Here is a 144,179-nt window from a genome sequence, read left to right on the forward strand (position 1 = left end):
CCACACTCATATCCACTACTGCAAACACTAACATCGTTCAAGTTGATTCACAAAAATGCCTAATCGATGACTTGGCTATGTACAGACGGCGTCCAAATCGTGTCGTTGAGTCAACGTTACAGTGTCTACTCATCCTTAACAATAATTGTAATACACGCGGCATGCTAAATCTACACGTTGAGCCAACATTATGGTATCTACACATCACTCATACTGCCAGGCGAAGTCGTGACTTTAACACACTGTCCGGATATGTAAATCTGATCCTCGATGAAACTCTAACACATGAAGTGAAATTCGCAACAGAAATGAATTTGAGTCTGGAAATATTACTGTGTCTATTCCCTACGATAAAGCGTGAAATTGAAATTAAACAACAAGTTAGAATAGCTTAATCTGATACCCATTACTTTTCAAAGCATGCGTTGAAGTTCGCTAAATAAAAATAAACTCAAATCTCTTTGATGTTACGTAATATCACTGAAAACAATAATCACAAGCACCACGATATTCATGACATTACTCGAGTGCGAGACTCCAACTGACCTGGAATGTCAACACTCCAAACATGTATCATCGCGAACTGACCAGTGAAGTAAATACTCATCAACATGCGCAGGCTAAACTCTCACTCTAATAAAATTCATTCTCTTACCCACAACGTTTCCAGTCCGCGATGTTTTCTTCTCGTAAAGATACAGAATAGAATTCAATTTACAATAATTGTCATCTTGACCTGGTGTCAATATGTATTTTGTTCGTGAGGACGGCTATCACAAAATGCACTTCGCTGGTATAATATGGAATCGTCACCTACAGTTAACTGCCGTTACCTACGGTCTTACATAAAATAATAATTATGGGAGAACATCAGCTTGTACTTAAAATAGGCATTACAACACACTCGCTTGGATTTGACAAGCCTTACATTCTTCAATCGTTCTCGATCGCTATAGGACATCGCTCCTCTTATTCAGGCTGTCTCAGAAATATTGCACAACTTATACACCATGTCACAAAAAATCCTCTCCGTCGAACTACAGGGCCTCTTATCATCGGCCTCATGCTCATTCTACATCACTCATAAAATACAGGCTTACTCTGCCTTTAACTTCTTCCTAATTATTCTCATTTTTCATTTCTATTACAATCCATTTTCTTCTTGCTTGAAACTTTTAAATTCAAGTGATCCCATAACCAAACAACTTTATAATGATCTCAAAATTAACATCTCGAAATTTTTCCGGACCTCAGGAGCAAAACAACTTGCCGTAATTCTCTTTATCACAAATACACGGTGTCACAAAATTCAAATTTCTCGAAATGCCAAATTTTATCATGCTTCACTGGATATCAATATAAACTGCAAATCTCACTTACCTAACTGCTGAACGTATTATTATCATCATCTCGATTTAATCCTGACGTGAATATCATTATTATCAATATTATTATTATTATTATTATTATTATTATTATTATTATTATTATTATTATTGTACCGGGCGGTACACCTCCACGCCGCTAATTTAAAATGTGCGCCAATTGAAACTCCTCTGCTGGAGGAAGTCTGAACTTTATTGATGGTATTAATTTTCAAGTTTCTCAGAAGATGTCACTACGTGGAAAATTTGGAGTTTTTGAACTATGTCATTTTCGACGTATTTTTGTTTTGCTTGTAGTAAGAAGTGTGAACTTTCTCTTCTAGAGGACACTACTGAAGATCAACAATAGTGCACCCTAGTGCGGAGTGAAAGAACTGTTTTTTTTTTGGAGAAATTTTTATTTCAAAAGTTTGTTTCTTGTTAAATTTCTTTCTGTTATTGCTTAAGTTGGCTGTATACCCCTCTCTTTCCCCTTGTTTTGTATTTAGCCTATCCCGAATTTCTTTAATTTATTTCTGACCAATTGAATGTAGCTTCCCCCAACTGGAATATGTTGCGGTATCCTACCCAATAAAAGTTTTTGTGGGAGGGTGTTCTCATTCCCCTAACGCCTCGAACCTTCCGCGAGAGGATATAAACTGCTGATTTTTGGGTCTCCGGGCCACTTCTGTTCCATCTTTCAGTGTGTAAAGTACATAGCAGGGGGCGGGAAGCGCCTCTTTCTTCGGCGACAGTCAACAACCAGGTAATGGGCGACTAATTATTTCTTTTCTTGCTTGCTCAGCAGTTTAACTCTCGGGGCGGGTCCGAAGTTTTTCCATTATGTAACCTTCCTTAAAATGTAAAGAAACTTCTATCTATTCTATCTTTTAAACTACATATTGGGATAGAGAGTGCTTAACCCTCTCGAGCTCCCACTCATATTTTTGAGGTGAACTTATATTTTTCTCAACCTATTCTTCTTCGACTTAATGTAAATTATTTCCTTATTAAGTCACCTCTTTAGTATGGGATTAGCCCTTGTATTAACGGCCTAGTGCCAAGTAGGTTTTAAACAAAGCGTATTAGGAGCGCAAGATCGCCTTCTCTCAAATTGTTATTTTAGAGGTCATGTAATTACCCTTTTTCACTTAATAGACCTCAGTAGGTTGGGTATTTTACCCCTGTGTCTATGTCCCGAGAGGACAACTTGAAGGTGGAGTTTGGTGTGGCCTTTGAGAGGCTTAAAGTTGAGAGCGAGTGGCTCTTTTCGAGAATTGAGTGTTGTATGCCTCGAGGAGGCTTTTCTGTGTAATTTGGAGCAAGTGCTCTGGGACATGAATGGGGTTTTCGGCCCCTCTGGTAAAACTTATTTTGGAGTAAGGTTGGGCTAATTGCCCTAGAAATGTGAATTCGGGGCTCGAAGCCCAAATCCTGTAAATATTGTAACTACCTTTTGACTTGCTACTCTGTACCTGCCATGCTTGTTATTTCTTTATTTTGAAAGAAAAATATAACCTTGTTAAATTTTAAATTAATTTTACTTTCGTAGCTTGAGACCTATTCACCACCCCGCACCTTCTTTCACGCATAACTACCGCAAGAACACGGTAACAAGTGGTAGCAGAGCGTGGTTGAATGGGTCTCATTTTAGCCCCTTTTGACGGCTAAACATTGTTTTGATCCGAACTCTAACCATTTTCTCAGTTGCTGGAATTTTTTGAGTTTTTCAAAATTGTTCTGTCATCATGCCCGGCCCTCGCGATGTTCTCCATCTTAACTACTTGCGCAAGGAGGAGTTTGTTGTAACCAAGGTTGAGATTTACAAAACACAACTTTATTATTCGCTTCAAATGCAAAATACACTATTTACACAAATAAAATGAAATTTAACTTGAAGCAAATGAATTAGGAATCTTGAGAAAGGGTCTATCTTTTGTACACTATATACAAGTTTACAGTATTTACATCCACTTCTATCTAGAAAAGATAGTCCTTGTGATAAGAAAAGTCGATAGTCGAAAACTATCCGAAGTACTGACATAAATGTTTTGGAAAGTCCTTCCTTATTGAGTTCATAAAGGCAAGTTCAATGTTGGAAGAATTCTTACTTGGCGAAACCAAGGGAGCTTGCATTAATTAGGGAAATATAACGGTATGTAATAGTATGACTGGATATGGGCAGCGGAAGAGGAGCGGTGACCAGAGGTGAGACCTCGTACTGCCAGAAATTCAGTCCACCTGGTCGAAGCACATTTTCAAGAGGAGTAGCCTCCGTGCTCGACGTAGGGTGTATTCTGGAGCTGGACACCGGGGCAAGTGGGCATCTGGACAGGCTGGGAGTTCCTCTTTATAGTACACACACGACTGTTCAGGCACGCGCACTGAGGGCTGCGCGTCGAGGCTAGGAGAATGATACTTGGCGCGCGTGTAGCTGGCTGGCGGAGCGAGAAGGGAGCGCCGGACATACAACACCCTCCCCTCCTAAATACGCCGGTACGGCGTGAAACGGCGGCGGCGCTGGCGGCGGCTGCGATGCTGGGCCGGAGCTGCTGATGTCTCTGTTGGATTGTCCGGAGCTGGGACCGGGCGGAGTGGCGCTGTCTCGTCCTGAAAGGAACCCATTGTTATTAAATGGTCTAAAGCTCGTTCAGCAATAGATTTATCTGGCTGAGCAATAGAATCAATAGCTGGACATGGGCGGTAGCGCAGACGTATCTGGTCTTGATGGCGGCAGATACGTTTCTCCGTAGTCTGTATTTCGTAGAGACGATGACCCAAAGATCTGCAGATGATTCCAGGTATCCAGAGTGGGTTTGACCTGAATGTCCGGGTGTAGACCTTGTCGTTGACTGAGAACTTCGTTGGTGAGGTCGTAGACTGGGCCGGAAGAGGCTGCAACAGAGAAAGCAAAGTTCTGTGAGGTCGTCCATGGAGCTTCTGTGCAATAGTGATATTATCAGCGCCGGGCAGAGTTCTGTAGTTGCTTAAGAGTTGGAGCAATGCTTGGTCTTTAGTTAAGCCTGAAGAGACAGCTTTTTTCATACTTCTCTTAAATGTTTGTACAAAGCGTTCAGCTTCACCATTAGATTGAGGGTGAAAAGGCGGTGCTAGGATATGACGAATGCCATTATATGTACAAAATTTCTTAAAAGCAGTAGCTGTAAATTGAGGTCCGTTGTCCGAAATGAGGACTTGAGGTAAGCCTTCTGTAGTAAATATCTTCTGTAGAGCACGAATGGTAGCTTCGGTCGTAGTAGTCGAATGCATATCCACTACATATGGAAAGTGCGATAGTGAGTCGATGACTATTAACCACATGGAATTGAGGAAAGGACCTGCGAAATCGATGTGAACTCGTTCCCATGGAGTAGTAGCAGGAGGCCATGAAGCTAGATCAGAAGACGGGGCGTTCTGATTCAGTTGACATTGTTCACAATGACGGATGAGCTTTTGGATGGCGGCATCAATACCGGGCCAGTAGCAGTGTTGACGTGCTAGTTGCTTCGTTCGGGATATACCCCAATGGCTTTGGTGTAATAATTCGAGGACTTGTTTCTGTAGGCTAAGTGGGATAACCACTCGGAAGATGGTGCCTGCTTCTAGGAGTACGACTCCAGCACGAGTCGTGAGACGATGCTGCATACGATGATAAGGTGCAAGGTGGGCGGGAAGATTGCTCTGAAGAGGCCAACCGTTGCGGATGTAAGTACGCACAGTAGCAAGTGTACTGTCCTTATCCGTAGCTTTAGCTATGCAGGTAGCATCAATAGGAAAACTGGAGACAGTATCTTCAAGTTCTATGTCCAACTGAAGACATTCAGATTCTTGAGAATCGAAGGCAGTATCAGGACCAACTGGTAAGCGTGAGAGGGCATCAGCATTAAAATGCTGGGATGTGGCTCGATAGACAATCTGATAGGAATAATCAGAAAGGAACATGGACCATCTTTGAAGCTTTCTGAGGGAATTCTCAGGGATCTTATTACCAGGATGGAATAAGTGTACGAGAGGCTTATGATCAGTAATGATCAGGAAATGGTTGCCATAGAGATATTCATTGAAACGGCGAATACCAAAGATGATGGCTAAAGCTTCTTTCTCTATCTGTGAGTATCGACGTTGATGGTCATTAAGTGTTTTCGAAGCGAAAGCGATGGGGCGTTCCCGTCCATGACGATCCTTCTGGGAGAGAACGGCACCGACACCGTAGTCTGAAGCGTCAGTAGCTAGCGTGATGAGCTTGTCGGGCTGAAAATGAGTGAGTTGTATAGCTTGAATTAAGGCGTTGTTGATGGCTTTCCATGCCTGTTGGCATTGCGGAGTCCATTGAAATTTAACACCTTTTTTACGTAGAGCGTTTAATGGAGCTGCCACTGTAGCGAAGCGGGGAATGAACTTATTATAGTAGTTCGCTTTGCCTATGAAGGACTGGAGCTGCTTGAGGTTCTGAGGTGCTTGCATGTTGACGATAGCTGAGACATTCTGTGCACTAGGGCGAATTCCAGTCTTATCAAGGATATGTCCTAGGTAGTGAACTTGAGGCTGAAAGAATGTACATTTAGCGAGATTCGCTCGTAGGCCATTGTCTTTCAATGTCTGGAGAAGGAGGCGTAGATTGTTTAGATGTTCCTGATGATCTTTTCCCGTAACAATAATATCATCCAGGTAGTTAGCACAACCGGGAATGGAGGCAGTGAGTTGAGCTAAATAGCGCTGAAAAATAGCCGCTGAGGATGAAACACCAAATGGGAGCCGCTGGAGCTGGAGCAGTCCGAGAGGAGTGTTGAGTGTTAGAAATTTCTTAGAGTCTTCGTCTAAAAGTAGCTGGAGATATGCTTCTTTAAATCAACTCGAGAGAAGAATTGTCCACCAGCGAGACGACGGAATAAGTCTTCTGGACGTGGAATAGGAAAGATATCTGTGTCGAGTTGTGCGTTGACTGTAGATCTAAAATCGCCACAAAGTCGAACATTACCATCAGGTTTCTTGATTACCACTAGTGGAGTAGCCCATTGACTAGAAGTAACTGGTACCACAATGCCAGTTTGTATCCATCTTTCTAATTCTTTCGTGACCGGGTCTTGAAGTGCTAGGGGTACTGGACGTGCTTTGAGGAACCGAGGCTTAGCTCCGGATTTCAGCTGTATGTGAGCTGTATAGTCTTTTGCTGTTCCGAGCTGAGAGTCGAAGACTTCAGGAAACTGCTTTAGGAGATCGGTAACGTCAGAAGTAGGATGCAATGTAGATACAACGTTAATGTTGTCATGTATCTGGAAACCAAATAAGTTAAATAGATCCATGCCCATAATGTTGGATGCAGTGTAGTTGTTAACTACGAGAAGAGGAATGGCCTTCTGAATTCCTTTATAACTAGCCTGAAGCTGGATTTGACCTTTAATGTCAATTTTCTTTCTGTTAAACGTCACAAGCTGGATGTCAGCTGGAGAGCATGAAGGGGAACCTAAGTCATGGTAGGTAGCCAGGTTAATAATAGAGACAGGTGATCCAGTGTCTAATTGAAAATCGACAGATCGAGTAGAGAATGAGAGAGGAACGATGATCTTGTGAGAATTCCTTGTGGGAAGAATAAGATTGATCTGGTCAACTTCCATGTCTTGGCGGGGCTGTATATGCTTCGGGCGTGCTGCAGGAGTCTTAGCAGGGCGGAGCGAACTCCGACATACAGTCTTAATGCGTCCAAGTTTATTACATCGTTCACAAGTGGCTTTGAAAAAACGACAGTCACGACGTTCATGATGCTTGAAACAGCCTCGGCAGGAAGGCAGGAGTTTCGAGGTGCTTTTAGAATTGGGCTTCCTTGTAGCATTACGAGAGGGAACCTGGCGAGAATGCTTGGTAGAGAGCGCCTTATCTGGACGGTTCACTGTAGCAGAGGACTTGCGGGCCTGAGTCGAGACTTGAGCAACTTCGTGTGGAGAAGCTATGGCTGCGGCAGTCTTGGTAATAAACTCATAAACCGTAGCAATACGCTGGACGTCTTCTAAAGAAGGGTTACTCTGCTTGACAGCGTCAAAACGTATCTTGTCCTCAGGAGTATGTAAAATTACCATGTCCCGAATGAGAGAATCAGTGTAGGGTGAACCACAACCGTCCTTGGAGCATATGAACTGGCAGGGTTTAGCTAGACCACGCAATTCAGTTATCCATTCAGTATGTGTCTGATGGGGTTGCTTTCTGCTCTGAAAAAATTTATAGCTAGCAGCCACTATGTGAGGAGCTTTGGCATAATGTTCAGTGAGACGGGCCAGGAGCTGTGCGAATGGTACCTCAGAAAGGTTTTCTTCTGGACCTAATTTACGTAGTAATTCACACGTAGCATTGCCAACTGAACTAAGAAATAGTGCTCGGCGGCGTTGATCATCTGTGACAGAATGGCAGATGAAATGCTGTTGTAAGCGTGCTAAATAAACTGACCATTCTTCCTTAGCCGGATCAAAAGCAGAGAACGGAGGAATAGCTGATGGCTGTGTAGAGACAGAAATAGCTTGAATAGCCTGAATTAATGCTGCCTGTTGTTGTTGCATAAACTGTTGTTGTTGCTGCTGTAAGGCTTGGAATACCGTAGCGAGTTGCTCAGCTGTAGCCATTGCGAGATGCGTGCAATAAAGAGCAAGGAGAGCTGTGTGTCAGAACTGGTTGTAGGCGCGACCTTGACCGATATATGCTGGGAGTGAGAGAGAGAGCAAGCAAACACGCTGGAGCGTGCCACACAGGTGGAGCGCACGTCAGAGAGCTGTGGAATGTCTGTTGAGTGGGCGACACACTGGGCACTGATTGACTTCGTCGCCAATGTCTAAGTGTATGAGGGCACTGAGTTTGCTGTACCTCGTTGTGAAGGAGTGGATGAATAGCAAGTTATTATCCTGTCGCCACAGAGTTGGTGACTGGGGCCGATGAATTGGAGTGTTTGTTGCGTTCCTTTTTTTTTTTTTACCTCGTCGCCATAGAGTTGTGTTGTAACCAAGGTTGAGATTTACAAAACAAAACTTTATTATTCGCTTCAAATGCAAAATACACTATTTACACAAATAAAATGAAATTTAACTTGAAGCAAATGAATTAGGAATCTTGAGAAAGAGTCTATCTTTTGTACACTATATACAAGTTTACAGTATTTACATCCACTTCTATCTAGAAAAGATAGTCCTTGTGATAAGAAAAGTCGATAGTCGAAAACTATCCGAAGTACTGACATAAATGTTTTGGAAAGTCCTTCCTTGTTGAGTTCATAAAGGCAAGTTCAATGTTGGAAGAATTCTTACTTGGCGAAACCAAGGGAGCTTGCATTAATTAGGGAAATATAACGGTATGTAATAGTATGACTGGATATGGGCAGCGGAAGAGGAGCGGTGACCAGAGGTGAGACCTCGTACTGCCAGAAATTCAGTCCACCTGGTCGAAGCACATTTTCAAGAGGAGTAGCCTCCGTGCTCGACGTAGGGTGTATTCTGGAGCTGGACACCGGGGCAAGTGGGCATCTGGACAGGCTGGGAGTTCCTCTTTATAGTACACACACGACTGTTCAGGCACGCGCACTGAGGGCTGCGCGTCGAGGCTAGGAGAATGATACTTGGCGCGCGTGTAGCTGGCTGGCGGAGCGAGAAGGGAGCCGGACATACAACAGAGTTGATCTATGAATTGACTATTAGAAATGTGCAATCTGGAGGCACGGTTGCGGTAGACACAAACAAGCTTAGAGAGTCCCTTGAATTACCAATTTCCATCCCCACCTTGGGAGAGAAAGAAATTGACGACTCTCTTTCCACGATCGTCGAGAATATTACTGGGCTAGCATCTGTAGTTAGTTTTTTGGATGAAAATGATCCTTCTCCTAATCAAATTAAGCGTGTGCAAGCCAGGCTGTTTCATTTTTCAAATAGAGTTAACGATCTGTTGTCTCTGAAGTTGAATGACGTTCAGAAGAAGGAAGCTAGTAGGCTACTTGAAAATATTTCTGAGTTATCTAGCAAGGTCACTCAATTGTTAACTGGGGAAATTCCTCCCAAAATTGATCAACCCACCACGATGAATGCAGGTTCCGAGGAAGAGCCTCCTAAGGGAGAAGTTAATAGGATAACCGTTGCTGCTCAAACTATCTCTGCCCCATTGGACAACGAGTCTGGACGCCGTGCATCGTTGAATAATATACGTTCGGAATTAACTTCCTTGCCATTGAAACCTTTACCTACTATGTCACCCGGGTTCAGCAGTTTGCCTCATCCATTGGCAATGTTGCTCAGAGGTATTTCTAAGTTTTCCGTTAATACCACTAGTGAAGTAATTTCCTTTTTAAGATTTTTAGTTGAATTTCAGGATCATGCCCTTGTGTTTTCTCTTTCTCCATGTCAAATTTTGCAAATTATCTATCCCTATGCAATTGGTATTCTCTCTGATAAAATAGTAAGAGCCATTGCCGAGCAATCATCTATTGAGGATTTTCACGCCCATTTGCTAGCTAACTTCATCCCGGCTAGGGCCAGGTCCTCCCTTATTCAGAAGTACTATTATCGTGTACAGCGTTTGGATGAAAACTTGGCTGACTTTATCCAAGATATTAAATTCTATACTAGGGTGTTTGCCCTTCATTTTCCTGAAGATCAAATTGTACAGGCTATTGTAGAAGGAATTTCACCTCCCTATAGGTCATATTTGTGTTTCGCGGCGTGCCCGCAAACTTTCTCCGAACTTGAAGCGTTGGCCGTCTCAGTGGAAGGAGTGAGATACGCTGATTCCTTGCGTGTCGCGAAAGAACCCCCGCCTTCTTTTAGTAACACTCGGCCTCCACCTCGCCGATCAGTCACACCTCGTAAATGTTATGCTTGCGGGTCGCCTGACCATCTTCGCAATAAGTGTCCACTGATCAAGTCTAGTAGGGCAAATAATGGAGCTGGTTCATCACAAGGCTGTTTTAAATGTGGGGCTTTCTCACATATCGTCAAGAATTGCCCAAACTCAAATAGCACCCCCTCCTGCTCAACTTCTGGTGCAAATTCCACCAATGCCAATAATAAAATGTGACTAGCGGCTTCGGCTGAGTCGACTCAATCGGCTTCTCAAGGCTCAGCCCCTGGCAAAAAGGTCGTGAATTCAGGGAACGTTCAATTTGCAAATCCATCTTTCGAATGCCCCAAAGAGTGTCTTAGGATTGCGGCGGATACCCCCGCACCTGTTCCTTTTCTTAAGATTGAGTTAAATAACGAGCCTATAACAGCTCTATTAGATTCAGGCAGTGTTTGTTCAATTATTTCGGACCAATGGTATTCAAAATTGAAGTCTGTTTGTAAATTACATGACTATGGCTCATCTACCGTTCAATATGTTTCGGCTAATTCATCTCCATTAGAAATTTTAGGTTCTGTACAGGTCAAAATTCGTATTTTTAAATTCACATGGAACACCAAACTGTTTGTGGCTAAGCACTTGTCTTGCCCCATCATACTGGGAGCGGACTTCATTTCTCGCACTGGTCTTGTGCTCGATCTTCAGAGTAAGTCGTGCACGTTCAAATTTGCGTACAATTGCAAAATTCCCTTGCTAAAGTGTAATTCTGTATCATGTTCATCTATTTCGCCTACCCAGGATGAGATGTTGTTAGACCTTAGACATCTACCTGAGGAGTAGGCTGATAGTATTCGTAAATTATGTCAGTTATTTCCAGAGGTGTTCTCTGATACTCTTGGTGTTACTGACCTTATTGAATACAAAATTGAGGTCACGGATTCGATTCCTGTCCGTTTTCCACCATATAGGCTATCTCCACCTAAAATGAAGGCATTGAAGGAAATCATTGATCAGATGTTGAAGGATGGTATTATTAGGCCCTCTAAGTCGGCGTATTCGTCACCTATTTTTCTAGTCCCGAAACCCCAAGGAGGCTTCAGGCCTGTCATTGATTATAGGGCTCTCAATCGGAAGGTGGTGTTACAATCTGTGCCCCTTCCCGACCTTCATTCTTGTTTTTCATGGTTCCGTAAGGCCAAGTTCTTTACTATCTTGGACTTGAATCAGGCCTATAATCAAATTCCCCTTGCCGAAGAGTCTAAACATCTTACAGCGTTTGCCACGGACTGGAACTTATACGAATACAACCGCGTGCCTTTCGGGCTCCCCACGGGAGCAGCTGTACTCACTAGGCTACTAGATAGGGTCTTCTCCGACATCAAATTTGAGTACTTATATCATTATTTGGATGATGTCGTCGTATTTTCAGAGACTTTTGAAGAACATCTAGATCATCTGCGAGAAGTTCTCGATCGCCTTCGTAAGGCTGGGTTAACTGTCAAGTTGTCCAAGGTTGACTTTGCTAAGCCCTCTATGTCGTTCCTAGGGCATATTGTGTCACCTGATGGTGTAGCGGCCGATCATTCTAGAACACAGGCCATCCGTGATTTTAAACCTCCCAATGACATTAAAGGTATCGCCAGGTTTATTGGTATGGTGAATTTCTTCAGGAAGTTCATTCCTAACTTCGCTAATAGAGCGGCGCCCTTGAACCTTCTTCGTAGGAAAGGCATCAAATTCGAGTGGCGACCTTCTCAACAAGCCGCTTTTGAAGATCTTAAATTAGCTCTCTGTAATGCCCCTGTACTTGCTATGCCTGATTTCTCGAAGAAATTCATCGTCCAAACCGATGCGTCTTCGTCAGCAGTAGCTGCAGTCCTTCTTCAAGAGACTGAAGTAGGGAGGCGACCCATCGCCTATGCATCTAGGACTCTATCGGCTCAAGAAGCCAAGTATTCTATCTATGAGCTCGAAGGGTTGGCAGTCTTATTTGCCTTAGAGAAGTTCCGTCTCTATCTGGAACATGTCAAATTCGACCTGGAGACAGATAATCAAGCCTTAAGCTGGGTCTTAGGTAGGCCGCGTCGTGCTGGTCGTATAGCCCGTTGGGCCATCCGTATTTCTGCCTTCCAATTCGATGTCCGGCATATCAGAGGTACCGAAAATGTTGTCGCTGATGGACTCAGCCGTATGTTTTCCAACGACGTCGAGACCCACAAACCGGCCGACAGTTCATCACCTCCCGAGTCCATACTATCTGGTGTTAATGCCATCTTAACTGATGCTCCCATGCTCTTTAGGGATATCGAGAAATACCAACGTGATGATCCGACGCTGGCTCCGATAATGGAAACCCTTTCTTCTGGGGAACATGTTGTCCCTTATGTTCTGAGGAATGGTGTTCTATGTTGCCCTTCGAGGCATGATAAGATGATGAAGGTTGTCGTTCCAGCTGTTCTTGTGCCTATGATCTTCAAATACTATCATGAGACCCCATTAGGAGGGCATCTTGGAATCTTTAAAACTCGTGAGAAGATTCGTGAAATGTTCATCTGGAAGGGTATGGACGGTGAAATCCGTGAACTAGTAAAAGCTTGTAAATCTTGTTTGCTCAGTAAACCCACCATGTCCACCAAGGTAGGCCTTTTGTCTTCGCATCAAGCGTCGCGTCCCATGGAACGCCTGTGTATCGATTATGTAGGACCCTTCCCCCAGTCAAAGGGAAATGCCAACAAGTTCATCTTTGTATGCGTGGATGGCTTTACTAGATTTTCCTGGTTATTTCCGACTAAGCTGGCTACCGCTCAGTCCACCATTACTTGCCTAAATTCTATTTTTGCTTCTTTCGGTCCGTGCCAATATATTGTATCTGATAATGCTAAGGCTTTTACATCTAATCTATTTCGTAAGTTCTGCTTTGACCTGTCTATCTCTCATGTGACAACTTCTGCTTATTACCCTCAACCATCTCTGGCTGAACGGGTTAACCGTAATCTCAGGTCCGCGCTTATTGCCTATCACCATGAAGATCATTCCAGGTGGGACACGTCCCTGCATTGGTTAGCTTTTGCTTTGAATTCGGCGGTTCATGAATCACATAAATTTACTCCAGCCTCTTTGATGTTCAAGTTTGTTCCCAACACCCCGCTCTCTAACCTCTGGTCTCTGAGTGACATTCTACCTGAGACAATAGATCCGGACAACATTAAAGATCTTTGGAAGAAGGCTAAAGCCAATCTAATAGTGTCTCATGAAAAGGTTAGGGAAAGGTATGATCGTGGACGGAGACCCACCAATTTGAAGGTAGGCGACCAAGTGATGGTCAAGAATTTTGTTCCCGCGGGCAAGCTTGCCCCCAGATTTCATGGGCCATGTGTCATTCTCGATTTCCTGACGCCGGTTACGTTATTATTAAGTAATCCAGCTACCGAGAGGATATTTAGGGTTCACCTGTCACAGGTGAAACCGGTGTAATTTCTGGGTTAACTTGCTTCCTATAATCGTGAAAGGAATATGAAGGTTATATTTTTTTGAGTTTTCACTTTTAAGGCATTCTGCCCCTTCTATAATATTTTGTTTCATATGTAAGTTTTTGTAAACCCGTCCCGCACGGTTAAACTGCCATCCTGTCCTTGCCACTGCCATTACCACGCTCCCGCCTCCTGCTCCACTCTACACAGTGGCTTAATTAAGGCCATGGATTTCTGCACGCCGCTGGCCCCTCAACCTCTCCACCAAGCCTGTGCCCTCAAAAAAAGATGATGGTCCAACAATTCTGCCGCCTAGCTTTAATGTTTCAGTGCCCCCGCAGCCGCGCGGCGCCGTGCTGCGACTGGGTCAGAGGAAGGGCCCCCTCTTCCCCAGCGAGGACCACATGGGCACGGCGAGCCGGAGCTCTCCTCCCGGCTAAGGCTGATGTGCGGCGCACGACCTGCTACTGGACCGCAGCCTGTATATGTTCACCGCGGGCGCGGCGTGCTTCAACACCACTGCTCCCCTCATAGTGCGGGCGAGCGGTATCTCAGGGTACTTGAGGGGTCCGAGCGGCCTCCTCTGGACGCAAGCTGCAACGGCCGGTCTGGCCATCCAACTTAATCAACATTAACTACATGAACTATTACTATCAGCAATTACTGCACTTGGGAATTCAACAGCAATATTTGGTGGACCTTGCAAAAATTTTCTTCACTTTCAAGTATTAAAAGTTTATCTTCTGAATTCAACTTCTACAATCATAAAAACTTTACTTCTCCTGTTACAACAAAAATTTTGAAACTGAATCAAACCACATTAAGAAAATCTTATAAATTCTTCGGCAATTAATCTCCATATCTACATCAAAACTTGGACCTTGTTTGCAAACAAATTTCATGTGTCACCCCTGGAGGAACTTTTGGGGGGGGGAGGCCTGTACCGGGCGGTACACCTCCACGCCGCTAATTTAAAATGTGCGCCAATTGAAACTCCTCTGCTGGAGGAAGTCTGAACTTTATTGATGGTATTAATTTTCAAGTTTCTCAGAAGATGTCACTACGTGGAAAATTTGGAGTTTTTGAACTATGCCATTTTCGACGTATTTTTGTTTTGCTTGTAGTAAGAAGTGTGAACTTTCTCTTCTAGAGGACACTACTGAAGATCAACAATAGTGCACCCTAGTGCGGAGTGAAAGAACTGTTTTTTTTTTTTTGGAGAAATTTTTATTTCAAAAGTTTGTTTCTTGTTAAATTTATTTCTGTTATTGCTTAAGTTGGCTGTATACCCCTCTCTTTCCCCTTGTTTTGTATTTAGCCTATCCCGAATTTCTTTAATTTATTTCTGACCAATTGAATGTAGCTTCCCCCAACTGGAATATGTTGCGGTATCCTACCCAATAAAAGTTTTTGTGGGAGGGTGTTCTCATTCCCCTAACGCCTCGAACCTTCCGCGAGAGGATATAAACTGCTGATTTTTGGGTCTCCGGGCCACTTCTGTTCCATCTTTCAGTGTGTAAAGTACATAGCAGGGGGCGGGAAGCGCCTCTTTCTTCGGCGACAGTCAACAACCAGGTAATGGCCGACTAATTACTTCTTTTCCTGCTTGCTCAGCAGTTTAACTCTCGGGGCGGGTTCGAAGTTTTTCCATTATGTAACCTTCCTTAAAATGTAAAGAAACTTCTATCTATTCTATCTTTTAAACTACATATTGGGATAGAGAGTGCTTAACCCTCTCGAGCTCCCACTCATATTTTTTGAGGTGAACTTATATTTTTCTCAACCTATTCTTCTTCGACTTAATGTAAATTATTTCCTTATTAAGTCACCTCTTTAGTATGGGATTAGCCCTTGTATTAACGGCCTAGTGCCAAGTAGGTTTTAAACAAAGCGTATTAGGAGCGCAAGATCGCCTCCTCTCAAATTGTTATTTTAGAGGTCATGTAATTACCCTTTTTCATTTAATAGACCTCAGTAGGTTGGGTATTTTACCCCTGTGTCTATGTCCCGAGAGGACAACTTGAAGGTGGAGTTTGGTGTGGCCTTTGAGAGGCTTAAAGTTGAGAGCGAGTGGCTCTTTTCGAGAATTGAGTGTTGTATGCCTCGAGGAGGCTTTTCTGTGTAATTTGGAGCAAGTGCTCTGGGACATGAATGGGGTTTTCGGCCCCTCTGGTAAAACTCATTTTGGAGTAAGGTTGGGCTAATTGCCCTAGAAATGTGAATTCGGGGCTCGAAGCCCAAATCCTGTAAATATTGTAACTACCTTTTGACTTGCTACTCTGTACCTGCCATGCTTGTTATTTCTTTATTTTGAAAGAAAAATATAACCTTGTTAAATTTTAAATTAATTTTACTTTCGTAGCTTGAGACCTATTCACCACCCCGCACCTTCTTTCACGCATAACTACCGCAAAAACACGGTAACAATTATTATTATGCTGTTATTTGACTTTATCACAATTAAAACGGTCATTTTTATCGTTATCATTATTATAACTTTTATCGGCCCCTAGCATTATTTCATGGTAATATTTAACTTCACTTTGTTTTTAAGAAATATAAATACCGTTTAACGTCTCGCGCGCTGACATAAAAAAAACAATTCGTCTGAACAATGAAATAACAACTAGACACTTCATCGTCATCGCAACATACTTAATTCTACACACCCCACATATACCGCACGGTGTTATGATTTATTAATTAATTGAAATTGACAAGCATTTACATCTCTAACTACAAAAATTTAATATTGGAATTAGACAGGCCTGTAATTAAGCCACTTGACGAAGCGATATCTTAGCTTCATCTTGCAAGCCAGCAACCTCTGAACTTAGCACTTCATAATGGTAGGAGGCATTGTTCGCTTAAATACTACCTTATCAATACACTGATTCTGCACTCGTCTGGAAGCAACACACATTAATTTTCTTGAAATAATTAAAATACATTTTATTTCGTACATATGCACAAAAATAATCTACACAGCCTCGTGTCGAGTTTTCAACTGATGCAGTTTGTAGAAAATTACCACCTCCTCATTACCAGGTGTTCCACACATTTAAATGACCGTAAGACAAAAGATGTTATCTCTGCCAGGCTCCAACAGTCCTCCCTTACACCTTATCAAAATAATCTTGTCCACAATAATTCAAAAGAGCTACCTATGACTCTGCTGCCATCCTAGTCTGAAGTTCAAGAATCCTATAAATATTAACTTATGATATTCCCACCTAACAGGATGGATGTCGTAAACACAATGTTTCAATAACTAAGTTGCCTTCACTCCCCATTACCATTTTGTAAAATTGCCATCTGTCAAGCCAACTGGCTTTTAAGATTCCCCGGTCTATGTCACGCACGTTAATTTTAGAAGTCCTCTTCCTGATATCACTCAATGACGGTTCACCCTCTCGGACAACTGAACGATGACTGACTGTCTTGCTGGTAGAGGGGGTATTTAAGCATTCTCTAGAGACGCGGTACGCTGCATTATCTACTAGTGTGCAGTCATTCCAATTGATGACCGCTGAACTGATTTCCTTGAGACTTACCCTAGAGATTCCGCCTATTTTTACAATCAGAGTGGTGTCGTTCGCTGATTTCTCCTGCTTCATTAACGAGCGTGATTAATTAATTTCCTGTACGATATTATCCGCTCATTTTGACCGTATGTCTTTGACACGTGTAAATCCACACTTGCAGGATGGATACTAACTTCTCTCCGAGCATAATGAAATACATTTCCACCCTGTGAAATAAGCTTCATCAATTGTTTCTCAAAATTCTTAATTAATAATTTATTACCTAATAACAGTGCCGAAATCACTCACAATGAGGGTTATTATCCAGAATATGATTGTTAATTACCCAAGGTCTTTCGAAATGTTCCATCCTTGTTCGATGTTTGGGGGATCGCCTTCCGCTGTGAGTTGACACGCCACGGAAGACGATGTGAGCTTGCAATAAAAATATGGATGTACGTTTCTTCTCTATCTCGCAGTTGGCATTTCAGGAATGTAGAATTATGGGCTCAATATGTGGCTGGGATGCGTAAACTTTCTTAAGGATAATAATGGTTTGAACGACCATTGTCAAATACGCAGTACTGTTCGATCAGCGATGGTATAGTGAGAGTCCGTCTCCGGAGCTCTCTACTCAGTGCCTCGACATTCAGTCCTCGGGGTCTCGGTTCCTCGATCCCCTTCGGGGCGCCGGGATTTGAATGGTAAACGGTTGATTTTCTTGAAATGAGAACTAGCTGACTGTGCTTCCCGCATTATTGTCATAACCCATACTTAGCCCACAGAACTACATTCCACCTCGTTGGCCTCAGCTTATTACATATCAAAGACATCACCCACAAAATTATTTTATTTGTATTATTATTATTATTATTATTATTATTACTGCTAGTAGTAGTAGATATATTTAGTCAGAGGTCGGAGTAAAGACACTGAGGATCGTGCCGAATGCCCAAGATTGTTTTACAATTTGCTTTACGTCACACCGACACAGGTAGGCCTTTTGGCGACGACGGGATAAGACAGGGCTAGGAGTCGTAAGGGAGCGGCCCCGGCCTTAATTAATGTACAGCCCCAGAATTTGCCTGCCTGGTGTGAAAATCGGAAACTACGGAAAACCATCTTCCATGCTGATGAAAGTGGGGTTCGAACCCACTACCTCCCGGATGCAAGCTTTCAGCTGCGCGCTCACTTTAGCACAGGAAAATGAACACAACAGATATTATTCTGATGGACTGCATATAAATGTGTGGCTGGGAGGCGTGGCCAGTCATAAGGAATATGATGAGTAGGAAGGACTCTGAGACATATGAAGTTTTAGAAGTAAGCCATCTTTATTTTTTCAGTTTGTATGTAACTTTCTCATTGTGACTTTTTCCCATTCTTTTTTACCTTTCTGCTGAGGATTACTTGTTATCGTGTTTAATTTGTTGAGCTTTGCCTTCATTCTTCCTCATATCTTATCCATATGTGTTATTTAGGTCAGTTATCCTTGACTTTATAATAGAAGGGTGCATCTCTTTTATATATTGAAACCGTATCAGTAATATATATATATATATATAATTAGTCGGCAACTTATTGAGGGATTGAGGCATTTTTCTGTCCACCTCTGTCCGTATTGAAGTTAGGTTGCAATGGATTTTGCGCAACATCTCCGTCTTGGTGGCACCGACTCAAGAATTTCATATCCTGGAAAATTTCCGGAAAGAGAACGCTAGCTAAGGAAAGAACAAGGAGGAAAGACACATTTTAATAACCCCGCCCACTAACAATGGCCGATATACGGTAATGCCACTTTGTTAACTAGGTCTTAGACTGGGTATTTAGAGATTATTGCATTACCCATTAAGTGAAACATCGTCATGTCATATGTGAGCATTTTACACCTCTGCAAAAATTATAATGGTTTATAAAATTTTAGCGTTAGTGAAATTGCGTCGCATGAGGATGATGTAATCGTTAGAAGCGTATACACACCAGCTGTAAACCCAGGCTCCGGACGGTGAATCGCCGAAGAAGCGTCTTATTTGATTGAAGATGTCTGCGAAATTACCCAAGCCAATTGCTTTCCGCATGTAATTAGACGTCATAGAATTCTGAGCTACGCGTTTTGACCGCGTCACCGACGTCGGAGGACCCGTACAACAGAAGATATGGAAATTATGGTGGGGAAAATTTGCTACCCATTCATCAGGAGCCTCTTCGAGTTTCGAGCCATGGACATCCCAACATGACGATAAGTACACTGGTTTGAAATATTATGTAGCCTTATAAATGGGGGGCTTAATTACGTAGAAGAAGGTTGTAAAAGTAAATGTGGATTTGTGAGTTTATTTAAGAGACTATCCTCTGGAGGACAGGAAGACTTGCCGTGAAATGTTGGGAGCAGACAGACTCTCCGGTCGTGTCGAGACTCAGAAAATATATTTTCTTTGTGCGGGAGTGAAAGTTTGAATTGTATCTTTACGCTGTCTTCGAGGCAGTTTCGAGTTAAATATGTAAGTAATCCGCACTTTGATTACGAACACGTATGTGAAAATCCCGGTGGAGTGGAAATAATGTGAAATTCGAGCAGGCTAAAGACGATTTTATTGCTGTAAGACCGCGGAGACTGTATAAGACATTATGATAAACAGTGTTGGTGAAGATTTAAGGAGATTCAACAATAATTTGGTTTGATAAACAGCGTCGAACCTAGACGTGATTAACTGAACATCCTTGTGCATTAGCCAGTTCCAGTGGATCCGATCTCAGGGCTATAAAAGTGCCGATGATGATCGCAAGGGGAGATTTCGAACAAGTGTTCCGTGCCAGCATCATGCAGGCGTAAACACTCACCAGTGGCCTCTTCGAGGTTCCAGCAATATGCACCCAAAATGACGATAAGTACACTGATATGAAATATTATGTAGTCTTGCAAATGTGGGGTTTAGTTACGTAGAATAAGGTTGTAGAAGTAAATATGGATTTGTATAGAAACTTGGGACAACTTCGAATCGGTCTTTGCATTTATTTAAGTAAGAAAATTTAGATGGGGAAGAACTTGGTCATGTGATATATTTTTCAAGAATATATCATTTGAATTTTAGAGTAACACATGAGCATGAATTGAAGTTTAGGTATCCAAAAGGTTTACAGTGTTGTAGACACGAAGAAGTGTAATTTTGTTTTTTGACATCGAACGATATATTTTTCTTTCTTTGTGTTGTGATATTCATTTTATATTCGTAATGTAAGAAGGTACGGTCATCTACATGCCGTTGCTTACGTGTTCATTGTTGGAATAACAATGGACTCTGTTTTTATAGTAATTTTGCATGCTCGTAATATATAGAAATGGCTGTATAATTTGTGTGATGTGTGACATGCCTGGGGCTCCACCCTATATCCTCCCAATTTGGATAGGGCTTTTTCTTTCTGTTAAGAATGTAATAATTTCCATACACTGCAAAGAATGACCACGTTCATATCTTTTTGAATGATTGTTTGAGTGTAGTTAGAAGTAAATCGTAGGTGTCTTTCTGTGCCATCGCTGAGTCGTGAACCCTGGTCATTTATGATTAAATTCTGTGGAAGTGATAGGAATAATAATGGTTTGACGTGACATAATAAAGGCAAATGTGCAGAGTACGTATAGATAAATGAGACTTTAGAATGTGAAGTAACTAAGTGTGGTTAAAATGAGATTTACCACGATATTTCCTGAGAATATGCTTCGCTGTGACAATAATTTAAAAGAGTAGGGTTACTGGCCCGACAAGAGAGACATGACCATGTGGTGAGAAATTTATGGTCGCCCTTACCGTATTTTGTTAAGGGAGAACTCTGCAAATAAATGTGTCAAGCCTACACACAGAACGGAGTAATGCTGGGGCTCACGACTATAAGTTCTCATTAGTAATTTTTTCCCCAATTGCTTTATGTTCATTTCTGTAAGTATATGAGTTACTTGAACGACAATTTGTAATGTTTGCTATTAATATTTTTATGGTTATCACTCGTAGGGATTTTCTGTGACCCAAACTCGGTGGCGTACTGGAGACCTCCTGTTCGACTCCCAAGGCAAACCCGGGATTTTTCGTCACACGGAACGCTTTTCTCATGAAATACAGCCATTCAAATTCACAGCTACATTAACATTCACATTCTTTTATTGTGTTTTCCAGTGGAGTTTTGGTATTGTGTGTAAATATTTTATTTAAGGTTGTTCTTTGATGATTATTTTTTATGTTATGTACTTCGAGTGCGGGTTCTGCCCGTGGTATTTTCTCTTTGTTCAATGCGATGTGGGTTCAATGCCATACACGACATCGGTTTATTTTTGTGTTGTTTGTTGCGTCGTGTCTACAAATATTAATTTTATTTTGGTGTCAATTAGGAATGTGTCTAGTTAATCAGGCGAGCACTCAAAGTCGTTTCCGAAATGGGGGAGTGTTGTATTTTCTTACGATAGAGAACAAATAGATTAATGAAAAACCGTTGCGTTTACAAGCAAATACATGTATTAGAGTATATTTCAAATTAGTGTTCAAAGAATCGTTGTGCTTATCGTACGGCCCAGAAATATAAAAGGAACGATCAACTCACGAATTATTTTTCTTAAATGGAACAGAGTAATATCTCCGATATTATGTGTTCCATTCATCCGACATGTATAGTTTCCTTTGTATTATGATTATTCAGGGTTCTATTTATCAAAATGTGTTTTTAACAAGAGGAGTTAAATGTCTTCAAAAAATTCTGCCGTTACCATTTGCCGTGTTCAAATGCATCCCAGCTTCCTCCGTTCTATAATGCCTATAAGTTAGCCTTAGAATTTTATTTATTTTGATATTATGCCACGAACGCACCATGGCCCTGGGAGGCTGGATGTTGTGTTATAGGAACGGAGGGATGTACTTTCTATCCTCGCACGGTCCGAAGGGTATTTGTTCACCCATCGATTTGGATTTTTGTTTTATTTTGTTTTTCCAGATGAGGTGGCATTTGACTCTTGACCATCAAGCAACTTGGAGTTTGGTTTCATATGGCTGAATCCCTATATGGGTCATTTGTTGGCGCGGTGGCACGGTTCCAATATGTATTAAATTGTAATTAACGTGGTTAAACGTAAGAGAGTGCCACGAGCCGTAACTTCGCCACTGCTAAAGACAAATCAATCAATCAATCAATCAATCAATCAATCAATCAATCAATCAATCAATCAATCAATCAATCAATCAATCAATCAATCAATCAATCAATCAATCAATCAATCAATCAATCAATCAATCAATCAATCAATCAATCAATCAATAAATAAATAAATAATAGTTTAAAATCATAAAAATATATTCATTCAGGGCTGGCTTCTATATAAGATTCCAGAATGTTTGTTAGAAGTTCTAGCACTTCCTCGTAATAAGACTAGTGCCTCATTTACCTCTCAGGCTGAAGAATTATGCATTTTAAATCCTTAGCAGTCAACAACACTGACTTTTTAACAAGGTCGGCATGGCTAGTGAACCCATAAAGATTCTGAGCCGCGCAAATAATAATGTAATCCAATAGCTGCACTGCGACTTAATGAACTACGTGGCCTAGATCGTTAACGTCGTAAGGCTCCCTCAATGCCTGACAGCCCGATAATCCTCCAAAGGAATGGGTTCTGTTCCAAATCTCTCTCCAGTCAATGACGAACAGCCAACAAACACAACGGGTTGCATTCTGAATACCCTACTGAAGGCCTGAAAAGAAAACAGGTTTCTTCATTAATCCAGCAGACTATACACGATCGGAGAGTGAACACATTGTTTTGTAACCTTGCAGAACGGTGTGATTATTTGTGGCTGTTCTTGCTTGCTTTTACATGTTTTAGAAATAAAAGTAAATCATGCAAATGTTGTGACACTATTGATATCCGGATAACAGCTACGAGATCCCTAGTTTTATGCGTAATTTGGATTATTAAAACATTTCTCGTGGTTCGAACTGTGGACATATTTATGAGAGGGCGCTGTCAATGTTACACTCCTTTCAGAGTTCATTTTTCAGTAGTTCGACACATCTCAATATTAAGATTCAAGTCCGCAGCGACTGGTATGTATGTTGAGTGCTCAGCCTGGAGGCTGACGTACTGTGTGATAATCTACGCTTTCGAGCTGTCTTCATCAATGTGACTAACTCTTATTATTCACTAGGAGGAGAAGGAAAGGGAACGCGTGATTTAGAGTAAGAAACGGAACCCAAAATTGGTTTAGTTGAGGAGAAATTGGACACAACACAACGAACACACAACAAATTTTAATCAAAAAATAATATTCAAATATGGCCTGGAGAATTCCGTGTCTTCACAGAAAATACAATATATACCCAGCGGGGTAACCACGTTTGAATACAACATCCCGTAAAATCACCGAAGTTGAGCAATATTGCGCGAGATTAGGCTACTACTTGGAAGGGTAGATCCTGCGAGCTGTTGGTTACAGGAGGAGTGGAAAGGAACTAGACTCCCTACCGCAAGTAAACTCCGGCTCATGATGACTGACCAGAGGTTTCTGGTCTAGCTGGCGACAAATGATTAGTTCCACAAAGTCCAGGTCTGGACAAAGCACTTTCTTATTACACAATACATGAACTTGCATCTCACGAATAAATTTACATCGTTGTTTATTCCAAAGGAAAGTTTTATCACATTCATTCACATAATAGATTGTTAAAGCATACGCCTCAGTGGGACTGGACAGCCGGAATTGAGTATCGAGGAATAGTGACGTACGGTGGCAGAGTATAGGCTGTGTATTCTCTAAGTTACTGTGCATTCATTCCAGGAAATCGTTAGAATGGCGTATTAACTCCGGAGAGACCAGGTGAGGTTTTTTTTCTCGTAGGCGGACTAGTAGGCGACCTGCATGTCTGTGAAGATGAGGGCCCTACCTAGAATGATTTCAAATGCTGAATACGCCAAACAAACCCAGCCCCCGAGCCATTGGAATTAACCAATTAAGGTGAAAAATCCCGACCCAGCCTGGAACCGAACACAGGACCCTCTGGACAAACGGCCAGCACGCTAACCGTTTAGCCATGGAGCCAGGCCAGGAAATCGTTGAAATAGAGTCATTAATTGAACTTGAGGGCTAACCACCCCAGTATATAGTCTTGGCAATAATTGAAACCTCTTGAAAGAAGAAAGTAAGCCTATTTCTCGGGTTTGTTTCTAATCCGTTCCCTTGATCTAAAACCGCTCATTTCTTCTTCTTTATCTGTTTACTCTCCAGGGTCGGTTTTCCCTCGGACTCAGCGAGGGATCCCACCCCTACCAACTCAAGGGCAGTGTCCTGCATCTTCAGGCTCTGAGCAATGGCCTTGCGGGGTGATGGGAAGATTGGAAGAAATAGACAAGGAAAAGGGAAGGAAGCGGTCGTGGCCTTAAGTTAGGTCTCCATCCTGGCATTTGCCTGGAGGAGAAGCGGGAAAACACGAAAAACCACTTCCAGAATGGCTGAGGTGGGAATCGAACCCACCTCTACTCAGCTGACCTCCCGAGGCTGAGTGGACCCAGTTCCAGCCGTCGTACCACTTTAAAATTTCGTGGCAGAGCCAGGAATCGAAACCGGGCCTCCAGGGGTGGCAGCTAATCACACTAACCACTACACGACAGAGGCGAACATCGCTCATTTTAGTCATAAACAAAACAAAGAATAAAATAAAACCTATAGCGCTACACCCCTGATGGGTCTTGGCTTACCAAGTGATAGATGACTACCCCAAAGGCCTGCAGATTACGAAGTGACGCGTAGTCAGCGTGATGAGTCCTCTCAGCCAAGGATGACAGCAAGCCTAAGGATTTTGAGTAGAGAGCGTTACTTTAGAGAAAATAGGCTACTCGATCGAAGTAAACTTGGATGAGAAAGGACTATTGTAGGGGAAGATAGCGACCCTGGCCAGAAATAATCAACTGCCTCGCATGCCTTCAGGGCTACCAATGTAGGAATTAAAACCCATCATATTTCATATGCTTTAAATTTATATCCCCTTTATGAAAATAATCCGGAATTGAATCCGTCCAAAATATAAAATCTTTTAAATTTCCTTCATTTTCACGAAATCCAAATTCACTGAAACTTGCAATGGATACCGTACTGAGCATTTGAATGTGTAACTCTCTGTTGAAGAAGGAAACAATGAGCTGCACATAAAGAGCTCGAAGAAGACAACAGTGAAGGGTGAATAGAGCGAACTGAGCTTTAAGTCGCGAACATTCAAGCAATGTTTGGAGATCTTTGCATAAATTTAGTGAAATTAACCTTATCGTACCATACCGTAGTGTAGGAATGTTTGTTAGCACGACATATTTATGTCCTCGTACAGTAGGCTGTATTTGAGGTTAGTAGTAGGGCAGTGGGGTTCCCACTCCGGGAAATGAGTCAGCATATTTTCTGCTGCGTCAGCACCCGAGGTCAATGACCCGAGCCAAGGTCGGGTTCGGCCGCCTCCACTTCCAAACGCTCTCGGGCGAGGCCTCCGCCGCAATGACTGCGCTGGCTAAGACTGCATCCTTAACCTCACATCCGCCATCTTGGAGGGGCTTAACCTTACTTATTACGCGTAAGAGAGCAAGCCTAACTTCATGGAGTGGTCTAACCTCAGTTTTACGGCCAGATGCCCTGCCTGACACATAAGAGAGCGAGCTTAACCTCACATCTGCCATTTTGGAGGAGCTTGCCATACTTTTTACGCGTAAAAGGGCAAGCCTAACCTCATGGAGGGGCCTAACTTCAGTTTTACGGCCAGATGCCCTTCCCGACGCCAATTGCATAAGATGGCGGCTATACATAGCTCCTTATGAGACGCCTTAAGGGCGCATGCGCAAGATGGCGGCTATCTAATTGCACAAGATGGCTGCTATACAAAGGCTCTAATGACACGCCCTTGGGACGCCTACGCAAGGTGGTGGCTATCTATTTCTACAAGATGGGGCTATACCCAGGTATTATGAGACGGCTGAAGGACGCTCGCGCAATATGGCGGCTAATTGCACAATATGGCTACTGCTCTTATGAGACTCCCTAGGGACGCTTGCGCAATACGGCGGCTATCTAATTGCACAAGATGGCTTCTATACATAGGCTCTTATGAGACTCCCTATGGACGCTTGCGCAAGATGGCGACTATACACAGGCTCTCACGAGACGGCTATGGGCGATTGCACAACATGGCGGCTATACACAGGCTTCTATGGAGAAAGCTAGCTTAGAGGCTACTATTCAAGATGGCGGCTGCTCTGATGAGACGGCTTAGGGGCGCTTGCGCAAGTGGCGGCTATACATAGGCTCTTATGAGACGGCCATGGACAATTGCACAAGATGGCGACTATACATGGGCTCTTATGGAGAAAGATAATGGCTATGGACGCTTCTGCAAGATTTGCGGCTATACACAGGCTTATATGGAGAAAGCTAGCTTAGAGCCTACTGCGCAAGATGGCACCTATACACAAGCTCTTATGGGGCTAACTGATAGAGCGTGGGTCAGAGCAAGATCACGGCTATACATAGGCTCTTATGGAGAAACCTGGCACGGGGGTGACATAGGAATTAAGGTTACGGCCTATAGCTGATCGCGCAAGATGGCGGACGGTTACAACTACCTAGTGCTAGGGACACTGAAGCAAGATCGTCGCTATATATTGGTTATATGCGAGTAACTTTCAGGAGATGGACTAGAAGCTAATGGCGATACATTATTCTTATAGGCCTAACTCTACAGAGCTGCCACGGGGGGTAACAACTTGTAAACTTATGACCTATTAGTTTGATCAGCTTAACGTTCGACAAATGAGACAAGGGCTACTATGCAAGATGACGGTTACTGAGGTTAGCTCTTTCCCTCCTCTTACAAACAGATGCCACCCTGTTCAGTAGCCCCTGGGCTGGCTTCCTTCATAAGAGCAGCCACCATCTTGCACAAGCACCCTTGGTCATCTCATAAGAGCAACCGCCATCTTCTGCAGTAGCCTCTAAGCTGGCTTTCTTCATAAGAGCCTGTGCATAGCCGCCATCTTGTGCAGTATACCCCCTCAGACAGCTTTCTCCATAAGAGCAGTCGCCATCTGATCTATACGAATAGAGTATAGCAGTTACCTTGCATAATAACCCTTGCCTCTCATTTCTCCAATTTCAGGCTGATCAAACTAATAAGTTATAAGTTACAAGTTGTGAGTCCCTGACGCGACCCTCTAGTTAAGGTCTATACGAATAGAGTATAGCAGTTATCTTGCATAGTAACCCCTACCTCAGTCCATCAAAAGTTAGGCTGGTAAAACTAATAGGTCATAAGATACAAGTTGTGTGCTTCTGAGGCAGCCCTCTTGTTAAGGCCTATAAGGATACAGTATAGCAGTTATCTTGCGTAGTAGTCCTTGTCTCATTTCTCGAATGTTACGCTGATCAAATTAATATATCATAAGTTAAAATTTGTGTGTCCCTGAGGAAGCTCTGTAGAGTTAGGCCTATAAGAACAATGTATCGCCATTAGCTCCTAGTCCATCTCCTTAAAGTTAGTCTGATATAACCAATGTATAGCGACGATCATGCTTCGGGGTCCCTAGCACTAGGAAGTTGTACGCGCCCGCCATATTGCGCAATCAGCCTTAGGCCGTCACCTTAATTCCCATGTCACCCCTGTGCCAGGTTTCTCCATAAGAGCCTATGTATAGCTGCGATCTTGCTCTGACCCACGTTCTAGGAGTTAGCCTCATAAGAGCCTGTGGATAGCAGCCATCTTACGCAAGCGTCCCTAGGGAGTCTCATAAGAGATTATGTACAGCTGCCATCTTGCGCAAGCGCCCCTAGGCCGTGTCATAAGAAGCTATGTATAGCCGCCAACTTGCGCAAGCGTCCCTAGGGAGTCTCAAAAGAGCCTTTGTATAGCAGCCATCTTGTGCAATCAGATAGCCGCCATCTTGCGCAAGCGCCCTTAAGGTGTCTCTTAAGGAGCTGTGTATAGCCGACATCTTATGCAATTGGCGTCGGAGAGGGCATCCGGCGGTAAAACTGAGGGTAGGCTCCTCTATGTGGTTAGGTGTGCTCTCTTATGCTAGTCTCCATTGCCCTACTACTCAAAATAACGTCTCTAGAATACCCATTGCCCTACTAATCAACATAGCGTCGGGAAGGGCATCCGGCCGTAAAACTGAGGTTATGTCCCTGCAAGATAGTGGCTCTGAGGTTAGGATTGCTCTCTTACGCGTAAAAAGTAAGGTTAAGCCTCACCAAGATGACGGATGTGAGGTTAAGCTCGCTCTCTTAGGCATTAGGAAGGGCATCTGGCCGTAAATCTCAGTTTAGGCCCCTCCTTGATGTTAGGCTTGCTCTCCTACGCCTAAAAAGTAAGGTTAAGTCCCTCCAACATGGCGGATGTGAGGTTAAGGATGCTGTCATAGCCAGCGCAGTCAATGCAGCGGAGGCCTCTCCCTAGAGCGTGTGGAGGTGAAGGCGGCCGAACTTACCTTGGCCGGGGTCAATGACCTCAGGTGCTGACGCAGCAGAAAAAATGCTGACTCATTTCCTGGAGTGGGAACCGCACTGCCCTACTACTGAGGTTCATTTCCCTGTACAGATCTGCGTGGGGAAAATGAACACAACGAAAATATTTCTGCAGGGTTGCATATCCATATGCGAGTGAGAGGTGTGACCAGTCTTAAGGAAAATAATGGATAGGAAGGTATTGTTAGATACGCGGTATTGCTTCCTCAGTGACGATATAGCTTTACATGTGTCATTATTGACAAGGGTATTGAAAAGTAATGCGCATGAACCAAAAGCATCTTCTACTTCTGGATTACCCTGTTGAAAATAACCAAAGCACCTTGGTCTGGCTTCTTTGTTTTCCAAAGTTTCGTTAGAATACACACCCACGCAATGATCAGAGGGAAGTTTGTATTAACACTAAACACACATGGTGAGAGGAAATAATATAAGAATACATTATTGTAAGTAAGTATGGTAAGGTTCATTTTCCTTTACAAACATCCTTTGAAAAATGAACAAAACAAAAATTGTTCTGATGGATTGCATATATATGGCTGGGAGGCGTGCCCAGTGTGAAGGGAAATATTGGATGCGAAGATCGTTGTCCGCATTTGTGGTGTAGTGGTTAGTGTGATTATCTGCCACCCCCGCAGGCCCGGGTTCGATTCCCGGTTTTGCCACGAAATTTGAAACGTGGTACGAGGGCTGGAACGGAGTCCACTCAGTTTGGGAGGTCAACTGAGTTGAAGTGTGTTTGATTCCCACCTCAGCCAACCTGGAAGTGGTTTTCCGTGGTTTCCCACTTCTCCTCCAGTCTAATGCCGGGATGGCCACGACAGCTTCCTTCCCTCTTCCTTGTCTATCCCTTCCAATTCACCCTCCCCCCTCAAGGCTCCTGTTCAGCATAGCAGGTGAGGCCGCCTGGGCGAGGTACTGGTCATCTGCCCTAGTTGTATCCCCCAGACCCAGAGTCTGAAGCTCCAGGACACTGCCCTTGATGTGGTAGGATCCCTAGCTGAGTAGATGAAACAATGAGGGCTTATTAAAGAATTAGGAATTATGGTCGTACTTAGACATTTTTAAGGAATGTATAACTTGTTGCTTTCAACGTACGTTGGTGAGCAATCCTCGAGAACATTGGTGGCTCAACCGCAAAGATGCTGAATGTTTCGTGAGGCTGAGTGGTAAGTTTTATTTCGTTTTTCTTTTATTATTTATTGTATGGGGGGACCGTCCTTATACTACACCCCTCTGGAGGAATTGAATCGCCATCCTACCTCAACCACATCTAGTAAATGAAGTATACACATTCTAAAGTGACCGACATAGTATTATAGTGTTAGTGGCTTTACGTCCCACAAGCTACTTTTATTTCTTTCGGAGGACATAGTAAATATAAAGAACGAACCTGTTAATTAATCTTGATTCGCGTATAAAACCTGTAAAATTCATTCACTCCCTCTATCGTAGAGAAATTTGTTCCAAAGAGTTCATTTGTAAATTCAACGTCTTTCAAATTTATATTCGTGCTAAATATATCGTCGCTCCTATGCCAAAACCACGAATGTGACAATGCCCGTACTATGCATTATTTCCTTAAGACTGGTCACTCCTCCTAGCCACATATTGATATGCAGTCCATCAGAACAAGTTTCTTTGAGTTCACTTTCCGACGCTGATCTGTAAAGGAAAATGAACCTTACCGTTCCGTATTGTAGGAATGTATGTTTGAATGACATATCTACCCACTCCTAGAGTGTGATGTATTTAAGGTTAATTTTCCTTTACACGCTCGCATAGGAAAATTAACTCATTGTTCTGATGGACTGTATATCAATATATGACTGGGAGGCGTGACCAGTCTTAAGAGAACTAATGGATAGGAAGAGCATTATCACATTCGTGGTATTGGCGTAGGAGCGACGATATGTAGTTTAAAGTCAAAGTTACAATTAATTTTTTATTCCTTTGCTACAGAATACTCAGCAGTACTCATAATGGTTGTTAGGAAACACCGCTTCTAGCTATTCTCTTCCAACGCAAGTAGCATTTCAATATTCATGGACACAGACATGTTCAACGGTCGTAAACACATTAAAATTTAACAATAGAACTTAATTCGTATCTGTCGTAATCAGACGACACATCTGTAATGCTGATGCTCGCAAATTACGCACATTTACAATTGCTCACCCCCTCACTCGTTTCCTTCCCACCCACTAACCCCTTCTATTTCACTCTCTCTCTCTCTCTCTCATTTCTCTCGCTTCTCTATCTATCCGTGTCATCCCCGCTGATGGGAGCTCCAGCTATGGCTGATTGCTACAATTATCCCAGGCTCCTCAGACGATGACGGGAGACGGAGCAAAACACATTTAAGAACGTGATATATTACTGCCAACACATCGGAAAAGAGAAGTACTACTCAAACAATTACCCTCCAGACACACTCATACCTTTCTCTCTCTCTCTCTCTCTCTCTCTATATATATATATATATATATATATATATATACCGGGTGGTAAAGCTACCCCTATTTTCACCAAATATATTCAAACAGCTAGGAAATAAATGTCTCTTAGTCCTATCTTGCGCAACATCTTACAGAAATTTTATATACGCATTTAGTCCGATATAGACTTCCCCGCACACTACACAAACGGTACGAGAGGCAGTAAATGAGGCCCATCTCAAAAATACTGTACTGTTTAATGTAGAGTGGAGTTCAATACACTAGTCACTTTAACGACATGTTACTGTACTGTACAAACCATAGGCACTCCTTTAGCTGCAGGTAGAGAATTGCGCACCTGATTGGTATCATAGAAAACGTGATAGGTTAGGACCAATTACAGACATGCCAATTCACCGCCATTTTGTATAGTCTCATGGCATCGAAATTGATAGAAACGCGTATTTTCACAGTTAATCAAAGGCAGACAAATGATGTACAGCAAATGCGATAGTTTCATCATCATCATCATCGTCTGTTTACCCTCCATTTTCGGTTTTTCCCTCGGACTTAGTGAGGGATCCCACCTCTACCGCCTCAAGGGCAGTGTTCTGGAGCTGCAGACTCTTCGTCGGGGGATACAACTGGGGAGTATGACCAGTACCTCGCCCAGGCGGCCTCACCTGCTATGCTGAACAGGGGCTTTGTGGAGGGATGGTAAGATTGGAAGGGATAGGCAAGGAAGAGGGAAGGAAGCGGCCGTGGCCTTAAGTTAGGTACCATCCCGGCATTCGCCTGGAGGAGAAGTGGGAAACCACGGAAAACCACTTCCAGGATGGCACAGGTGGGAATCGAACCCACCTATACTCAGTTGACCTCCCGAGGCTGAGTGGACCCCGTTCCAGCTCTCGTACCACTTTTCAAATTTCGTGGCAGAGCCGGGAATCGAACCCTGGCCTCCGGGGGTGGCAGCTAATCACGCTAACCACTACACCATAGAGGCGGACTAAAAACGCGATAGTTTACGCCATGTAATTACTACCGTTACAGCGTTCAATAAAGTCATACGACTGGACCATAAGGCTGTAACACACCAGCAACGTTACGAAGCGAGAACTTTCACTCTCCTCGTGATTACAGAGTTGTAAGAGCTGGACGTTGAAGCACGAATTGGCTGCGCGGAATTAGGCATGTTAGATATAACTGGATAAACTACATACAGCAGTGAGGGTTAAAAACCTATTTTAGTAATGCCCTTCTTAATTCTTATTTTGTACACTGCTAGGTATCCTTTACGAAGACTTAACTTTTCTGAAGTCTGAAATATCCTTCTAAGGAAGTTATAATAAACAGACCTAATACTTATCGCCGCGTAATCACCGACTACGGAAAAATTCATTGTGAATACCCTCTAAAACACAACGCTGGACTCACTTAAACAAGCAATAGGTACATACTCTACTCGTCGGGAATCCGGGTTTAAGAGAGACATGATTGTTTAGATCAATGTGGTGTTTGCAGCAAAGTAAACCTGTCTGCACATTCCAGCTCAGAACTTGTAACATACAAGATCAGTTTCGAAGCGATAGCGTAGATTATTCCATTAGTGCAGAGATGCGAGACTTACTCTTCGTTGCAATAGAGTAGCTACATGGTACTAATCGCAGCCAATTTCCGATTTCTCCGACGGATTCTGAGTTCGAATCTAGGTACGTGTTGTTCATTCTTTTATACTCTTAAGGCATCCGTAATTAATTTTTAACTTATTAAAGTTTAACTTCCTTAAGTCTCAAAAATAACTTTTCGCCTTTGGAAAGAAAACAATAAGAAAGCAATAAATACATATGATTTTTATATGACAAACGGCTATAACGAATGAAATGCACTGCACTTATTGTCAGCACCATGGCAAACCCAGTCAACCAAACAACTGCGCACGTTCGACTACAAGAACGACTGTAGTTCATACGTAGGGCACATGAAACAGCACATAGTAATCTTTACAGCAAAGTACAGGCAGGTTCCACCAGATAAGCCCATTGCACCTTTGTCAGTAATAGCTTACTTTACTGGAAATAGCTCTTTTAAGAGCTACTTAGAGTGGTTAGCGTGATTAGCTGCCACCCCCGGAGGCCCGGGTTCGATTCCCGGCTCTGCCACGAAATTTGAAAAGTGGTATGAGGGCTGGAACGGGGTCCACTCAGCCTCGGGAAGTCAACTGAATAGAGGTGGGTTCGATTCCCACCTCAGCCATCCTGGAAGTGGTTTTCCGTGGTTTCCCACTTCTCCTCCAGGCGAATGCCGGGATGGTACCTAACACAAGGCCACGGCCGCTTCCTTCCCTCTTCCTTGCCTATCCCTTCCAATCTTCCCATCCCCCACAAGGCCCCTGTTCAGCATAGCAGGTGAGGCCGCCTGGGCGAGGTACTGGTCATTCTCCCCAGTTGTATCCCCGACCAAGAGTCTGAAGATCCGGGACACTGCCCTTGAGGCGGTAGAGGTGGGATCCCTCGCTGTGTCCGAGGGAAAAGCCGACCCTGGAGGGTAAACAGATGATGATGATGATGATGAAGAGCTGCTTAGAAATGAACGTAACAGAGCACCTGCTACATGAGAACTGATCGTGATTTAGATTTGTTTTCAACAACGTGATTCAGACGAACAACGATATAAAATTATTGTCTTGTACCGGACGCGAACTTCCGAATAACGACCACCGCTTTCCTTCTAACTTCGAGCACGCTCGGCCATTACGAGCTGTCGTTTGTCAGCGTTGTATCAACACTACCACTAGTCACTCAGCCATCATATTCTCTGTATATGAACTTCTTGTGATACAGAAATTTTACGATTCATTACAATCATTCGGTATTTTATCGTTAATGATGATTTCGTGTACACGAATAAACGAATTATGGAAAGCGTAGTAAGACCAGACATCGCTGTGAGTAGCCATGGTCAATGTTTTTAGGTTAGGCTATAATCTGTTTTCTGTCTAAATCTGCTTACCCTCCAGGGTTGGTTTTTCCCTCAGACTCAGCAAGGGATCCCACCTCTAACGCCTCAAGGGCAGTGTCCTGGAGCTGTGAGACATGGTGTTGGGGGATACTACTGGGGAGGATGACCAGTGCCTCGCCCAGGCGGCCTCACCTGCTATGCTGAACAGGGGCCTTGCGGGGGATGAGAAGATTGGAACGGATAGACAAGGAAGAGGGAAGGAAGCGGCCGTGGCCTTAAGTTAGGTACAATCCCGGGATTTGCCTAGAGGAGAAGTGGGAAACCACGAAAAACCACTTTCAGGATGGCTAAGGTGGGAATTGAAACCCCCTCTATTCAGTTGAACTCCCGAGGCTGAGTGGACCCCGTCCCAGCCCTCGTACCACTTTTCATATTTCGTGGTAGAGCCAGGAAACGAACCCGGTCCTCCGGGGATGGCAGCTAATCACACTAACCACTACACCACAGAGGCGCTTAGGCTATAATCTGCGGGTTGCATTAAACTGAGTGGATAGGGGCAGCTGTACCACTCGGTATTGCACCCATAAGCGAATTTACGTAATTAATTTACAAATTAAAAGTTGAATATTTCGCATATGGGATACTACAGTAGGCTGGCAAACTAGCAATCACAAAGGAACTTTCTGGCGCCAGTCAGGCGGCGGGTAGAATCCACAAAACTCTCCTTAGAGCACGTCCAACTTGTAAACCACCCTGAGTTCTCCTTCCAATAAATTTTATGACACCGCCTAGGAGTGGCGACTTTCTTCTGGTTCTCACGAGAAAATCACGCGTTGAGGCCTGACCTACTTAGGTAGGACAAAAGGGACAACGACAAGACCCGCCAATCCTTGGGAGGAAATGGAAGTATCCACTTTACGAAGAGCGCGAAAGTCTCAGCCAATCACAAAATTCTAAATTTGAATGAACTGTCATAAGCGGGAATCTACAATCAGTATTTCGCGATCTGAAGCCCGGTGTGGTGGTGAAAAACAGTGTCCTGACGTCTTTATAATATTTGGAAAATTATCAGTGCGAATCTGTGGTTAATTAGTGCCTAATTAATAAAATTTAACTTCACACGGAGGAGTAAGAGGACCCAGAAGAACGAACTGTCATGGCGGGATGGAGCCATTCACCGGAAGAAAATAACACCAGTGACGCGCGCCGTCGTGTGGATTATCCTGTGATCATTTTCCCACGGCGCAATATTACATGTAAGTCAGACTGAAATTAGGAAGATTTGTACATAAATTTCGGAAACTCTAACCCACGGATGTACGATAAAGCGCTCCTGAGGGCTAGATCATTACGCCACATCCCTTCCACGGAACTATTTTCTAGGTGGGGGGAGAACTCTTTACAAAACCCAGCGACCAGGGGGTTGATTTCTCAGTGTTTCTTGAGATTCTCAGTGTGTCTTGAGTTTTCGCAGTGGTTCTTGAGTACTCTCGGTGAAACTTCAGTTTGACAGTGTGAATCAGAGCGACAATGTGACAGAGTGTGACAGCTAATTTAGTTAGTCAGCTTTACTTTTGGCTGGTAAGAAAGTGATTAGAGACACCTGTAGGCATTTTGAGAAAGCCTTGTATTATTTTACTTGGGAGAGTAACACTTCAGAAATGAACACTTTAACAAACTCTTACTATTTATGCAGAGATAACAGACAAGAGCTACACTTTCAACACTTGGCTTAAATAAACTCACATTACGAGTCGAGAGGAACAAGTCCATGTTTTCAGCATAATTACATAAAACCTCTCTAACCCACGGGTAGTTTCACATTTGTTATAAGCATAAATTTCTCCACAACATTGGAACTGTATTTAGCTTGCTTTTTATCATTTAATAAACTGTTTGGCAAGCGAGATGTTTACGGGGAGAAACTTGTAAAGGCAGACAGGGAGGAGAATGACTTTTCTTTAATGAAGGCCGCAGTGGTAACCTTGAGCAAACAGTTATGTCCCGTTGGGCTGAATGTACGGTAAGCTGCTATGTAAACAAAAGCTGAGAGAACGGTGGCAGACCAACAGGTGATTTCCAGGCTGGTAGCGGGGACGACCGTCTAACTTCACGACAGGAGTCTGCAGTGGAGTGCGAGAAATACGAGTGTTTTCTGTCAACGTAAGCGTGTGTTACGCCATGGCAAATATGTGTCAAATTTGCGTGTGTAAAAATTTGGAATACCACATCAGCTTGAAGATGGAATTCTAAATTCACCATGACCGAGGCTGGAGGGTGAGCCAACATGCTGCCATCACACAGGTATGAGCATCAATAAATAATGTAAATAAATAATGTAGGACCGTGACTAATCGATGATCAATGTAGCTTAGAGTATTAGGTAGGATTGTAAATAGTTCACATCTTTTAAATAATCATAATTGTAACTATAATAATAATAATAATAATAATAATAATAATAATAATAATAATAATAATAATAATAGGGTTATTTGTGCACTTCGTTTAGGTAGATGTTGTTTGCGTGTTCTGTAGTATGTCACTTTGACAGTTTAGGAAGCTATGATATTTGATCTATGAGTGTAATGCCGATTTATAAGTAATTTTTAATATTCATCATGTTATTATATCGTTGGTTTTGAGTCATATTTTTGTTGGAGTTTTGATCTTGTAAACGCCACCTCGATGATTTTAATGTTTATTTTTGCTTTTATGCGCATTCAGCGTGTTTTATGTTGTCGGATCATCCTTCAGATGACCGCGTCTGATAGTACTTATCCCGTGTCTTTTGCGACGATTTTTGGTAGACGCGAGTATTTATTTCTGTGTAGTTGCGGTTACACATCTTTCAACATCTGTGTTTTGAGAGGCAATCTCGCCACTTTTTTTTATATAGAAACAGTGAGTGCCAGGAAACCATTGATGAGTCAGCTCTAATATTTTTTTGTGAGATGCGAAGCAGAGAATGATCAAGAGATCGAGCTAGATGATTAATATCCCTGATGATCTACGTTGATAATGGAAATATGATATTTGGACCATGTCATGAACTGTCGTAAGAAGTCGTAATGTGCACGACAGATATTTTGCCCGCCGGATACGAGCGAGGCCGTATTGTGAGAATAATGAATAATGATGACGTCGAGAATTAATGAGCAAAGAGAATTGTGAAATGAGTAATTTAGCCAAGAGTGTTAAATGTGTTACGACTTGGGTTATGATTGTAGGCAGAAGCCTGTATTTGTTTAAATAATTCCAGGGAAAGTAGATGCTCGGCAAATATGCTAGCCATTGTACAATGTGAGCAGAGCGACGAGTCAATGTTGTTTTTTTTATTTTTTTATAATCATGTAAAGTCATGGATGACATGAAATAACAGTTATTGTCCACAAAGGTTGAATTGTATCATGTCCAGACATTTATCGTCTGAGGTTAGAGATTGCCGTCAAATTCGCAATATTTTTGCTACTCGCAGCGGGGTATATTTTTCTGGAGACTCCGAGGTTATTGTGCGCATTCCATCCTTATTTAATTTCCAGTAGGCCGCGATGGTGGGATATAGTTTTGCTTATTTTATTTCTTTCTGAGTGTACTTTATTACCGTTTATTTGTAGGACGTAGGCGTATGTGAATTATTTATATTTGATTTGATGTAAATAGATAGGTGTAGATAGGCTAGTTTTGATTTTTGTATTTTCTTTGTCGGAGCAATGTTTCTCCATTTAACAGATTTAATGATGTAAATAAGATTTCAGATGTTAGGTTAATGGATCGTCGATTAGGTCACAGTCGAAACGATAGTAGTGGTATGCTCATACCAGGCATTTAAGTAATTACCAATTTTTTTTTTAAATCCACTACATTTTATTTAGAAATGAAGCGATCTTTAATAAACCAATTGTATAAACTGCCGCAATGAATGAGGTAAACAAGATGGCATCTGCCTCCATCTAGTGGTGGTACCACAAATAATAAGTTGATAATGAAATGCAGTTAGCGGCAAATTCAATAGAAATTTCAATGTACAAGGATCGCTATCATTTAAAATGTTAACATCAGGCACTTGGCCTAATCTTTTGGATTATTTTTAAGCAGTCCAGTCTATCACAGATATGCAAGTGAAGTTTAAAATTTAGATGAGTGGTTGTAACACTCAGATTGATGTTTCAATAATTTATTTGTTTAATCATGAGGTGTTTTAATAAGACAATGGTCATGTAGGAAATGAAGGGTGATGTTCATGGTTGTTTTTCTTCGAATTATTCCTGATGTGATACACTTGGTTAGTGCAGGCCATGATTATTTTAAAGTTGGGTATTTTACCAAATGAGCCACATGTGATAAATATTTGATAACTCCTATGAGTCAGTGGATTGATGACGTAACTAATTACTTTATTATGATTCAACTATTTTAATTTAGTTTGGAGAGATATTTTCTACGTAATACCATTCTGTAGTTCAAGAAGGTGGTCTTTCTGACCAGAGTTTTAAACTGAGTCATGTTATTAACTTGGAGACAGTGACAACATAGTCTGGAATTATTTAATCAATGTGTTTGACCTTCAGTCAGTTTATTAGGCAGATTATGGTGTTAGTGTAAGGCAGATCTTCAATCTTTAATTTTCTTAGTCTCATTTAGTTCATTTGTTTACATTTTTCACTAGTTCAGTTTACGTTCATTCCTTTTGGCACTTTGCATTTTATTCAATAAATCAGTCTTTTATTTAAATTTTAATTCAGTCTTTGGGTACCGTCATTTTTTTAGTTAGTTTACCCCTCTTTTCATTTCCTCACTCCTTGATCGTCGGGTGGCCTCTCTTCGGGGATAGCGGACGGTCACGACTGAGGAAGAAGAGTCTACATGCAGCGGTGAGTATGATTTACATGTCATTTATTACAGGAGCAGCCGGCGCACAGAAGAAGGAAGAGTTCACCGCAGTTGTTGCCCTGAAAAGGGCGCAGGGGCCGGAGTGAGGAGTGAAAAGCGTGTCGCCCACCTTTGAGGCCAGATTTGCTTATCCTCGGGACTTTGCACTTTATATTTAATTTATTTTTGTACCCAGACTAACAGCCATGAACATAGGTTTATTGAGTGTTGATAAATATGAATGCTGTGATAGTACTGTTTGACAAGTAGTGGTATTAACTATAAATGACATGTTTTGTATAATTTTATCCAAATCTATATATATAAAGTAGCTTGTCCTGACTGACTGACTGACTGACTGACTGACTGATTCATCATCGCCGAGCCAAAACTACTGGATATAAAGAAATGAAATTTTGGGGATATATTCATATTAAGATGTAGGTGCTCGCTAAGAGAGATTTTTTGGATACTCCGTCGCTAAGGGGGTGAAAAGGGGGGTGAAATTTTAAAACGAGTGTGTTTATATCTCAAAACTTTAAAAGTTTCGAGATGTGGGAATTGGTATGTAGAATCCTCTTTAAAAATAAGGAAACACGTATTTTTTTGTTTTCAGACAATCACAATAGGAGGGGTGAAAAAGGGTGAAAAAAGGGTTCAATGCCTAATCGGGATACCGGTGCTTATATCTCAGAAACTGAAGATATTACAGACCTGAAAATTGGTACTTTTGATCTCTTTTAAAAATAAAGAAACACGTATTTTGTTGTTTTTGGAAAATCCAATTAATGGGAGGGTGAAAAGGGCGTGAATTTCAAAAATGAGTGAATCTATATCTCCAAACTTTTAAAGTTTGCATATGTAAAAATTGGTATTTAGAATCTTCATTAAAAATAAAGAAACACGCATTTTTTTGTTTTCGGAAAATCGCAATAGGAATCGTGAAAAGGGGTGAAAAAGGGGTTGAATGCCTTTAATGAGGCTACTTATATCTCAGAACCTGATGATATTACAGACCAGAAAATTGGTGTTTGGGATCTCTTTTAAAAAAAAAGAAACACGTACTTCTTGTTTTTGGAAAATCCAATTAATGGGGGGGGGTGAAAAGGGGGTGATTTTTTAAAATGAATGTATCTATATCTCAAAACTTTTAAAGTGTATGGATATAAAAAATTGGTATTTAGAATCTCCATTAAAAATAAAGAAACACGTATACTTTTGTTTTCGGAAAATTCCAATAGGAAGGGTGTAAAAGGGTGAATAATGAGTTGAATGCCTTTAATGAGGCTACTTATATTTCAGAACCTGAAGATATTACAGACCTGAAAATTGGTATTTGGGATCTACTTTAAAAGTAAAGAAACACACGTATTTTTTCGTTTTTGGAAAATTCAAATATTGGGGGGTGAAAAAGGGGGTGTGAATTTTTTAAAATGAGTGTGTCTACATCTTAAAACTTCAAAATTTACAGATGTAAAAATTGGTAGTTAGAATCTCCTCTAAAAATAAGGAACACGTATTTTTTGTTTCCTGTAAAGGGTGAAAAAAGGGTTGAATGCCTTTAATGAGGATACTTATATTTCAGAACCTGAAGATATTACAGAACTGAAAATTTGTATATGGGACCTCCTTTAAAATAAAGAAACACGTATTTTTTAGTTTTTGGAAAATCCAATTAATGGCGGTTAAACAGGAGTGACAAATTGGGGTGAATTTTTGAAAGGCTATATCTACAGAATATCTTGGAAACGTAAAATGTTACAGACGTAAAAAGTGGGTGTTTGGAATCTCCTGTGAATGCAAAGAAACATAGGTGATTTGTTTTTGGAAACTCCACTTAAGGGGAACTCAAAAGGGGTGAAATTTTAAAATGAGAATTTTTACAGTATATCTAAAAAACTTAACATGTTACAGAAGTGAAAAATGGTATTTTTTATCTGTATTAAACATAACGAATCGTGTATTTTTAGCTTTCGGAAATACCACTTGGGTGGTGGGGGTGGGTAAAGGTAACTGAAAATTATGTTGAATTCTTTTAATTAGGCTACTGATATCTCAAAAATGAAGATGTTACAGACGTGAGATTTGATATTTGCAATCTGCTTTAAAAGTAAAGAAAGACGTATTCTCGGAAAATCCAATGAAAGGGGGGGGGGAGGGGTGAATGAATTAAAAATTTAATTGACTTAATTGTATGAGAATGCATACATCTAATAAAAACTAAAGTTGTTACAGACGTGAAAATTCGTATTTAGATCTCCTTTAAAAATAAAAGAAAAACGCGTTTTGGTGGGGAAACCATCTTGGAGGGTGGGAGTGGAAAGGAGTTGAATTCCTTTCATGGGGACACATAAATCAAAAATTGAAGAAGTTAGAGTCGTGATAATTGGTATTTAGAAGATCTTTTACTATTAAAGAAACAAATATTTTTTTTGCGGGAAAATTCACTAAGGGGGCGGGGGGGAAGAGTAGTGTGAAATGAAGTGAAAAAAGTAATTTATTTTTATGGGGATACTTATATCTCAAAACTGAAGGCAATAGACGTGAACATTGGTGTTTGGAATCTCCTTTAAACATAAAGAAACAAGCCTTCTTTTAATTTTTTTTGGGGGTGGGCGGGGGTAGCGGTAAATAAACTCAACGGCGGTGGGGTGTAGAAGGAGGTGAGACCGATTGATTTTACTGTTATTAATGTACTTATAAGTATCCTCCGTTGCTCAGGCGGCAGCGCGCCGGCCTCTCACAGCTGGGTTCTGTGGTTCAAATCCCGGTCACTCCATGTGACATTTGTGCTGGAAAAAACGGAGGCGGGACAGGTTTTTCTCCGGATACTCCGCTTTTCCCTGTCATCAGCCGTTCCAGCCACACATAATAGTAATAATAATAATAATAATAATAATAATGTTCCGGACCGTCGTCAAATGTGCGGACCGCGCTGGAAACGGCTCCTGGACGGGTAATGACTAAGAATGCAGTCCGGCCGCGGGTTCAGTGCCGCCAAGGCACCCAATATGACACCACGCCAGATCTCCTGAAGGATTTTATCCATATTAAAAATGATTATAGGAAAAGATGGTAAAGATTTACGGACCCAACTGACCGGGAGGAATACCTGAGCCTAGCCCGGGAAGTACGAAATCGATTGCTGGAAAAGAAGATTGAAAAATGTGAGGAAACGTTCCGTAATCTAATAGAAAACGAGTCAGATCGGGAATTTTGGTGGATTCTCGCAGAAAACGAGTCAGATCGCGAATTTCGGCGGATTATATATCTAAAACAATACGCATTCAATTATAAATTTCAGTATAATACCGTAGCGAAGCACGGGTATCTTGCTAGTCTATATATATAAAATAACTTGTCCTGACTGACTGACTGATTCATCATCGCCGAGCCAAAACTACTGGACATAAAGAGATGAAATTTTGGGAATATATTCATATTAAGACGTAGGTGCTCGCTAAGAGAGGATTTTTGGATATTCCTTCGCTAAGGGGGTGAAAACGAGGGTGAAATTTTAAAAATAGTGTATCCATATCTCAAAACTTTAAAAAGTTACAGATGTAAAAATTGGTATTTAGAATCTCCTTTCAAAATAAGGATACACGTATTTTTTTGTTTTCTGAAAACCCCAATAGGAGGGGTGAAAAGGGTGAACATGAGGAAAAATGGGTTGAATGCCTTCAATCAGGATACCGATAATTATATCTCAGAAACTGAAGATATTACAGACCTGAAAATTGGTACTTTTGATCCGTTTTAAAAATAAAGAAACACGTATTTTTTTGTTTTTGGAAAATCCAATTAATGGGAGGGTGAAAAGGGGGTGAATTTTTAAAATGAGTGAATCTATATCTCCAAACATTTAAAGTTTGCAGATGTAAAAACTGGTATTTAGAATCTTCATTAAAAATAAAGAAACACGTATTTTTTTGTTTTCGGAAAATCGCAATAGGAGGAGTGAAAAGGGGTGGAAAAAGGGTCGAATGCCTTTAATGAGGCTACTTATATCTCAGAAACTGAAGATATTACAGACCTGAAAATCGGTGTTTGGGATCTCCTTTAAAAAGAAAGAAACACGTATTTTTTGGTTTCTGGAAAATCCAATTAAGGGAGGGGGTGAAAAGGGGGTAATATTTTAAAATGAGTGTATCTATATCTCAAGACTTTTAAAGGTTATAGATGTGAAAATTGGTATTTAGAATCTCCTTTAAAAATAAAGAAACACATATATTTTATTTTCGGAAAATCCTAATAGGAAGGGTGGAAAAGGTTGAAGAAGGGGTCGAATGCCTTTCATGAGTCTACTTATATTTCAGAACCTGTAGATATTACAGACCTGAAAATTGGTGTTTGGGATCTCCTTTAAAAAAGAAACACGTATTTTTTTGTTTTTGGAAAATCCAATTAATGGGGGGGGGGTGAAAAGGGGGTGATGTTTTAAAATGTGTGTATCTCTATCTCAAAACTTTTAAAGTTTATAGATGTAAAAATTGGTATTTAGAATCTCCTTTAAAAATAAAGAAACACGTATTCTTTTGTTTACCGAAAATCCCAATAGGAAGGGTGTAAAAGGGTGAATAATGGGTTGAATGCCTTTAACGAGGCTACTTATATTTCAGAACCTGAAGATATTACAGACCTGAAAATTGGTATTTGGGATCTACTTTAAAAGTAAAGAGACACGTATTTTTCGTTTTTGGAAAATCCAAATATTGGGGGGTGAAAAGGGGGGGTGAATTTTTTTAAAATGAGTGTGTCTACATCTCAAAACTTTAATATTTACAGATGTAAAAATTGGTAGTTAGAATCTCCTCTAAAAATAAAGGTACACGTATTATTTTGTTTCCTGTAAATCTCAATAGAAGGGGTGTAAAAGGGTGAAAAATGGGTTGAATGCCTTTAATGAGGATACATATATGTCAGAAACGAAAGATATTACAGAAATGAAAATTTGTATATGGTATCTCCTTTAAAAATAAAGAAACACGTATTTGTTTTAGTTTTTGGAAAATCCAATTAATGGCGGTTAAACAGGAGTGACAAATTGGGGTGAATTTTTTGAAAGACTATATCTACAGAATATCTTGGAAACGTAAAATGTTACAGACGTAAAAAGTGGGTGTTTGGAATCTCCTGTAAATGTAAAGAAACGTAGGTGATTTGTTTTTGGAAACTCCACTTAAGGGGAACTCAAAAAGGGTGAAATTTAAAAATGAGAATTTTTACAGTATATCTAAAAAACTTAACATGTTACAGAAGTGAAAAATGGTATTTTTTATCTCTATTAAACATAAAGAAACGTGTATTTTTAGTTTTCGGAAATATCACTTGGGAGGAGGGGGGCGGTAAAAGTAACTGAAAATGGTGTTGAATTCTTTTATTTAGGCTACTGATATATCAAAAATGAAGATGTTACAGACGTGAATTTTGATATTTTCAATCTGTTTTAAAAGTAAAGAAATACGTATTCTCTTAATCCAATGAAGCGGGGGGGGGGGTTTGAAAGAATTGAAAAATTAATTGGCTTAATTGTATGAGGATACATACATGTAATAAAAACTAAAGTGGTTACAGACGTGAAAATTCGTATTTGGATCTCCTTTAAAAACAAAGAAAAACGCATTTTGGGCGGGAAATCATCTTGGAGGGCGGGGGTGTAAATGAGTTGAATTCCTTTCATGAGGAGACACAAATCAAAAACTGAAGAAGTTAGAGTCATGACAATGGGTATTTAGAAGATCCTTTACTATTAAAGAAAAAAGAATTTTTTGCGGGAAAGTTCACTAATTGGGGGGGGGGGAGTAGTGTGAAATGAAGTGAAAAAAGTAAATTACTTTTAATGGGGATACTTATATCTCAAAACTGAAGGTAATAGACGTGAACATTGGTGTTTGGAATCTCCCTTAAACATAAAGAAACAAGCCTTCTATTAATTTTTTTCTGTGGGGGGGGGGGGGGTGGCGGTAAATAAACTTAACGGCGGTGGGGTGTAGAAGGAGGTGAGATCAATTGATTTTACTGTTATTAATGTTCTTATAAGGATCCTCCGTTGCTCAGGCGGCACCGTGCCGGCCTCTCACAGCTGGGTTCCGTGGTTCAAATCCAGGTCACTCCATGTGACATTCGTGCTTTACAAAACGGAGGCGGGACAGGTTTTTCTCCGGATACTCCGGTTTTGTCTGTCATCAGCCAATCCAGCAACATATAATAATAATAATAATAATAATAATAATAATAATAATAATAATAATGTTCCGGACCGTCGTCAAATGTGCAGACCGCGCTGGTAACGGCTCCTGGACGGGTAATGGCTAAGAATGCAGTCCGGCCGCGGGTTCATTGCCGCCAAGGCACCCAATATGACACCACTCCGGATCTCCTGAAGGATTTTCTCCATATTAAAAATGATTAAAGGAAAAGATGGCAAAGATTTACGGACCCAACTGACCAGGAGGAATACCTGAGCCTAGCCCGGGAAGTACGAAATCGATTGCTGGAAAGGAAGATTAAAAAATGGGAGGAAACGTGCTGTAAAATAATAGAAAACGAGTCAGATCGCGAATTTCGGCGGATTATATATCTAAAACAATAAGCATTCAAATATAAATTTCAGTATAATACCGTAGCGAAGCACGGGTATCTTGCTAGTTTAGGATAAAATTGTTTTGTATTGGTGATTACTGTGTCTTGCATGTGTTGGAAGTATTGTTGGGGAGCCTGAAGGTCTTAGTCGTTTCTCTCAGTATACAAAATGTCGATTAGTCAGGAGCAGTGGGACAGGTTAATTAATACCGTCAGTGATTTAAGCATAACAACTAATGAACTGAAATCCAGTCAGGCAGAACTAGCTAATGAACTAAAATCTAGTCAGGCCGAACTATCGAATAAAATAGAAAGTAGCCAGGCAGAATTAGCTATTGAACTCAAAATAAATCAAGATGAATTAAAATCCAGCCAGGCAGAGTTAGCCGACGAATTAAAATCCAGTCAGGCTGAACTTGTAAACAAGGTAGAAAGTAGCCAGGCCGAATTAGCTAACGAATTTAAAACCACACAAGGCGAATTAAAATCCAGCCAGGTAGAATTAGCCAAGGAGTTAAAAAACACACAAAGCGAATTGAAATCTAGTCAGGCCGAACTTGCAAATAAAGTAGAGGCAGTCCAAGGACAGGTTTTAGAAGAATTCAAACAGTGCGAGCTAAAACTCGAGCAAAAATTTATAAAGAGCCAGGTTGAATTGAAGAAAGAGTTACAGGCAAACCAGGACAAACTCATGCAGGCGTGTAATGCGAACAGGCAGGAGACGATGGAAGAAATAAAGAAGTTAGCAGATGCACAAGCACAAATACAAGAACAGTTAGACAGCCATAGCGCGACTGTTGAGGAAAGTATGAGGGAAACCCGGGTGATGATACAAGATCAGGGCAAGGATTTAGCTCAAGGTATCATACTCTTGGAAGAACGAATAGATAAAATTGAGGACGAGACCAGGAAAGAAATGAGTAAAGTATGCATGCAGGTTGGAGAGACTCAGGAGAAAACGAGTCACGAAATCATGACCCTAAAGTCGGAAACCCAGGACATTACAAAGAAGTTAACAGAACTGTCGGAGAAGATAGCAGAGACTGAGGGTGAGATTACACTCAGTGAGCAGTCAATAAGACAGGAATTTAAGGAGGTCATTGAGGGAAAAATCCAGGCAATTAAGACCCAGGGCGAAAACCTGTCGACCTTAGTCAAGCTGCTGGTAGACAAGCAGGCAACCGAGTCACAGGTAGCAAAGGAGATTAGGATACAGCCGCAGTGTGAGCAGACAGAGAGCGAGCCGATAACACAAGTATTTAACGTGGAAAGGACAATGCCGGAAAGTACACAAAGAACTGAAGCTTCCACCCAGATAATAAACATTGTGCGTACGAGTGACGATCAACCAAAGAAATTTAGTGGAACGTCACAAATTACCCCAAAGGTATATCTTAGGGAATTGAAACAATATTTCCAAGATATAAAAGCCCCAGAAGACAAGAAACTACGTATTGTAGAAAAATACCTAGAGGGACAGGCAAAGACATGGTACTACGGTTTCGTGGATACCTTTAAGACATTCGAAGATTTCGAAAACGCTTTCCTCGAAAGGTATTGGTCCTTGTCAACACAACAAGCACTCAGAATGGACTTGTACACTCGCAAGTACATGTCAACACAGCCCACACGTTATCTAGACTTTTTCCTAACACAATTGGTGAAACTTAGACAATTAGACTCCCCTGTGTCTGACGCAGAAATCGTGCAGACAATAATCAAGCAATTTCCGTCGGACGTGCAGCGAATGCTAATTACGGCGAGGGTAGATGATCCAGCTCAAGTTGAGGCAATTTTAAGGGAGCTAGACGCCACATCAACCAGTAACGTAGCGCAGAGAGTAACTAGGCAGATGCAGGAACATAGGGCTTACCTAGCTAATGTCACAAGTGAGAATGCACGAGGCAACGCGCAGGTAAACGGCCCGAATTCAGGTGCTGTACCGCGGCGAGATATGGACACGAGACGCCAGGAGGAAGAAACCCAACGTCCGTGGTATAGAAAACCTAATTATCTAGACAGGCGACCGAGATACCAGGACAGGCAGCCATACCAAAGGAGGTACCTCTCACGAGATAGAAGGCGATGGGAAGATCGAGGAAGAGACAGGCCTTATTATCGTGACCCTGAAAGAAGATGGAACGAGAGAAGAAATTACCAGCGAGATAGGAACTCGGACCCAAGGTACCAAGAAGGGCGCCGATATATAAATGACCTGAATAGTAAACAGCAGCGCGATCCGTGGAAACAGGCAATCGAATCCCAGGACATGAACCCAGATATCACGGGAGCCGAAAGCCTCGAGTTCCAGCAGACAAGAAGGAGAGGAAGCGAGGACCGCAGGCCGCTCAACCCTAATGCACCAACGTACGAGGGGACCGGTGCTAGAAAAAAAAACTTCAATTACAAATTAGTAGCTCCATCAGACACTGACTCAACCACACATTTAACCATTGAGAATGAAGAATGGGAAGTAGCAAAAGTAGATTCATGGATAGCACAGCCTGAGGACTTATTAAATGATGAATTCAAGCAGGAGAGCCCACAAATTTTACTCTACCTGTGATTAAAGTCAAAATTAATGGAACAAGTATTTTAGGACTTTTAGATACTGGTGCTAGTATCAGCATTATTTCGAGGACCCTGTTTAATGACTTGAAAGAGAGAATGAGCCTACCTGAGATCCCGGTCTCGACAGTGAAAATAAAAGGGATCGTGCCAGACAAGGTGACTACCTGTAAGTCGCAGACATACCTGGAGATGACAATAGGAAGCTCAACCTACAGTCATACATTTATTATAATGGCTAGAGTTAACTACAACGTAATTCTCGGAGCCGATTTTCTAAGGGAAACGCATGCCGTCATTGACCTTGCAGGGGGCGTTGTGAGATTCCGAAGGAATGGAGGTCACGACAAGGTTGCAATAAATCCGGAAACTGATGAGGAGGACGAAGCAGATAACAGTACTGACGGAGAGTTCCACGATACTTTAGGAACCGAGCATGCGGATGAACAATTAAATATCTTGGACCATGAGGGGATTTTTACAGACATTTTTATAGCTGATACTGCAGAAGACATTGAGAAATCAATTAATGATAAGGTTGCAGAATTTAAAGGAACAAAAGAACAGAAAGATAAATTAAGAGCCTTCTTAATTGAACATCAGGCCGTATTCGATTCCAAAGTAGGCCTCATACCTAATTTCACGTACGTTTTCAATGTTTTGGACTGGGAACCATACAAACGAAAGCCGTACCCAGTGCCAGAGAGATACCACGAGGAGGTCAAACAAATAATTAAACAAATGGAAGAAAATGGGATAATCTCGAAGCGACCCACTCCGTACGTGAACAGCCTTGTCATAGTAAAGAAAGCCGACAATTCCCTGAGGCTGTGCTTAGATGCTCGCCAATTAAATTCCAAATTAATCCCAGAGAATGATCAAGCCATGCCTATTAAGGACGCAATTCGTCGATTTAGAGACATGGAAGTTTTTACAGGTGTGGACCTGACCAGTTCCTTTCACCATATCCTTCTGCATGATAAGTCGAAATTACTAACAGGGTTTATGTTTGATCAACAGACCTATGTTTTTGAAAGACTCCCGTTCGGAACCAGGAATTCTAGTAGCGCTCTCATACGAGCACTTGACAGGAACTTAACAGACGAAGTCAAAGCAGTTACTACTTTGTACATCGATGACATGATAATTGCAACTAAAACCTTTGAAGAAAACCTCCAAAATTTAGGTAAACTGTTTAAAAACCTTATAGAAACTGGATTCAAGGTAAATATCAAGAAATCACACTTCTGTCAGCCGGAAATCCTATTCCTAGGACACGTGATATACGGCAAGGGAATCTGACCAAACCCGGTAAAGTTAGAAGCGATAAGTAATTTCCCTAGGCCTACCAAGGTGAAACATGTTCGCCAATTCCTTGGTATGTGTCAATTCTTTAGAGAACATTGTAAAAATTTCACCGAAGTCGTTGCACCACTACAAGACCTGCTGTGTAAGAATAACAGATGGAAATGGACACAGGAAGCAGAGACAGCGTTCACGAATACTAAAGAATTGTTAGCCAGGAGTATACAATTAGCATATCCTGACTTCAACAGACCATTCATCCTCCAGACAGACGCATCTAAAGTGGGCGTAGGCGCAGTCTTATTCCAGGAACAGGACGATGAATGTAAAACGAAGGACTATTTAGGCTTTTATAGTAGAAAACTGAGGTCGCACGAACGGAGCTACACAACTACAGAGCTGGAAATGCTAGCTATAGTCCAAGCCCTACAGCACTGGCGAAAAGTTATTTATGGATTTCCAATCGTCATAAGAACCGACCACAAAGCTTTAACGTTCATGTTAAAATCAGCTGTTTCATCTGATAGAATTACTAGATGGTCACTGTTCGTGCAGCAATTTAATTTCACCATTGAACACTGTGCAGGCAAGGCGAACATCTTAGCTGACGCCTTAAGCAGGAACCCAAATAAACGTGTAGAGCAGGTAAATTATGTGGACTTAACACAGGAAGACCGAAATGTACTGCTCCGACTGAGCCAGTTACCAACCTTTCAACAGGCTGACCCAACCTTACAGCCGATTATCCAGTATTTCCAGGGAGCAATTCAACAAGGGGACCCTCGTTATGACGAAATTCACAAGGCCGCACAAGAATACAGGTTGTTAAATAATCAATTGTTAAAATATGCGGATAAGGATCATACAAAATTAAAGATTGTAGTCCCGAAAGAATTACAGGAAGAGCTGATATGGCATGTACACCGTATTATTGGGCACGGAGGTATTGATAAGACCGTCGCCACAATTCAGGAAACCTTTACCTGGAAAGACCTAAGGAAAACTGTCAGAGATGCAATAATTACATGCGACACTTGCCAGCGTGTCAAGGCGAACTCCTACCTTGTAAAACAGAAGCCAATTCCTATTCTACCGTCAAAGCCCCGTGAGTTATTCGCGATGGATATCTATGGAAAAATCCCGAAATCACGGAGAGGCAGTCAGTTTATATTAGTCACCATGGATGTATTTTCGAAATTTACAAACCTTTCTCCAATGCAAAAGGCCAATACTAGGTCAGTTTTGAGATGCATTAATAGGGAAATAATTCCGGCTATGGGAAAACCGGAGAAATTATTAACAGATCACGGAACACAGTTCACCTCCGCAGAGTTCAAAACAGGTTTACGGCAACTAGGAATACAGCATGTTCTGAGTTCAACACGTCACCCAGAGTCGAACCCGGCAGAAAGAGTAATGAAAGTCATCGCAAAATTCAGTAGAATTTATATCCCAGAACAGCATTGGCGATGGGTCGATATTCTCCCATTGATCACTGATTGCATAAATAATAGTGTCCATGAAGCAACAGCGAAAATCCCGGCCACAGTGCATAATGGCTTACAACCGGCCAGGCCGTGGAATCCAGTCGTCAATTGTCCGCCAGAACCCCTATTATCTCCGGAAGTGTGTACACAACAGGTACAGGAGCGTTTAAGAGAGCAAGCTGACCGCAGGCTGAGAAGGGTTCGAGGAAAAAAATTTCACAAGCCATTAACAGTAGGTGAAATGGTATTGATCCGTAGACCAGCCATCTCCGATCCTGAAAGGAAGTATTACGCAAAATTCGCACCATTGTACATCGGTCCTTACCGCATTGTTCAAGATATGCAAAACAATGCATATAAAATTAGAAGTTTAGATGGAGAAAATGAAATGGTTATGAATGCATCTAATCTTAAAACATATAAAGTAGCACCAGGCGCAGCTCAAGTGAATCTCGTGGAAAAACCAAGGAGCTCAAACGCAGGAGAAGACACAAGTTCCGGCACGGAAGAAGAAGATGATGATGATGACCCGTGTACTGAAGCAGAAGAAGAAGATGACCAGGAGACCCTATCAACGAACCCAGGAGACGACAGTCATTTCGAGATTGAGACAGGTCAACAAACAGAAGAAAATTGTCCGGAATGCGAACAGAACTCAGCCGAGATACTGGCAGTCATGAAACAGATTGCAGATGACCTCGAGGAAGAGAACAAAAGTTTAGAGAGAGAAATCAGAAAAAAACTCAGACATAAGCAGAGGTATACTTCATAGTCAGGAGTATACATTCGCTTATGGCTGCAAGTGTGTGTAATATCACTGGTTGAATTGAGAAATCTTCCACTATCGCGTAAGATTTCTAACGTCGTAAGGGAGCATTGCACCCATAAGCGAATTTACGTAATTAATTTACAAATTAAAAGTTGAATATTTCGCATATGGGATACTACAGTAGGCTGGCAAACTAGCAATCACAAAGGAACTTTCTGGCGCCAGTCAGGCGGCGGGTAGAATCCACAAAACTCTCCTTAGAGCACGTCCAACTTGTAAACCACCCTGAGTACTCCTTCCAATAAATTTTATGACACCGCCTAGGAGTGGCGACTTTCTTCTGGTTCTCACGAGAAAATCACGCGTTGAGGCCTGACCTACTTAGGTAGGACAAAAGGGACAACGACAAGACCCGCCAATCCTTGGGAGGAAATGGAAGTATCCACTTTACGAAGAGCGCGAAAGTCTCAGCCAATCACAAAATTCTAAATTTGAATGAACTGTCATAAGCGGGAATCTACAATCAGTATTTCGCGATCTGAAGCCCGGTGTGGTGGTGAAAAACAGTGTCCTGACGTCGTTATAATATTTGGAAAATTATCAGTGCGAATCTGTGGTTAATTAGTGCCTAATTAATAAAATTTAACTTCACACGGAGGAGTAAGAGGACCCAGAAGAACGAACTGTCATGGCGGGATGTAGCCATTCACCGGAAGAAAATAACACCAGTGACGCGCGCCGTCGTGTGGATTATCCTGTGATCATTTTCCCACGGCGCAATATTACATGTAAGTCAGACTGAAATTAGGAAGATTTGTACATAAATTTCGGAAACTCTAACCCACGGATGTACGATAAAGCGCTCCTGAGGGCTAGATCATTACGCCACATCCCTTCCACGGAACTATTTTCTAGGTGGGGGGAGAACTCTTTACAAAACCCAGCGACCAGGGGGTTGATTTCTCAGTGTTTCTTGAGATTCTCAGTGTGTCTTGAGTTTTCGCAGTGGTTCTTGAGTACTCTCGGTGAAACTTCAGTTTGACAGTGTGAATCAGAGCGACAATGTGACAGAGTGTGACAGCTAATTTAGTTAGTCAGCTTTACTTTTGGCTGGTAAGAAAGTGATTAGAGACACCTGTAGGCATTTTGAGAAAGCCTTGTATTATTTTACTTGGGAGAGTAACACTTCAGAAATGAACACTTTAACAAACTCTTACTATTTATGCAGAGATAACAGACAAGAGCTACACTTTCAACACTTGGCTTAAATAAACTCACATTACGAGTCGAGAGGAACAAGTCCATGTTTTCAGCATAATTACATAAAACCTCTCTAACCCACGGGTAGTTTCACATTTGTTATAAGCATAAATTTCTCCACAACATTGGAACTGTATTTAGCTTGCTTTTTATCATTTAATAAACTGTTTGGCAAGCGAGATGTTTACGGGGAGAAACTTGTAAAGGCAGACAGGGAGGAGAATGACTTTTCTTTAATGAAGGCCGCAGTGGTAACCTTGAGCAAACAGTTATGTCCCGTTGGGCTGAATGTACGGTAAGCTGCTATGTAAACAAAAGCTGAGAGAACGGTGGCAGACCAACAGGTGATTTCCAGGCTGGTAGCGGGGACGACCGTCTAACTTCACGACAGGAGTCTGCAGTGGAGTGCGAGAAATACGAGTGTTTTCTGTCAACGTAAGCGTGTGTTACGCCATGGCAAATATGTGTCAAATTTGCGTGTGTAAAAATTTGGAATACCACATCAGCTTGAAGATGGAATTCTAAATTCACCATGACCGAGGCTGGAGGGTGAGCCAACATGCTGCCATCACACAGGTATGAGCATCAATAAATAATGTAAATAAATAATGTAGGACCGTGACTAATCGATGATCAATGTAGCTTAGAGTATTAGGTAGGATTGTAAATAGTTCACATCTTTTAAATAATCATAATTGTAACTATAATAATAATAATAATAATAATAATAATAATAGTAATAATAATAATAATAATAATAATAGGGTTATTTGTGCACTTCGTTTAGGTAGATGTTGTTTGCGTGTTCTGTAGTATGTCACTTTGACAGTTTAGGAAGCTATGATATTTGATCTATGAGTGTAATGCCGATTTATAAGTAATTTTTTATATTCATCATGTTATTATATCGTTGGTTTTGAGTCATATTTTTGTTGGAGTTTTGATCTTGTAAACGCCACCTCGATGATTTTAATGTTTATTTTTGCTTTTATGCGCATTCAGCGTGTTTTATGTTGTCGGATCATCCTTCAGATGACCGCGTCTGATAGTACTTATCCCGTGTCTTTTGCGACGATTTTTGGTAGACGCGAGTATTTATTTCTGTGTAGTTGCGGTTACACATCTTTCAACATCTGTGTTTTGAGAGGCAATCTCGCCACTTTTTTTTATATAGAAACAGTGAGTGTCAGGAAACCATTGATGAGTCAGCTCTAATATTTTTTTTGTGAGATGCGAAGCAGAGAATGATCAAGAGATCGAGCTAGATGATTAATATCCCTGATGATCTACGTTGATAATGGAAATATGATATTTGGACCATGTCATGAACTGTCGTAAGAAGTCGTAATGTGCACGACAGATATTTTGCCCGCCGGATACGAGCGAGGCCGTATTGTGAGAATAATGAATAATGATGACGTCGAGAATTAATGAGCAAAGAGAATTGTGAAATGAGTAATTTAGCCAAGAGTGTTAAATGTGTTACGACTTGGGTTATGATTGTAGGCAGAAGCCTGTATTTGTTTAAATAATTCCAGGGAAAGTAGATGCTTGGCAAATATGCTAGCCATTGTACAAAGTTGTAACGTTCCAGACGTTACAGTGTAATTATGTTAATTTTATTATGTGTAATTAATTCAGGAATTTAACGTCATGATATTTATTTTGGTATGTAATTGTATTATAATTCATGTTTAATCATTTGCTCACTATCATTTCATTACTTTGTAACTACGACCTGTAAACGAGGGCTGAATATCCTCATATTCACTTAGATTCTTGCGACAGTCGGTTAAAATTAACTTGCAGTAGATTTCCTTTATCTTGCCACATCACCGAGGAAGTTGGAAGGACAGATTTAGACACCAAGTTCTGGGAAAAGCGAGCACGTGTTCACGCGTCCTAACGTAAGCTACCGTATTTCGACCAGAATTATTCGAACTGATCAACGCCTATATTTTCAAAGGAGCGTCATGTTGCCATGGATACTGATTGAAAGGACGAATAGAAGAACAGTTGATATCTTGTGTGGGACCCATCTACTCTAAAATCTAGAGTGGGGAGAGAAGTGTCATCTGATTGGACCACGTGTAGCGGCCTGTAATTAGCGCGAGAGAAAGTTATAAAAGGGCGTGTTGGAGCTCCTGGAGGGTCTCTCTACAACGTCTTATTCGCTTCTGCGAGTCTCTCTACATTATTCTACGATCTTCTACGAGGCTTCTACTTGATTTTCTACTTGATTCTGCGTCTCGATACTTAGAAATTCTGAATGAGGGGTGTATAGCCACTCTTATCAGGAAGTACGTACAGCACGGCTATAAGACCGGTTTGAACCAGTCTAAGTCAATAGATAGTTTTAATCTAGATAGAAATGAAACTTCAGAGAACATTTCAGTAAAGTTGGAAGGATTCTTAATTGAGTATCCTCTCCATATAACCCAAGGTGGTTCTTCTAACTGTGACATAGGGCTTATCTCCAATCTATGGGATAAAGCATAATAGGGAGTGTTAGTTTTGAAGTCATCTTCCAATTAGTGGTGGGTGCAATTTGTAAGGCAGGAATGGTACTGAGCTGCAGATGAAGAGATATCAAAGACGACCGGTGATGTTCCAGCTACAAGGAGGGAAGCTTTCCAAGGACCAGCAGAACAAGACGACATGGTGAGCAAGCGAGTTAAAGATATTGCAAGTTTTCGCGAAGTAGAGTCATTCAATTTTTTATTAAATTCATTTTCTAATTTAAATTCAGTTCTCGTTAAACCGTCGTCATTTATATTAAATATAATAAATAGTATTTTTCTAGTTTACTTTAATCAATTTGCCTTAATTAGCCTTTTAATTTCTAATTCTCCTGCTTAATGATTAGTGTACTATCACCTCACCCCTGTGATAAGAGTCTGTCCAAGCTTGATTATAAATTTTATCTTTAAGTCCTCAACTTAAAGATTGGCGCCCTTTGCTTGCTTGGTTGCATTTCTCATTTGATGATGGTTCTCCGAGAGGGGAAGTCACATAAATGCCGCTCCAACGTGTGGCGAGAAAATCATTAAGTACGGAGCAGTTAATAACAGTAACAATATCAGAATTCGTATTGTGGCCAAAATTTGGATATCCACGTTTCATTAAGAGTGTTTGATTGTGGGAAGGGTCATGGCTGATCAGACGAAAGAAGAGAGGATGTTGCGCAGTGGACGGGCGATAAAAGGCAATAACGTATTGAGTTCAGAGGAAGAGTTGTGTAGTATTGTAGAGGAAATTGAAGATAGAAGTGTAAGTAGTATGGAGAGTGAAGGCAAACAAAAAGAAGTCAGTATGGAGTCAGATGATAGTAGGATGGGGGGCGAAGCGGAAGTCAACACTAACAATGAAAGTAATAATAATGATCAGTTAATGGGAATGATGCAGTTAATGTTAAGTAAGATAGAAGACAGTAAAACTGAAATAAAAATGAATTGGAACAAACTAAATCTGAGCTTAAAAATGAATTGGAACAAATTAAAACAGATGTAGAACAAACTAACACTAAAATTGAGAATATCAAATATGAACTTAAAGAACAGTTAGAGCAAACTAAAGCTGAATTAAGTAGGGAGATGAGGGAAAATAAGGAGGAAGCGAATCGGAGAATGGACGAACACAGTAGGCAGTTACGCGATCTGGTGGTAAAAAATGAACATTTTAATAAGCGATTAAAGGACCAGGAAAGTGAATATGTACGGCAAGGGAAAAAGGTAGAAGAAAAGTTTGCGGAACAGAGAAGTGAATTCCTGGAATTAATGGGGAAGGAAAACAACTCTACTAGGGAGGAAGTAATGAGGCAGGTCACTAGTATTGATACGAGAGTTGAGACTCAAAGAGGGGAAATACGGGTATTTAAAGACCACGTCCAACAAGAGATTGACACGGTAAAGCTTAGAATAGAAGATGAGACCCGGGCAAGGGAAGAAAGGTTTGCGATAGCTGAAGAGAATAAGATTGAAATTAGGACATTGAAAGAGAAGCAGGTTAACTTGGAGAGCGAAATTGATAGGAGAGACAAAGAGGTAGAATGCCGGATGGAGAAAGCAGAAAATCAGTTAAAACAGGTGGCAAAGGATAAACAGGTTTTCACGGGAAGGCAATGTCTAGGAAATAGCTACATTAGGGAAATTGAACTACCTAAATTTAATGGGAAACAAACGAACCCGCTAGATTTCCTTAAGATGATAGAGAAACGGTTTGAAAAGCGTCTAGAGGAAGGGTCTATGGACTGGGAAGACGTTATGGAAAATATTGACCATGCTTTTGTAGGAGAAACTCGGTCTTGGTTCATGGTATATAGGCAGACGATGACGAACCTGAAAGAATTCAGAAATAAATTTAGAGAGAAATTCTGGAATGAAGCGATACAAGCTAGGGAGAGAGAAAGGGTGGTATTTGGGAGGTACAAACAGCATGAGGGAGTTACTATGACCGAGTACTTCCTGGCACATGTCATGATTTGTCAGAACTTAGATGGTATAACCGAAGGGTCTGATGTAGTAAGACTACTTTTAAGACATTTTCCGGACAGGGTGAGAGAAGCGGCCTGTATGCAAAAAGTTGGAACTATTCAGGAGATGGAGAATCTACTAGGCAGTTTTGATGCGTTAGGTAACCTTAGAAGTAGAACGGAGAATATTCAGAACTTTAGTCATCACAACGGAATGAGACATAACGGTAGTACACAGAATTACGAAGCTCGCAATCAGTTCAGACCTCAGCAGAACAGCAGGAGAGGAGCATCTGAATATAGGACAGGAAATTCCCAACGGAGGCCAGAGCAATGTACTAATGAGTCCAACGTCAATACACAAAGGGAACCTTTAAACTAACGAGAGGCTGTAATGTTAGGTCAGAATTCCAGCCTAGTAAGAAGGTAGCGAAGTGTCTTGCCATGAAAGTGTTACCATATGACCTCGATGTTAGAGACGATTTGTTGTATGAACCCGAGCAGAATAATGGAGATTCAAGTAATAAAGTAGTCAATCCCGTGGTTAAATTGAAAGTTTGGGGGGCGTGGGTTAAAGTTTTGATTGATTCTGGTAGCCAAATATCATGTATTAGTTCTCAGTGGTATGAGTCATTAGTGAAACAGGGTATTCAGTTGGAGGAAATGCCTGTTAAGTCTACTTTCATCATTACGGCTGTTGGAAAGAGGTCTAAGCAAATTTGTAAACAAGTAGCTGTCCCGATCTGTATTAATAATTTTATTAGCGTTCAGATATGTTTGGTAATTCCGCATTTAATATTTGATCTTATCTTGGGATCTGACTGGTTAACGTTAAAATTGGCTCAGTTAAATTACAATGATCTAGTGCTAAATTTGAGGTGGAATAATGAGGATATTAAGGTCAAGTTTGAGGAGGAAATTCAGAGAAAAACGGAAGTTAGTACAGTGTGGAGAATGAGAGAGGTTTCTAAAGTTAATGAAGAGGCTAGTGAGGGCCTGAAGTTGTGTCGGTTGTGGATTCATGAGGATAAAATATGTGGCTTGAAAGAAGCCGTAAGTAGAAAAGAGTTGAATGAAGTCCAGAAGGACAAGTTATTTGAAGTGTTATGTGAACACGTGGAGATTTTCTCCGAGAAACCTGGTGTTACCCATCTGTATGAACATTCTTTTTCTGTGCTGGATAAGACTCCATTCAGCGGACCGCGGTATCCGATACCACACAAATATGCAAAAGCAGTAGAGGATCAAATTCAAGCTATGTTAGCAGACGATGTGATTGAATTATCAAACAGTCAATATGTTAATCCCTTAATTGTCGTGCCTAAGTCTGATGGATCAATACGTTTGTGTATTGATGGCAGGGAGATGAACAGACGCATTGGTGCTGATCAGTTGAGATCACAAACCATTGAAGAGTTGATACAGAATTTTCAGGGTAAGAGTTGGTTTTCTACGTTAGATCTTAGGAGTAGTTTTTGGCAGATACCTTTGAGATCAGAAGACAGGCCTCTTACTGCTTTCAGCTATAAGCATAGTTTGTACCAATTTAGGCGTGTTCCTTTTGGGACCCGTACGAGTTCGGCCGCTTTAATTCGCGCACTAAGTATTGCCTTGGGAGATGATACTGGAGATTATGCTACTATTTATATCGATGATTTGGTTATAGGATCTAGTACCTTTGAAGAGCACTTGGACCACTTGGAGAGGGTTTTTTCTAAATTAGAGTATGCTGGTTTTACTCTGAAACTTGACAAATGTGTTTTCAGTAGACGAGAGGTGACTTTTTTGGGGCACCGTGTATCGGCAATGGGAGTGACGCCTGAGAGCACAAGAATTGAAAAAATATTGAATACTACGACACCTAGAAATATTAAGGAGCTCAGATCGTATATTGGTGTATGTAATTTTTTCAGACGATTTGTAGTGAGATTTGGTAACTTACTAGAGCCATTTAGAGAACTATTGAAAGCTGGCAGTAAGTGGGAATGGACACAAGATCATGATAGAGCTTTCCTAAAATTAAAAGAAGGATTCAGGCAGGCGGTTGTTTTGAGATACCCCATGCCCGATAGGAAGTATGTGTTGCTGACGGATGCATCTCACTGTGGTATCGCTGGTGCACTATGTCAAGTAGATGATGATGGTAATTTAGGGATTGTGTCTTTAGCTTCCAGAGGTTTAAGTGCTGCTGAAAAGCGTTATACTATAACGGAACTAGAATTCCTAGCTATCGTATACTCCCTGAGTAAATTTAGGATGTATGTTTTAGGTACCGAATTTGAAATTAGGACGGATCATCATGCTCTTTCTTTTGTATCCAAGTGTAAATTATCATCTAACAGAGTTAGTAGATGGATACTCGCCCTACAAGAGTATGATTTTAAGGTAACTCACATTAAGGGAAAGAATAATGTCCTTGCTGATTTATTGTCACGTGATCCGAAGTTGTGCGAAGAAGGTAGCCTTCTAGAGCCACGTGAGGGCATTATTATACGTACATGTCTGTCTAAGGAAAATGAAACTGCTCTAAAAAGACTACGTAACCTATTGGTTGAACAGTCGGTAGACGAAGAATGTCGGGAACCTTTGTCTATACTTCAGGGAGGAGAGCAGCTCACCGTGTCGCATGGTAGACACACGTACAAACTGGTTAACGGGTTTCTAGCCAGGAAATGTGGCGAGGATCTCTGGGGGATTTGTGTACCCAAAGCGCTACGTGTGGAATTGATTTGGTTTATCCACAAGGAATTAGGACATTATGGAGCTAATAAAGTTCTGTATGAGATCCGACAGAATTTTATATGGGACAAGATGGGAAGAGATATAAGAAAAATTCTTTCCACTTGCGATCTGTGTCAGCGTAGCAAAGTTCCTAACCGCTATTTAGAAGGACCTCGTCAAGCAGTAATCTCAGAAAGACCTGGTGACTTGGTGTGTACTGATTTATTTGGACCTGTGGTAAAGGGACAGTTCGGCTTCCAATATATTTTAGTCATTATTGATGCCTTCTCGAAATTGGTCAGATTATACGGTATGAGAAAAGCCACTGGAAAATCTTGTAGTCGTATAATCAAAGAGAAGTATATACCTGAATTAGGTACTCCTCTTAGAATATTATCAGACAGTGGACCGCAATTTATTTCGAGAAAATGGAAGTCCATAATTAGAGAGCTAGGTATTACACAGGTTCATTCATCTATTAGATACCCTCAGGGCAATATGTGTGAGCGCGTTATGAAAGAGTTATCTCGCATGTTTAGATGCTTAGTGTTCGATAAGCATACAGCCTGGGTGGCTCATTTATCCCGCATAGAGACATGGATCAATGCTGTTCAACATGAAAGCACGAGATTGACGCCGTCACAAGTTCATTTTGGTTGTAAGCCTCAGAATGAACTAGTGAGAGTGTTAGGTTTGCCTGAGGAACCACCTCGTAATGCTGAATTTTTCGTCCGACTGGCACGGGAGAACCTGATTAAATCTGGAGATAAACGTAAAAGGCAACAGAAACGTAAGGTACGGGATAACTTTGAGGTAGGTGATATGGTTTTGGTGAGAGTTCCCATGTTGTCAAACAGTGAGGATAAGGTAACAAAGAAATTTTTTCTTTTATATCAAGGCCCTTATAAAGTACATAGAAAACTAGGACCCTGTGCTTACAAGTTAGCGGATGGCGAGAGCGTAATGAATGGTTCATACAACATTAGTAGTTTAAGGAGATACCTGTCGTGTGAGGTGGCTGAACCGGATTGTGAGATATAGGTCAGTAACTCGGGGAAGTTGCTACTTGTTATGTCAGACTACGAGCGGTATGTGTTTACGTCTCAATCGTGGTGGTATTTCCTAGTTGTGTTTGTAAACAAGGGAGATGTTTTGTGTGTAGTGGTAGATTTACGCGTTCATTGACGATAGATCACCTGTTTTCCGTATGTGAGGCCATGAAATTTTATATATATTTGTTTTCTGAGATGTTACATAAGGCTAATTAAAGCTGACGACGGCAAATAATTAATTTTCCCGTATGTGCATTTCTAACTTGCAATAATTTTACCGTGAGCTTAAATCACGTGTGTATTTGTGTGAAGTGTATTACATCCTGCTTCAAGATAAGGTTGAAACATTCGAAAGAGTGATAAAAGTGTAAATTGTTTGTATCATTGGTTTTCCATTTTTTTAATGTAAAAGATTGGAAGAGAACGTGTTACTGCTATCTAGCAAAGAATGTCGGAGAGATGGGGAGGAAAAGGACATATAGACACTCGGCAGAGTTCGTAATCTGAATTGTATATATTATGTTATATTCTCTAGGATAATCTTGTTTTTTTTACAAAAGTGAAAAGTTGCTCATGATGGGCATAATTTAGCATCTAAACCTCAAGATGAACTGAAATAACAGACAGTCGCAATGGGAAGCAGTCTAAGCGAGATATGGAAAGAGTGAGATATAATTAATTGTATGAAAATACTGTCGCTCGTTATGGGCAGGTAATAGAGGTATTTCAAGTCAATGTGGGAGTAAGTGTGTGAGTTCTCAACTCATGTAATATTTGTTAAGAACTCATGGGGGCGTATGTAACGTTCCAGACGTTACAGTGTAATTATGTTAATTTTATTATGTGTAATTAATTCAGGAATTTAACGTCATGATATTTATTTTGGTATGTAATTGTATTATAATTCATGTTTAATCATTTGCTCACTATCATTTCATTACTTTGTAACTACGACCTGTAAACGAGGGCTGAATATCCTCATATTCACTTAGATTCTTGCGACAGTCGGTTAAAATTAACTTGCAGTAGATTTCCTTTATCTTGCCACATCACCGAGGAAGTTGGAAGGACAGATTTAGACACCAAGTTCTGGGAAAAGCGAGCACGTGTTCACGCGTCCTAACGTAAGCTACCGTATTTCGACCAGAATTATTCGAACTGATCAACTCCTATATTTTCAAAGGAGCGTCATGTTGCCATGGATACTGATTGAAAGGACGAATAGAAGAACAGTTGATATCTTGTGTGGGACCCATCTACTCTAAAATCTAGAGTGGGGAGAGAAGTGTCATCTGATTGGACCACGTGTAGCGGCCTGTAATTAGCGCGAGAGAAAGTTATAAAAGGGCGTGTTGGAGCTCCTGGAGGGTCTCTCTACAACGTCTTATTCGCTTCTGCGAGTCTCTCTACATTATTCTACGATCTTCTACGAGGCTTCTACTTGATTTTCTACTTGATTCTGCGTCTCGATACTTAGAAATTCTGAATGAGGGGTGTATAGCCACTCTTATCAGGAAGTACGTACAGCACGGCTATAAGACCGGTTTGAACCAGTCTAAGTCAATAGATAGTTTTAATCTAGATAGAAATGAAACTTCAGAGAACATTTCAGTAAAGTTGGAAGGATTCTTAATTGAGTATCCTCTCCATATAACCCAAGGTGGTTCTTCTAACTGTGACATAGGGCTTATCTCCAATCTATGGGATAAAGCATAATAGGGAGTGTTAGTTTTGAAGTCATCTTCCAATTAGTGGTGGGTGCAATTTGTAAGGCAGGAATGGTACTGAGCTGCAGATGAAGAGATATCAAAGACGACCGGTGATGTTCCAGCTACAAGGAGGGAAGCTTTCCAAGGACCAGCAGAACAAGACGACATGGTGAGCAAGCGAGTTAAAGATATTGCAAGTTTTCGCGAAGTAGAGTCATTCAATTTTTTATTAAATTCATTTTCTAATTTAAATTCAGTTCTCGTTAAACCGTCGTCATTTATATTAAATATAATAAATAGTATTTTTCTAGTTTACTTTAATCAATTTGCCTTAATTAGCCTTTTAATTTCTAATTCTCCTGCTTAATGATTAGTGTACTATCACCTCACCCCTGTGATAAGAGTCTGTCCAAGCTTGATTATAAATTTTATCTTTAAGTCCTCAACTTAAAGATTGGCGCCCTTTGCTTGCTTGGTTGCATTTCTCATTTGATGATGGTTCTCCGAGAGGGGAAGTCACAATGTGAGCAGAGCGACGAGTCAATGTTGTTTTTTTTATTTTTTTATAATCATGTAAAGTCATGGATGACATGAAATAACAGTTATTGTCCACAAAGGTTGAATTGTATCATGTCCAGACATTTATCGTCTGAGGTTAGAGATTGCCGTCAAATTCGCAATATTTTTGCTACTCGCAGCGGGGTATATTTTTCTGGAGACTCCGAGGTTATTGTGCGCATTCCATCCTTATTTAATTTCCAGTAGGCCGCGATGGTGGGATATAGTTTTGCTTATTTTATTTCTTTCTGAGTGTACTTTATTACCGTTTATTTGTAGGACGTAGGCGTATGTGAATTATTTATATTTGATTTGATGTAAATAGATAGGTGTAGATAGGCTAGTTTTGATTTTTGTATTTTCTTTGTCGGAGCAATGTTTCTCCATTTAACAGATTTAATGATGTAAATAAGATTTCAGATGTTAGGTTAATGGATCGTCGATTAGGTCACAGTCGAAACGATAGTAGTGGTATGCTCATACCAGGCATTTAAGTAATTACCAATTTTTTTTTTAAATCCACTACATTTTATTTAGAAATGAAGCGATCTTTAATAAACCAATTGTATAAACTGCCGCAATGAATGAGGTAAACAAGATGGCATCTGCCTCCATCTAGTGGTGGTACCACAAATAATAAGTTGATAATGAAATGCAGTTAGCGGCAAATTCAATAGAAATTTCAATGTACAAGGATCGCTATCATTTAAAATGTTAACATCAGGCACTTGGCCTAATCTTTTGGATTATTTTTAAGCAGTCCAGTCTATCACAGATATGCAAGTGAAGTTTAAAATTTAGATGAGTGGTTGTAACACTCAGATTGATGTTTCAATAATTTATTTGTTTAATCATGAGGTGTTTTAATAAGACAATGGTCATGTAGGAAATGAAGGGTGATGTTCATGGTTGTTTTTCTTCGAATTATTCCTGATGTGATACACTTGGTTAGTGCAGGCCATGATTATTTTAAAGTTGGGTATTTTACCAAATGAGCCACATGTGATAAATATTTGATAACTCCTATGAGTCAGTGGATTGATGACGTAACTAATTACTTTATTATGATTCAACTATTTTAATTTAGTTTGGAGAGATATTTTCTACGTAATACCATTCTGTAGTTCAAGAAGGTGGTCTTTCTGACCAGAGTTTTAAACTGAGTCATGTTATTAACTTGGAGACAGTGACAACATAGTCTGGAATTATTTAATCAATGTGTTTGACCTTCAGTCAGTTTATTAGGCAGATTATGGTGTTAGTGTAAGGCAGATCTTCAATCTTTAATTTTCTTAGTCTCATTTAGTTCATTTGTTTACATTTTTCACTAGTTCAGTTTACGTTCATTCCTTTTGGCACTTTGCATTTTATTCAATAAATCAGTCTTTTATTTAAATTTTAATTCAGTCTTTGGGTACCGTCATTTTTTTAGTTAGTTTACCCCTCTTTTCATTTCCTCACTCCTTGATCGTCGGGTGGCCTCTCTTCGGGGATAGCGGACGGTCACGACTGAGGAAGAAGAGTCTACATGCAGCGGTGAGTATGATTTACATGTCATTTATTACAGGAGCAGCCGGCGCACAGAAGAAGGAAGAGTTCACCGCAGTTGTTGCCCTGAAAAGGGCACAGTATATACCCATCGTCGCTGAGGAACCAATCCCGAGCTTCGATTCTCTGTTTCTTTCTCAACCCTTTTACGCACCAGGGTTGGTTTTTCCCTCGTACTTAGCAAAGGATCCCACTTCCACCGCCTCAAGTGCAGTGTTCTGGAGCATGAGATATTGCGTAGGGGATACAATTGGGGGAGGACCAGTACCTCACTCAGGCGGCATCTCCTGCTGTGCTATACATGGACCTTTGGGGATGTGGGAAGATTGGAAGGGATATACAAGGATAGGAAGCGACCGGAACCTTATGTTAGGTACCATCCCGGAATTTGCCTGGAGGAGAAGTGGGAAACCACGGAAAACCTCTTCGCGGATGGCTGAGGTGGGAATCGAACACACCTCTACTCAGTTGACCTCCCGAGGCTAATTGGACCCCGTTCCAGCCCTCGTACCACTTTTCAAATTTCCTGGCAGAGCCGGTAATCGAATCCGGGCCTCCGGGGGCGGCAGCTAATCACACTAACCACTAACCACAGAGGCGGACGTGACCAGTCTTAATGGAAATAATGGATAGGAAGACACGGTATTCAGATACGGTGTATTTCTTCCTCAGAGGCGATGTATACAGTGTGCCATAACTATAACGAAAAAAATCAGGGGTGCTCTTCGTGTTATGTTAAGAACGATAGTACAATCGTATTGACGGAGAAAATTTTTTGTCTTCTAAATAAATCACATTGTTACTTTCGGGTGCGTGATTCGAATTGACGAACTTCCCGTATTTGCTATGCCAGAGACCCAGCTGCTGCCCGTTGCTGTGCGTCACAGGGGGAAGGGAAAGATTTGGAAGTGGGAGACAGGATAATGCGCGACACACCGCACATCATGAACAGAGTTCAAGGGTCACTAATACACCGTTGTGAATTGTGCATCGAAGTACATCTACTTTAATCACACCATCCGTCAGTATTCATTCCATTTATAATGTTGTAAGTGAAGGAATAGACAATCCTGGGGCGGCAGTGTTGCATCTTCGAGCATGTTAAATTATAAAGAACGTTACTGCGACCAACAGACCACCCACCATGGCAATGCAGCCCTTGGAGGGCCTTGGCCTACCAAGCGATCGCTGCCCATCCCGAAGGCCTGCCGATGACGAGGTGTCGTGTAGTCAGCACGACGAATCCTCTCGGCCGATATTCTTGGTTTTCGAGACCGGGGCTGCTATCTCACCGTCAGATAGCTTCTCAATTTTAATCACGTAGGCTGAGTGGACTTCGAACCAGCCCTCAGGTCCAGGTAAAAATCCCTGACCTGGCCGGGAATCGAACCCGGGGCCTCCAGGTAAGAGGCAGGGATGCTACCCCTACACCACGGGGCCGGCGCGACCAACAGACGGGAGGAAAAAGTATCTGGTGCACTCCTTGAATAACATGTGCGTCTTAAATACAGTGTGTTATTGTACTGTGTGTGCAGTCACAGCTGTTTAATAAACGGACTATGGATATTGCCTAAAAGAGACAAGGACAGTCGTTGCGGGTCGAAAGAGGAAAATTGTGCTTATGTGCGGAACATTATCTCTGTCTCCATCCTACACCCCATTTCACCTCCCTCCTCTTCTCTTCCCTGAAGCACAGCAGCGATTCTGCTCTCGCATAGCAAATGAGGCGAGCTGGTCAATTTGATTCTCGCACTTGGAAGTAACAGATGAATCGCATTGTCCCGAAAATAAACAGTTTTCTCCCCAATCCGATTGTGCCAACGTTCCTAACATAGCACGAAGAGCTTCTTCTTCTTATTTTCCTACCGCTTTTCCCACAACTGTGGAGTCGCGGGTGCGAACTAAGTGGCATGTGTGGATTTTGCCGTGTTTTACGGCCGTATGCCCTTCCTGACGCCAACCCCATATGGAGGGATGTAATCGCTATTGCGTGTTTCTGTGTTGTTTGGTAGTGCAGAGTGTTGTGTGAATATGAAGAGAAGAGTGTTGGGACGGACACAAATACCCAGTTCCCGAGCCAGTAGAATTAATCAGAAGCGATTAAAATCCCCAACTCGTCCGGGAATCGAACCCGGGACCCTGTTAAACTAAGGGCAGTACGCAGACCATTCCGCCAACGAGTCGGGCTAACATAGTACGAAGAGCATCCCTGATTATATTGTCAGTATTGTTACGATCCATCATGTATACAACCTAGACGGGAGCAGTTATGAATTTAAGGCTATAGCCTATTTTGTAATTGACGACTTGCAGATTTTCCTTGTATACGATGTTAGTCGTTTTTCTTCCAGCAGTGGCCACGAAAAGATTTCGTTTTGATGTAACACGCGAAAGGGACAGGTAAATCCTCTATGAGAAAAACATTCTCCACCAGGTGTCTGAACCTGTGCTTTGTTTGTTCATCATAGCAATCATAGTGATTCTCGGTATCAATATCGTCTCTCTTGTGTCACAGCCAGTTAAAATACACTGACTGACAGAGCAAATGCAACACCAAGAAGGAGTGGTCAGAACTTTATGCCAATTGCAGGGTAGACTGACGTCACTGAGGTATGCTCATGATGTGAAATGTGCCGCTGTGCTGCGCACGTAGCGAACGATAAATGGGACACGGCGTTGGCGAATGGCCCAATTCGTACCGTGATTTCTCAGCCGACAGTCATTGTAGAACGTGTTGTCGTGTGAAACAGGACACGTGTATAGCTAAGAATGCCAGGCCGCCGTCAACGGAGGCATTTCCAGCAGACAGACGACTTTACGAGGGGTATGGTGATCGGGCTGAGAAGGGCAGGTTGGTCGCTTCGTCAAATCGCAGCCGATACCCATAGGGATGTGTCCATGGTGCAGCGCCTGTGGCGAAGATGGTTGGCGCAGGGACATGTGGCACGTACGAGGGGTCCAGGCGCAGCCCGAGTGACGTCAGTACGCGAGGATCGGCGCATCCGCCGCCAAGCGGTGGCAGCCCCGCACGCCACGTCAACCGCCATTCTTCAGCATGTGCAAGACACCCTGGCTGTTCCAATATCGACCAGAACAATTTCCCGTCGATTGGTTGAAGGAGGCCTGCACTCCCGGCGTCCGCTCAGAAGACTACCATTGACTCCACAGCATAGACGTGCACGCCTGGCATGGTGCCGGGCTAGAGCGACTTGGATGAGGGAATGGCGGAACGTCGTGTTCTCCGATGAGTCACGCTTCTGTTCTGTCAGTGATAGTCACCGCAGACGAGTGTGGCGTCGGCGTGGAGAAAGGTCAAATCCGGCAGTAACTGTGGAGCGCCCTACCGCTCGACAACGCGGCATCATGGTTTGGGGCGCTATTGCGTATGATTCCACGTCACCTCTAGTGCGTATTCAAGGCACGTTAAATGCCCACCGCTACGTGCAGCATGTGCTGCGGCCGGTGGCACACCCATACCTTCAGGGGCTGCCCAATGCTCTGTTTCAGCAGGATAATGCCCGCCCACACACTGCTCGCATCTCCCAACTGGCTCTACGAGGTGTACAGATGCTTCCGTGGCCAGCGTACTCTCCGGATCTCTCACCAATCGAACACGTGTGGGATCTCATTGGACGCCGTTTGCAAACTCTGCCCCAGCCTCGTACGGACTACCAACTGTGGCAAATGGTTCACAGAGAATGGAGAACCATCCCTCAGGACACCATCCGCACTCTTATTGACTCTGTACCTCGACGTGTTTCTGCGTGCATCGCCGCTCGCGGTGGTCCTACATCCTACTGAGTCGATGCCGTGCGCATTGTGTAACCTGCATATCGGTTTGAAATAAACATCAATTATTCGTCCGTGCCGTCTCTGTTTTTTCCCCAACTTTCATCCCTTTCGAACCACTCCTTCTTGGTGTTGCATTTGCTCTGTCAGTCAGTGTATTAGCTTCAATGAAACAGTTTTTCAAAGTTTTCACTAGCAATCACGTCCCATTGCATAATTTTGGTGTGTGTAGGATATGTAACAATATAATAGGTAACCCCAGTTTCAAAATCGGCTTGTGTGGTTGCAAGATTGAATGATGTAAATGATGTAGAAATTCCGTGGCGTAATAAACAGCTGGTTCACTATCGACTACTGTGTCTACTGAGTAATATCGTCGCAGTGTGAACAATATAGCGTATCTGACAATGCTCGTCCAATACATTATTTTCTTTAAGACTGGTCACTTCTCCCATCCATATATGGATATGCAGTCCATCGGAACAATTTTCGTTGTGTTGATTTTCCTATGCATTTTTCTCTTCTTCTCAATCTGTTCACCCTCCAGGTTCGGTTTTTGCCTCGGATTCAGCGAGGGATCCCACTCTACCACCTCAAGGGCAGTGTCCTGGAGCTTCAGACTTTGGGTCGGGGATACAACTGGGGAGAATGACCACTACCTCGCCCAGGCGGCCTCACCTGCTATGCTGAACAGGGACCTTGTGGAGGGATGGGAAGATTGGAGGGGACAGGCAAGGAAGGGGGAAGGAAGCGGCCGTGGCCTTAAGTTAGGTACCATCCCGGAATTTGCCTGGAGGAGAAGTGGAAAACCACGGAAAACCACTTCCAGGATGGCTGAGGTCGGAATCGAACCCACCTGTACTCAGTTGACCTCCCGAGGCTGAGTGGACCCATGTTCCAGCCCTCGTACCACTTTTCAAATTTCGTGGCAGAGCCGGGAATCGAACCCGGACCTCCGGGGGTGGCAGCTAATCACGCTAACCACTACACCACAGAGGCGGACCTATGCATTTTTGCGAAGGAAAATAAACCTTGCCGTATCTCACTGTCAGAATGTATGTTTGCATGACGTATTTAAGCACTCCTACGGTATACTGTATTTTAGGTTCATTTTCCCATACACCAGCGCATAGGAAAATTAACACAACGAATATTGTTCTGTTGGACTGCATATCCATATGTGGCTGAGAGGCGTGACAAGTCTTAAGGAAACTAATGGATAGGAAGTGCATTGTGACTTACGAGGTATTGTTCCTTTACCGACGATGTGATGTTATATGGTCACGTTGTTTAGTAAGGTCACCTATACCGGTACCTCAGAAATTCTTAAATCATAATTCCCGATCCTCTTTTGTGAATGTATCAGAACAATTCAATCTATACTTGGCACCACATGAAACTTTGACCGACCTCTCGGGGACTACTTTTCTCCTCTTGGAAACATAAGACTGCCCGGCATTTCTTTGCATTTTCATTTTAATGTCCTAACACTCGTATTTAACTCGACCTTGACCTGCAAACTTCAGTTTCGTTATCATTTTCTCCAGGTAACGTCAATGGCGTGGCTGATATTGAAGTACTTGCTTCAATCTGCGAACAAAATTACTCATAGAAATACTAATATTATAAATCCTCTTTCCTCGGTTCATTATTTTGATATACTTACTAATTATTATGAATAAAATATATTATTACTGTATTGTTTACGCTTTACAAAAGGAAGAGACATATCAAGAAATACTATTAATTCTATACAAAAAATAATAACACAATAGAGCCCCGATTATCCGACACTCCACACGTACTGTTGAGGGCGTAAATACAGGTCTTCGAGAAATCGTGGGCTTTTGTCTAATGATTGTACATGACGGGATGTTGTTAATACCTGTACGGTATTGTGCAGGTAAAATTATTCGTTCATCGTGATAAATATGAATGGTGTGATATTCTAGCTCTTTTCTGAGTGGTAAAATATGAAGAATGGCATACAGTACCCGCATGGTTATTTAACGCAGTTCCAACAAGAAGTGACAATACACAAACGGCGACTTCGAACTGTGCGAGCTTAGCTGCAACAGTTGCCATTCATTCTGGGAGATTGCTACCGAGATAGCGAGTGGACGTGACTCATCAATCCTTCACCAACTGCACCTCTCGTCTGCAGGTTACGTGCCAGAAGTGACCGTGCCAGATGCGACCACGCCAAGATCGTGCTACGAGCGACGAGTGGATTAAGCATCGTACCTCATGCGACCAATTAATTTGTTAAAGATTTTCTACCTCAACTTCGAAGTCCCAGGTATAGCGTAATTTGATATAGATATGATCTGCCAGAGACTCGTATTAGCCTAGAGATAAGTTATGCAGTCTCCAGCTATTACCGCCGGGAGCTTTGAGGTTCGGCTTTGAATAACCACTACCTCATTGAATTTTCATCCCTCAGAAAATCATTATTTTTCTTGATCAATGATTCAGCAACTAAAAATCTTGAACCATTCGGAGTCTCAACATATTTTCAGCAAAGGCAATTTCGTCACTGGATGTAATGTATTGTTCAATTCAAACAAGCCGGCACCGAGGTGTAGGGGTAGCGTGCCTGCGTCTTACTTGGAGTCCACGGGTTCGATTCCCGGCCAGGTCAGGGTGTTTTACCCGGACCTGTGGACTGGTTCCAGGTCCACTCAGCCTACGTGATTAGAATTGAGGAGCTATCTGACGGTAAGATAGCGGCCCCGGTCTAGAAAGCCAAGAATAACGGCCGAGAAGATTCGTCGTGCTGACCACACGACAGCTCGTAAACTGCAGGCCTTCGAGCTCAGCAGGGGTCGCTTGGTAAGCCAAGGCCCTTTAAGGACTGTACTGTAGTGCCATGGGGTTTGGTCTGTTTCAATTCAAACAAACTGCCTGCTATCTCAACACATCGACCTACTCGTCTGTTACGGGCTCATAGGCTCTTTTTGAACACAGTTTTGAAAACTCCTCTTCGTGTATCCGGTTTACCATTATGGACACTTCTTCCTTTGATATTTTTCTGTAGTTGTGCCTTGTTATATTTAAATCTGTTTCGGCCTCGTCTGGCACACAGGAGTGCTCGTTGGTACTGTCCAGAAGAATCTCATGCTGCTAAGTAGTCTTGATCATTCCTCCACACTTGCTCCATTTTCTTTGATGACAACCATGTTATGGACTGCTTACCTGAACTGTACATCCTGTTTGGAAATTCAAAATAAAATGATATTGTTTGTGTGGCTACCAGGTAATAAACCAAATTAAAAATAATATTTATAAAATCACTACATTTCTCTGTAAAATTCTATATTGTGTTACTTTCTCCAAGAAAATGGACAATAAATAAATAGCATTTTGGATCAATTAAGACGAATTATAATTGCCGAGAAGAAAAATATTCATGCTATATTTAATTCAACTATGTTAAATTCAAAATAATAAATTTTTTTGCTAGTTGTTTTACGTCGCACCGACACAGATAGGTCTTATGGCGACGATGGGACAGGAGAGGGCAAGGAGTTGGAAGGTAGCGGCCGTGGCCTTAATTAAGGTGGTGTGAAAATGGGAAACCACGGAAAACCATCTTCAGGGCTGCCGACAGTGGGATTCGAACCCACTATCTTCCCGATGCAAGCTCACAGCCGCGTGCCCCAGACTGCACGGCCAACTCGCCCGGTCAAAATAATAGTAACCTACCTTTAGTTACAAGGTCCATATCCTAAAGGTGGTTTTTCCTTTCATCGTTGGGGACTGATGACCTAGATGTTAGGCCCCTTTAAACAACATGCATCATCATCATCATCATCATCATCTTTCTTCGTTGAGATGACAAGAGGCGCATCCATGATACATTACTACGAAGTAATAACTAAGTGACAACTAACACAAAGCCAAATTACCTCGCTGTTTTGAAATCCCGTTTCGGTGGCCTTTGATTGGTGCACGTCCAGGTCACATTGTAGTATTCCCCAAGGCTGTGTATCCGGCATGATTGAAGATTATGCGGCCACTAGCGGCATCGGTCGCATCCTGCATGACACCAGCCTGTAGTCAGTGTGACTCCAGCGTTGTCATTGCACACTCATGTTGTAGTGTCGTTCACATGAGAAAGATAGTGGTGATGGACATAAAAACTTTACTGCCAACCCACAGACAAATTTCTCATACAGATGGACTAGACGCCATCGAAATAGCACTTTCGTACACTATGTTGAACAGTATGAAGACACTACATCTGGCAACATTGTGATGCTGAGCCGACTGCGGAACATCGCGGCAATGAAGCGAGGAACTGCCATAAAGCAGAAAGATGTAAAGGCCTATTGTTAAGAACGTTTAAAATGAAAGCATCCCAAACCAGAATAATTTGATACTGCTACTTTTTGTCATTTTAACGTCAATGAGAGATGAATCACCTATATTAAAATGTAATTGCCATCCAGCAATACGCATCCTAGACCTACTGTGACTTAATGTATGTATTAAGTGCTCTGTACAGTATAAATGAAATGGCGTATGGCTTTTAGTGCCGGGAGTGTACGAGGACATGTACGACTCGCCAGGTGCAGGTCTTTGGTTTTGATGTCCGTAGGCGACCTGCGCGTCGTGATGAGGATGAAATGATTATGAAGACGACACATACACCCATCCCCCGTGCCAGATAAATTAACCAATAATGGTTAAAATTCCCAACCATACCGGGAATGGAACCCGGGACCCCTGTGACCAAAGGTCAGCACGCTAACCATTTACCACGGAACCGAGTTGTACAGCATAATAAAGCTGCAATACAAACACATGTGAATGTGTAATTATCTTTGTCTTCATACAACATTAAATCCACTAAGGCCTCAAGAGACGCTTAAAAGTGACAGTTTCATATAAATTGTGAGAAGTGTCATACGCGTCTATACGTAATTTGTATCTGAAATTGCTGTGGCCACCCGTATTTTACAATAATAATAATAATAATAATAATAATAATAATAATAATAATAATAATAATAATAATAATAATGTCCGCCTCTGTGGTGTAGTGGTTAGCGTGATTAGCTGCCACCCCCGGAGGTCCGGGTTCGATTCCCGGCTCTGCCACGAAAATTTGAAAAGTGGTACGAGGGCTGGAACGGGGTCTACTCAGCCTCGGGAGGTCAACTGAGTAGAGGTGGGTTCGATTCCCACCTCAGCCATCCTCGAAGTGGTTTTCCGTGGTTTCCCACTTCTCCTCCAGGCGAATGCCGGGATGGTACCTAACTTAAGGCCACGGCCGCTTCCTTCCCTCTTCCTTGTCTATCCCTTCCAATCTTCCCATCCCTCCACAAGGCCCCTGTTCAGCATAGCAGGTGAGGCCACCTGGGCGAGGTACTGGTCATTCTCCACAGTTGTATCCTCCGACCAAGAGTCTGAAGCTCCAGGACACTGCCCTTGAGGCGGTAGAGGTGGGATCCCTCGCTGAGTCCGAGGGAAAAGCCGAACCTGGAGGGTAAACAGATGAATAATAATAATAATAATAATAATAATAATAATAATAATAATAATAATAATAATAAACTAATAATAATAATAATAATAATAATACCTTTTACATGCCGTTATCATACGACATCATACGCCCTTCAAAAATCCGATTACCTCTGCCGGTTTTGAACCCGCTATCTTGGGATCCGGAGGCGTATGATACAAGTTTTCAGTTATCCTAGGTTGCACTGGTCCATTATCTCGGACAATCGGGATTCTATCGTAATTAGTGGCCTGTCGCAACAATAGTTGCGAACATATTTCTCGTCTCATTGCTTTGCCAGCATTACGATATGCTGTAGCGTATGGGTTATTTAGTAAACTCTTGGGGAGTCCTTCAATTTTCTCTGGATTATGAGAGGAATTTATAGAATTTTCACAACGAATTCTGTTAGCAAGACTTGAAGCTATCACAGAGATCCGGCCGTATAATATTCGGCAGTTTTCAGTAGTCTGAAGTGCACCTATGAATAATCCCCTGAATGTTAAAACAGTAAGGGTCTAATTCTGGAATATGGCTACGATTAGCAGACAACGATGCAAGGGACATTGTGCTATTACACTGCCTTAGAGTATATGGTTCATTAAATCATGTCCGGCGCTATGGCTAAATGGTTAGCGTGCTGGCCTTTGGCCACAGTGGTCCCGGGTTTGATTCCCGGCAGGTTCTGGAAATTTAACCTTAATTGGTTAATTCCCCTGGCACGGGGACTGGATGTTTGTGTCGGCTTCATCATCATTTCATCCTCATCATGACGCGCAGATCGCCGAACTTGTCCTCGGAGACATCCCGGCACTGAAAGCCTTACGCAATTTCATTCCATTTTACATGAAATCATTATCATGTAGCATCAACCTACCATTGCGGCAACACGAATTAAAATGCCCATTTACCATTTACGCAATGCAATGTCGTGCTTTGCAGTGCATACAGATTTGGTTTAATAACATCTCTCTTCATAATTCAATGGAAGTTTCAACGTGAATACTGTTTGGAACTAACGGACTTCTTTCCCTGTTGCGCAAATTGTTAACTCGATCCTCGGTTAGAGTTCTGACATCTGCAGTGCTTCGTAGAACAGCACACCTTCTTGGGCGTTCTCTGTTAGGAACAGAACTAATTTCACATAAGAAAATCAAAACCTGTGTGTGTGGGTTTGTGTGCTGTTCAGAGTCAGAATAGAATAATAATTGGCTTTCTGCTAAGTAACAGGATATTCTTCAAGGAATACGTAACCATGAAAAGAAAACTCAGGCCATATAGAACAGAAACACAGAATATCCATTTATCGATAATACGCCCTTCTGTCACCGCACTCCAAATTTAACGCAATGGCGCTTTTGCTACGAAGAAATAATCAAATGTGTCATAATGGCGCTGTGGATAAAACGTGCCACAATGACACCGTGGAATAAAACAGCTAACATTCGGCGTCCCTTGCGAACAAGTTTATCAAATAGCGGCAGTTCATTTGTTTCGAAGAAGAAAATATGTAGCCATGTAACTCTGCTCCTGCCCACTAAAAACGACGAACAGAATCAATAATTATGTTTCTGTCAGGTGCGGTCTGTGAGATAAGCAAGCGAAGTTAGCTGAAGGAACCACAGTGAAAACCGCCGTCTGTGAGAATACCAATTTACTGGTACAAATGGCGCTGTGTGTGCGTGCAATGAACTTGTCAACGTTGTGCACGGACAGCATACACCCGTAGCAGTCGATGAAAAATGGCCTTGAAAGATCACCGGATTACGCGGACAAATATTCATAGACTCACAGCCATCTACCGACAAATGCAGTTAAATCAAACACACACAGCATCGTATTTTGCGAATAAATAACTATTTGAATCAAACAAAGGACTTTGTGAAATCAGAATATCCTGAGATGGATTCCATTCTGTTTCTCGCTTATTAGAACCAACACGGAGCAACAACTTACATTCTGATGATAACATGATTTCACAGAGCCATCTGTCGGACTAACATAGAAATATCTACATAGAGACATAGAAAGATCAGCGGAGACGACTTTCATAGAACTGCCGGCTCATAACTGCAATGATGTTGAATCGCATTATTCCAGTAAAAGACTATTTTACGCAAATAAAGGGCTTAAGGAAATAAATTTTATTGTGAGATGGAGACCTTTCTCTTGGTGTATAGTACTGCGGTTTTCTCACAATATTTTGTTACACGTTAAAATTATACATAGCCAAGGCCTATAGATATTAAAAAAGGTAGTGGTAAAGCCGAGTAAATTGCATCGGTGAATGAGTACAGAAACTCATGACAGGGAGAATTAAACTCCATTACATTTGAGTAAGGGAGGAGAAATAGCGAGGAAATACACCGTGACATATGTGGTCAACAATATGTAAGTTGTTTCAACACTTACGTTTTGGATGTTCGCACTGATTTCTTTCCTGATGTCAAGTTGCCTTCCAACTTAATTTTCAGATACGTATCATTTATTTATTTATTTATTTATTTATTTATTTATTTATTTATTTATTTATTTATTTATTTATTTGTTTATTTATTTATTGTGCTTCAGACAGGTGCAAATCTAATAATGTGAAACACATATGCATATATTATTACATTAGATAAAAACAAATATTAAATTAAAGTTATAATAACTCTTATGAAAGTCCTTGTAAAATAAAGTCATAAATGAGTTAAAACACACTTTTCTTCAGTAACATAATATTACAAATATTCTGTTACATATGCACATAGTATAACAAGGTATTTAAAATATTATAATTAAAATGATTTACGAACGGCTTTGAAGCTGCATTAGTACTGTAATTATTAATTATGGTAGTGATGTTATCGAAGATAATAATGATGATGAGGTAGATTGTATAACTAGAAACTAGAAAGGTAAGTGAATTTATGAGCTTAACAATAGGAGTCTTCAAAGTAGGATTTTAACTTAGAACAGAAAACAATTAAGATGTTTGTTAACATTGTTTTACTCTGGATGTGTATGTAGTTGCAAATATATCTAGTCTGTACTCATTGCTATGTTTATTAAATATTTTCATTGAGTTTAATACTGGTGAATTCTATGTTGTTGGGTTCTTGATCTAGAGCGGTAGAAAGTAACATGTTTTGAGCTTGTATATGGATTATGGACAGACAAGTTGAACAGAGAGAGCAAGTTAGAGCTACCATTACGATTGTTAAATAATTTGTATACAAATATAAGAACTGCAATTACTCGTCTTTTTGCTAAGGACTTATGGCCAAGTTGTTTCATTAAGTCATCATACGAATCCAATTTATGGTAATTATTAGTTATTTTGTACGTAAGGTATCTGAGAAATTTGGTTTGCACCATTTCAACTTTTTTCATATAATTTAAAGGTGGGATTCCAAGTGGTCGATGCATATCCTAGCCGACTTCTTACACAGGAGTTGTATAATATCTTTATTGCTTCGGGATTTGTGAAGTCACGTGGGCATCTCTTAATAAATCATAATATTCTGTAAGTATCTGCAACAACTTAGTTTATGTGTAGAGAGCATCTGAATTTAGAGTCAAAATGCACACCAATATCCTTGATAGAATTCACTGATGACGGATTAGTATTCAAAATATTATACGAGTGACTAGTTTTATTTTTATTACTGGCAAATACCATTACATGACACTTGTTAATGTTAAAATGTAACTTGTCAATAACGCTCCAATGTGATGTGCTATTGAGGTATTTCTGAAGAAATCTACAATCCACCTGTGAACGAATGGTTTTGAAAATGTTTACATCGTCTGCGAATAGCAATATGTTTGAATACAGTATGCATTTAGGAAGATTATTAATAAGTAGTAAGAAGAGTAATGGTCCTGGTACAGACACGACGTTTATTAAAGGTGTGAGTACCGATTCTTCACTTATTACATTTAGAGATGAACTATCTGGCAACGAGGATATACAGTAAGTAGCGAAGTTTTCTTCAGTACCGTTGTTAGCAAATGGATCACTTACACTATAGATCAAAAATTAAAAGTTTAATAATGTCTTCCAGTTAATCAGCAGATGAATGTTCTTATAATTGGTTTCACGCATTCTTTAATATTACAGAAAGATCATTTTACACGTAAATTACGTTAATAATCTTTTTTCTTAATCTGATTACCCTCCAGAGTTGGTTTTTCCGTCTGACTCAGCGAGGGATCCCACCTCTACACTATTCTCTGAGGCGTTTATTATTACGAAATTCACAAGCTGTGACAAGAGAAAGCGACTCTACACATATAAGATATCAATATATGATGAATTTAATTTAGAAGATAAACAAACACTCCCGGAAAACTACAGTGACTTCAGATTGTCGAACTGGTCCATAAGCAAACTTCACAGTCGTGACTCAGACAAGAAAATAAATAAAAGGAACACTCCAACATCTTGACATGGGCATAACCATCATATTTCTCTCCATATGCCCATTTACACTGCCTAAATACGCGGTTAACGCTATCCCTGCGACATTTTACCAACATTTAAATTAATGAACGGAAATTGCACATGTTTACACTACTGAAAAATATGGTTAATACACCACACACACAAATGTAACATTGACATAGCACTATTATATACTACATACTGATAATCTTAAGTCACAGACCTGGTGTTAAAATTCCTTCCTGCATCGTGATTCCCTGGCAATCTCCTCCAGTTTTTACCATCGTGCTCATCGCAATGGCATTCATATAAAACATTAGCCCTTCCATGTGAGCTTTCATTTTGGTATTTTCTTGCTTTGACAAACTTTTAATAACCTAAACATAAAGACGTACAATATTAGTGGATATAATTCTCGCGTGTTATTCTCTTTAGCTGTACAGACTTATGGCGCTGAAATATGATCAGACCCCTACAAGTATTACATATTTTCGTACAGAATGCACATGTTATTCTCTACTTCGAAAACGACAACCCGTTGAAAGTATTCTTACACTGACTCACCACTTCAAGAGTCAAGCCGTTAAATAAAGAACCTCATATTACATTCTGGGAATACTATTACAAGATCCTCTCTGTCTAAGATGGTGCGTTGAGTTGAGTAACTTCACTTTAAATGTAGCAGAGTGAAAGTCTTATGCATCTACTCATTGAGTAGGAAACTGATATCTACTTCCCTACAACATTTATGGTAAGTTCGTAAATGACGCTCCTAACGTCTGAAATGTAATCTTATACCATTTGTAGCTCCTAAGAAATTGGGTCTACAATGTACCTTCAAAGTCTTAGACTTGTTTCGATGTGTTTTTCGGCTATGTTCTTTACTGCCCACCTCGCTCAAAAACACGAGTCCCACTGTAGAATCTGCGTGAAAAGCCGGCCCTTTTAACCTGGCGCTAATATGCGTGGCTTCACGTCGGAAACCACGTTGTTCAATGATGAAAAACAACATGGCTTCTCTAGTTTTTTTGATTCGGCTACCCCGTTCAAAATTTTCTCTTGATGCAACGTTGACAACAATAAAGTTGCATCACTTGGAAGTGTTTACATAAAACTTCAGCTGGCGTGCAAAAGTATAGCCATCACGAATAGCAAAATTTCTAGCTGTAATCACTCCAGCTATAAAAATGGAGGCTAGCTGCGGACAGTCAGTCAGTCAGTGTTGGACACGAAATCAGTACTGGACTCGGAGTGACAGTTGGGCTCCGAGGTGAAGTCAGTATGTTGGCATTCGTTGGCTGGGCAAAACGCGAGTGGGGTGTTGGCTGTCGCTAGTGTCCCACCGAGATCTGAACGAGAGAGCTGTTGTTGTGTTGTCGGAGAGACCAGTGAGTGCTTGAACTGGAGACGACAGAACGGAAGACTGTACTGTGTGTTTGTGTAATTCTGTGGACTGAGGATCACCGCTATCGTGAGTGCCAGGATAAATGAACCTGTGTTAATGTTCGCTGTTGTGAGTATCGTCCTGCTGTTGAATACTGTTGAGTTGTTTAGTTGTTTGCTGCATGTGACTGTGTGAAGTACTGGACTATCTGTGGAGTCTGTTGTTCTGTAGATATGAGGGGACGTTTCGATGTTTATTTTTCAAATCTTAAGTTATAGATCATTACTACCGGTTACTTAAAAGCGTAACATAATATTTTGAAGACAGTCACAGAAATTGTGGTTTAGGATGGATAATGAGGGATTCTTGTCAGGGAGTGGTAATGCCAGAAATCGATATTTGATCTGTTTAAGAGTATGTTATTGGCATGTCAGGGAACATGTGTATTCCATAACAACTTGTTAAGGTTTTCTAAAGTATTTTCGTATCTTCTACTGTAGGATGGTGTGGAGAAGTCAAGTTCACTACCGTTTTTGTTGCTTTTGTCGAGCAGACATTGTATTTTTGGTTTAGGTATCTATGTCCTGAGAGCCTAGTGGTAGCATATTGTGCCCTATAATGTCTTCGTCAACGTCAAGCCAATGCTGAAATCTGACCAAGTACATTATAGCTACCAATACACTCACTACCAGGTGAATCACTTTGGCACATAGCTTACCTTGCTCAATAATCCTCTTCATCCGCTCCGGCGTAACAGCAATCTTCAGGAGTATCGGGTAAGAAAAGGGTCAACGTAATAAAACAAATTAAATGAAGAGGAATAAAAAGGAGCAGGTCATGAACATATCTAACCAAAATAAACAACGGTTGAGCTGCATCTTCGATTTAACAAACTGATTTATTACAATAATCTAAAATTCTGATAATGAACAAATATCCAATGAAACTTACATAACTGACACAATTGTCATAAACAAATCTAAATTATTTCTTGACATAAACGGATATCTCGATTGAAGTTATAGACCTTGTGAAGGAGGTATCTTGCATCACGGAAACATCTGACACTGCAGCAGGCAGCATAATGGTTACGTCAAATAAAATGAACTGAATCATAAATCTGCTCGTAGGCAACTCATATCTACAAAGAACATAATCTATTTCTAACGGGAATCTATGCCTCAGTGCTCATAATTACCCTGCAAGTTATAAACAAGCATCCAATATACACTCTACTGTCAGGGAATCGATCGCGAGACTTTCCCAAGTACAACAACCCTATGACATCAAATAAAATGTGAAGAACATATTTACATCATGCAGATACATATGCATAGTTATGTGCCTCTTTGAATGACACCGACAATCGTGTATAAAATTTCGTCTTCCGGACCATAGTATAAAAAGGTCACCACTCTCCCGTCTTCTTGACAGACAAACGCACTGTTTCTACCTACAGACTTTCGTGTCGTGATGTCAGAAACGACCCACATTGGCCCTTCAACACCTCGGCTTTTTGTACAAACTGAGCAGCCAGGCCTCTCCGCCATAAATATCTCCCTCAGCTGACAGCAAGTAAACAGAGACAAGGGGCGACTCTCCCCTCTTTCCGGCCCATGAATCTACCATACGCCTTGCCCTTATTATAATATAATTACTACAGGCCATTTTATTCGTTACAGTTCAAATTCAACACTCTAGCGCAGATAAAACTCAAATACAACTGGCCCATTAATTATTTATCATTGGTGCTCTCAGCAGCACATTCATATATATACCCTGGCCTTCTTATCGGCATTCACATTCACAAATTACTACGTAACCATTATTTCTCATGCTATTTAGGGCCTCAACTCAATATCTGGACATAATAACATTATTCCGCATTTCTTATGGGCTTCGTACGACCTGACTTGCTCAGCTTAATACGCCAATCCGAGTGCATTGAAGAGATATAGACGATCTTAGGGTTTCTTCACTCGACAAATAACATTACAGGCTGCGCTTTGCTAGTACCTAAACTGCTTGTCTGGGTTACACACGTATTAGACCGCATAGGTCCCGGTGAAATGAAAATACACGAGCTCAATTTCCCTACCTTGAACATTATATCTCTGCAATAATGACACTAACGAAACAAATGAGAATAAAAACATGCAAATATTAACTATCTTACTAAGCTTGAGTCCTGGGCATAAATTCTATTTACACGGGCATTCATATCCCAACCTATTTACATACTGGCGGAAGGCCAAATTTATCTACTATTGACCTAACCATTATCATACTGCTGCATGCTTAAACAATGGAATTATCTGACATGTGTCTGATGATATAACTGAACAGTCCCACTGTGGACATTGCGAATTTACGCCATCATGTTGACGTTAGAAGCTGATGACAGCACTCGTGGTTCGATGACTGGTGACATCCTGGTCGGTTGTGATGTTCTCTGCAACTCGTTTAGGTGACTTGATTATCGCCTCCTCGATGACGTGATGATTGGACCTCGCTGATGGTCCACGTTCGCACCTCGATGCCGTGAAGGATGCTCGGCAGCTTCGATCCCAATTACCGCTTCAACGTGATGGATGAGCAGTGTCCAGTCCACACATCATGTAGGAGAAACTGCAAGGAAAATCATATTACAATGTGTCCTCAGTTCGATGCCTATATCTCCCCTCTTTCCTTTTATTATAATCCCGTAATATCAGGTCACATTCTGAGCGTTCTTCTTGTAAGACAGTTACTCAATTCTCAACTACAATTTACTTTACTCTTGACCGCTCTTTCTAATGACCGAATTGAATTAATATCAATCTTCTGAGCCTACACTAGTACGTACCATTCGTTTAGGACAATGTTAGCCTCAGATTATGCGATGTGACTATGCGTGAACACCATTACTATCATCGGAATATTCTCACAGGAAAGCAGATCAACACTTGCTGTACAAAGTTCTGATCTCTATTACAAATGGTTGTTACTTACAGGTCCCAAGTACAAGGTGAACTCTGACTGCGTTGCTTGTAGATAAATGTGGTCTTCTCTTCGCTGAGTAGCGGCGTGACAGACACCTACTTGACAGCGATACACACAGTGAAATGACTCTTGCGCCCTCGGCAGTCGTATATATTAGCGATCTCGCCCCACGCTACCAAGCTCTACGTGTGTGGGCTTCATGCGCGCGCCCGCGGAGTGGAAAATTTCTCCCGCGGTATACATATTAATTACTCATACCTTTATTGTGATTACAACTAGTGCCATGCAGCATATCAAAATTTTCAGAAAAATATCCTGATTACAGTTCCTGCATCCAATCCTCTGCATTCCTCTTGTAGTCGAAGATATTGAATAAATTCCTTTCCCTCCAACATAAACCTCCCCGCTTTTTCTCACGGAGCTGCTTGCGTCCCACGCTGCAAGTGAAGAGATTCGCTGGGGTAATACATTTTAATGAGCATCTACAAACTTCAGCTAGCTTCTGACGCTAAGTTCTCTCGAAAAGCGCGCAATATCAGATATTATTGCACAATAAGATGCCACCCAAGGCCCTTTTTTGTGATCTCGTGAGATTCCCATAATTATTATTATATCAACATTCTTTGACCATGAACAGAATGGTTCAATTTGTCATTTCAGGCTGGGAGACCTGATGTCATGTTGTGGTAGTAATGCTGGGATCTAGTGTGGAAAGACCCGGTGATTTCGTGTTGAACGGTGTTGGATCATTTTCTCGTGTGATGTATCTGGTTCGGATCACACACGAAATTCTAGGATCATATGTCAAAGTCGTAGTAGTAACCCCCATCTGATAGTTCGAAGTAAAATGGTTTATATATCCGATAACCTGGTATAAATCATTATGGGGTGGTCGTAATGATATAGCAAGAATCGTAGTTGGCATATTTTAGAAATTACTGTGTTTTTCTCACCACCAGTGGAGGGAAGTTGGCATTTGGAAGGAGAAAGTTCACTCACTTGTGTATTGAAGATTACGTGAACGGAGCGTGCTTATATAGGAACAGCTGGTAGCTGATAATTTATAGCCTTTGGAGACTTGAGGTCAACTACAAGGAAATTTATTTTCGACTCTATAATTGCACTCAAGGGAGACTAACTTGTAAATAATCAGCATTATTTACGTTGTGGGGTGATGGATATTTTGTTCATATTTCACAAAAGAGTGTAACTTAAAACGTCCAGAGTTCATTATTTCGGTAGCCTTGGTACACAAATGCAGTGAGTACTGCTGAGTCTATGATGTTCATGTATTACTATCTGGATGTCCAAGTGTAATATTTCTGTTCATTGTTGGTATTGGAGGTTTAATTTATTTCCCTTACAAGGTTAGTGTTGGAGATTCTTACTAGTGGATATTGCATTGGACTAGCGGTTAGATAATGGCACTGCGGTTGTTCCATGTATTGGCCGGGGCAGTCAAATAGTTGATTTCGTGGTGAGTCGCCTGGCATGTACAAGGGATTTTTACCGCAGGAGACTGCATGAAAAGAGAGTGTCTATACTTTTATTCCAATAGTCCAATTTACCAAATGTCAATTGGGAAGGTAATATTCTGGATTTAGTGCTTGTAAAACCAGATAAACTCTATAGAGAAAGTGAAGTAGTAGGTTGTATTAGTGATCACGAAGCCGTTTTTTATCGTAGTTAGACATAACTCTGATAGAAAGGAAGGTTTTAAAAGTAAGACTATTAGGCAGTTCCATATGGCTGATCAAGCAGGCATGAGGGAGTTTTTTCAAAAGACAATTATGATCGGTGGAAAATGGTAAGCAGTAAAGAACGTGGTAAGGAATGAAAAAGACCCGCTACATTACGACGGAGAAGTAAAGAGACTAAGAAGGAGGTGCAGGTTGTAAAGAAATAGAGTAGCAAATCTTTGTGGAAGTAAGAAGAAATTGAAGGAACTTAGTAGGAAATGAAATCTAGTGAAGCAATCAGCTAAGGATAACATGATGGCAAGCATACTTGGCAGTCATTCAAATTTTAGTGAAAATGGAAGGTATGTATATGTATTTTAAGGCAGAAACAGGTTCCAGGAAGGACATTCCTGGAATCATTAATGAAGAAGGGGAGTGTGTATGTTAGGACCTACAGAAGGCATAAGTATTCAGTCAGCAGTATATAAAGATTATTGGTTACAAGGATAATGTCCAGATACAGTTGTTGACTAATACTAACAAGTGCTAAAACTTGCCTACGATAACAGAGACATGTACAACGAGATACAAAATTTGTAAAACAGTAAAGCAGGTGGAACTGATAAGATTTCTGGGGGTAAACAGTGTCTTTATGTAAACGCACGGTGTTTGTATACTGCGCTACGGTAGTTACCTCAGCCGAAATTATGTCGCGCGCTGCCGCCCTGCTTTAAGCGTGTGTACAATCTTGTATGAAATCTTATCTTATAAAAGACGCTGGAAGTGTTGTCCTTCCTGAATTATACAGGAACTGTGTCTAGTAACCACATTCTGACTGACGCGAGTGAGTTCTGCCACTGTAATGTACCTGATTCCTTTCGTAATATTTTCTTTCAGTTCCTGTAATGTATGAGGATTTGTTCGATACATTCTTACTTTCAGTTTACTTCAGAAGTAAAAGTCATACACTGTTAGATCTGGAGAACGAGTAGAAAATGTACAAGCACTGATTATGCTGTGTGCAAACACTTCTGAAATTGCAAGAAGGGAATCTTCTGCTGTATGAACAGGGGCTAAATCTTGTTGAAAACACCCAAGCGATCCTTCTTCTTCCTTTAAGTGTTGGAATAACGGCTTAAAAATGTCATCTTGGTACTTCACTGCGGTTACTGTCGTCTCAAACAAGATAGACACAATTATTCGACTTTCACTAACAGCACACCAAGCAGCAATCTTTCTATCATAATGAGGGACTTCATAAACACCATTACGACTTTCTGCACATCAATAGCGAGGGTGATAACCGTTTAGACCCAATTATTCGTCTTGCACTAACAGCTCACCAAGCAGTAATCTTTTTATCGTGATGAGGGACTTCATAAACACCATTACGAATTTCTGCACACCAATAGCGAGAGTTATGACTGTTCACACGACCATTAAGATGGAACCAGGCCTTATTAGAAAAGAACACAAGCTGTGGTTCTAATAAACCACCACTCAATGATACAAGTTACCACTCACAATATCTCACTCTTCTGGCTTGATCAGCAGGTTTTAAACAATGGAGCCCTGCAAATATGTACGGTTTCATGTGTAGGAGTTCTGTAGCTCTGTGTGCAGAAAAAATCTCTACTTGCGCTAAGTTTATGAGTAATTAATTCGATAACCGTTCAAGATTCGCCCCAATGCTCTCTAGCTTTTCCTCTGTTAAAACTGTTCGTGCGAGCGCATATTTCTATTATTGAGCACTGAGCCAGCAGTTTCAAATTTATTTACAATTACGTGAATCTGTGCTCGTGAAGGTGGTACTTTAACAGGAAATTGCCGAACAAATGCATCGCGTACCGCCGAGTCGATTCCTACTTGAAATATATTTTACATACGAAAATACAGTGTTGCAATGATAATCCGTCACACCATGTTAACAGCTGAGATTCAGACTGGCGACTGATGCTTGCCAGGTCGAAAACGTGCACGCTGCTTGCAAGGTCAAGAACTCCGCGCGCGCCTCCCATACTGCTGCTGTCGTAGCGCAGAGAACAAACACCGTGCGTTCGGTCTGGGTTTATACGGGAGTCCCTGTACTAAAGTTAATGGGTTGGAATAAATTACCATATCTGAAGTACTTATTTGATTATTGTTTGCATGAAGCAGATATGCCAAATAAATGGAGAGTTGCTATAGTAGACCCCGTGTATAAATAAAATGGCGATACACATAAAGCCAAAAATTACAGGACAGTCAGTTTGACATTCGTTGCTTGTAAGATTTCGAAAGCATTATTTCTGATTATATTAGACATGTTTGGAAATTAATAACTGGTTCGATAGAAGGCAGCTCGGCTTTTAGGAAAGATTATTCCATTGAAGCTCAGCTTGAGTATTCCTGCAAGATATAGCAGCTATCATAGATTCTGAAGGTCAAATTGACTTTATCGCGATTGACCTATCTAAGGCATTTTATAGGGTAGATCATGCAAGAATATTGGCAAAAATGAGTACAACGTCTAGACAAAAAGTGAATGAATGGGTAGCTAAATTTCTATAAATACAACGTGGAGGGTTAGAGTAGGTGATGCATTACCTTTTCTTGTAATAATAAGAGGGAAATTCCTCAAAGCAGCATTAATCGACCTTCATGTTTCCTTATATAGGGAGCTAGAAGTAATGTAAGGGTGATATAAAATTTTAGTGATATAATGTAGAAGTGTGGTAAATAAAGGACCAGAACTAAGTACTTATATATATATATATATTGAACCCATGACCTTTGTGCCCTAAGAACATTATGCATAATGTAACAATTAAACTAAAAGTTGGATTCTTGATAGCATGGATTTGACACGTGACGAGGGGGTGATTACCTTCGGTCCCACGCTCTGGGGTACGTGACGTCAGCCACACGTGTCAACGGCGGAAGAACCTCAAGTCATTTTTGTGAACTATTTCAAAGCGCGTGTACATGGCGACCCAAGCCAAGTCAAAAAATATAGTGCCTATCAAAGGGGGTCAATCATCTCACAAATCGAACCCGTAAAATTTTTAAATGTCCATGAACACTACCGCCAGAAATGTAGCAAGCATGTAGTCACTTTCAAAACTCTTGAAATTACAGTTTAGGTAAGTCAGAAAATTTATAGAAATTTTCTTGGCGGCAAAGGGAGATATCCGAAGAGAGGGGGTAACTGCTATAAATATGAAGGGACGCCATGACGAACCCCGCTTCTCCGGCATTTGTGATACAAAGCGGACGAAAAATTGTTGAGCTGCTCTGCGAAATCAAACAACGAAAGTAGACTGAGTTCAACTGCAGATTTCAGCCAGTGTGGCTAGGTCTTGAGTCCATGAGGGGATAGTTTTCTTGAGTGAAATAATTGTACCAGATAGGACGGTCAAAGTACTGAATAAATTCCAATGTGATTAAGTAATTCGTGTGCGGAAACAATTATAGTCCATCGTGTGCGCTCAACAAACAAGTGAAGGGTATTTTCTTTTTATGCTTTATTCCAGGAAACCTGGAGAAAATAATAATAAACTGTGAAGCCATGAATGTAAAAATGGCTAAATAAAATGCCAGGGTCGCAGGTGAGCCCTATGACTACATGAGGTAGGTGACTTTCCATCTTACTACCTCTTATATCTTGTCTCGTGATCTCTAAAAGTGTATTTGAATGGGGATATACGACGCAGTGGTCACCCTACTAAGTTTTGTAAATGTGAGAGTACGACTAAAAGAGTCATTTGTTTTATTTTCCACTTGGATAAAATTTTGAAGTCTTGCGAGTGCCGTATAATGTTGTAAAAAGTTATTGAATAGGGTTCTGAAGTGATATCACGTCCAATGTAGATCGTCATCCGTGTGAGTGTACTGCCTATATTTTGTGATGTCAAATTAAGATGTTCATTCGACGTAAAATTTTTCTGTCTGCAATTTGACGTTAATAATAATCCATGGTTACTCATTTTCAATCGAGTGGAAGCGCGCTGTCGGGTGAGAACCTAGGGTGATGAGTTTGGTCACGGAGAGAAACGTTTTTTTTATGCCCATTTTTAAACTGTGTCTGACTGACAATAAAAAGATCTAGTAGAATGATTCAGTCACTTTGTTCATAAAAAATCAAGTTATTAAATACGATATCATTTTTGCGAAGTTATTCATGATTAATGCATTGTGCGATATTAGACGTCGAGATTTCTAGTAAGGATTTTATTCCAGTTCTTTGTCGATGATAATTGTGGAGCTGGGAAACAGAGGTTAGTTTGTTGATATGAGATTTGTGAATCAGGTTGGACCTGTCATTGAAGCCGGGACACGGAAGCCCGAGGAATGTTTTATAAGAGTTGAGATGAGATGTGCGAATCAGGTTAGAGTCCTGTCATTTGAAGAAGGGTCATGATAGCCCGAGGAATATTTTATAATGTTGAGAATGGAAAGAAATTCATAGAAATCCATAGCGGTAATAATTGGCGACGCGTATAATTAGTGTAGGCATCTTGAAGCATAACCTGTGCATTTTGTTGGTTAGAATATTCTTTGTGTTTAATTATGTCGGCAGAGTTTAAAGGGAGCATTTTGAGAAGCCAGTCAACTGTGAATAAACCAGGTGTTTCGTGTAACTGCCAAGCGAAATCGGGGGATGAGAGACCTCAGCGGGGATAATAACGGGACCCGTGTGGAATTGAGATTGTAATTCTCGGCCAGGGAAAACGTTAAAAATGCTGGATTTAGTTGAAATTCATAGCCGGTAATGTTCTGAGTATTGTGAAATACTGTAATTGGGGACGTAATGAACATTTGAAATCACGTACTTTGAGTATAAGGAATAGAGTAACCAAATTCAGGGTTGTCCAAAATATAGAGCGATGGCTGTGATGATCGGTTTGTCTGTGAGGGGTGTGCAAAATTCATAATGGTATGACGAGATATGACATCGTAATTATATGGAGAGTTGTTTGGTTTGTGCGTAGATTATTAGGATATCCAAGTGTTAATAACGGTTAGGACTAGATTAGATTTTAAAAAGTGTGAGATCACAAGACAAGATATATAACTGGACATGAATTGTGTGAAAATTCTTTTCCAGCCAGATAAACATCGCAATATTGAATTCACATCACAGCTGCGTAGAAATTTGTGAAGAAACCAGAGTCCGCGGAGATAAAATTTGTTGTTCGTTAACATTTCGTTAAATCATTTAAAATTTATTTAATTATTAAATTCAGTGAAACCGCATTTGAAATAACTTTAATCAAGCGGATAACTTGAAGATGTATTCTGGAAATTTTAGTTTGTTTTTCTGGGGGAATATTAAAATATAAAGTAACGATTAAAGGGATATATCCGAAGGAAATGGATTTTACTGCCACAAAGTTTGTGAGCATTGCTATTGTTGTAATTATTGAACTTTGATTGATTGAGCAGTGAATGTGCTGGGGATAGTAAAGTGGAACTTTGGTCATCAACCGATGTAACTTAATTGTGTTTAGCCTTCAGCCTAGAAACTTGGATGGTCAGGGGGTCATCAACCTCAGTGACTTAGATTAGGGCCATATGCCATTGTAGCATCATTTCCTTGCGGTCATCATCCACAATGACTTTAAAGTAACTTAGAAGATTATATGTCGGTCCATGACATAGACGCAGGTCACATCGATTCAATTAAGGGTCCATGCCGTAGAACCACTGTGTGGCACACACCGATTGGACGGCCTTAATTATACCCAGAGTCCAGAGTTCGTGTTACGAGGGCTGGACCATAACGAATCACTATGATGGTACATGTGGTCTCACATTTATGCCGAATTTAAGGTTTCCAGACTTTCCTTTCTTAAATGATTAATAATTGAGACAATGGTTTCTAGTATGAATGCCCGTCAGGCAGTTACGTTAAAGTCTCACACCAGTGTTCTGACGTTTATGTAAAAATGATTGTGGTGTCCAGTGGACACAATTGACTTCTATGATACCGTTGACATAGAATGTTTCAGAATTTTCCTGAATAAATAGGAATCTTTTAAATAGACCTTTCATTCCAGTAGATAGATTAGAATTACTGAACCCTACCATTACCTCAGCAAGTGACGAAGAACCCGACAGGACCCAAGAGACAGATCTCATGAACTTTGCTGATAGGTAAGAAAGGTAGGTATCCCTCAATATGGACCAATGGGTTCAGTAAGTTGTCGCACCAACGTTGGGGCATAAGTCACGATAACGATGAGGGAACCTAAGTCACGATAACGATAAGGATATTTTGGAAAAATCGTGTACTAGAGGAAATGAGAAATAATGTTGAGGCTATGCCACATTATGGATGATAAGATCGTGCGCCAGAGTTGAGAGTGAACTCGAAGAAATAGATAAACGCCCGATGAGTAAGGCTAGGAGATACCACTATGAGAATAATTTATCTACTGAATGAAAGGTATAATTTAAGTGTGTTAAAGTAATTTCCCAAAATTTTGAATACTGGTTTGAGTGTTTTGGCTGATCACTTTGATCGAGTGAACATTTAATTTCACGTTTTATTAAATAAAGTTTTAGAGAATGTTGCATTAACAGTGTGATGTGTTAGATAGGAGGATGTTGTGATGTTTATCGTTGTAGTCCTATTATACGCCGTTGAAGTCTCGGGCTCACCGATGACCTATCGTTTGCTGTTAAATACAGTATGTTTATGCAGGAGGGAGAATTGACCCAAGGGCAGTTGGTCCAAATGATCAAGGACTTAAGTGAGAATATTAAATCTATGAGTGTAAGGTTGGAAACAGTGGACAATAAGCTAGAGACAGTGGACAATAAATTAGATAGTGCGGATGTAGAATTAAAAGGTATGAAGGAAGTCGTAGGAACCATGGACAATAAATTAGACAGTGCAGATGTAGAATTAAAAGGTATGAAGGAAGTTGTTCAAAATGTTGACATTAAAGTGCAGGACACTCAGGATAGTTGTAAAGAAGCTAGCGTTGATATTAGGAAGGACATTGGTGACTTAAATGTGAAGGTGGAGCAGAACACTAAAGCACAGGTTGACTTTAAACATGAAATAAATCAGCAGTTCATAGAAACTCGCGAGCAACATCGTGTTCTCAGTGAAAATCAGGACATAATTAGAGGAGACCTCGATAGGCACGTCAACGAAAGTAGGGAACTACATAAGCAGTTGATGTCAGATCAAGCTGAGCTTAAGGCCGATCTGAAGACCGAGGTAGAGAAGTTCAACATCATGCATGAAGACGGTAAGTCAAAGGTCTTCACAGCGATGAATGAACATAAGGAAATGTTGTGTAAAGAGATAGCCGTCGTAAATGCCAAAGTAGACCAGGTAGCCGAAGACGTCAAGGTAACTGTAGACCAGCGTATTGAAGCCATTGACTTGAAATTAATCCAGATGAATAAAGAGGATATGAGAAAATTAGGTACAACTCAGGAAGAAACGGCTAGGAGTATTGAGGAGGTACAAGCAGATATTGAGGAACTAGGAAACGATCTAGGCGATACAAGGGTAGACTTATCGAAACAACTTAAAGACACCCAAGATAAGGTCATAACACTGAGCGACGAGTTGACATCTGTTCATGAGGCTCTTAAGAGGGAAGTTAGTGCCCGGAAATTAGAACTGGATGGGTTAGTGAGCAATATCGTAGGAGTCCAGGCCAAGATAGAGGAAGTGGTTAGTAAATCTCGCCGCACCTCAGATATGTCGTTCAGTTGTCCTAGCAACACTAGTAGTCCCATACATCTTACAGGGAACGGACACTTTGACAATTCTACGCATTCTCAGGGGCAAAACGTCACGAATGTCATAAACATGATTCGACTTAAGGAAGATCAGCCTAAGAATTTCGATAGCAGTGGTACCCAGACGCCAAAGGGCTTTCTTAGAGAACTTAGAGAGTATATTCGCGATAATAGGATACCTGAAGAGAGGCAACTAAGGACTGTGGAACGGTACCTAGACGGAGTTGCGTCGCTGTGGTTCAAAGGTTTCCGATATAGCTTTGACACGTTCGAGGAATTTCAGACCGCATTTTTGGGCAAATTTTGGAATTCTGAGATTCAGTAGAACCTAAGGCTGGAGTTATATAGTCGCCGGTATAACACCGCAGGACCGCCGAAATTTTCGTTATACTTTACCGAACAATTAGTTAAGTTCAAGGAACTGGAATTAGCCCCAAGTCAGCTAGAACTGGTTCAGGCTATCCAGAAACAGTTCCCACCGGATATCCAGAGGATATTAATTGCTGCGAAGGTCGAAACCCCGATGCAGGCGGAATTGATATTGCGACAGCTGGACCAGACCCATTCGCATCAATCAGCCCCGCGAATAGTCAGGCATTCAGAGCACCAAGTGAATGTCGTAAATCACAGCCAGGAGAGCGCGCCAGATAGGGAAGTTTCACGAGCACCGAGATATGAGAATGAGGGGCGGCGGTTCGACACCAGGCCATACCAAGGTAGGAAGAACTGGGAACAGACCAGATACCATCATGAAGAGTGGGACAGACGCCGAGAGCAATGGAGAAGAAACCAGGGTCGATACCAGGGGAACTCAGATCTAAGACGAAGGAACCCACGCGGGAATGAAGGCAACAGAAGAGGGGATGGTTACGAAAATTCCAGACGTTCTGACCGTTGGCACGGGCCTGAAGAGAGAAAGAGAGAAGGGGACCAGTATTTGAGAGAGCTGAGGTCAGGTACCGGACAGGACGAATGGAAGGACAGCATCCAGCGAAGGGAAGTCAACACTGACTGTGTAGAAGCTCAAGACATGTCCCATTCTGGAGCTATCCGAAAGACCTACAACCAGGATAGGGAATTAAACCCTAACGCGCCTCATTTCGACAAAAGTCTGAATTCATCAAATGAGCGGGGGAAAAAAACGCCAAATTTCCAGTAGTGGTTACGAGACAGGATTCCCACACACAGCCTGAATATGTTTCTCGCGACGGCTGGATAGTAGCCCAGGTTGACTCCTGGATTATACAACCAGATGAATTAGTGGAAGACCACCCCAGACAGGAGGTTAGGAAAATAAGAGAGCTACCAATCATTAATGTAAGGATATGCAACTTTAAGGTGAGCTGTTTATTGGATACAGGCGCCAGCATCAGCTTAATTTCACAAAATTTCTTTAACGAATTGTCTACTCGGAAGAAATTGCCAGAAATTCCTGTAGCAAATATCAAAATTAGAGGAGTCATTCCCGACAAAACTGCCATTTGTAAAACGCAGACATTTTTGGATTTGCAGATAGGAGACATGACATTTTCGCATCCTTTTGTCATAATTTCAAAGCTGCACTATATTGTTATTCTTGGAGCAGACTTCATTTGTGAAAGTAATGCCGTCATCGATTTAGGAAGGAGAGAGGTGAAATTTAGGAAGGATGACGGACCGGAGTTAGTAGCTCTAAACGAAGAATCATTGGGTCAGACTGGGAGAAGGATGTGTGAGGAAGAAGTCCATTTCACTACCGTTTCTAAGGAGGCAGAAGAGGAGATAGAACAGGGAACAGAAGAGATCAACCAGGAAGAGTGGGGTGTCCTCGAGATTGAATTGGGAAAGGCTGTAGAAGATTTGATAAATCAGAAAGTATCAGAATGCCCAGGGACGGCGGAAGAGAAGATGAAGTTAAGGGAACTACTTCTCAAATATCAGGATGTATTCGATTCAAAGCCAGGATGCATTCCAAATTTCAAATATGTGTTGGCTGTAAACAGTTGGGAGCCGTTCAAACGTAGGCCGTATCCCATTCCGGAGAAACATCGCCAGGAGGCTGGAAAAATTATTAAAGAGATGGAAGAAAGTGGGTTGATTTCCAAGGCAAATACACCATTCGTTAATTCCTTAGTTACCGTTCAGAAGCCCGACGGATCCCTGAGGGTATGCTTGGATGCGAAGGTCGTAAATGAGAGGCTAATCCCTGAAAATGATAGAGCTCCTCCCATCAAAGAAGTTATTAGGAGGTTTAGGGGCAAGCGCCGCTTCACTAATATTGATCTGAAATCGTCGTATCATCATATAATGCTCGATGAGAAGTCAAGATTGTTTACTGGATTCCTGTATGACCAGCACACGTATGTTTTAACCGTCTCGCGTTTGGAATAAAAAACGCCGGTGCAGCTCTCATACGCGCCCTAGATCGCAACCTCACCGAACAAGTTAAGGCCATAACTACGCGATATGTCGATGACATATTGTTTTCGTCAAAGGATTTCGAGGAAAATCTTCATCATCTCGAGTTGCTACTCGAAAATCTCAGGGTGGTTGGTTTTAAGATCAACTTGAAAAAAGCCAATTTTGGACACTAGGAAGTTCTCTTCTTAGGACACATCATTGATGGTTAAAGAGTACGCCCTAACCCAGTGAAATTGCAGGCAATTGACAACTTTCCAAGGCCTATCAAGGTAAAGAACGTCCGACAGTTCTTGGGTATGAGTCAATTTTTCAGTGATCATTGTCCAAATTATACGGAGGTGTGGCTCCACTGCAAGATTTTCTAGTAAAGAACAATCGATGGAAATGGTCTAGGGAACATGAGATTTCTTTTCGGGATACTAAGGAGATGTTAGCTAGAAGTGTGAAGCTAGGGTACCCGAATTTCGATAAGGCCTTTATCTTGCAAACTGATGCTTCCACCGTAGGGATAGGTGCAGTTTTATACCAAGAGGAAGGAGAAGAACCCAAGAAGAAGAACTACTTGGCATTCTTTAGCCGTAAACTTAGGAAACACGAGCTAAAATACAGTGTCACTGAATTAGAAATGCTTGCAATTGTTCAATCACTCCAGCACTGGAGAAAGATGATTTTTGGATTCCCTATAACCATTAGGACGGATCACAAGGCCTTGACCTTTGTGATGAAGACGGTAGTTGCTAGCGAGAGAGTAGCCAGGTGGGGGCTGTTTATTCAGCAGTTTGATCTGACCATCGAACACTGTTCAGGAATGTCTAATGTCCTGGCGGATGCCCTAAGTCGAAACCCAAACGATGACGAACATGAGGTGAACTTCGTGGAGTTAACTGACGAAGATAGAACCTTTCTAAATGAGCTAACACGATTACCAGAATGTCAACGACATGACCAGTTCTGTGGCAGGTTAATTTCGTTGTTGAAGGGAGAACTTCCACATGACGACCCAGGACGTGGAGAAGTTGAGAAGCTAGCTGAGAGCTATTTGAATGTCGACAACACCTTGTTGAAATTCATAGACAAGGATCACACTAAATCTCGAATTGTGGTACCACCACCACTTAGGAAGGGTCTTATATGGCATGCCCATAGGATAACCGGTCATGGTGGGATTGACAAGGTCACCGCTACCCTTCAGGAAACGTTCACCTGGGTTCATCTACGAGAAGACGTGAGAAGCCTTGTAATTACATGTGACACATGCCAGAGGGTTAAGGCGAACCCGTACCTCATTCGACAGGCACCGATACCTCTCTTACCAGCTAAACCTCGTGAATTGTTCGCGATGGATATTTACGGAGTCCTTCCCAAGTCACGTAGAGGGAATAGATATGTCTTGGTAACCGTGGACGTATTCTCTAAGTTCACATCGTTATGTCCATTACAGAAAGCAAACACTAAATTGGTATTAAGAGCTATAAATAGGACCATAATTCCAACTATGGGGAAGCCCTTGTCTTTATTAACGGACCACGGTACACAATTTACCTCAGCTCAATTTAAACAGGAGTTACAAAGGCTTGAAATTCGCCATATTCTTAGTTCAGTTCGCCATCCTGAGGGAAACCCGTCAGAGCGAATTATGCAGGTCATCGCGAAGTTCTGTCGGATCTTCTGTGCTCAAAAGCATTGGAGATGGATGGATGTGTTACCTATCATAGAAGATTGCGTGAATAACACAATCCACGAATCTATAGGATGCGTCCCAAATGTGGTTCATTCCAATATTTATCCTCTGAGACCATGGCACGCAGTGGTGAAGTGTCCGAGCGACCCACGGCCAACTCAAGCGTTGCGCATTGAAGAGACAGCTAGGCATCTTCGTCAGCAAGCTGACCGACGTTTGAGACGCGTCAAAAATAAGAGATTTCATCGGCCCTTGAAAGAAGGCGAATATGTGCTTGTTCGTAAACCCGCTCTTTCAAAACCTGAGGACAAGTATTACGCGAAGTTTGCACCGTTGTATATGGGTCCATTTAAAGTCATCCAGAGTTTCCGAAATAATTCCTATAAAATCCGGTCGTTAGATGGACGCTCTGAGGCTATTTTCAATGCAGCCAACTTGAAAGTTTATCGCAAACCTGAAGATATGGTGGTCCAGGAAGTTAACCTCATTGAATCAGTGGAGGATCAAGATGTAGAACCGCTCGAAGAAAAGCAGGATGACCCACTGAAACGATGTAGGGAATGCAGGCAAGTCCCAGACTCTGTGATATTGAGAGCATTTGAGGAGTATTGGAATCTTACAGAGAAAATCTCGATAGAAAGGGAGAATTTGAGGAAGGTTCTGAGGAGGAAGACTTTGACAGCGAGGAAGACTTTGACGGCGAGGAAGGGATAAATAGCTCAGTCGAAAATTCAGTGGAGAACTACCAGAAGCTGAAGGCATCAACCAGTATCCGTACACCAGAAGATGAGAAGAGAGAAGAAAGGAATTTATGTTCAAAGGTCATATTTCATCAGACGTCAAAATTAGAAATTTCACCATCTGGAGTATTTTAAAGGAAGTTCCTTGTCACGGTGCGAAAGGAATTCGTGTCTTGGGGGAAATATGAACCCATGACTTTTGTGCCCTAAGAACATTATGCATAATGTAACAATTAAACTAAAAGTTGGATTCTTGATAGCATGGATTTGACACGTGACGAGGGGGTGATTACCTTCGGTCCCACGCTCTGGGGTACGTGACGTCAGCCACACGTGTCAACGGCGGAAGAACCTCAAGTCATTTTTGTGAACTATTTCAAAGCGCGTGTACATGGCGACCCAAGCCAAGTCAAAAAATATAGTGCCTATCAAAGGGGGTCAATCATCTCACAAATCGAACCCATAAAATTTTTAAATGTCCATGAACACTACCGCCAGAAATGTAGCAAGCATGTAGTCACTTTCAAAACTCTTGAAATTACAGTTTAGGTAAGTCAGAAAATTTATAGAAATTTTCTTGGCGGCAAAGGGAGATATCCGAAGAGAGGGGGTAACTGCTATAAATATGAAGGGACGCCATGACGAAACCCCCTTCTCCGGCATTTGTGATACAAAGCGGACGAAAAATTGTTGAGCTGCTCTGCGAAATCAAACAACGAAAGTAGACTGAGTTCAACTGCAGATTTCAGCCAGTGTGGCTAGGTCTTGAGTCCATGAGGGGATAGTTTTCTTGAGTGAAATAATTGTACCAGATAGGACGGTCAAAGTACTGAATAAATTCCAATGTGATTAAGTAATTCGTGTGCGGAAACAATTATAGTCCATCGTGTGCGCTCAACAAACAAGAGAAGGGTATTTTCTTTTTTTTATGCTTTATTCCAGGAAACCTGGAGAAAATAATAATAAACTGTGAAGCCATGAATGTAAAAATGGCTAAATAAAATGCCAGGGTCGCAGGTGAGCCCTATGACTAAATGAGGTAGGTGACTTTCCATCTTACTACCTCTTATATCTTGTCTCGTGATCTCTAAAAGTGTATTTGAATGGGGATATACGACGCAGTGGTCACCCTACTAAGTTTTGTAAATGTGAGAGTACGACTAAAAGAGTCATTTGTTTTATTTTCCACTTGGATAAAATTTTGAAGTCTTGCGAGTGCCGTATAATGTTGTAAAAAGTTATTGAATAGGGTTCCGAAGTGATATCACGTCCAATGTAGATCGTCATCCGTGTGAGTGTACTGCCTATATTTTGTGATGTCAAATTAAGATGTTCATTCGACGTAAAATTTTTCTGTCTGCAATTTGACGTTAATAATAATAATCCATGGTTACTCATTTTCAATCGAGTGGAAGCGCGCTGTCGGGTGAGAACCTAGGGTGATGAGTTTGGTCACGGAGAGAAACGTTTTTTTTATGCCCATTTTTAAACTGTGTCTGACTGACAATAAAAACATCTAGTAGAATGTTTCAGTCACTTTGTTCATAAAAAAATCAAGTTATTAAATACGATATTATTTATGCGAAGTTATTCATGATTAATGCATTGTGCGATATTAGACGTCGAGATTTCTAGTAAGGATTTTATTCCAGTTCTTTGTCGATGATAATTGTGGAGCTGGGAAACAGAGGTTAGTTTGTTGATATGAGATTTGTGAATCAGGTTGGACCTGTCATTGAAGCCGGGACACGGAAGCCCGAGGAATGTTTTATATGAGTTGAGATGAGATGTGCGAATCAGGTTAGAGTCCTGTCATTTGAAGCCGGGACATGATAGGCCGAGGAATATTTTATAATGTTGAGAATGGAAAGAAATTCATAGAAATCCATAGCGGTAATAATTGGCGACGCGTATAATTAGTGTGGGCATCTTGAAGCATAACCTGTGCATTTTGTTGGTTAGAATATCGTATTTGTTTAATTAGGTCGGCAGAGTTTAAAGGGAGCACTTTGAGAAGCCAGTCAACTGTGAATAAACCATGTGTTTCGTGTAACTGCCAAGCGAACTCGGGGATGAGAGACCTCAGCGGGGATAATAACGGGACCCGTGTGGAATTGAGATTGTAATTCTCGGCCAGGGAAAACGTTAAAAATGCTGGATTTAGTTGAAATTCATAGCCGGTAATGTTCTGAGTATTGTAAAATACTGTAATTGGGGACGTAATGAACATTTGAAATCACGTACTTTGAGTATAAGGAACAGAGTAACCAAATTCAGGGTTGTCCAAAATATAGAGCGATGGCTGTGATGATCGGTTTGTCTGTGAGGGGTGTGCAAAATTCATAATGGTATGACGAGATATGACATCGTAATTATATGGAGAGTTGTTTGGTTTGTGCGTAGATTATTAGGATATCCAAGTGTTAATAACGGTTAGGACTAGATTAGATTTTAAAAAGTGTGAGATCACAAGACAAGATATATAACTGGACATGAATTGTGTGAAAATTCTTTTCCAGCCAGATAAACATCGCAATATTGAATGCACATCACAGCTGCGTAGAAATTTGTGAAGAAACCAGAGTCCGCGGAGATAAAATTTGTTGTTCGTTAACATTTCGTTAAATCATTTAAAATTTATTTAATTATTAAATTCAGTGAAACCGCATTTGAAATAACTTTAATCAAGCGGATAACTTGAAGATGTATTCTGGAAATTTTAGTTTGTTTTTCTGGGGGAATATTAAAATATAAAGTAACGATTAAAGGGATATATCCGAAGGAAATGGATTTTACTGCCACAAAGTTTGTGAGCATTGCTATTGTTGTAATTATTGAACTTTGATTGATTGAGCAGTGAATGTGCTGGGGATAGTAAAGTGGAACTTTGGTCATCAACCGATGTAACTTAATTGTGTTTAGCCTTCAGCCTAGAAACTTGGATGGTCAGGGGGTCATCAACCTCAGTGACTTAGATTAGGGCCATATGCCATTGTAGCATCATTTCCTTGCGGTCGTCATCCACAATGACTTTAAAGTAACTTAGAAGATTAGATGTCGGTCCATGACATAGACGCAGGTCACATCGATTCAATTAAGGGTCCATGCCGTAGAACCAATGTGTGGCACACACCGATTGGACGGCCTTAATTATACCCAGAGTCCAGAGTTCGTGTTACGAGGGCTGGACCATAACGAATCACTATGATGGTACATGTGGTCTCACATGGAAGCCGAATTTAAGGATTTCCAGACTTTCCTTTCTTAAATGATTAATAATTGAGACAATGGTTTCTAGTATGAATGCCCGTCAGGCAGTTACGTTAAAGTCTCACACCAGTGTTCTGACGTTTATGTAAAAATGATTGTGGTGTCCAGTGGACACAATTGACTTCTATGATACCGTTGACATAGAATGTTTCAGAATTTTCCTGAATAAATAGGAATCTTTTAAATAGACCTTTCATTCCAGTAGATAGATTAGAATTACTGAACCCTACCATTACCTCAGCAAGTGACGAAGAACCCGACAGGACCCAAGAGACAGATCTCATGAACTTTGCTGATAGGTAAGAAAGGTAGGTATCCCTCAATATGGTCCAAAGGGTTCAATATATATATATGATATTGTGAAAAGAGTTTAATCATGGCTGAGATGTGACTTCGTTACCGAGGAAGCAATGCCGCGTTTGCGGCAATTGACTTCTTACCTAATACTTTTCTTTAGACTGGTCACACCTCGCAGCCATGTACGGAAATGCAGTCCATCATAGCAATTTACGTTGTGTTAATATTGCTATGTGCTTGTTTAAAGACAATTAACTTAACTGTACAGTACTAGAGAAATGCATATTCAATTGACGTATTTACGCACTCCTAGAGTATGATGTATTTAAAGTTAATTTTCCTTGGAAAGTCATGTTGAAACCATACGCGGGTGACTTGTGGGGGGGGGGGTGTACAGTGAAAGGAATATTCCTCAAAAATTCCGGTTATATCACTTCATGGAAGTAAAGATAGTCATTACCATCAAGACGTCATTCAAGTACGAAGAGCCCAATCTTTTTTTTCTCTCCACTATACCCCCCATTCGTTAACTTTCTGATATGCCGATTTATGCCTCGACTAGACGCTGATCGATGAAGTGCCTTGCACTAAACCGGGAACGTCTCCTTCTATTTCAATGTTCGACATGCCCAGCTACTCATCTCCTCCGTACTGTAGAGATTTCTCGTATGCTCTAGTGCAATATCGACAACGCATATCTATGAGGTTGTCATCCGTTCGGAAACAGACGACGATATAACTTTATTGCCCCTAGGATATTTCTATCACACAAACCGCACATGTAGTAAGTATCAACATATTCCGTATTTCTAAACGTCGTGAGCGTTCTCTGCGTTTCATGTGAGTCACTGTTTGGCTAAAGCACAGCGAAGGGAGGAGGGAGGGAACCTATTCCTCTGCGCTGTATGAAAGAATACAGCACAGAGAAAATCCCATATTAATGTTTACGTTTTCAAGGAATGCGTGGCCTGGTGGTACATCCGTGCCATGAAGAACAAGGGCAGAGCACCGTATGTTGATAACTTTCACAGCAGTCAACGTTCAGCAGACCCGTTTTGTTTGCTGGAGAATGACGAAGCGATGCGCGCCCTCCTCCAATTTCGATAAACTGTTAACAAGTAAAACATTAAGCTTTTTACGCTTTTTGATTCCAAGCCTCTTATGTAGGACAATGCAGTGACGGTGCACTAGGGGAAGCATGTGTCTCCACTTGATTAAATGCCTGCCTTTAGCCATTATATTAAAATAAGGCTCCTGGAAAGAAACCATAATTTAATTTCAACTATTGCAATAAAGTGGAGGCACATGCTTCCCCTAGTGCACCGTCACTGCATTGTCCTGCATAAGAGGCTCGCAGTGGCTTCTCAACGGCGCACTAGCCGCCAGAGTCTTGGGAAGGCGTAGCAATCCAACTGATGAGCCCACTGCTACACTGGGGGGAAACGCTGGTAATTTCACGATTGAAAAAGCCTAAAGAGCTTAGGTTTTGACATTAGTAATCAATGAAATTAAATTATGATTTCCTCCCAGGACACTTATTTTTTATGTTAATAACAAACTTTGGTAGTGTATTGGACAATATTTCTCCACTTACGATCATCCCTATGATCGCCCCAGTCTACTCTTCACGTCTTTTCGTAGAAGAGAGGCTCCCTCTATACAAAAATAGCTTTATTTGGGCCATTTCCCTTTCCTGCTTTTCTTCAGTGCACCTAGATATGAAGAATGCTATGAAAATATATCACTACGCTCAATGAACACGTGCCAAACATTTTAAACACTTCCTAAATTTGAAGTCCATGTTCCTTATTAATCTCCAAAATATGCGTCTTTTCCCTTAAAATGGTGTACTTATTTTGCGTCAAGTAGGATTCTCACTGTGCCCACTTCAAGAAAGCTCGCGTACAACACTTTTACCAAAATCGTCGAGTTCCGTTTTCTTCACACGCAGTTGACGTTTGTGTGGATTTATGATTCCACTTCCACCTATTTCACTTCTTCCCACTGCCTTTCAATGTTACGCACTGTCTTCTGACTTTACAGTACATTCCACACCCCCCCACAGTGGAATTGGGAAACATTTTCCTCTTTCCTTCCTTACATAATTTAGGAGCGTTGTGCATTATACACTGACTGACAGAGCAAATGCAACACCAAGGAGGAGTGGTTCGAAAGGGATGAAAGTTGGGGAAAAAACAGAGTCGGCACGGAAGAATAATTGATGTTTATTTCAAACCGATATGCAGGTTACACAATGCGCACGGCATCGACTCAGTAGGATGTAGGACCACCGCGAGCGGCGATGCACGCAGAAACACGTCGAGGTACAGAGTCAATAAGAGTGCGGATGGTGTCCTGAGGGATGGTTCTCCATTCTCTGTCAACCATTTGCCACAGTTGGTCGACCGTACGAGGCTGGGGTAGAGATTACAAACGGCGTCCAATGAGATCCCACACGTGTTCGATTGGTGAGAGATCCGGAGAGTACGCTGGCCACGGAAGCATCTGTACACCTCGTAGAGCCTGTTGGGAGATGCGAGCAGTGTGTGGGCGGGTATTATCCTGCTGAAACAGAGCATTAGGCAGCCCCTGAAGGTACGGGAGTGCCGCCGGCCGCAGCACATGCTGCACGTAGCGGTGGGCATTTAACGTGCCTTGAATACGCACTAGAGGTGACGTGGAATCATACGCAATAGCGCCCCAAACCATGATGCCGCGCTGTCTAGCGGTAGGGCGCTCCACAGTTACTGCCGGATTTGACCTTTCTCCACGCCGACGCCACACTCGTCTGCGGTGACTGTCACTGACAGAACAGAAGCGTGACTCATCGGAGAACACGACGTTCCGCCATTCCCTCATCCAAGTCGCTCTAGCCCGGCACCATGCCAGGCGTGCACGTCTGTGCTGTGGAGTCAATGGTAGTCTTCTGAGCGGACGCCGGGAGTGCAGGCCTCCTTCAACCAATCGACGGGAAATTGTTCTGGTCGATATTGGAACAGCCATGGTGTCTTGCACATGCTGAAGAATGGCTGTTGACGTGGCGTGCGGGGCTGCCACCGCTTGGCGGCGGATGCGCCGATCCTCGCGTGCTGACGTCACTCGGGCTGCGCCTGGACCCCCTGGACCCCTCGCACGTGCCACATGTCCCTGCGCCAACCATCTTCGCCACAGGCGCTGCACCGTGGACACATCCCTATGGGTATCGGCTGCGATTTGACGAAGCGACCAACCTGCCCTTCTCAGCCCGATCACCATACCCCTCGTAAAGTCGTCTGTCTGCTGGAAATGCCTCCGTTGACGGCGGCCTGGCATTCTTAGCTATACACGTGTCCTGTGGCACACGACAACACGTTCTACAATGACTGTCGGCTGAGAAATCACGGTACGAAGTGGACCATTCGCCAACGCCGTGTCCCATTTATCGTTCGCTACGTGCGCAGCACAGCGGCGCATTTCACATCATGAGCATACCTCAGTGACGTCAGTCTACCCTGCAATTGGCATAAAGTTCTGTCCACTCCTTCTTGGTGTTGCATTTGCTCTGTCAGTCAGTGTATTCTGGCCTGGGAATGGATCACTTGACGTGATATCTTTTGACGCGCGCACTAACACGAGAACTATCTGGTCTTTATCCAGTCAATAAACAGCTATAGTTTCTTTAACCGACACAGAAGTAAAACTTAAACTAATTGAGGATTGTCTGTTCAAAAGGTGCTATTTCCACCTAAGGAAGTTGTGGGAAAAGCAGAAGAAACATAAAATAAAAGGCACACCCATGATCGTGTTTGGCATAAATTTTAAGGAATTACATCTTCCTGGTCTGGATTCCTCATGGCAATCGACAATATTCAACTAGTGTAATGCACGTGGACGAAGTAGTGATTTAGTTTTTCGGAGTGGAAATAGCACCTTCTGAACAGACCCTGCTCAATTTGATTTCGGTTGGCAATTCACAATGGCAGTATTGTTCCTCATTCAATTCACTAATATTGTAAGCGTATCACTCTAGCTGAGGTATCAGACTGCATCACTCTCTTTACAGCGGGTAGTTCTGTTCGCTGCCACCGTCACACGCCTAATACATGCAACTCGCCTTCCAATGAAGAATGCCTGAAAAGAGCCGCTCCACTGCGGATGATGGTGAGGACACAGCATTTATTTTATTGCATCAATGAGAACCACTTGAATAGTCTGAACGATCAGAAGGAATAATAAATAATTAGTAATTCAATCTTTAAAGTTTCTAAGCGGTAAGAGGTATACTGACCGCGAATTGAAAACCCTATACATTTTTGAAACTTTAGGTCATCACTGGTAATACGTCAGGTAGTAGCATTTCAATTAATGAGAAATTCATTATTTGTGGGTAACCGATCAAAACCGCAAAACGTGAGAATATGGATGCTAATCCTGACCGGCAGTGGATATTCTGTCCGGCTGCTTGGCTGAGGGGTCAACGTAGTAACGTTCGGTTCCGAAGGCACCGGATTCGATTCCCGGCTAGGTCGGACATTTTAAACTTAAAATGGTTACTTCTCAAGACTCGGAGATTGGGTGTATTTATTGTCCCCAACATTCATGAAAACCACACACCACAATCAACACTATGCTCCATTACAAAAAATCCACACAGTTACAATACACGGCAGATCCCGCCCACCCTTGTTGGAGGGTCTGTCTTAGAAAGGCTTCACCAGACCAGCCAAATATATCGTTGGACCCTCCTGGCACTATAAAAGACATGCGATAATTAAATAAACTATATTTTGAATATATCAAAGTGTTTCAAACCAGTATAGTGTGTTATAACAACAAAATATCTCTCGTATTCGCTCCTAATGTCGCTGAGTGAGTTTGTCGATAATAACAGCCACATCATGTCGATTAGCAATTTGTTTTGTTACATCAGCGTTGCCATATATTCTCCGTTCCCTTTACCGCTAACAAGAGTGCGCTTCCATTACTGGTGGAGGTGGCTATGAGGAAAGGTTACGAACTCATTAATTGGGTTCTGCACCACTTCCTACCTTTGTTCCAAGCTACGAGGTACACTTAGCAATTCAAACAAACTCAATGGCCACTCTCTTTTAGTTATTCCAATGGTTAAAGTACTTGATTATATTTTCAACAGAGAGGGAAATCTGGAAATGCAATCAATTAGAGTCTATTAGTTAAGTACGTCCATGTAGATGAAGGGGACCACTTTACCGATGAGATGTGCCCAGCTCAGAGTGACTGACAGAAACTTGCACAAATATGTCTGCCCACTCCATAAACATTTCGTTCTCTGTACGCTTGTTTTGAAGACTAATATCAAGGAATTTCCTGAATTCAGTACGTATTCAAACTGTGATGATCAAGTAATGAAGGGAGCAAGATAACCAACGTACCATGGGGGAGTGGCGGCCGGTCATTACTCCCCTGCACATCAGCAATTATATCATAGAGAACAAACGTTTATTCTCTTCCTTTTCTCGTTCTGTGAAGTGCTTGTTTGGCTTCGCCTTACAAAGAAGAAGACGCGTCACCGAATATACACACTAGGGTGTCCCTTAAAAGGGCAAAAATTTTTGTTTCATTTATTGAAGCACATACCCCGTTATAGTGTTTATTAGTCTATTAGTTACCCAAGTACAGAATTTCAACTTCCTACATTAATTTTAACCTGTGCCGACAGGGCCTAAAACTTTTAGAAAATAGCTGCTTAAAGGGTCTCTTAAATGTAGTTGTAGATGATCACTCAAAACAATTATTTTAGAGAAATGTAAATGAAAACAGAAATTTATATTATGCTCTTCTTGTAAGTAACAACAAACATACAATTTTTATAGTTATTCATTTGGATGTTTCCTCTTCAAAGTCTCTTTTTTACAGTCTGGGTAAATTTTTCTATGTTCGTGCGCACAGTGTAATAAGAACAGCTTCTGTTCTTCATCTGCGGTAATCAAAGCATGAAAGTATGTCATTAGTTTAACAGCTCATTCAGCTGTGTCATTAACTGCTTTCAAGGTAGAAACCTTCTTTTTAGCTTCCACAAATGCCACGTTGTCTTTCCATGAAGATACAATTTCTTGCAGGAAACCACTGTCAAGTTTCAGTCGTGAAAATAAATCTTTACTCTTGACAGAAACAAAATCACTCAAAGATTTCCCTGAAACAAGATAAAGAATAATTGTAGTGCCTATAAATAAAACAAATAAGTTCTAAATTAAATACCAGATTAAACACTACTAGTCTACTACGTACTATATAAAGAGCCAGACATCTCTTCTTTCGATGGAACATATCTCTTTCCGGAATCACCAAAGCTTTCTTTTTGTAAGTTTTCTACAATGTTTCCTTTAATCTGCTCATCAGCTTCATAATCAACAATTGAAATGATGGCTATTTCCTCCGACAAGTACCACATGTGTTGAATGAACTTGTTTAAAACAGCATTGGAAATCAAATTGTCAACTTTCTCGTAATCTTTTAAGGTCTTTAAAAAACAAAAATCTTGATTCGGCGCTTTTATCGCCAAACTACATCCCAGCCAGGGCTTCACGTAAACTGCCACAATGAATAAACAAACATCTTGTAAAGCTTGTTTGTCCTTAGCGCTCATTTTAAACTGGGACTTCAGTAAACACATTTTTAAGGAGTAAATAGCTCTTGCCATCCATCGTGCTTGATGCATTGCAACAGGAGGTCTGATTTTTATTTTATTTTTAATCCCAGAAAAACAATAGCGAGCTCAATGAGTTCGCGATACATCACGTACAGTCAATTTTGCCAGCTCATTGTTAAAAAAGTCACCAATTCAATAATATTTGCCTCACAGAGATGTTGGACAAAATCAGTGCACTGTTCGATGGCATTAGGATTAATATTCTTCCAGTTGTCTCTAAACTTTTTGAACAGCGGAATATCAGGACTACTAGTGATTTGTTAGATCTTTGATTCAAACACACTTTTGAGCACCAGTTCGTAAATATGTTGGCGGCAAGGAAAGAGTAACAACTCTCTTTCTAGTTTTTGCTCTAAAAGCACACAAGCTCCGTTCAAGCGTCCTGTATTAGATGCTGTTGTATCACAGCAAATTATTTGTACCTTATCATCCAGGTTCCAGTCATGAAGGGCATTTGACACTGCTTTCGCTTGCTCTTTGCTGGAAGAGTCGTCTAACTTCGGCACAGCAAGAAGTTGTTCTTTCTCGTCATATGAAATAATAATTGGTAGGCGTTCTTCTTTAGAACTTCTTACGTCCAGAGCAGGTAACAATTTTCCATCCCAATGAACAGTAACTACTTCGGGCACGTTATTCTGAAAATCGGATATAAAGGATCTCGCTCTATCTTTTCTCATTTGTGTTCGAATGCATTGAATAGAAGATTTGTTGATCGGTTAATTGTCAGAACTAAGACCAAGTGCTTCTACTACAGACTGAATTATATAACCAGAATCTCTGATGCTTAGTTGACATCTGTCTAAAGTTGCTACTAAGTTACATGTGATAAAATCTTTTCTTCCTCTTCTTGTCGACGTAGCTAAAGAACTTACAGATTGAGGTGTGGATGGCAGAGATTCTTCCAGGGTTCTTCAGAGCTTGTGGATTGTTCCTCTACGTCTTCATGTGGAACAAAAGCCTGTAAAGTTGCAGATTCCAATGAGCTCGCGGAAGGCATTTGCTTTAGTCTCTTTTTATCTTCTGCGAGTTTTCTCAGCCTGGCCCTTTCTTCAATATCGGCCAACGTTTTGTCAACACCCGCTAGGCAAAAATATTTTATCTTCTTCGATTTTTATTCTTTCAAGAGCATCAGAATGTGCAATATCGAATAAATTATCTAATTCAAGTTGAAAGTTCTCTTCGCGGCGCCTATGTAAATCCTGAATCTTCTTGATATTTTTTTGCAGTTCTCGGCAGACCTGACAAAGACCCACTAACTTCTTAACACAATTAGGCACAGCTCTGGTAGGTATTCTAGCCTTTTCCCAGAATATATTGTACTCCCGAATGACAAGATTTGCGCTTTCACTAACAGTCAACTTAACCTCACGTATGTTGAAAAATAGAACTGCGAGAACTTGAGGATTAGATGGTAATTTTGCGCCTGTTATCTGGTGATTTACTTCCCGAACCAAGAAAATGCTTTTTTTTATTCCTCCTTAGTTCCACTGACATCTTAGAAATATAAAACAATCAGTGCTAGCTACCCGATAAGCGAAAACTAAGTGACAGTAACAATGAGAGCGCGCCACTCTTGTGACGCAACTTGTATGGACATGTTTGCACGCGAGTCGGCACGGGTTGCACTGTTCCAAATAAGGAAAAAAGTTTTTTTCGGGTGTTTCGGGCCCAAATGAATAAAACAATAACCTATGCATTGCAAAATTAAAACTTTGAAAAATAAGGAACACCCTAATTCACACTGCACATAAATATGCTGTGGGTGCAAATGAAATGAAATGGAGTGTGGCTTTCGGTGCGGTGAATGTATGAGTGCATGTTTGGCCCGTCAGGTGCAGGTCTCTTTTAATTTGTCGCTCGTAGGTGACCTGCGAGTCCTGATAAGTTTGCAATGATGACCAAGACGACGTATACACCCAGCCGTCGTACCAGGGAAATTAACCAATGATGGTTATAATACCCGAATCTGCCCGGAATCGAGCCCAGAATCCCTGTAACCAACGGCCAGGACGCTAACCATTTAGCCATGGAGCAGGACGCTATTTACCGTACGTGTGTGGAGTTAAATAACAAATTGAGCTACCGGTACCAGATTCCAAACCAAGATTTAGCGTTCTCCTCATCAAGAATGACTCCACATAAAACAAGCAAGACTTCTGGATTCTTATAAATTTGAGGAGTAATGGAACCATTTTCCTGAGAGAGATCCTAATGCTGTTGCACAGGCTTACAACATGCAAGGGAAACGTAGATTAAATAAGAATAATTCAGGTCTTTTATTATCAAAGCACCGGCTTCGGAACATTGAAGGAGAATTTCCACTACAGTAGATGAGCAATGTATGTTCTAAATCAATGGCTACTGAGTCAAAGGCTATGCTAATTCTGACGCGATGTAATTGACCCTTGGTTGAGTAGTAAGGCTATGTAGTTTCTATACCATTGAACTCGGATTAACGACATAACCTTGCACACAAGAGAAAGCCTAACCTCACAGACTCCATTGGAGGGGCCTAATTGGTCAGGGAATGAAATGGGGTGCTTTTAACCCGATATGAAGTTATGACGTTCTACGCATACATACCATGGCAATGCTAACCTCACTGGTCAATCTGGAGTGCTTTTAACGGATAAGTGAGGTTAGGATGTCATCCCCTTACGTATGAGGGCAATGCTAACCTCACGGACCGATTTGGAGGAGCTGAATCGGAAAGGTCACTGACCCCTTTGGAGGAGCCGAATCGATCGGGAGCTCACGGAAGAGCCACTGATCGGTTAGGTGACCCGTAGGTGAGGTTAAGAAGTCATTATGACGTGTTAACCTAAGCTCGCTACGAGGAACGCTAACTTAACCTCAGAGGGTTCCCCTTCGAGGAGCCGAAGTAAGGAGGTGATATGTAAGTGTGGTTAGCACTTGTGTTAACGTAACCTTGGCCACGAACGGTAACCCAACCTCACACAGGCTCTTTGTCGTCTCCCCCTTGGTGTAGTGACGGAGCGGTGACGTAATAAGAGCGGGCAATTAAAAAAATGCATGCTTATCCTTACATAACCTAACGTGCACGCCTTCTTCTGACAGACCTGCTACGTCACAGCATGGGTGATTTGATATGTGGACTGCTAGCCAAGGTTGCATGACGTTATAACGTAACGTGCGTCCATTCCTTGTCCCGTTTCTCTACAGTGTTGCGTTTGAATTGAATTGAATTGAATTTATTGATCATGATTTACATGCCACTGAGGCTGAAAAGCCCCTTTATGTAGCGTCTTCTTATAATACAATACAGATTTATGATCACAGTAACTAGATTTTTATAATATTAAAGTATTAAACTAAACATGAAACATAAAAAAAATGAAAAAAGATACCAAATCCAGTAAGGTTAAGACATACAATATATGATAAGTGAGAAATTAAGTCATTAAGTCCTTCTGTTATTTTGGACTACATGGATTTAAAGAATATAAAGCTAAGGCAGAGAAACAATTTTCTTCGAAATATACATATTTCTGATTGTTCGACACAAGAATGCCTAATCTCAGCCTCTTGCGTACTCCTCCAGAAAGATAGATGTTAAGAACTGCTTTAGTTGTGTACAGTTAGTGTTATTTGCGAAACGGTGAAGATTAAAGACGTTAAAGATACGTGATGCAGTGCAAACAAAGGATTTGTTAAATCTAGTGGTACGATGACGGGGAATTTGAAGGGTGGTTTTTGTAAACCTATTATCTCTGTTATGTACCGACTCCATAGGTTTAAATGCATTATAAAGGTAGGATGGTGTCTTCAGTTTGAGAATTTTCTGCATGGCAACAGCTACTGAGATTTCTCGACGTTCATGGAGATTCAACCATTGTAGCTGTATGTAATAGGGTGTTATGTGTTCATCACGCCTGGCATTTGTAACGTAACGAACACATGCGTTTTGTACCTTCTGTACTTTTATGTTCAAAGTTTCAGATAAGTCGTTGTATACGACTGCACCATAGTCAATTATTGGAAATATAAGACTTTGAATAAGTAATTTTTCGCATGAAAGGTGGTGTACATGACACGTTACGTTTCAAAATATGCATGGATGACACAACTTTTCGGATTACATTTGACGTATGATCAGACCAGAATAAGGTTCTGTCGAAAATTAGACCTAGATTGTTAACGGTGTCACTATAATGAATATCTGTCTCTAGAATTTTTATTGCTGGGAGGGATTTGAGGTCAACAGTTTTCAGGAGTTTTGTGTAACCTATGCAAATAAGCTGCGTCTTAGCCACATTTAATTGGAGGTTATGATTTGTACTCCATTCAATCAACCGAGAGATGTCATGGTTAAAATGCGTTATACAAGAAGATGCGTTAGTGGGACAAAAGTGGAAGTAATTTGTAAGTCATCCGCATACATGTGAAAGGTACTGCTTTTAAAGACTTCAGATATGTCATTAATATAAAAAGAAAAAATATAAAGGACCGAGGACTGATCCTTGTGGTACGCCACAGTTTACTGATTTCCAGCTAGAGAATCGACCGTCAGCAAACGTGACTCTTTGTGATCTATTTGATAGATATGATTCAAACCACGACAGAGCACTCTGGGAGAAGCCAATTGACTTCAGCTTAGCAAGAAACAACTCATGATTAACAGAGTCAAATGCCTTAGAGAAGTCAAAGAGACATAAGATAGTAAGCTGCCTCTTATCGGTGGCCGCACTAATATCATCTGTAACCTTCAGAAGAGCAGTAGTAGTACTATGGCCCTTCTTGAAGCCAGATTGGTAGGGATTTAGAATGTTGTATTTAGACAAATATTCACAAATCTGCTCATGAACAATTTTTTCTAGTGCCTTACTAAGTGCACAGAGGATGTTGATAAGCCTAAAATCACTACAGACTGTTGGTGTTTTCTTTTTGGGCACAGGGCGTACATTGGCACGCTTCCACTCTGAGGGATAAACTCCATTCTGTAGAGAGAAGTTAAATAAGTGCACAAGGGCAGGAAGAAATATGTTCATGCAGGTAGAAATCATGGATACTGGAATATTATCTGGACTTTTAGCTTTAGTTCGTATTGATCTGACTGCTTTTTCTACCTGTGAAGGGTGTACGTACATGAAATAGAATTTATCTCTGTTACTTGGAGTGAGATGTCTGTAATGTTTGGCAGTCTCTAATACTTTCGGAGAGTTGGAGTTAGAGACTGATGTCATGTAATATTCACTTAATTCAGATGGAGTAACAGGCATCTGGCTATCTAGAGAGTGACTGACTCCAATACCAAGAGATTTTGCAGCACGCCAAGAAGCTGAGGTGCTCTTACAATTACGGAAGATGTTGTACGTATACTTCACTTTAGTGTTCCTAATTACTTGTTTTGTCTCGTTACGTAAGATCCTGAATTGCTCGTAATCATCTGGAAGTTTAGTTTTAATAAATTTCTTCCTAGCTCTGTCCCGTTTACTTATCAATTCCTTAATACGCTTATTGAACCATGGTGATGAACGGTGTTTTACGAGAATTCTTTTTTGGGGCGCATGCTTGTCATAGAGTGAAAGTACAAAGCTGTTGAAGAGAGATACTTTTTGATCTACGTCATTAGACTGAAAAAACATATTCCAGGGTAGTAATTCAACGTCAGCACGAAAATTGTTCACGTCAAATTTACTAAAGCCTCGAACGAGAATATTGTTAGGAATTTGTTTTGGCGTAGATAAAGTGAATACAGCACACAGCAAGTCATGACCAGGAAAACCAGCAGCTGGTTCCTGAAGCTGTTAAGATGGATCTTTTAACACTGGATGCCCTTCCTGACGCCAATTTCATCAGGGAAGATAATGGGATGAAAGCAATGACATGATACATGGTAGTAGGAAGAGAGAGAGAGAGAGAGTAAAACCCAGTAGTGGCACATAGCCTTCTCCTGTCGCATAGCATCGAGAGGTCTGCTCAACCCTTTACATTTCCATCCGACGTACAAATAACCGCCAACAGCGTTATTTGCCCTCACTCCATTTGAGGACTGGGGAGAGGATTGGAATTTAATCAAGGCTGTTTTGGGCACACAATCTTGTAATAAGAAATTGTATACCACCACCTACATTACCATGCCAGGCAGAATGTCTCAGATGTTTCAGACGCTGGTCCTCCGTCGCAAACTTTGCAGGTTCACCTCACCTCATACACGACACTGTGGAGAAGCGGAAGAAGGGTTGGACCTGTCAAGATCGATTTTTTATAACCGGATGCCCTCCTGATGTCAACCTTGCCAGGGAAGGTAATGAAATGGCGTATAGCTTTTGGTACCGGGAGTGTCCGAGGACATGTTCGGCTCGCCAGGTGCAGATCTTTCGATCTGACTCCCGTTGGCGACCTGCGCGTCGTGATGAGGATGAAATGATCTTGAAGACGACACATTCACCCAACCCCCGTGCAACATAAATTAACCAATGGTGGTTAAAATTCCCGGCGTTGCTGGGAATCGAACCCGGGACTACTGTGACCAAAGGCCATCACGCTAACCATTTAGCATTGGAGCCGGACAGGGAAGGTAATAATATGAAATAAATGACATGATACATGATAGTAGGAGAGAAGAGGGTAAAAGCCAGTAGTGGCACATAGCCTTCTCCTGTCGAATAGCACCGAGAGGTCTGCTCAAGGCTTTACGTCCCCATCTGACGGACAAATAACTATCAACAATCTTTAACCTCCTCCTCTTCCCCTCATCTTAAAACGCACCTCTACTTAGTTGAGCACCTGTGTCAGAGTTGACCTTATACCACTCTTCAAATTTCGTAACAGAGCTGCGAATCAAACATACTGTACATACTTTATATGTAGTTCTATAATAGCTGGACTGAGCATGGCCATACTAAGGTCACACTGTTTTAGCATGCAGCGATCACGGCGACATGGTTATGCATATTTAGACTTGTTCGTTCGTTATCAAGGTCACTCTCTAGAAAATTCAAGTCTTAATGTATACTATAAGTGAGAAAATTTTATTTAGTCTCTAAGATACTGTAATAGAGAGTAGAGCGCTTTATTCCACCATGACAAGAACATTAATAGTTGATGTACACTGCTTTAAAGTGAACGCCAACAAATTTTTGTTCAAAGAGGTGGCTGTGTTGGATTGCACTGTGTTGTGGGCGACAAAAGTCGTCAGGTTAGTACTTAGCCCAACTTACCCTTACTGTTTGCAAACAGATGAAGAATAAAAGCAGACACAATTGATAGAAATAGGTCTGCAGTGGGAAGAAAAAGGAATCATTCTAGCTAAGATCATGAACGCTCATTTGTAAAGAGCAGATCTTGTTTTTCTAAAGGGTTGTTAAAAGAAGGAATGGTTGCGTGGGTATCTACCATCTACAGGTGAAATTATCGACATGCATTAATTAGGATGTCCATCATATAAAAGTCTTCTCATGGAGCATTTTGGAGAAACAATTAAACAGTTTTCACGCCATGTGTGCGTGCTTTTTGATTGGTTGTGTCGCAGTGCATACCGGGATGTGAACAACGTATGTAAATTGCAGTGTCGAAATGACGAGAGTGTGAAAGAAACATTTGTAGAGAAATGACATAGTGTCATTTCTATCTCATACTACATGTAACGCAATTGAAAATTCAATCGTAAATATTTATGCTTGCAAAAAGGAACTAAACACTTTTACTAAAGAAGATTTGAAAGCATTACCAAAAGCATTTTGGTTCGATGTGGCTGCGAATGGTGTAAAGATGTTCTGGGGCAAGTTGTCTCGTGAGTGAACTCAAGATCCTGTTTTGTCAGAGCTTCAAACGTGTAGTTTACATCATGGACAAGTGAGTTTAGCTAGGAGACTTTCAGTGAGAGAGTGCCGTACAAATCAACTCATTAACACTAGGTTTACCGCAGCGGTCAAAATGACCGTTTTCAGTTTTGTTTTCTCCATCACTCTCGTTATACGGTTAGAACATGCAAACCCTTCGGTGGCTTTTAACGATATTTAGTGTACTTTTCGGCACATAGCTTCAAAAACCCGTAACTCCTTTCTAGTTAGCGCTATGAGATCATATACCTACTTTTACCAGGCGGTCATTTTGACCGGTATTGCAGTAGCTACCCCATCAGACTTTTGTGGCATTCATTTAGAACGGGATATAACTCTAACAAGCAGTTATAGTGTACTTTATTACCGTAGTATAGGATAGAACTTATTGTTGTGCTGCGATGGGACAGCCGGTGGCTCTTTTCAAACATGACAGGAAAATATAGTCAGTATTAGTTCAGTAATGAAAGGTGTGCAATCGTAACGAGCAGTCAATTGTCGTGTTCACTCGTTACAAACATTCAAACTAGAATTCCCGATTGTAATTCCCTCGAAGAAGCATGTTCTCGCGTAGTCTACAAATGGATGCCGAAATTCTGAAGCATAAACATATAATTTCACCATCACAATCAAGCGATGAAGCTGGGTCTGATTTAGACCTCGATAATTGCGAAGACCTGTGTAACTTGGCAAACGGAAATAGTTCGGATAGTGATTCTAGTTGCGTCGAGCCTTCAGAATTTCCACGTGAACATGAAATCACACAGCAGCCTTTGACCTCAAAGGTTAGGGAACTACCCGCCAAATGGCGATGCACGCACACTAGCAAAGCAGCTGATGACAAAGGTAAGACTATTTGAAGTTAGTCATTTTGTATTTACGTAATTCTGTGCACAGTGTAAGTAAGTTTGGTATAACATTTTTCAGGTGAAAGAAACACTAAGGAAGATAATGAAATTACTAGCAAGGAGCACGATATCAACTACGGAAGGCCGAGCATACGCTGTGGTATGTCAACACGTGGGCGTGGTCAGCATATGACGGTCGGCGAGGAAGAAGTCGCTTTGGATGGAACAGTGCGGACTCTTGTCGATCTACAAAGCCTGCCAGGCCGTCGAGGACAGTAAAATATACTGAGGGAAGTCCGAGGTCTAACAGGACATGCAAAACGCCACATTGAAGGAACTTGTGCCGCTACAGCTTGTCGTCTTTTTATTGACGAATCCAAGCAGCGCCTGAGGTTGGAGCCCGCGAAGTTCTGAACAATCCTGAACGGACACTTTCTTTGGAAGAATTGGACGCTGTCATTGGTATTTTATACGCACGTGGAACTTATGGAGCTGACACGAACCTTCTCAATCTGTGGTCACAAAAGTGAGGTCCTGGAATTTTCTCCCAAACTGTGGCACGAAACTGTTTCCTGGATATCATGAGGTTTCTTCGATTCGATGACAAATCTACCAGTAGGGATCACCTGAAAATTGATAGATTGGCGCTTGTACCTGTTGTGCGGGACAAATTTATATCTAATTTTACTATTTCCTTCAGACCAAATGAGAACATTACCGTGGATGAACAGCTCTTTTCATCGAATGCTAGATGCCCATTTATGCAGTATATGGCCAATAAACCAGAAAAGTTTGGTATGAAATTTTGGTTGGCTGTGGATGTGGAAGTCAAGTATGTTGTAAACGGTTTTTCTATCCTGGAAAAGATGAAACGTGACCCACTGATCAGACCCTAAGTGAACACGTAGTATTGCGTCTTGCTGACTTTTTCATCAATCAGGGAAGAAGTGTGCGAAGGGAACAAGATAACTGAAAGGAATGCAATCTCTAAAAACACTGGTCTGTTGTTAATTTCACTTCAAAGGTGACCAAGCAAAGTGTGTGTGTGTTCAGTGCGAAAAATAAGTTTAAAAGCAGAAAGTGACATTCATGCACATATGTATATAATGTAAGGTAAAGTGTGTAAGAAGAACATTCTGCCTTACTAGTTTACTTATTTGTTTATTTGTTTATTTATTTGTTTATTCATAATAGTGTTCACAAGTCATGCATGATAATTAAATTATGGTCTATGATGGTTTTATACTAAATTCGAACCTTTTTCAGACATCAATATCCTCAAGAAACGAATACCTGCCACTATCGGTCAAAATGACCGCTTTGGTAAAAGTAGGTAGAAAGAATGTTTGGTAATCCTAGTGTTAAACTGTATCACGGTCCTAAAACTAACGAGTTTTCTTCGCTTACAAACATTCATCATGGTTGCGAAAGGAGTAAGCAAGCTGTCGCTCAAAAAAGTGAAGAAACGTGCTTGGGAGAAAGGTGAAGAAGTATGATGGTCATGGACTCATCAATATGGTGATTGATCTTCTACCCTTTGAGCTGCATCTTCCTAGTTACCAGTACTGTGGCCCTGGAAGTCGACTTAACGTCCGCTTTGCACGTGGTGATCCTGGTATTAATATGTTAGATGCTGCCTGCAAAGAGCATGAAATTGCTCATCGTCAAAACAAACCTGAACTAAGACGTACAGCTGACGAAAATCTGCTTCGTAAAACTACACAGCGTTACTAAGAAAATAGCAGCAATTGTCGTTGCCGGTACAATGAAAGGAAAACTGTTACTGGGTGGTGGCATTAAACAGCGATACCAGTAGAAATAATCTATGTAAGGAAGGAGAGAACACATTTACCTGAAGAAAGAAAAATGTACTTATACTAAAATAAGTACGATTTGTGAAAACTAATGCAGGTGTTGTTTGATATTATAATCTTAATCCTAAACTACACCATATCCTAAATTAATTAGTAGTAATAATGTTCACTTGCAAGTTTAAACTTGACATGTGCAGTAGAAGAAAGGAGAGGTAGAGGTTCTAGAATAAAACAATTCAAGTTTTAATGTGCATCCTCTTTATTAATCCATGCATTGAAGTTGTTATTAAAACCAAGACATTTGACATACAGTTTATTTCCAAAAGGGCGAATAACACGTTCGATTAAATTGTGATCAGGATATTTGGTTTTCTGCAGTTCTTAGATGTAGAATCCTCCTTCAATAGGCTGTCTTGAAAGATCGCGTAGTACATACGTAACTGGATTAGTAAGCTTAACACTCCTGATTTGAAAAAATTCTGTGCTCCTGTTAGGTGTGTATCCTTTTACAAAGAAAGACATGTGTTTGCTGATGCGAACGAAATCAACGTTTTCAAGCGATGGCAGCACGGATTAGCCGTTTTGTTTATAAGATTAATAACATCTCAGCGTAATGTATTCTTAGTAAAAAGACGTTGCTTTGTGCCGATAGTGCGACGAGGTGTATCGTTGTAGGGAGACACGAGTCTACTTAGCAGTTCAATCCATGGATAAAAACATTTTGCTGTAAATTCTCGCCCCTTCATAGCTTTTAGTGTACGATTAAATCGTTATACAACACTTGCGTTGAGATTGCTTTACTTATCCTAGTTATGAATGCCAAGTAACTTGAGATAATAAAAAATCCTTGCTGTAAAACTCTTTACCTTGATCAGTTTGAAGGAGCCTTGGGCAGCGTTTTGGTTGTTCAACAATTTCTGTAAATGCGTCCTTGAATTGAGCCGCTTTCTTAGAACGCATAGGTGTTGCAAAAGCAAAGTTAGAGTACACGTCGAGTAAAGTAAGTAGCGTCAGTAGCAAAAAGCATTGCTTTATATTTTTAGGATGATCTTGTGAAATTATGTCCTTATCAGGTATTCGTGAGAAAAGAAGTTCTAGGAGATATTACGTAGGCTTAATGGTAACACCCCTTACAATGAGACTGTTGCCATTAATCGTAATACATGCATTACCTATCCAGAAATAGTCGTATTCATAGCGTATAACGTAGGTTGTGTCAGTTTGTCCTGCAAAGGGTTTTTCTATAAAAGGAGCAATAGGTATTTTGAATAAAAGTCTTAAAATGATTGCGATACTATGGCGTGATCATAACCTCAGAGAAAGAAGGTAGATCTTGTGTTGATGCAGTATATGATTCAGCAATAACATCTGTAGTTAAAAACTTAACTCGCTTAGGTAGTGAAGTATCGTTAAGTTCTTCTTCCTCAACCTTTTCTTCATCCCTATCCTGCTTCTCCTCTTCCTCGTCCGGATTTTCTTCTTCTGCTTCTTCTTCTTCTTCATCTTCTTCTTCAGGCTTTTCTTCTTCTTGTTTCTCTTTATCACGATATGTTTGTATAGAAACATAACTTGTAGTAGACTTGGGCAATGAAGTAGGACCAAAAATTTCATAAGTGGCGTACCTAGATGGATTTTCAAAAAATCAGTGTCTGCTTGAATACATATAAGCTCTTTAAATTTTCATCGAATATTGTTTCGATCACGGATTATATGTTGTGTAATCTCTTTGCTGGATATTTTAATGATAGTGATTTTTGTTTAAGTGGAGTATGTAACTCTGTGTTGATGTATGTAAAATGATCGAAACCCATGCGATACCGTCCGTAATGAACATCACTTCCTTTATAAATGACTGAAAATCCGTAACGATGCGATTTCCATCATGCAGCACACATACGATTAAATTCATTGAATGTCATATCAGTGTTAACATGATCATCATACACATGTCGCATATTGCGCTCGTCTTATCGAAAAAGCACAATTATATTTGCGTTGTCGCATACAACTGCTTAGGCACACGAGAACAGGTTTGACATAAACAGATGCAATCTACGAATTTATATCGTCTCCTACTAAAGTATGCACGGATAAATTTTGCTGTTCTGTAGCTACATCGTCAAAGATAATAAGAGAATTGGGAAGCGCATCATCCGGTGATGGTAACTGCTCATGTGCATTAAATTGAAAATATTTCAAAACATCTTTAACCAGACCGTGCAATACAATTTGTAGAATAGGTTATAGTGTTTGATAGAGTGACTTTGCGAAAACGTAAATATTCTCGAAGCGCATACCATTTAAAGAGTTAATGAGTGTGAGTAATAGATTTGTCTTCCCGCATCCCGATGAGCAAGTTATAATACATCGAATAGTAAAAAGAAACAACGTTCCATGACGCCTTTGTGTAGTTGTACCAGGACTAGGTAAGAAATGTGGCACTGTGTCACTAATAGGTAGAGGGTCTTGCTACTTCATAATATTCATGGTAAATGAATACTAAAGTAGCCTATAGTAATATATACATATTAAACGAAACAGGAATAACTGTCAGATCATGAATCGCTCTTGACGAGTGAAGTCGTGTACAGAATGGCGAAACAACGATATCGAAACGTTATGAAGAAGAAAACTAAATCTGTTGGATTGAAAGAAGATGAAAAGGCTGCACGAAAAGCTACTCGATGGGAATGCAATCCGCAAGTAGCCATTATTAAGGTACTACGCGCAGCAAGAACGAGAATTTCTCCAAAGTGTAGAGGAATATTTTTTAAACGTGCAGGAATTATTCCTGTACCAAAACGAAGAGGATTTCTTCCTGCGCTGTTTGCTGGACGAGGAGCTTTAGGGTCTTTGTTGGGCTGTGCTAATGCTGTATCAAGGACAGTTAAGGCTGTAGAAGGAGCCAAGCAACAGTTGAAAGAGAGTGAACGCCATCACAAGACAATGGAGGCAATTGCATTACGAGGCAAAGGCGTACACATGAAGCTAGAACCATACAAAAAAGGGCTTGGCATCTACATATCACCAAAAAGCGTCTACTGTTTGCATAGCCATATCGTCCTCTAACACACGAAGAACATTTTACGTTTGCTAAACAACTAGGAATTCATTATTTTCGTGGGGTGTATCCGCGCGATAAAATACCAGCATGCCCACGTGAAAGCGAGAGTGCTGTAACTAACGCAGACAAAAATCACGGACCTGGAACGCATTACGTTACTTACGTAAAACGTAAACCTAAAGTATGGTATTTCGAAAGCTATGGAGACTTACCTGCTCCATTTAAGCTCATACGTTATTTCGGAAGCAGTGCAGACATAGTTTACAATAAAAACCGTGTGCAAAAGTTCAATGCACGCATGTGCGAACGATTGTATCGTATGTTCTTATATCAAACCCAGACAGTAGGCAAAGAGCATCAGTGTGCACGTGATGACCAACAGTGTAAGAACGTTCGCTGTACACGGAGAGGACCTGAAACAACCGTATACTTTAATCCACGGATCGAAATCGGTCATCAGCCACAAAGTCTTGGATATGCGTCGTTTGAAAGCTACAATAAAATCTATAATGCGCGTGATGGCGTAAACAAGTTCTATTACGATTAGTATGTGTTAACGCTACCGTCAGGCAGTTGTTCAGTAGACGATATTCATGAATAAATTGGAAGTACCTTAATTGAATAGTTTACTGATGAGATTATTAGTAATAATAATTACAAGTTCTCAAATACCGTTAGCAACATCACACATAAATGTGTTATTGAGTCTTTATTTAAGATTGACTTCAAATCACAACCTGATTCGATTGGACCATTGCTTGGATTTTCACCAAGAGAGCTCTTACAGAAGGTACGTTATGAGTCTGATCAACGTATAACACTCTTCATTGATCATCATGTAATCATCACTTCTAATATTATTACAGACTTGTATAGTAATCAACAAACTTCACACGTCCTGCACAACTTTATTATTACAGAGGGAAGTGGTTATACGATTCGTCAGAAACCGTCAATTGTTCTTTATCATCCTGTGTCTGTAAAACACATTAGTAACATCACTCTTAGGCTTGTGAATAAATATAATCAGCTCATTAATTTAGATCCACACACGTACCTAGCTTACAAACTTCAGCTTAAAGTAGTATAAAAACCTATAACACACACTGTATATTCCGGAGACATACTACCTGTTTGTGAAGACTCAACTAGTTAACAGATGGCCATAAACAAATTCTCCTACATTTAGGTTATACGCCAGTACAACAAAATGGAAGAAATGCTGGACGTTATGTACACAATAGAAACTCATGAAGGTGTGGTACGAAGTGAGCTTCATTCTTATCAATCTTTCAGGCTTAGACTCAATAACAATGATGAAATTAGTTTTATCATTAATCAGCACCTTACCGCACGAAAGCTACGTCTATACTGAAGGACGCCTAGGTAAGGCAGACGAATGTAGACCAGGCTCATCTCAACTAAACAACCATGGTGAAGCTTTTCTCTTTTCAGAAGGGCGTTATGATGTAAGTAATGTGGAAATGGATAGATCGAAGAATGTTGGTATTACAAGTGCAATGAAACTCTAACCTTCACATAGGGATGAAGGAAGTAATATCTTACGGATGGCAGGATGGTGTCCGAAAACTGATAACAACTGGATGATTAAACACGGCGGTACTTTTTCTGCTATGTTGCCATTAAAACATATTCTCGGCTTTGCTGATGATTTTAGACTATTATAATCGACGCAAAACAAAAGCTGATTCTGATCCGTGATCGAAGAGTTTAAAATTCTCTTAAAGCAGCAGAAACACCAGTAGACTCGAAAACTACACTTCATTGTATATTTTGGGAGATTCCACATATAACATTATCTGATGGAAAAAAAACTTCGATTGCTCAAGATTGTAGGAAATTATCTATACGTTTTTGAAGCTGGGAGCTGCATGAATATCCTGTGTTACCACCTACAAACAAGCATAGCTGGGCTGTTAAAACGTCACGTTTTACTGAAAAGCCATTGTAAATTATTTTTGGACTTCAACCCATCGTTAATTCAACCATGAAAAGGATATCTCACAGTTAGATCACTGTAAATTAAGAAATATGACACTATATCTCAACGGAATTATATATCCATACGAAAACATGGACATTAATTTTGAGAAAAATAAATTTGGGTTGCTCTATGACATGTTTTGTAAATTCCAATCATAGTATTATCAGAAAGAAAGTCTTCCACTATTTTCACCTGAAGAATTTAAAAATAAATCACTAATGGTAGTTATAGGCTGCTCTTGTCATGAAGAATTCATAAAAGAATCTCCTGTAGATATTCGTTTAGAATTTGAAACGTCTGAAACACTTCCTGCTCACATAACAGCCTATTGTCTTATTTTTCATACGAGTGATGTCACTTACCATCTAATAACGAATATTGTTTCAAGACTACAAAAAAGGATACCCTTTCATCATGATCATTATTGTGTGCTTCTACTTCGTACACTATGGAACGGAAAGAAGAAAAAGACTACACGGTTACAGAAAACCGATAGTCTTAATAACAAACAAAACTGTGAATGTACATCATATTTCCCTACCAGCGAATCTGATACGCTACATCTTATTTAAATCACTCAAGTAAGCGAGGCTATTAAAATGTTCTATAAACGTATAACCTTATATCAGATGCCAAAATATCTGATTCAATTTTTACCACCAGAACTTTTATCTACGTACGCTGCTCCTTTCGTTATTGCATTTTGGGACATCCTACCTCTCCATAGTAAGATGTCAATCGACTTCGCTTCATGAAGACGCTGTCGACGTCATTACAAGCATCGAAGTGAAATTCACATGGAACGCAATTGCGAAAGACATTATCCGAAGATTGCAAGCTGTAGAAAGTGTATGGATGAACTTTTTCCCTTCTTTACAGTACCTAATAATTATTCAAAACGGAATTAAACACATGGATGACATCGAGGTAAGAACTGCATCAACTTCTTTGCGAAGCATAACATGCAGAGTATAATAAGTATTTGAAAACTTAAATTCATAAACAATAAATATTTTGCTTCATTTGATTGTTGCAGGGGCATCATATTTTTGGAAGCATACTAAATCTTCACATTATGATGTTAAGGTGTACAGCAAACTTGTGGGCAGCGTAAGAAAGACTGTAGAGCACCGGTAGTAGTTTGTTTAATTTTGTAAATAACTACACAATAAATATGTCATTAACATAAAAATGTTCTTTTTTGCATTCCCTTTGCCTCCTCATACCTATCAAATGTTTTCCTGGTCGTCATTATTTTATTTTTATGAAAATATAGGCTGAAGAACTTCTAGTTATCTTTTTAACATAGCAGTTGTTTTTCTCTTACCACGCTCCTATCCAAGCTCCCTTAGTCATGTCTTGTTCTTTTCGATGTCGACCGCAAAGGATAACGAACAAGTCTAAACATGCATAACCATGTTGACGTGATCGCTACATATTAAAGCAGCGTGACCTTAATATGGCATATGCTTATGTCTCCCCTCCCCAGCTCCCACACAGCTGAGCCAGGATCGAACATGGAAAGTTTGCGACGGAAGGCCAGGGTCTCAACCGTCTGAGCTATTCAGCCTGGCAGGGTAAGGTGGGTGGAGGTACAAAATTTATAATTACTAGATTGTGACAACGTAGTGAAACGGGACGAGGAATGGACACACGTTAGGTTATAACATCATGCTCCCTTAGCCAGCAGTCCGCATTTCAAATCACCCACTCTGTGACGTCACAGCTCTGTCAGGAGAAGCTTGCGCATTCGGTTATGTAAAGGTAAGCATGCATTTTTAAATCGCTCGCGCTTATTACGTCACAACTCCGTCACTACTCCAAGGGGGAGACGGGCAAAGAGCCTGTGAGTGCGGCATTAATCCTTTTTACAGCAACTTGCAAACTCGCCTTCAGAGTGTACCTCAAGCTGATGTACATGCGCACATGCACACTAGCATTTCCCCCCTGTTATGCCCCTTTGGGATCTAATTTTCGCTTGTTTACAGTAACTCGTGAAGTCACGGCAAGAGTGCACTGTTAGTCTCTAGCGGGATCTGATAGCATTTTGATTACAATAACTCATGAAGTCACCTCAAGAGCGCTCTGATATGTCTGTAGCGGGATCGGATAGACATTTGTCACGCCGTGGCGTCACACCTCTGTCAGGAGAAGGCCTTCACGTTCGGTTATGTAAAGATAAGCATGCATTTTTAAATCACCCGCGCTTATTACGTCGCAGCTTCTTTACTACTCCAAGGGGGAGACGACAAACAGCCTGTGTGAGGTTAGGTTACCGTTCGTGGCCAAGGTTAGGTTGACACAGGTGTTAACCGCACCTAAAAGTCACCTCACTTGTTCGGCTCCTCCAAGGGGAACCCTTCTGAGGTTAGGTTAGCGTTCCTCGTAACGAGGATAACTCACCACGTCATAACCTCAACTCCCAGTCATCTAACCGATTTAACTCCTGCAAGGGGAGTCTGTGTGAGAGGTCAGTTTAGCGTTCGTGGGCAAGGTTATGTTAACACGTCATAATGACGTCTTAACCTTATCTGCAGGTCACATAACCGATTTGAGGCTGCTTCATGGGCGCCTGATCGATTAGGCTCCTCCAAAAGTGTCCTTGACCTTTCCGATTTGGCTCCTCCAATGGGGCCCGTCCGATTCGGCTCCTCCAAAGTGGTCTGAGGTTAGCGTTGCCCAGGTACATAAGGGTTTGACGTCATAACCTCACCCAGCGGTTAAAACACTCCAGGAAGGCCAGTGATGTTGGCATTGCCCTCGTAAGTATGCATGACGTCATAACCTCACCTAGGGGGTTGAAAGCAACCCAGATCATTCCCTGAACAATTAGGCCCCTCCAATCGAGACTGTCAGGTTTTGCTTGCTCTCGTACGCAAGGTTATGACGTTATTCCGAGTTCAATTGTCTAGATCATATATAGCCTTCCTACTTAACTAGGGATCAATGACCTCGCATCAGAATCGGCATATCCTTACTACTCAACTAGGGGTCAATGACATCGTGGGAAAATGCTCTCTCAGCACCCATTATTTTAGAACATACGTTGCTCATCTACTCACTACTTCATTCATTCTGTCCAGAAATTTACATAAGACGTTCTCACAAATTACCTGGTTGTCGAGAATGTAAATCACAACCACCATATCAATTTGCTAAACCGAACATACGGTTTTCTTTCGTGAACAGAATCAAAACTTTTCTTCGAAATACCATGTCACAGCATCAGCTTATTTCACTAGTTACGCTCTCAGTTGAGAAGAATATGGTTGGCAACGTCGAGAGGCTCAACTCAAAATCTTCAAAATGTTCTTCAGAAGACAGTAACGAATGGACATTTTTCGTCATTTTATATGTTCTACACGTTACTCACATACTTTCTGTAGATTTGTCTATAGAATACCGGCTCCGCTTTGCAGGGGTAGGGTGTTTGTCCCTTACCCGGAGGCCCCGGTTTCGATTCTCGGCCATGTCAGTGATATTTACCTGTATCGGAGAGCTGGTTCGAGGCCCACTCAGTCTACGTGATTACAATTAAGGAGCTATCTGACGGTGAGATAGCGGCCCCGGTTTAGAAAGCCAAGAATAACAGCCGAGTGGATCCGTCCTCTTGACGACACGACACCTCGTAATTTGTAAGTCTTCGGGCTGAGCAGTGGTCGCTTGGTAGGCCATGATCCTTCGAGGCTCATTCGTCATGGGGTTTGGGTTTTTGGTTTTCGGTTTATTGTTTGCTCGGTTCCTTACTTGATAATTGCAGCACTTACTACAATATTAGCACGAGCACCCACTGTTTGAATGTACATATTTTGTTTAAGGAATCAACCAGCACAAAGCAAAGCTAACGAAATGCAAAGTAATTTTCCCCGTGAAGTGAAACGTAAGGACATCTACTATTTGTAAATACGGCACCACATAGTTCGGAGTGGTTGGTTTCATGTCGCGTCACCTTTGTCCCCAGGAATTAACCTGTCAGTTATTTCTGATCTCTGTTGATATAACCACGGAACCATGTGCTTCCCCAAAATAGTGGATACATTACTAAATTCTTGCACCTCCCAAATGGGAATCGAATGCTAGATTTAAAATGTGAATTAAGCTCGCTTTTACAGCCTCGGATAGATAAGTCCTTCTTAATTCAATTACATCTCAATGTACAGGTTGCCATTCCGTCAAAGCACACCATAAAGAACACTATTATGGCTTCAGGCGAAATATTTACGACGTGGATTAGTTATTCTGCTAACGTGAAATGAAGAAATTATTTATTCATATCTGAAAAGACATCTTCAGCGTCAACAGACGTCCTGAAAACTTTGTTTGCTTATACCACAGCAGGCACAAAATACACAAAACTAATTTGGGGTTTGTGTTCACCTGTAGCCCACCGGAATTCCTACCATTATTCTTCTTCTGCGTGTCACTGCAGCCTTGGTCTCCTCAAAGATGTTCTTCAATCTACCTCTTCTGGATTGATTTCTATCCCGTCCTTTTACTCCCAGAACTTTCAGATACGCTGCTTCAACATCTAACCTGCGTAGTTAAGGACATCATACTTCCTGCATCCATAGTGTTTCTGGGAGGTTAGCTTTTTCACACAGTTGTCTTCTTCTATTTGAACCAACTGTCCTGCCTATCACGAGCGATTTCAGCTTCATTAAAATAATAATTGTTCTAATTGTCCTATTTAGTGGCCTTAACAAACGACTTCCATACTGGCTCTTAGTTGAAAAGATTCTCGTTAACCCTAGCAATACCAACGGGAGGGGTGCTAACAGGCCCACAGGTGATTGTTTATTTTATATAATTACGAATGATCCAAAATAGTTCAAAACAAGACATTTTAGGTATAATATCATAAACTAGGGTACGTATTAATTTTATACCGATTTAAAGTAATATTTCAATAATCCTAATAGATAGATTGTGGGCCAATGGTATATTCTTCTCTCTTTAGTGGTTTAACATAGCGAGGTTTTCAGCGACACTAGGCTGGAAAAGGGCTGGGTTTGGAAACAAAGCGGCCATGGCCTTTGTTCCAGGGTTTTCGTGGATCATAGAGAGACAAGAAGCGCCTGGGGTGAATGGGTGGACAAGGAATTTACTAGAACCGAACTTAACACAACAAATTTTGAAATTTTGTTTCTTTCCTTCTTTCCTAGTTTAAAATTTGATAAATAGAGTATCTGAATGAATAACAACAATATTAATGAGCTCGTCAGCTCTAACAATAACAAGGACTTAAAAGTCCAAAAATCAGGTACAAAATTTACAAATGGTAACGGTTTGGTTGATTTACACAGAACAGGGCGTTATTGCTCTTGGAAGGAATATTATTTTACAAGGAGCTTATTTTGCTCCGGGAAAGTACACTTGTAGTTGTCTGCGCTTCAACAATATCATATTCCAGCCTCGCAGAGGCATCAATTTCTTTTTCCGCACTTAAGTTTCACTTGACAACCTATAAGTTTTCCTCCTTAAAATATTTATACCAACTTTCCCCGATGTGGGCTTATCTATTGCTCAACAGTTTATAACTCACTGTTCCTAAAGGGAACTAACACCGGAAGCAATTACCGACTAAACAGGGGGCATGATTGCCCATACTAAATGGCCTTAATTTAAAAAGAAAAGGTTGAACATGACTGGCCATAAACAACAGCTTAGGAGGCGAAACACTTGCCCTCCTTATAGAAATAGTTAAAGCCCTAAGTGGGCCCAATGATACACAGGCTCAGCCTATTCTACACTGGGGTGACTAAATAAGAAATATTAAAGCCAAATATGATGTAATCAAATTTGTTCCTCTTCCATCCATCCATTATCTGAATGCTAAGCCTTGTCGCTGCAGCCACATCCCACGGTCTTCAGCAGTCCTTTTCATCGTGACATACGAAGGAAAACCCAGGTGAGTGATTATGTTCCTAACGTGTGAGAGACGCGCTCTTCCTCTCGACTTCTTCCCTAGGACATTGCCTTCGAAGACATTCTGGAGTAAGGTATCATGTCATAGGACATGCCCAAGAAATTTAGCCTTCCTCTGCTCTTTTGAATGAATTATGGTCCGTTTCTCATTAATGTTATTCAAGATTTGGATATTAGTCTTCTTCTCTGTCCAAATCATCCCTGTCAGTCTTCTCCAGAACCACATTTCCGCATCTTCTAGTCTTCATTGTACTTGTTTTCCAAAAGTCCATATCTCGCAACCGTAAGTTAGCACACTCCAAACAAAGGTTTTAACAATTTTTTTCATGGTTTCAATTCCTATGTGCTTATTTAACAATAGATGTTTCCTGCTTTGATACATTTGTTTTGCCATAGCAGTTCTAATTTTTACTTCTGCAGCCACTGATTATGCTCCTTTTTAAAGAAGTATGATGATAAATATCACCTTATACTTACATGTAAGGATGGTAAAACAGGGGCAGTGAGAGAGGCTACTTTAGTTAGAACAGTTGCTAACTTCATTGATGGGAATGGCACCCTGGTTTATGAGTTGCTGGAGCCTGAAATCAGCAAACTACAAAACAGTCTGCTGTCTGATCGCAAAGAGAAGTAGCATTAGTGTATCAAGACTGGATTGAGGTGGACAAGATTGGCAGTATTTGGTCTCTTTGTTTCTTGAAATATAAGTGCACATTTTGTCGATGGTGATATATGGTGTGTTGAGTATCACCTCCATTTGATTCATCCAGTCTTCAAATTGGTACAATTTGTACAAAACTGAGAAAGAAATTGTATTATTCATGTATCAACGTTGTGGTTGATAGATGGGATATCTACAGATGTGGCGGTAATGTGTTTTATTATCATAATATTTAATTCCGTACGTTCGTTGTCTCCCATTTTTATTAACGCACGCCCTAGTATGTTTTGTTTGGAGTCTCCAAAAATCGTTGAAAGTAATTGGGGACATAAAGAATCAATATAATTATTATTATTATTTGTTAGGTACGTTGGCGATGTCCAGCGCCATCCCAGGACTCGGAGGTACCAACCAGCCACGACACTTCCATGCTGCTGTACGAAGGTGATAGGAAATTGCTCAATTTATCAAAAGAATCTCTAAAATTGATAACTATACCCCTCTCTGTACCAACTCCAATGATAAATCCACTCCCTAGGATAAGATCCATGCTCGTTAATTTAATATCAAGCGCCTTAAAGATATGAACACTTTTTACGGGTACAGAGAGGAGGTAATATGATCTATTTTGGCATAGTCTAATTTAATTTTTGTTTTCAATTCAGTCTTCTTCTTTTTAACGACCATTATTTTTGTTTTCTTTGTGTTTATTTTTAGTCTGAACTTCTCTAACGCGTTGTTTAGTATACCGAGCATCCTAACTCTCAATGCAATATCAGCTGCAAAGCGAATACTAGGAATTTGTTTACTATTAAAACTTATACCGTTGGTTCCTTTCTTTCTTTTCTTAGCATTCTGGCTAATGTTTTAACAAACAAAGTGGAAATATTCGTTTGTTACTTATATATTAAAATTAAACAGTGGAAAGGAAAGGAAAGGAAATATGATTCCAATGTACTGTGTTAATAATAAAGAAAACGATTTCATTTTAATTTAATAGATTAAAAATACATGTATTAATATTACACAAATTCCTGCTGAAAACTCACTCTACAAGCCAAATGGTCAAGAGGGTTGCCAGGTCCTGTTCCTGCTACGTAAGATTAAGTGGTGGTGGTGATTATTGTTTTATCGTCGCCATAAAACCTATCTCTGTCGGTGCGACGTAAAGCAACTAACAAAGAAAGAATATTGTTTTAAGAGAAAGAACAACTTTGTAACCATCTTCTATTAACACTAATCAGATGGAAAATGGAAGAGGTCTGACACTTCGAAGAATGGAGTTATCGGCAAGAGAAAGGTAAGGGCCAAGAACGATGTGAAAATAATAAACTCCCTAAGGTCCGAAAATCTAATACCGTTGGGGTCAAACATGGACAAGAGTTGACGAAGTGAGTTCGGGTTTGAAAGATAAAATAGAGGAACCTGACACTAATAAATTGATGCCACGCCAGACCCAGGTAGGGAAACCGTGGTCGCTAACCACACACACCCAAGTTGAGAGCCCAGGACCCCCTTTTCATTCGCCTCTTCCGAATGGCAGGGGATACCATTGATGTTATTCTATTACCCCACCGACAGGGGGACGTAAGATTAAGTAGTAAATTGGACTGCAGATGTGCATTAAATGACTTACATTAAACCATTTTTATTATATTAGTGCCAATTTTTGTCATTATAAATGCCTATTTTAATAATTTAGTGCCTATTTCTTAAATTGTAAGTGCTTATTTACCTGCCTATTTGGCCAAAATATATGTCTGAATTTCGGGGCTGTAGTAATGACATTTGGAGTAACACTAGTGAGTCTGGATCTTATGGCTGGTCGTGCTGCAACAGCACGTTCTTGCCCAGTGAGGAGAGCAAAGACAAACTACCTCACTCTTCTGCGTGCATTTTGCGGTTTTCCCTTTAACCACATAAACTTTGGTGGTGATTTTCTGCGGATCCAACCAGACTCCGAACTGAAAATGTTACGTAAAGTTAGTGTGATGAAATGAAATAATTATGTCAGTTCATTTGTTATGAGCTGGAGATTCGAGTGAGTTTGCCGTGCGGTTAGGGTCGCAGAGCCGTGAGCTTGCATTTGGGAGATAGTGGGTTCGAGTCCCACCATTGGCAACCCTGAAGATGGGTTTCCTTGGTTTCCCATTTTCACACCATGAAACGCCTGGGTTGTACCTTCATTAAGGACATGGCTGCTACCTTCTCAAGCCTAGAACATTGCCTTCCTTCCGTCGCCGAAAACCTCCTATGTGTTAGTGCGGCTTTAAACAAGTAGAAAAAATGGAGGTGGAGACAGATATTAACCCAATTAGTGCCGAGGATCGATATTTTAGATAGTTTGGATTATTCTGTTGCAGAGTCAAAAGCCTGACGTCTTGTCAGAGTACGCTTTTATGTTTTTCAGTGACATATCGTAACATTTTACTGAATTACCTTCTGAAATGAAGATCTTAAGACGTATTGCATTCTCGTTCTAGTTTCATTGAGTTATCGTTTCGTCTTACCATGACTTTCAAATATGTCGATGGCTTACTTCTAAACCCTCCTATGTCCCAATGATCTTCCTACCCATTATATTCCTTAAGACTTGTCGCGCCTCACAGCCTCATATTTATATTCAATCCATCGGAATTATTTTCGTTGTGTTCATTTTCCTGTGCTAATGAGTAAAGGAAAATAGACTTTACCGTACGGTATTGTAGGGATATTGTTTGAAAGCGAAATTAGTCACTCCTACAGTATAATGCATTTAAGACTCATTTTCCTTTGCACACAACCATAGGATAATGAACCAACAAAAATTGTTCTGATGGGCTGCATATTCATATGTGGTTGGGAGGCGTGACTAGTCTTAAGGAATATAATAGATAGGAAAAGCACTGGGACATACGAGGTTTTAGAAGTAAGCCTGCTGATGCTTGTTGTTTTAAGGGGCCTAACATCGAAGGTCATCGGCCCATTAGAAGTAAGCCGTCGATGTGCTAGTTCCATTCGAAAAGTGTGATCCACTCAAAATAGATGGCAACGCATATGCTAAACATTACTTACGACCCTGAATTGATAATGTTTTAATACATCCTTTACTGGAATACCTTTTCTTTTCAACAATTTTTTAAATTTTTGTTTGGTTATACATTCCGGGAACCATTTCAGATCAACAAACTTCATGAATTTCTGCAAATTTGGCAAGTTTTGTTCTTCTTTAAATCAATGCTGTAAAATAAATATCAGTATTAATTACCAATGACAATAATACTAGCAGTGAGTAAATAACACACAAACTGAAATTTTTGTCATCACCACAGAGTAGAAACACATGGCTCTAATAGAGGTGAACAGTATATACTTTTAACCATACGTAATTATTTATTTGAGTTGAACTTTAGAAGGAAGTATGTTTTTCTAGTTGATCAGTAGTTGGCGGCAAGAAGTAGCTACAGAGTCTAGAGGCGAGGAACCTGAGCTATCGGCTGGATCATGTCGCACAATGTTTGCCAAGGATTGGCATGCAAAGTAAAATTGAATCCAAACAGGGGAGCTAGTAGCTGCAGGCACCACTACTACTTCATGTTTGCCTTTCTTGTCATGCCTCCAACACGGTGCGGAACACGTAAAGCAGACGATGAGAAAAACAAAAATTCGGGACAAACTCTTTAAAAATATATCCATAAGCCGGCAATCTTTAAAAGGAGCGACTTCTACCTTGAACAGGATTTTCTTAATACTGCCTTCAGCACATCACTCTTTCTTTTACTAATCCATTTTACTTCACTAAATGAAGCCGTGCTTGCTGCTGTCGATAGCATGGTAGATGTATGGCTAAATGGAAGATGTGTAATATATGGGCCGATGGAATCTGAGTGATTCTTAGCCGCCTGCCTTAACCGCTTGAAATGCGAGCGGACGGATCAAAGGAAATCGAATGAAAGTCAAGACGTACTGAGTTGAGTAGACTTCAAACAAGGAAGAGGGAAGGATGTTCTTACTACTGCTCTGGGGGAGATGACAACGTGGTGAGAAGCAAAGAGCGCAGGAGAGAAGTGCTATCACTTTTACGGGACAAGGGCTTAAGCTTTCAAATCGGAAACACTCTATGGTGAGAGGTCCATACCGCAAGGGAGAGGAAAGACGAGGATGTTAAGGCAGAGGAAGGAAGAGAGTGAAATTTGTCTCATCCAGCGGACACACATCACTATTTATTATTATGACACTATCTTCAGTTCCCTAACAACGGTGAGAAAAAAAGCAATTCCGTTACACTGGGATACAAACATGTAAATTATGTCCGTATAAGGTGACAAGTTTTTGTCTTTATGTCGGTTTAACGTCGCACTAACGTATACAAAATACCCGTGACGTGGATTGGGACACGGTTAGGACTGTGAGGTCAGCAGCCATGACCTCAATCTAGACGAGAAAATTGTAAGCCACAGAAGATATTATCTGTTTCTGACAGTAGAACTCGAACGCAAATGCAAGGAAATAGTTACGCGGCCCATGCAGCGTAGCCGAATTTCTCTGTGCTTGAGCGAAATATACTGCAAGAATAGGGCTATCTGGACGATGTGGTAAAGGCGACCTCGGTTCATCCAGAAGGATATGGATTCGATTCCCCCGTCAAGAAGGTGAAAAGTTTAGAAACGATATTTCCACACCTGATGTCCTGAAGTTCACTCAGTCTGCACAAGAAACGGGTACCAGTTTATATCCTAAGAACAAAGGAAGCCAGACATAGGGCTAATAACTTTATTCCACTTAGTGCCGAGGTTGCAGAAAGTAAAAGACATTACATTATACTACTCCAAGGATCAAAATGGCTTTGAATTTTATACTGCAGGAAACAGAACACGATGAATAATAACACCACTTTTGTCTAAATCCGGTACCTAAACAACAATCTTCATAGAGAAATTTCACTGAGAATTGTTTACCCATAACACCTTATACGTAAAGAAGTTACTCTAAATCATCGCCTTTATTAAAATATTTTCATCGAGCGAAGCATTCGTATTAGACATAACCCTTCTTAGTAAAATTGTATATGAAAGTGCTCTATTTACAATGCTAAGTTAGTAACTGGGCCGCTAAATCTACTGTAAGTCACAGTGTAAAATTTTGAAGTACTTAAGGTACGTGTGAATTTTTATATGACGGTGTTATAATGTTAACCTATAGTATTTTAAGCCGTAGTATTAAGAACTGGAAGTAATTGTATGTGAATTTTTACATGATGATGCTGGATTTAGAAAGTTAAACTAGTAGTATTCGCTGAAATATTTTCTTTCCAAGGAAATTACTGCTTGTACTCTTGTTGCTGTCGTTATTGTTTTTTCTGCTGCTGTTGTTGTTGTTGTTGTTGTTATTGTTGTTGGGTAATTATGTTTTAAATTTACTTTATTATCACACTACTGTATGTGACAATTGCCACCGGGATATTTCTCAATTGCGATGCATTTCTTAATAATGGCAGTAATAAACCTCATACCAAATTCTCCAAAGGTTTTCTAAAATATACAGAAGGTATTTGGAATAAATGTGGTAATACGTTTTGTTTTGCTATTGGTGAGATTAACATAAATACATAAGAACAGGCTCATATACCTACTGAGCTTCAGAATCTCTGTGGGTGTTATATTCACACTTCATGTAACACTGTCCTTCCATACGTAAACAAAGTATGAAAATATAAAATATGTAATATAATAACTAAACAACGTCTTAAAATATAAAATAGATTATATAATAACTGATCTCAGTGATCGCAATTTACTAGCCTTGGATATCAATGTTACACCCAAAATTAATACGCAGAGAAACTATTAAATACGACCTACAATATACCATGTCCCATTTACGGAAAATACATGCACCAATCACCACTAATTTTAAATGATAAATAGCTCTGATAAAATAAATTAATGATTGTGTAGGAAATGCTGCCTTAGTTAAAAAATTCCAAATCTAAATTAAAAATTAGACCCTTTTACCCCTGATTTACTTCAGAGCTGTTAAATTTAATCAGGCAAAAATACAATTTATATTAAAAAATTAACAGACAACAGGTGAAATTTTGTATGAGATGCGATTATATTATATTTCACAGCAGTTAAATGAAGACTATAAATACATACGTAATATTGTTGCTAGAATGAAAATGGATCTAGAATATATATATTCTATCGATAGGTAAAACAGCACAAATAATCAGTGGAACGTTATTAATAATAACTTAACAACTAATAACAGTAACAATGAAGAAATATATCGATGGCTTACTTCTAAAACCTCGTATCTCCCAATGAACTTCCTATACATTTTCTTCCTTAAGACTGGCCACGCCTCCCAGCCACATATGAATACACGTATTTTTTGTTTTCTGCAAATCCCAATAGGAGGGGTGTAAAAGGGTGAATCATGGGTTGAATGCCTTTAATGAGGATACATACATCTCAGAAAATGAAGATATTACAGAACTGAAAGTTTGTATATGGGATCTCCTTTAAAAATCAAGAAACACGTACTTTTTGTTTTTGGAAAATCCAATTAATGGTGGTTAAACAGGAGAGACAAATTGGGGTGAATTTTTTGAAATATTATATCTACAGAATATCTGAGAAACGTAAAATGTTACAGTCATAAAAAGCGGCATTTGGAATCTCCTGTAAATGTAAAGAAATATAGGTTATTTGTTTTTGGAAACTCCTCTTAAGGGGAACTAAAAAGGGGGTGACATTTTAAATTGGGAATATTTACAGTATATCTCAAAAACTTAACATGTTACAGAAGTGAAACATGGTATTCATTAATCTCTATTAAAAGTGAAGAAGCGTGTTTTTCTAGTTTTCGGAAATACCACTTGGTTGGAGGGGGGAAGCAAAAGTGACTGAAAATGGCGTAGAATTCTTTTAATTAAGCTACTGATGTCTCAAAAATTAAGATGTTACAGACGTGAAATATGATATTTGGAATCTGCTTTAAAAGTAAAGAAAAGTATTCTCGGAAAATCCAATAAAGGGGGGGGGGGGGGTTAGGTGAAAAAATGAAAAATTAATTGACTTAATTGTACGAGAATACTTACATCTAATGAAAACTAAAGTTGTTGCAGACGTGAAAATTGGCATTTGGATCTCCATTAAAACCAAAGAAAATCCTGTTTTGGAGAGGGGGGGGTTGAATCATCTTGGGGATTGGGAGTGAAAAGGAGTTGAATTCCTTTCAGGAGGACACATAAAACAAAAACTGAAGAAGTTAGATTCCTGATGATTGGTATTTAGAAGATCCTTTACTATTAAAGAAACAAGTACTTTTTGCCGGAAAATTCACTTGGAGGGGGGGGGGGAGTTAATTATTTTTATGGGGTACTTATATCTCGAAACTGAATGTAATAGACGTGGATAGTGGTGTTTGAAATCTCCTTTAAACATAAAGAAACACGCATTCTTTTAATTTTTTTGTTGTGGGGGCAAATAAACTTAACGGCGGTGGGGTGTAAAACGAGGTGAGACCAATTGATTTTACTGTTCATAATGTACTTATAAGTAACCTCCGTTGCTCAGGCGGCAGCGCGGCGGCCACTCACAGCTGGGTTCCGTGGTTCAAATTCCAGTCACTCCATGCGACATTCGTGCTGGACAAAACGGAGGTGGGACAGGATTTTTCCCGGATACTTCGGTTTTTCCTGTCATCATTCATTCCAGCAACACTGTCCAATATAATTTCATTTCATTTGTCATTCATTAATCAATGCCCCAAAGTAGTGCGACAGGCTTCGGCATCTGGCACAATTCCTATCGTCGCCGCTAGATGGGGGCTTTATTATTTCCATTCATGACCCTGTTGAATGACTGGAAACAGGCTGTAGAATTTCGATGTACTTATTCTGATCATAAACCGATCATTTTTAATCTTTCCTGGGTTCGTTTTCAAGAGCCATCTTTTCCTTCGGAGAACGTTCTTAGATTAGAGTACTGTAGATGCTCCTGGCATATAAATAAAAATTTAAACACATTTGAAATAAACGATAGGAATGAGATTGACCGTCTTATTGTTCACCGTTATTATAAGGTCAATAATGCACGGAAGTACGTCATTCGTATCGCCAGAAATCCCGCACAATCGCTTACGAGCGACAATGGTGCTGGTCACATTGTCAATAATGACATTGGCGGCAGATGTAATTTCCCGCAAGTAGCGTTCTTGCATCTTGCTGTGGGGGTCCAACACATCTATCATAATAATAATAATAATAATAATAATAATAATAATAATAATAATAATAATAATAATAATGTTGTGGACCGGCTGGAAACGGGTCCTGGACATGTAATGACTAAGAATGCAGTCCGGCCGTGGGTTCAGTACCGCCAAGGCACCAGAGACGACACCACGCCGGCCCTCCTGAAGGACTTGATCCATATTAAAAATGCTTATAGGAAAGGTGGCCAAGAATTGGGGACCCAACTGACCGGGTGGAATACCTGGACCTAGCCCGGGAAGTACGAAATCGATTGCTGGTAAGAAAGATTGAAAAATGGGAGGAAAGTTGCCGTAATCTATTTGAAAACGAGTGAGATCGCCAATTTCGGCGGATTATATATAAAACAATAAGCATTCAATTATAAATTTCAGTATAATATCGTAGCGAAGCACGGGTATCTTGCTAGTTTTATATATATAGATTAGCAATTACCCGCGGCTTCGCTCGCGTGGATTTCGTAATTTGATCACAGTAATCATTCCTCGGCATTGTACTAAGAGACTATCTGAAAATTCCTGAAGTATAAAAACTTACCCAAAAACTGAGTTTCATTTATCCCAGAAATTATTTGTAAACCATGTTTGTGGCATTACCTTTTGGGGCTAAGACGACCATGCGACATAGAACTGTACATGCGAGAAAGTCTTCTCTCAAGTCAAAAAAATAAATACATGTTTCTATATTTTAAAAGGAGATTCCATATACCTATTCCCACATCTGTAACATACTCAGTTTTGGAGATATACATAAGTATCCCCATGAAAAGAATTCAGCCCCTTGATCAGCCCTTCCCCTAACCCCATCTAAGTGTATTTTCCGAAAACAAAAGTACATGTTTTCTTATTTTTAAATGAGATCCAAATATCAATTTTCATGTCGGTGACATTGTGAGATTTTAAGTTATGTGTATCCTCATAAAAATAATTCAACTATTTTTCACTACTTTTTATCCCCTGTTAAGTGCCCTCTCCAAAACAAAAAGGTACAGGTTCCTGTATTATTAAAAGACTTTCCAAATACCAAGTTTATTGTCTCTAGCACGTAAGGTTTTTGACATATAACGTAAAATGAAATGGCTTATGGCTTTAGTGCCTGGAGATCCCAGGACGGGTTCGGCTCGCGAGGTTCAGTTGTTTTGATCTGGCGCTCGTAGGCGACCTGTGCGTCGTGATGAGGATTAAATGATGGTGAAGACAACAAACACACCCAGCCCCCATGCCAGGGAAATTGACCAATGATGGTTAAAATTCCCGACTCTGCCGGGAATCGAACCCGGGGCCCCTGTGACCAAAGGCCAGCACGCTAACCATTTAGCCATGGGGCCGGACGACATATAATGTAGATATAAAGGTACTCATTTTAAAACTTCACCCGCGTTTCCAATTCTTTTCAGCCCCTCAATTAGATTTTCCTAAAGCAAAAAAGTACGAGTTTCATTATTTTTAAAGGATATTCAAATACCAGTTTTCGTGCCTGTACGTCTGTAACACCTTTAGTTTTTGAGATAAATGTATACTCATAAGAATTATTCAACTTCTTCTTCCTCACTTCTTTCCACCCCTCTCCCGCCTTAAGTGGACTTCTCGAAAACAAAAAAAAAAATGTATTTATTTTGAAAGGAATTTCAAAATACCAACTTTCACGTCTGTAACAGCTTCACATTTTGAGATATAATTATACTCATGAAAGTAATTCAACTCCTTTTTCAGCCGCCTTCTTACTCGTTAAGTTGATTCCCCCTCCCCAAAAGTGCGTGTTTCTTTATTTTTAAGTGAGATTCCAAATACCAGTGTTCACGTCTTAACATTTTTAGTTGGAATGAAATTGCGTATGGCTTTTAGTGCCGGGAGATCCCAGGACGGTTTCGGCTCATCAGGTGCAGGTCTTTTGATATGACGCCCGTAGGCGTCCTGGGCGTCGTGATGAGGATGAAGTGATGATGAAGACAACACATACACCCAGCCCCCGTGCTAGGGAAATTAACCAATGATGGTTAAAATTTCCGACCCTGCCGGGAATCGAACCCGGGTCCCCTGTGACCAAAGGCCGGCACGCTAACCATTTAGCCAGACTAAATTTTTAATTTTTTGAGATATAAGTATCCTCACACAAAGAAATCAACAAATTTTTCAATTCATTCACCACCCTCCCCCCCCCCCTTAAGTGGATTTTCCGAAGACAAAAGTTTACGTCTTTCTTTAGTTTGAAAGAAAATTCCAAATGCAAATTTTCATGTCTGTAACGTCTTCAGTTTTTGAGATATATGTTTCCTCGTAAAAGGAATTCATCTCCGTTTTCATCACCCCCTCTACCAAGCAAATCCCCCCCCCCCTTCCTTCCCCGCAAATGCGTGTTGCGTGTTTCCTTCATTTTAAAGGAGATTCCAAATACCAGTTTTCACGTTTTTAACATCTTTAGATTTTTTCTATGTATATATACATTCTCATACAAATAATTCAACTATTTTTATCAATCCGTTCACCCCCCTCCACATTAAGGGTCTTTTCCGAAAACCAAAGAATACATGTTTCCTTATTTTTAAAGGAGATTCCAAATACCAATTTTTATCAGTCAGTCAGTCAGTCAGTCAGGACAAGTTATTTCATATCGATGGCCTAGAATGAATACCTCGTATCTCCCAAAGTTCTTGCTATCCAGTATTTCCCTAATGACTGGTTACGCCTCCCAGCTACACATGGATATGCAGTCCATCAGAACAATGTTCGTTGTGTTCTTTTTCCTATGCCGGTGTGTGAAGGAAAATGAACCTTACCGTACCGTACTGTAGGAAAGTATGTTTGCATGACGTATTTACTAACTCCTAGAGTATAACTTTTATAAGGTTCATTTTACTTTACTAGGAAGCATAGGAAAATCTACCCAACGAACATTGTTCTGATGGACTGCATATCCAAATGTGGCTGGGAGGCGTGACCAGTCTTAAGGGAAATAATGGATAGGAAGAACTTTGTGAGATACGAGGTGCTCATTCTAGGCCATCGATATATATAGATTACGGTGTAGGTGCTTACTAAGGAAAGACTTTTGGATATTTCATCCCAAAGTAGGTGAAAAGGGGAATGAATATTTAAACTGAGCATATCGATGGCTTAGAATGAATACCTCGTATCTCACAAAGTTCTTCCTATTCATTATTTCCCTTAAGACTATTCAGGCCTTCCAGCCACATTTGGTTATGCAGTCCATCAGAACAATGCTCGTTTGGTAGATTTTCCTATGCTGCCCCGTAAAGGAAAATGAACCTTATAAAAATTATAGTAAATACGTCATGCAAACATACTTTCCTATAGTACGGTATGGTAAGGTTCATTTTCCTTCACACACCGGCATAGGAAAAAAGAACACAACGAACATTGTTCTGATGGAATGCATATCCATGTGTGGCTGGGAGGCGTGACCAGTCTTAAGGGAAATTACGGATATCAAGAACTTTGGGAGATATGAGGTATTCATTCCAGGCCATCGATATGTATATATCAAAAACTAAACAGTTTAAAGTCGTTAAAATAGGTATTTGGAATATCCTTTAAAAATAAATACGTATATTTTAGTTTTCGGAAAATCCACTTAAAGGGCGTTAAAATAATTGAACATTTCGTTAAATCCTGTTTATGAGGATAATTATATCTCAAAAACCGAAGATGTTACAGATGTAAAAATTGGTACATGGAATATCTCTTATAAATAAATAAGCACGCATTGTTTTGTTTTCGGAAAATCCACACAAGGGGGTGAAAACAAGTGAAAATTGCGTGAAGTTTTAAAATGAACATATCGTCTGCTTACTTCTAAAAACTCGTTTGTTACAATGTTCTTTATACCCATTATATTCCTTAAGACCGGTCACGCCTCCCAGCCACATATTTATATGCAGTCCATCAGAACGTTTTGCGTAGTGTTCATTTTCCTGTGCAATCACTAAAGGAAGATGGACCTTACCATACAGTATTGTAGGGATGTTGTTTTCATGGCGAATTTAAGCACTCCTACCGTTTAACGTATATAAGGTTCATTTTCCTTTACACAACACCATAGGAAAATGAACACAACGAAAATTGTTCTGATGGACTGTACATCTATATGTGGCTGGGAGGCGTGACCAGTCTTAAGGAAGAAAATGGATAGTAAGTGCATTGGGAGATACAAGGTTTTAGAAGTAAGCCATCGATATTATGGTTTTCTTTCGACTTGAGAGAGGACTGTTTCTCGCATGTACAGTTCTATGTCACATGTTTCAGGGTTAGCTCTACATGTATCCTGGTCACCTTAGCCATAAAAGGCAACACCACAAACGTGGTTCAGAGAGAAGTTCTAGGGTGAATGAAACTTAATTTTTCGGTGAGTTCTAATACTTGAGGAATTTTCAGGTATTTTAGTGCTGTATGAAGGAATGATTACTTTGATCAAATTACGAAATTCACGGGGGCAAAGCCACAGGTAACAGCTAGTATTATTAAAAAGACAATCTCTAAATTTATAATACCTCACAACACAAAATTATTTAATAAAACTCTCTCAGTGTGGAAAGTACCAGCTAAACTAAAAATCGCCACAGTTATACCAGTGCATAAAGGCATAGATGAATTTAATATTATTAATTACAGGCCATTCTCTGCATTACCTCCTTTATCTAAGATTTTCGAACAAGTGGTTAAAAAGATTATTAGATTTTTGTTAAACAATAAATATTTTTATCAATTACAATATGGTTTATTACCTCACTCGAGTACCAATAGTACTATTGAGGATATCAACATTAAACTACAAAAAGCCTTAGACTTAGGTATGTTAGCAGCTGGTTTATTTATAGATCTAAAAAGCTTTTGGCAGAGTTGGCCATAAAATTATATTATATAAATTAGAAGTAGCAGGCAGTAGAGGTACTGCACCGGATCGATTTGTTGATTACATCTCCAACAGGAAGAATTTTGTAACGTGTAATAATACACAAAGTAATGTGAAGGATTCCTCCATTGTTGTGCCTCACTGTTCTGTGCTGGGGCCTTTATTGTTTCCTATCTTCATTAATGATATTGATTACCTTAGGTTAAATGGAAGACTATCCATTTTTGCTGATATTTTTTATGCAGGCTCTAGCAATCACAAACTTGAACTAAATATGCAGCAGGATATTTTATCACTTGAAACATGGCTTGATTCCAACGATTAACTATTAATCTAACAAAACAAAGCAACATAAATTTTCACAAACCCTTATATGAATTAAATTGGGATATAAATCTGCTTTTCTTCAGAATACTAAATTCTCAGGATTGATTATGGATGAAAATCTGTGTGAAGTAATCATGTGGAGGCAATTTGTAATAAAATTATCCTTAGTCGATTGAGATATAAATTATCTCGTGAGTTGTTGAGGGGTATTTACCATGCTCTTATTGAAAGCCTCATCTCTTATATCGTCGGCTTACTTCTAAAACCTCGTTTGTTACAACGCTCTTCCTACCCATTATATTCCCTAACACTGGTCACGCCTCCCAGCCATATATTTGTATGCAATCCATCAGAACCTTTTTCGTAGTGTTCATTTTCCTGTGCAATCGTGCTAAGGAAAATGGACCTTAACATATAGTATTGTAGGGATGTTGTTTTCATGGCGAATGTAAGCACTCCTACAGTTAAATTTATTTAAGGTTAATTTTCCTTTACACGTAACCATAGGAAAATGAACACAACGAAAATATTGTTCTGATGACTGTACATCGATATGTGGCTATGAGGCGTGACCAGTCTTAAGAAAATGGATAGGAAGTGCATTGGGAGATACGAGGATTTAGAATTAAACCATCGATATGATATATGTATGAGCATGCTGTAATAAAGAATTATTTGGAATGGTAGAGGTCCTTCGTAAGAGAGCACTAATAATAACTTTCAAACTGCCCATTCTGACACTGACGTAAGATTTGAATAAGCATTGTAATTATATTACCACTTCAAACTCGCCGCATAAATGCTTCTATAATAATGATCTATCAAATTTAAAATAAATTATCCCGCTCAAACACATCAATAATTACCAATTCACAGATTCAAAATTATGAAACAAGAATTAGTTATAATATTCACTAGAGTCAGATTCATTCTACTCGTTATGGTCATAATTCTCTTTAGTATTTTTGTATAACTATGTATAACTCACTTCCAAAACTTATAAAAATTTTACCAACTTTATCTATTTTGAAGGGCA

The sequence above is a fragment of the Anabrus simplex genome, chromosome 2 (genome assembly GCF_040414725.1).
Source record: "Anabrus simplex isolate iqAnaSimp1 chromosome 2, ASM4041472v1, whole genome shotgun sequence".
In the NCBI taxonomy this organism is placed as follows: Eukaryota; Metazoa; Arthropoda; class Insecta; order Orthoptera; family Tettigoniidae; genus Anabrus; species Anabrus simplex.